This window comes from Bubalus kerabau, chromosome X, assembly GCF_029407905.1.
Source record: "Bubalus kerabau isolate K-KA32 ecotype Philippines breed swamp buffalo chromosome X, PCC_UOA_SB_1v2, whole genome shotgun sequence".
Lineage (NCBI taxonomy): Eukaryota > Metazoa > Chordata > Mammalia > Artiodactyla > Bovidae > Bubalus > Bubalus kerabau.
The window spans coordinates 4727031-4851464 of record NC_073647.1 but is presented as its reverse complement, the minus strand read 5'-3'; the positions used below and the strand labels follow the sequence as shown (position 1 = coordinate 4851464).

At 39.9% G+C, this 124434-nt stretch overlaps 2 long non-coding RNA genes across 2 annotated transcripts; both read right to left on the bottom strand.

Moving 5' to 3' along the window:
- Window positions 1–52128: 52128 nt before the first annotated feature.
- On the bottom strand, window positions 52129–63343 carry LOC129639683 (uncharacterized). The gene is made up of 5 exons (XR_008708542.1): window positions 63226–63343; window positions 54863–55073; window positions 54304–54489; window positions 53777–53872; window positions 52129–52250 (listed from the first exon to the last, which is right to left on the bottom strand). It is a non-coding gene; the product is annotated as an uncharacterized LOC129639683 (long non-coding RNA).
- A 3367-nt stretch (window positions 63344–66710) lies between these two features.
- Window positions 66711–107031, bottom strand: LOC129639852 (uncharacterized). The gene is made up of 3 exons (XR_008708636.1): window positions 106992–107031; window positions 92295–92474; window positions 66711–66888 (listed from the first exon to the last, which is right to left on the bottom strand). It is a non-coding gene; the product is annotated as an uncharacterized LOC129639852 (long non-coding RNA).
- Between the last annotated feature and the right edge of the window lie 17403 nt (window positions 107032–124434).

Sequence of the window (124434 nt, the reverse complement as noted above, 5' to 3'; positions counted from 1 at the left end):
GTCTGACTCTTTGCAGCCCACTGGAATGCAGCCCATCAGGCTCTTCTGTCCATGTGGATTCTCCAGGCAGGAATACTGGAGTGGGTTGCCACGCACTTCTCCAGGGGGTCTTCTCAACCCAGGGATCAAACCCTCTTCTCCTACTTCTCTTGCTTTGGCAGTCGGGTTCTTTACCACTAGCACCACCTGGGAAGCCCCTGAGTACCCGTGGCACTTGACAAATTCCTCTACTGTAGCAAATAATACAGACGATTGTAGGCATGTCCATTTTTTCCCACTGGATTCAGGTTTCTGGAAGCCAGAGACTGTTCAGAGTGATTCCAGGATTTCTACCTAGAAGGAGCTTAGGGCCAGCAATCTGATTGGAAGGGGTAACAAGCAGGGGCTTCTCTGGAAGCCATGTGTATATCATGCAAGCACAATAATCTTACTCAAGTTCTGAGTTTATTTGTGATGGCTAGAGGGAAGACACAGCGTGGCACCATGGAGACTATAAAGATGGATGTAACCTGATCAGTCTGGGTTTAATTGACTCATAGGTTCTTTGCTCTTCAGCAAGTGCTTTTTATCTAGAAATGTTGTGGGGGTACACTCAAGGCAATGCTGTTGACACAAGAGGCCTGTGATGGGATCCTCTGACTTTAACCTTAGGCAGAGTAGCAAGGTGCTGAGCAGAGTCTTCATCAATGTCCTGAAACCCATTGATCTCTACGTCTTTACACTTGACAGCAGTGATTAAATTGACTCTTTAAAAATTTTTTATTGGGTTATAATTTACAATGCTGTATTAGTTTCAGGTGTATAGCAAAGTGAATCAGTTATTCATGTACATATATCTAGTCTTTTTTAGCTTCTTTTCCCATATAGGTCATTACAGAGTATTGAGTAAAGTTCTGTGTACTATATAGTAGGTCCTTAGTAGTTGTCTATTTTATATATAGTAGTGTATATTTATCAATCCCAATTTTCAATTTTATCCCTACCCTTACCTCCCAGTAACCATGTCTGTAACTCTCTTTTTTGTAGATAAGTTCATTTGTAGCCTTTTATTTTTTATATCGGAGAAGGCAATGGCAACCCACTCCAGTACTCTTGCCTGGAAAATCCCATGGACAGAGGAGCCTGGTAGGCTGCAGTCCATGGGGTCGCTAAGAGTCGGACACGACTGAGTGACTTCACTTTCACTTTTCAGTCTCATGCATTGGAGGAGGAAATGGCAACCCACTCCAGTGTTCTTGCTTGGAGAATCCCAGGGATGGGGGAGCCTGGTGGGCTGCCGTCTGTGGGTCACACAGAGTTGGACACGACTGAAGTGACTTAGTATTTTTTAGATTCCACATGTAAGCAATATTATATGATATTTTCTTTTCTCTTTATGACTTCCTTCATTCTATATGACAGTCTTCAGGTCCATCCATGTCTCTGCAAATGGCACAATTTCATTTCCTTTTATGGCTGAGTAATATTCCATTGTATACATGTGTCACATCTTCTTTATCCATTCCTCTGTTGATGGACATTTAGGTTGCTTCCATATCTTGGCTATTGTGAGTAGTGCTACAATGAATACTGGGATGCATGTATCTTTTTGAATTATGGTTTTCTCCAGATATTTGCCCAGAAATGGGACTGCTGGATCCTATGATAGTTCTATTTTTAGTTTTTTAGGGAACCTCCACTCTTGAAATCAATGAGGCACTCCTCTCCTCAGAACTCTCCAGTGGCCTCCAAGGCCCTACCCCATCCTACCTTGCTAACCTCCTTTCCCACTGCTGTCCCCCAGTGTGCCCTCCTCTAGTCCCAGAGACCTCCAGTCCCCTCCTCACACAGGCCTATTGCACTTCTGCCTCAGGGCCTTTGCCATGCCTATGTCCTCTGCTTCTTGCCCCACTCCTTCCCTTCATTCAGATCGTTGTTCATTGAGGCCTGCCCTGACCACCTCCTTGAAAATTGAAAACCGCATCAATACTCCCTATCTCCCATCATGGGTCACTCTGTCTCTCTACAGCCAAAAGTAAGCTTCAGGAGGGCAGGGAATTTGCTCTGATTTGTTCCCAGCTGTATCCACAACACTCATAACTATACCTGACACATAGTACATACTCAATAAATATATTTGAATGAACAAATAAATTACACTTTGCTAGGTGCTGTCAGGGATACCAACCAACCAACAAAAGGCAATAGTTCTGGCTGTTGCCCTTGGGGAACTACTAACGTAAGTTATGGAAAGACATAGAAAACAACTAGAGAAAATGAAGCAAATGAAATGCTCTTTTGTGTTACAAGTTTCAGAGAAAGGCAAGACAAACCAATATGGTTGGAATTGCTTGTGAGAGCTTCTTGGAATAGATGGAAGTTAAACTAGACCTTAAAGGATGACCAGAACTTAGAGAAAGAAGTGGGGAGGGAGCTGCAGAAGTGGAAGCAGGGAGAGAGCACGAGTCAATAGTAGTCAGCTTATGGCTGGATCTCAGAAGCAATAAGGAGATTTTCATGAACCAGGTAGTGACATACATAATACATGTGGTGTTTAGGAGATTTGGTGGTCTAAGATGAGTCATCAAGACTTTTTCATTCTTGCCTAGAGGGAAGAAGGTAGTGGAAGGACAGTTTGAGGTTTGGGCAATCAGGAACAGGGTCAGCCTCTAGGCAAAGTACGGGCTCCACCATCAGATCACAGGGGCCTGGAGGCTGATTCTTCCGTGGGCCAAACAACTTGGGGCACTCTGCTACAAAGAATACATGGGGATCGGGGGTTGGGGCCTGGTATCCCTACTCTCTCTCTTTCCCCTTGAGAGCATTCAATATCACCTGCAGGGGCTCCATGGCCTCACTCCCTTCAGGCCGCAAACCCTTCCTCTATGGAACTGACCCTTTTCTGCTTTCTGACTCTTTGGAGGAAGGGCCTCTGTCAGTCAGTTCACTTGCTCAGTCATGTCCAACTCTTTGCAACTACATGGACTGCAGCATGCCAGGCTTCCTTGTCTATCACCAACTCCTGGAGCTTGCTCAAACTCATGCCCATCAAGTCAGTGATACCATCCAACCATCTAATCCTCTGTTGTTCCCTTCTCCTGCCTTCAATCTTTTACAACATCAGGGTCTTTTCAAATGAGTCAGTTCTTCGCATCAGGCGGCCAAAATATTGAAGTTTCAGCTTCAGCATCAGTTCTTCCAGTGAATATTCAGGACTGATTTCCTTTAGGATTGACTGGTTTGATCTCCTTGCAGTTCAAGGGACTCTCAAAAATCTCCTCCAACACCACAGTTCAAAAGCATCAATTCTTTGGTGCTCAGCTTTCTTTATAGTCCAACATTCACATCCATACACGACTACTGGAAAAAGCATAGCTTTGACTAGACAGACCTTTGTTGGCAAAGTAATGTCTCTGCTTTTTAATATGCTGTCTATGTTGGTCACAGTGTAACAGGAGGGAAAGGGGCAAGGCACAACTTTTGAAAGAATGACATAGCCCAAGGACACAACATAAACTGATTAGAATCAAATGCGATCAAATGGCAGACAAGACTAGACCTTAATCCTCAATCAACAAGTGAAATGACACACCCAGAGGTGCCATGACAGTTCCTCAGCACTGTTAAAAGACCAAGGAGTGAGCGGTGACCCAAATCCAGGAAATCTCCGCCCCTTCCCCAAAATAGTTTGAATAGTCGTCCCACTCATTAGTGTATGAAATTACCCAGCCTATAAAAACTAACCATGCCACATTTCTTTTTTTTTAATTAATTTATTTTAATTGGAGGATAATTACTTTACAATATTGTAGTGGTTTTTGCCATACATTGGCATGAATCAGCCATGGGTGTACATGTGTTCCTCATCCTGAAACACCCTCCCACCTCCCTCCCCATCCCATCCCTCTGGGTCATCCCAGGGCACCAGCCCTGAGCACCCTGTCTCATGCATCAAACCTGGACTGGTGATCTATTTCGCATATGATAATATACATGATTCAATGCTATTCTTTCAAATCATCCCATCCTTGCCTTCTCCCACAGAGTCCAAAAGTCTGTTCTTTACATATGTTTCTCTTTTGCTGTCTAGCATATAGGGTCATCGTTACCATCTTTCTAAATTCCATATATATGTGTTAATATACTGTATTGGTATTTTTCTTTCTGACTTACTTCACTCTGTATAATAGGCTTCAGTTTTATCCACCTCATTAGAACTGATTCAAATGCATTCTTTTTAATAGCTGAGTAATATTCCATTGTGTATATGTACCATAGCTTTCTTATCCATTCATCTGCCAATGGACATCTAGGTTGTTGCCATGTCCTGGCTATTGTAAACAGTGCTGCGATGAACATTGGGGTACACATGTCTCTTTCAATTCTGATTTCCTTGGTGTGTATGCCCAGCAGTGTGTATGCCCAGCAGTGGGATTGCGGGGCCGTATGGCAGTTCTATTTCCAGTTTTTTAAGGAATCTCCACACTGTTCTCCCTAGTGACCATGCCAGATTTCATGGAGGCCACATTCACCCTCTGAGATGGCCCACACTTGTCTGTGGAGTGTGCTTCTCTCTGAATCTGAATAAATCCACTTCTTACCTGTCACTTTGTCTCTCACTGAATTCTTTCTGCGATGAGACATCAAGTAGCTAAGTTTCATTAGGTCCTGAAACCAGGTACTGTGGGGTTTGGCTGGGTTTGAGCCACAGCCACATGGGTTTAAGTCCCAAGGAGGGTTTTCACTGGGTTTGAGCCACAGCCACATGGGTTCAAGTCCCAAGCACAGTTTTGGCTGGGTTCAAGTCCCAGCCATGTGGGTTCAATTCCCAATCTGAGGTAAAAGATTTCAAAAGCTTTTCATCCAAGGAGCAAGCTTCTTTTAATTTCATGGCAGTGGTCAACATCTGCAGTCATTTTAGACCCCCCAAAATAAAGTTTCTCACTGTTTCCATTGTTTCATCATCTATATGCCATGAAGTGATGGGACTGGATGCCATGATCTTTGTTTTTTGAATGTTGAGTTTTAATCCAGCTTTTTCACGCTCCTCTTTCACTTTCATCAAGAGGCTGTTTAGGTCTTCATTTTCTGCCATAAGGGTTGTGTCATCTGCATATCTGAGATTATTCATATTTCTCCTGGCAATCTTGATTCCAGCTTGTGCTTCATCCAGTCCAGCATTTCTCATGATGTACTCTGCATATAAGTTAAATAAGCAGGTTGACAATATACAGCCTTGATGTACTATTTTCCCAATTTGGAATCAATCTGTTGTTTCATGTCTGGTTCTAACTGTTGCTTCTTGACCTGACTACACAGTTCTCAAGAGGCATGTCACGTGGTCTGGTATTCCCATCTCTTGAAGAATTTTCCACAGTTTGTTGTGATCTATACAGCCAAAGACTTTGGCATAATCAATAAAGCAGAAGTAGACGTTCTTCTGGAATTCTCTTGAATTTTTGTAGATCCAGTAGATGTTGGTAACTTGATCTCTAGTTCCTCTGCCTTTTTAAAATCCAGCTTGAACATCTGGAAGTTCACGGTTCATGTACTGTGAAAGCCTGGCTTGGAGAATTTTGAGCATTACTTTGCTAGCATGTGAGATGAATGCAATCCTGTGGTATTTTGAGCATTCTTTGGCATTGCCTTTCTTTGGGACTGAAATGAAAGCGGACCTTTTCCAGTCCTGTGGCCACTGCTGAGTTTTCCAAATTTGCTGGCATATTGAATGCAGCACTTTCACAGCATCATCTTTTAGGATTTGAAATAGTTCAACTGGAATTTCATCACCTCCACTAGCTTTGTTCATTGTGATGCTTCCCATGGCCCACTTGACTTTGCACTCCAGGATGTCTGGCTCCAGGTGAGTGATCACACCATTATGATTATCTGGGTCATGAAGATCTTTTTTGTGTAGTTCTTCTGTGTATTGTTGCCACCTCTTCTCAATAGTTTCTGCTTCTGTTAGGTCCATAGCATTTCTGGCCTTTATTGTGCCCATGTTTGAATGAAATGTTCCCTTAGTATCTCTAATTTTCTTGAAGAGACCTCTAGTCTTTCTCATTCTATTGTTTTCCTCTATTTCTTTGCATTGATCGCTGAGGAAGGCTTTCTTATATCTCCTTGCTATTCTTTGGAACTCTGCATTCAAATGGGTAAATCTTTCCTTTTCTCCTTTGCCTTTAGCTTCTCTTCTTTTCTTAGCTATTTTTCTCTTAGCTTTTCTCTTCTTTTTTTCAGGGATTCTGTGCCTCATTGTTTGGAGAAGGCAGTGGCAACCCACTCCAGTACTCTTGCCTGGAAAATCCCATGGGTGGAGGAGCCTGGTAGGCTGCAGTCCATGGGGTCGCTAGGAGTTGGACATGACTGAACAACTTCACTTTCACTTTTCACTTTCATACATTGGAGAAGGAAATGACAACCCACTCCAGTGTTCTTGCCTGGAGAATCCCAGGGACAGGGGAGCCTGGTGGGCTGCCATCTATTGGGTCACACAAAGTCAGACACAACTGAAGCAACTTAGCAGCAGCAGAAGCTGTGCCTCATCATTAGTCCAGGGCTTGTCCTTTGGCCTCACATTGGGGTGGTGTCATTGGGGCCACTAGCCCAGGTCTCAGCCAGGACCCCTGCCACCTTCTCACTACACTCTCCACCCTGGAGGTAAGCCCTATTCAGGTCCTGCCCCTTCCCTGACCCAGGCAGGGCCAGTCTGTACACACCATCAGGTCTTCAACAGCCCCATCTGTGCTGGTGCCTCAGGACTCAGGACTCTTCACTTTAAAGATGCAAATACATCATTTGCATGTTAGTTTCCTGCAGCTTCTGGCCCTGAAAAGCCTCCGTTGTTTGTCTAGAATGTGTTATGAGTTACATCTGAACACCAAGTCTCCAGCCCTCCTGCCTCTTCTCCATCCCCTCTATCCAAGGTGTTTCTCTGAGGAGGGGGCTCTTTGCATAGCTGTGACACTGCTCTGGGCATCAGTGTGCTAGTGTGCACTTCCAAAGAACAGAAGGAAAAGGCAAAGGAGAAAAGGAAGGATATACCCATTTGAATGCAGAGTTCCAAAGAATAGCAAGGAGAGATAAGAAAGCCTTCCTCAGGGATCAATGCAAAGAAAGAGAGGAAAACAATAGAATGGGAAAGACTAGAGATTTCTTCAAGAAAATTAGAGATAGCAAGGGAACATTTCATGCAAAGATGGGCACAATAAAGGACAGAAATGATATGGACCTAAGAGAAGCAAAAGATATTAAGAGGTGCCAAGAATACATAGAAAAACTATACGAAAAATATCTTCATGACCCAGATAATTGAGATGGTGTGATCACTCACCTACAGCCACATCCTGGAATGTGAAGTCAAGTGAGCCTTAGGAAGCATCACAATGAACAAAGCCAGTGGAGGTGATGGAATTCCAGTTGAACTATTTCAAATCCTAAAAGATGATGCTGTGAAAGTGCTGTACTCAATATGCCAGCAAAATGGAAAAGGTCCACAGCACTGGAAAAGGTCCACTTTCATTTCAGTCCCAAAGAAAGGCAATGCCAAAGAATTCTCAAACTACCACAGGATTGCATTCATCTCACACGCTAGCAAAGTAATGGTCAAAATTCTCCAAGCCAGGCTTTCACACTACATGAACCATGAACTTCCAGATGATCAAGCTGGATTTAGACAAGGGAGAGGAAACAGAGGTCAAATTGCAAACATCCCTTGGATCATCAAAAAAGGGACAGAGTGCCAGAAAAAACATCTACTTATGTTTTATTGACTATGCCAAAGTCTTGATTGTGTGGATCACAACAAACTGTGGAAAATTCTTCAAGAGATGGGAATACCAGACCTCCTGACCTGCCTCCTGAGAAATCTGTATGCAGGTCAAGAAGCAACAGTTAGAACTGGACATGGAACAACATACTGGTTCCAAATCGGGAAAGGAGCACCTCAAAGCTGTATATTTTCACCCTGCTTATTTAACTTATATGCAGAGTACATCATGAGAAATGCTGGACTGGATGAAACACAAGCTGGAATCAAGATTGCCAGGAGCAATATGAATAACCTCAGATATGCAGATGACACCACCCTTATGGCAGAAAATGAAGACCTAAACAGCCTCTGGATGAAAGTGAAAGAGGAGCGTGAAAAAGTTGGCTTAAAAGTCAGCATTCAGAAAACGAAGATCATGGCATCCGGTCCCATCACTTCATGGCAAATAGATGAGGAAACAATGGAAACAATGACAGACTTTCTTTTCTTGGGCTCCAAAATGGCTGCAGATGGTGACTGCAGCCATGAAATTAAAAGAAGAAAAGCTCCTTGGAAGAAAAGTTATGACCAACCTAGACAGCATATTAAAAAGCAGAGACATTGCTTTGCCAACAAAGGTCCTTCTAGTCAAATATTCGGTTTTTCCAGTAGTCATGTATGGGTGTGAGAACTGGACTATAAAGAAAGCTGGGTGCCAAAGAATTGATGCCTTTGAACTGTGGTGTTGGAGAAGACTCTTGAGAGTCCCTTGAACTGCAAGGAGATCCAACCAGTCCAACCTAAAAGAAATCAGTCCTGAATATTCATTGTAAGGCCTGATGTTGCATCTGAAACTCCAATGCTTTGGCCACCTGATGTGAAGAACTGACTCTTGAAAAGACCCTGATGCTGGGAATAATTGAAGGTGGGAGGAGAAGGGGACGAGAGAGGATGAGATGGTTGGATGGCATCACCGATTCAACGGACATGAGTTTGCTAGGCTCCAGGAGTTGGTGATGGACAGGGAAGCCTGGCATACTGCAGTCCATGCGGTTGCAAAGAGTCAGAGCGACTGAACTGAACTGAACTTAGAGGTCACTTTGCTTATCAGGCTGCTGGACATTAGCTTCAGCAAGCAAGGAATGGAAGTCTCACTATTCACTTGGAAAACACCAGGCTTGGGGGAGGGTGGGGGAGCAGCAACACCTGTCTTGATTTAGTTCCCCAATGAAATGACACAGTATCGCCCACAGCTCCTTCCCTGGATTGCTCTTTCTGACTCGCTGCTACTTAAAGCAGCATGACTGCAGCTAGACCACGTTGTGGGTCACATTCCTGGTGCTGGGCCGTGGCCTTGGGCTCTCTGGACCAGCGTCCCCACTTCTAAGTCTCAGAAGCCAAGGCCAGCACTTAACTCCTCTGCATCCTCACTTCCCAGGATGGTACCAAGCCTTGCAGATTTGATCAGGTTTGCTTTATGACACAATGCATAGCTGATATTTGTAAATGTTCCATGAGTGTTTGAGGAACAATTCTCCAATTATGGAGCCCAGTGTTCTGTGTGTTTACATTATATCAAGTCTGTGGGTTGTGTTGGTCAAATCCATGCACTTGCTGAGTTTTTTCTTTTCTTATTGAACCTGCCAGTCACTGAGACATGGTAAAATCTCCCACTATGATACTCTGATTGGAGAAGGAAATGGCAACCCACTCCAGTGTTCTTGCCTGGAGAATTCCAGGGATGGAGGAGCCTGGTGGGCTGTCGTCTATGGGGTCGCACAGAGTCGGACACGACTGAAGCAACTTAGCAGCAGCATGATACTCTGATGGTGGATCTATCAAGCTCTCTTTATAATTCTGTTCATTTTTGCTTTACAAAGATGTATTTTTGAAGCTATTTCATCAGAGGCATGCAAATCTAGAACTGTTATAGCTTCATAGTGAACAATCGAGGGCTTCCCCAATAGCTTAGTGATAAAGAATCTGCCTGCCAATGCAGCAGACAGGGGTTCGACCCCTGGGTTGGGAAGATCCCCTGGAGGAGGGCATGGCAACTCACTCCAGTATTCTTGTCTGGAGAATCCCATGGACAGAGGAGCCTGGTGAGCTACAGTCCAAAGGGTCACAAACAACTGGATATGACTGATGGATTGAGCACATAGAGAACCGAGTTATTAATCACTAAGAAGTAGGTTTCACTAATCTGTGAATGTTATTGGCCTCAGGTTCTGTTTTGACAAATATTAGTCTCACTTCATAAGCTTTCTTTTGGTTAGTAGTGTGTACCTTGTACCTTTCCACACATCTTACTCACCTGTCTCTGCTATGTTTTAGATGTGCTCTTGGAAACAGCGTAGAGTGCAAATCTCTTTGTTTTCTATCCTATAGGCAATCATTGTCTTTTAACTGTAGAGTTTAGTTCTAGTAATTTTTCAACTTATTTCTACCATCTGGTTTTGTGCTTTCTGTTTGTCCCATTTTTTCTGTTTCTTTTTATCACCTCCTCTTTCGATTTCTTTTAAATGTTGTGTGTGTGTGGCTGGGGGGCTCTTCATTGCAAGAGCATGTTTTATTTTTTGTAAAATACGCATACCACAGGGTTTGTTGTCAGTATTGAATGAGATGAACAAACTCACATGAAATGCTTATCCAGTGCCTAACACAGAGTAAGCACTCCTAACTGGGAACTATTATTAGAAGTTCTAGTACTCTTTCATCTTTAGTGTTCCCTTGTATCTTGCGGTTCCGCTTCTGTTGTTCTCCTTTCTGCTGACAATATCCCATTTGTTTTCAGTCCCTTTTCTTTCATTTCTCCTTTACGCCATTTGATTTCCTGTTTCCGCTCAGCCCTCCATCCCCAAGGCAGCTCGGTGGTGAAGCCCCTCGGGGAGGAGTCTGTGTGCTGCGGCTCTGTGGCGCAGTAGGTGCGGGAGAAGACAGTGGCACCTTGACTGAATCCCATTCCACAAGGTGAAGGCTGTCCCCCCCAACACAGGGCTTCATTAGCGTGTCATTCTAGGCTGGCCACGGTGAAACTGAATCAGCTGCGATTATCAGTTTCTGTGAAATGGGTCTAAGGCCGCAGAACCCACCAGCTAGGAAACAATTTAATTCCTTGTGTCTCTTCCTAGAGAGGGTGGCCGGATCCTGGCTGTCTGCTCTCAAGAAGTTGTCCCGCTGTGAGAGTGTGGGGGTCACCATAATAGGAATTTGTGTATGTACTAAGCAGAGCCTGGAAAGAGGAACCATTTGTACGCAAACACATTGTGGTCAGAAGGAAACTTTGTTATTGTTGTGACAGAACCACAGCTAAATTTAGCAGCTACGTACTTTGTGTGTGTGCATGTGCACATGTGTGATGCCTGGAGAAAGTAACACTTTATGTTTCCAAAAGCAAAATCTCCCCAGACCAAATAGAAAACCTTCTTCTTACCTGGTAGTTGATTGCCATGACTATTCCTCACCCCACTTACTTCATATCTTCGCTTTTTCTGTGTCCTGGGTAGCATGACATTCTTTCAAAAGAGATTATATCACTAGAGGAACACTGGAACTTGGTGGAGTTTTGGGTGTTTTTCTGTTCTCTGGTGGTTTCTGTGTTTGGACTGAAATAAACTGAGGTGTTGAACATCTGTATTTTGAATGGGCTTCACACAAATATAAGAGTCTAATCTCTTTTTTAAATTAATTAATTTATTTTAATTGGAGGATAATTACAATACTGTGATGGGTTTTGCCACACATCAACATGAATCAGAACCCCCTTACCACCTCCCTCCCCACCCTATCCCTCTGGGTTGTCCCCGAGCACTGGCTTTGGGTGCCCTGCTTCATGCATGGAACTTGTACTGGTCATCTATTTTACATATGGTAATGTACATGTTTCAATACCATTCTCTCAAATCATCCCATAATTTTTTGATAGCAATTTTGTATATACTTTTATTCTTCACAGTAAACAGTAAATAGATGCTCTCAGTATTTTTTGAAATTTGTTCCAAAAGTGCAATATCAACTTACAATGTGAAAGAGATGCTATACATCCCTGTTAGCATGTACAGTAACAAAAGGCCTCTCTGGGATTCACAAGTTCTAAAAATACAAACTATATATAATGTATTATAACTGTCTTCACCAAAGTGAATGCTTCTGCCAGTGTGGAAAATAGGAGCAGTTTAATGTCTTGAAACCCACAGAAAAGATGTGGAGAAGAAGGTGAGATAAACATATGCTGGAGGGGACTTCCCTGGTGGTCCAGTGGTTGAGAATCTTCCTTCCAATGCAGGGAACATGGTTTCCATCCCTGGTCGGGGAACCAAGATGCTATGTGCCCTTAGCAACTAAAACTGCATGTTGCAATGAAGACCCAGTGCAGCCAAAAACAATAAAACCCCCAAATACATGCCGGAGACCTGGTGCAGAGTGAAACACACCTAGAGACGTGAGACAGTCTTAGGAAAAAGTAGGACCAGCAATAGAGGAGAGAGAGGCAGGAAATGGGAGAGTGCATATTAGAATATTTTATGTTTTTAGGTGCATCAGGTTTTAGTTGCTCACTTGGGATCTTTGACTGTCATTGTGACATGCAGTTGTTTTACAAATTTCATTTTAGTTGCAGCATGAAGGATCTAGTTCCCTGACCCAGGATCGAACCCAGAGCCCCTGTATTGGGAGCATGGAATCTTAAGCACTGAACCACCAGGGAAGTCCTGGGTCTTCCAGTTGTAGTAGTCAGGTAAGAATTTGATTTGAAGTGACTCTGAGCGGGTTTCACTTCCCCTAATACGTTCTAGGCCTGAGGCTCTCAAATTTTTTGATCTCAGAACAACTTTAAACTCTTAAAAATTTTGGGAACCACAATTCAACTTTGTTTCCCTGTCTCTCACAGGTGTTCATCCCAAGGGCACTCCTTCCTTAACATCCTGCACTCTGAACTTCCTCAGAGTTCACTTCCTGGGAAGATTAACCTATGACAAGTGTCCAGACCAGTAACTTCCTTATTTATGCAATTTACTTTCCACAGTAAGGGATATACTTGACTTCAAATAAGTAAATTTAATAATATGTGTGGGGATTATTTGTTTTGTAAACAATTTTTTTTTAATCTAGTAAGGTAGTTCTTGGATAATATACTTTAGGAAAATATGGCATAATCTTTAGGGAAATGCAAATCAGAACGACAATGAGGTACCACTTCCCACTCATCAGGATGACTATTATTTTAAAAAGAAAGGAAAAGAACAAGTTTTGATGAGGATCTAGAGAAGTTGGAATGCTAGGTCACTACTGGTAGGAATATAAAATGATGAAGCTACTGTGGAAAACTGGCTACTGTGAAAAGTCTGGCAGTTCCTCCAAAAGTTAAACAGGGCTTTAATATGATCCACGCTACTTCTAGATATATATCTATAAGAATTGAAAGCAGTGACTTTAACAGGCATTTGTACATCTACGTTCATACCAGCATTTTTCATAACAGCTGAAACGTGGATGCAGCCTAAACATCCCTTGACAGAGGGATGATCAAAATGTAGTGGAATATTATGCATTCTTAAAAAGGAAGGAAATTCTGACAATGCTAAAACAATGATGAACACTGAAGACTTTATGCTAAATGAAATAAGCCAGTAACAAATGGACAAATAGTGTATTATTCCTCTTATCTGAGTTATCGAGAAGAGTCAGATTCATAGAAACAGAAAGAACAGCGGTGGTTGCCAGAGGCTGGAGGGGAGGGAAGAGTGGGGAGCTATTACTTAATTCACACAGCATTTCAGATTGGGATGATGAAAAAGTTCTGGAGATGGATATTAGTGATGGGTGCACAGCAATGTGAATATTCTTAATGTCACTGAATTGTACACTTAAAATGGAAAAAATTTGTGTTACGAATATTTTACTACCAAATACTTTTTTAAAACTAAGTATAAATATGTCTGGAATCTTGCAATGCATTAGTAAGTTGGTTGCATAAAATAGTTAATGAGTCATTCCTTTTTATTGCCAAATAATAGTTCATTGTAGGGATATTCATTGGAAGGACTGATGCTGAAACTGAAGCTCCAATACTTTGACCACCTCATGTGAAGAGCCAACTAATTGCAAAAGACCCTGTTCCTGGGACAGATTGAGGGCAGAAGGAGAAGGGGATGAGAGAGGATGAGATGGTTGGATGGCATCACCGACTCAATAGACATGAGTTTGAGCAAACTCCTGGAGATTGTGAAGTACAGGGAAGCCTGGCATGCTGCAATCCATGGGGTTGCAAAGATTCGGACACAACTGAGCAACTGAACAACAACAACCACCTTAAAAATATTAAGCTAAGTGAGAGAAGTTGCTGCTAAGTCGCTTCAGTCGTGTCCGACTCTGTGCAACCCCATAGACGGCAGCCCACTAGGCTCCCCCGTCCCTGGGATTCTCCAGGCAAGAACACTGGAGTGGGTTGCCATTTCCTTCTCCAATGCATGGAAGTGAAAAGTGAACGTGAAGTCGCTCAGTCATGTCCGACTCTTAGTGACCCCATGGACTGCAGCCTACCAGGCTCCTTCGTCAAGTTAGTCACAAAAACAAACAAACAAACAAAAAAAAACAAAACAAAAAACCCCCCAAAAAAACACATATTGAAAGATGTCTGGAAGATGCAAGTACTTAGAGACAGAAACTAGTTTAGTGCTTGCCTAGGGCTGAGAGGAGATGTGGGAAGAAAAGAGGAAAGGCTGCAAAGTGGTGTTAATGGACACAGGGTTTTTTGAGGCAGAGTGATGATAAGGTTTTAAGTTGATTGTGGTGATGATCATACAACTCAATGGCAATACTGAAAATCATTAAATTCACTTTATATCTCAATAAAGCTTTTGTTAAGAAAAAGATTAATGAAAAACCAAACTCATAGAAAAGTCTCTTCAGGAATATCTTCTCTGATTGACCTAAGAAATTAACATTTTATGCCTCTTTGTGGAAAGGTTCATGAATTTTTCTTGTATTTCCCTTCAATCATTCAGTAAATATTTATTGCAAATTTTATGTGGGCAAATAACACTATTGAATGACATAATGATCTACAAAAAATATTTTCTTAAAACATGGTGTTTGCCTTTCAGAAGCTTTCTCTCTGATTGAGACAAGCCATTCACACACGAAATGAAATTAATTAAGGCAGTGCCACATTGGAGGTCAATTATTGACTCAAGTACATTTGCCACACACAACAAACTGAAAGCATTATTATTGTAAAATTAGCGATACTGAAAATAAGATTTCACAGTGGTTAAGAGCAAGGGCTCTGGAGCCAGACTGTCTGGTCTGAATCTTGGCTCCATCATTTACCAACTGTGCGACCTTGTGCAAGTTACTTAAATTGTCTGTGCCTCAGCGTCCTCCTGTTGAAAATAGGGATGATTATGATAATTATGGCACTACTTCACAGAGTTGTTGTGATGATTAGATGTGTTAATACAGATAAAGTGCTCAGAACAGATCCTTGCACATAGTAAACACTCAAAGAAAGTATTAGTTACCATCATTTCCAGAAAACTGTGGGTGACCTCTTTGATGAATATTGAATATTTGTGCAGTGAAAAGCTTTAAACCTACATTAAATATACTTCTTAACAGAGCTGAAACCCTATGCTGGAGATTTTGGCAACACATATGGCAGGTGTCATTCAGGATGTTGTAGTTTTATTGGTTCAAGGCATCTACAATATCCTGAATCCTGACTGAGCATAAAGTACAGGCTCAATAAATATTAGAATTCAAAGAAAAAACTTAGATTAAAATGTTAACATTTTGGATGATGCAATTATGTCATTTTTATGCCATTTTCTAATTTTTTTCTCAAAATGACTGGATTACTTTTATTTGTTTATATATTTTATTGTTAATATTTCAAGTCCACAGAAATATATAGAGACTAACATGCTGAGCCCTTATGGCAGAAAGTGAAGAAGAACTAAAGAGCCTCTTGATGAAAGTGAAAGAGGAGAGTGAAAAAGTTGGCTTAAAGCTCAACATTCCGAAAAAAGATCATGGCATCTGGTCCCATCACTTCATGGCAAATAGATGAAGAAACAGCGGAAACAGTGGCAGACTTTATTTTTGGGACTCCAAAATCACTGCAGATGGTGACTGCAGCCATGAAATAAAAAGACGCTTACTCCTTGGAAGAAAAGTTATGACCAACCTAGATAGCATATTAAAAAGCAAAAACATTACTTTGCCAACAAAGGTCCATCTAGTCAAGGCTATGGTTTTTCCAGTAGTCGTGTTCGGATGTGAGAGTTGTACTGTAAAGAAAGCTGAGCGCTGAAGAATTGATGCCTTTGAACTGTGGTGTTGAAGAAGACTCTTGAGAGTCCCTTGGACTGCAAGGAGATCCAACCAGTCCATCCTAAAATAAATCAATCCTGAATGTTCATTGGAAGGACTGATGCTGAAGCTGAAACTCCAATACTTTGGCCACCTGATATGAAGAACTGACTCCTTTGAAAAGATCCTGATGCTGGGAAAGATTGAAGGTGAGTGGAAAAGGGGATGAGAGAGGATGAGATGTTTGGATGGCATCACCAACTCAATGGACATGAATTTGAGTAAACTCCAGGACTTGGTGATGGACAGGGAGGCCTGGCGTGCTACTGTCCATGGGGTCGCAAAGTGTCAGACAGCACTGAGCAACTGAACTGAACTGAACTGAACTGAACATGCCGAGCACACATATACCCGTTACTTAGCTTTGTTAAACTGCAACCCTAGGAACTTCCCTGGTGGTCCAGTGACTAGGACTCTGTGCTTCCAGTGCAGGGATTCAGGGTTTGATCCCTGATCAGGGAATTAGATCCCACATGCCCCAACTAAAAGTTCGAATGCTACAACTAATAAATCCCACATGCCACAGCTGAGGATCCTACATTGCACAGCTTAATAGAAAAGATAGGAAAAGATCCCTTGTGCCGCAATGAAGACCAGGCTGAGGCCAATAAATAAATTCAAAAAATTTTTGAAATATAATAAAAAGTATGTCTGGAGCTTTTAAATAAATAAAAGCAACTACTAAATAAAAGTTCACTTTAAAACATAGGTAAAAATAAACTGTAACCCTAGGCCTTGTGTACCTGAGTTTCCTTTCTTAAGATTTAAAATGTTACAGAGTGGACACCCTGGATGCACCTTTCTCAGTCTCTCAGACACCACCTCTCCCTAGAAGTGCCCTTATCTTGAGTATTTTTATACTACTACCAGAGTGAGGGTATTCATAAATAATATAGGGTTTTTGCATATTTTGAAACTATATACACAGAGAACAAACTTGTGGTTGGAAGGGATAGTTAGGGAGTTTGGAATGGGCATGTACACACTGCTATATTTAGAAAGAATAACCAACAAGAACCTACTATATAGCACATAGAACTCTGATCAGTGTTACGTGGCAGCTTAGATGCTGGAGGCAGGGGGGAAGTTTGTATACATATGGCTGAGTCCCTTTGCTGTTCACCTGGACCTGTCACAACATTGTTCACTGACTATACCCCAATACAAAATAAAAAGTTAAAAAAATTGTATACCTGTGGCGGATTCATTTTGATATTTGGCAAAACTAATACAATTATGTCAAGTTTAAAAATAAAATTAAAAAAAATTATGTACAAATGGTAATCTGTACGTGTATCATTCTGAAACACCATTTTCATTGAGCACTTTCTGAGACGCCTTCATGTTGCTACATGTAGCTCTAGTTCATTTTCGCTGTTGTAGAGAATTCCAGAAGGTCTATGTTCATTTATCCTTTCTTTTGATGGAGGACATTTATATCCTTTCCATTTTTCCCTATTAAAAATGGGGTTCCTCTGAAAACTCTTGGGTATATGTATAGATTTCTCTAAATGTCCGTCTAAAAGAGATATTTGCACCTTCAACTTGACTAGATGTTGCCAAATTGCTCTGTAAAGTACTTCGATTCTCACCAGCAGTGCCAGGAAGTTTCCATTGCTTCACATCCTTGCCAAAAGTTGATATGTGTTGTGCTTTTAAAAGTTTTGCCAGTTTGATGGATGTGAAATGGTATCTTATGGAAAGCACATAGAAGTTTGCCTGGCACGTAGTAGGGTCTGAGTAAGGGTGAGTTACTATTTTAATGACCATATCCATAATCAGTATGATAATAAATATGGGTTGGGCACCTTTTCCTTTGTTTGTTGGTCAGGAAAAGTTTTCTGTAAGGTACCTCTTCAGGTCTTTTCTCCATTGTTCTACTACATTGCCTCTTTCTTAGTGATTTATAGGATTCTTTATATTTTCTTGCACTAATCCTTTGATTCTTATGTATTCTTTGACGTGTCTTTAACTTCATTTATGGTGTCTTTTGTCATTCAAAAGAATTGTTATTTAATTTAATATACTCATATTTATCATTTCACCCTGTGCGTTGTGCTTTTTATATCTTATTTTAAAAAGTCCTTGCCTATTAGTGGGGCTTCCCAGGTGGTGACCGTGGTAAAGAATCCACCTGCCAATGTAGGAGACATGAGATGCAGATCTGATCCCTGGGTCAGGAAGATCCCTTGGAGGAGGAAATACAGTTCACTCCAGTATTCTTCCCTGTTAGTGGTTATGAGTTCCCAAGGGAACTCTATTTTTCTGGGCAGAACCCAGGCCTAGGTAGGCAACCTTTCATTTAGTCTCCTCTGCCAGTGGACACATGGTTTTCCCTAATTTTCCATTTCACTGAGGGAATAACGAATTAATGGTCCACAATTAATATGAGGGTCTTGGTCTCAAAGCGTTGGCTCCTCTCTCTGTTTGTGCACTGAACTGATTAGTATTAGGCTCAGCTGAGAGCTGAACCTGATACTCGACAATAATAGAGAAATCAATAAGAGCCAAACTGTCTCATATACCAGTCCAGAAAAAGGCAGCCCACACTGGCATAGAGTGTTTATCTTCACCATGTCCTCAGGTACCCAAGCTCTTCCTATCTTGTTGTTCCAGTCTATGTGGCCTCTGTATCTCAGGTCACTTCATAGTCCAAGAAGGCCCTAGCTTTCACATTCCAGCCAGCAGAAAAGAGCAAGAGGTCAAGAAAAAGCGACATGGTAGCTATCTTTTAAGGAAGATTCTCAGTCACTTCCAAATGATATTTTCTTTAATATCCCATTGGTCAGAACTTAGTCATGGTCGTCTTTATTCTGGATGACTGTCCAACTGAAAGTTAGGAGTTTGGTTTTAGATATACAGGAGAATATATATTGGGGGCTGACAGTCTTGGCCACAGAGATCAAATCTCATCAAATCTCAAGTTGCCCATATACTACTCTAGTTTTTAGTTCTCTCATCCTTTCTGGTACCTTATTTTCTTATACTCTCAACTGTGCCTTTCAGACAGTCATTCAATAATTATTTATTGAGCATGTACTATGAAGCCAGGAACTGTTTTCAGAGCAGGACTTATACGAGTGAAAAAGACAAAAGCCCTGCCTGCATGAAGCTTACATTCTAATTGAGGGAGGCAGACCACAAGCAAACCAGAAAATGCAATACCGTAATGTCAGAGGGTATGAATTGGGATGGAGAAAAGTAAAGCATGTTTTCTAAGGGGATGAGGACTGCTGGGAGCGGAGCGAGTGGTTACCAACATTTGGGTGAGAGCATTTCAGGCAGAAGTAAGACCAAGTGCCCTGAGGTGGAAGTGGACACTGAATGTTCAAGGAAAAACAATAGGGTGTGTGTCGCTGGAGCATGGTGGGAAAGTGGAGAGAGAGAAAGAGATCAGGGGTACACCAAAGATGCTAAAGCACCAGATCAGCCAGAGCGTAGCAGGCTTTTGCTTTTATTGGAGTGAGAAGAGATCCACTGGAGAGTTTGAACAGAGGGGTATGCCATGATCTGACTGACGTTTCATTTATGTATTTGACCTCACCACGCTGCATGTGGGATCTTATTTTCCCAACCAGGGATCAAACCTGTGCCCTCTGCAGCAGAAGAATAGACTCTGAACCACTGGACCACCAGGGACGTCCTTGTCTTAAGTTTTATGAAGACCACTTCAGCTGTAGAGGTGAGAATAGACTCTAAGGTAGGAAACGGTGGATGGGGGGAGATAAGTGAGAAGACTACTGTGGGTGGCCAGGCAGCAGATGAAAGTCACGCAGATTAGGATGGTAGTAATGGAGGTGGCTTCCCCAGTGGCTCAGTGGTTAAGAATCTGCCTGCAGTGCAGGAGACTCAGGAGACCCAGGTTCGACCCTTGGGTCAGTAAGATCCCCTGGAGGAGGGCACAGCAACCCACTCCAGTATTCTTGCTTCAGGAATCCCAGACAGAGGAGCCTGGCTGGCTACAGTCTATTGGGTTGCAAAGAGTCAGGCATGACTGAAGTGACTTAGCACAGGACAGCAGAATGGGGGTGACAAGAAAGGGTAAAATTACAGGTAGATTGTGAAGGTTCAGCCAAAAGTATATGCTGAAGGATCAAGACAGGGTGTGTGTGAGACAGACAGAGGTGATAGAACCAAGTCTTAGGTTTCTGGCCTGAGCAAACATTGAGTGGTGATGTCACTTACAGAGACGAGGAATTCTAGGAAACAAGCAGGCTTGGGGGATGGAAATCAAGAGACCTGGTTAAATTTGAGATGCAAGGGGAGACATGATACAGTTGGGCATAGCATTTGCAAGTTCAGAGATATTTGGGTTGGAGATATGCCTGTGGGTGTCATCAGCATATATGTGGTCATGAGATGAGGGGAGATCAGGAGGAAAGGCAGCATAGAGTTTGGGAGAGTTGGCAGTAGGGAAGATCGGGACATCCTCTTCTGAGTCCTATTTTTTCAGTGAAATCAGAGAAAGATCATTTGCTGAGAGTGACATGGTAGAGGAGAAACTGGAGGTTTGAGGAGAGGGGACACTGTGAAATATCTGTGTGTGATGTTGTATTTTATACAACATTTCTAGGTGTTTGTTTTGGAATGGAGTTTTGTGTTATTCAAGGAGCAGTTTGGTGTGGTAGTTCACTTTTACAGAAAGGAAAAGGTCATTTTAAAAGACAGGTAGTTACTTCTAATCATCCTATCCTTGGCAACATAGAAAAAAGAAACAATCAGAAATCGAAAATGTTTCTTACAGATTTCCAGTTTCCATGAGGAAGCGGGGTGGGGAGGGAAGAATTGGGAGTTTGGGATTAGCAAATGCAAACTATTATATATAGCATAAATACACAACAAGGTCCTACTGCATAGCACAAAAGGCCATTTTCAGCATCCCATGATACACTGTGTGGAAAAGAATATGAAAAAATATATGTGTGTGTGTACTGAATCACTTTACTATACACAGAAATTAACACAACATTGGAAATCAATCACACTTCCATAATATTTAAAAAATCTAAAATGCTTCTTAAATTCCAGCAAATGAATAAAATCGAAATGGAATTGGCTTTCCCCTTTCTTTACATGGGAGGCATGACATCAGAGAGTGATTGGCCTAACGTCTCTTGCTCCCACCAGGACTAGGTGACTGTCATCCTACAGACAGGGTGAACTCCAGGGATGTTTGGCCACTGGTCCCCTTTCCAGGGAAGAATGCTGCTGCTCTACAATGCTGCACTGAAAGTGTAGACAGGACAGAGGACTAGAAACTGAGAAGCAATGCCTCATCTGTCTTGGGCAGATTAGCTGAGTTCTAGCCACCTGAAGATGTCATGGCCCCTAACCAAAGCGGATCTGAGTGTCTCAGTCTGGAGATCACTGGAGATAAGGGCCCGACCTTGGCCAGGCAGTCCCTGAGGTTAGACGGAGCCAGCGTGTACTCAGGAGCTCTCTCCCATTCTCTGCTTCATAGTCCCTTTCACATGGACTAGATTACAGAGCATCATTTCCCCTCTCCTCCCAGGCCACCTCATGAAACACTGGCAGTCATTAACAGATTGTTTTCTGCAGTGCCAGATGTAGGAAGAAGCAAACTCTTCTTTAGCTTATCCTTCACACTGTGAGGAACTTAACCTGGGAGGGACATGTACTTCTGCTTACCATAGTCATAGAGGATCTTTCTTTGCAGTCTTCAATTTTGTTTAACTGTTCATGTCAGGAAGCCATGTGGACAAGTGGTGTAGATATGGACAAAGATCTCACGTGGTGTATGTATGGATGAAGAAGTGGGACAGATCCAAGACGTGTTCAGGAAATGAGTTCTGTAGGACTTGCCGGATTAGACGTGGGAAGGAAGGAGCGTGAGGATTCTAGACCAACCAAACCCAGCCCATTTATTTCTGTATGACCCATGACCTAAGAATGGATTTTACATTTTTAAATAGCTGGGAAAAAAATCAAAAGGAACCTGTCATTTTGGAACCTATGAAAATTACATGAAAACTTTTTAGTGCACCTAATTGAATACTGATTGGAACACAGCCCCACCCACTTGCTACATGCTGTCTAATGACTGCTTTCATTCTGCAACTGCAGGGCTGACTAGTTGCGACAGAGACCATATGGCTGGCCAAGCCTCACATATTTCCCATTTGGCTTTTTATGGAAAATGTACGCTGACCTAGGTGACTCGTGGGTTCCTGGCCTGGGTAACTGGATGGGAGATATTGTCATCACTGAGACGGGGAACACAGGAAGAGGAGCAGGTGTTCAGGGAAGAGCAGGAGGTCAGGTCGGGGCATGGTGATCCTCAAGTACCCATGGGTCTCCAAGGGGAGAAGCCCAGCAAGCAGCTGGGTATAGGCTCTAGAACTTAGGAGAGAGGCTGGAGCTTGACGCCAAGCCAGGGAATATTGACACCCTTCTGGTTCTACCTACTGAAATAACACGCCAAACCCCATAGTCTTCTTGCCACTCTGGGTAAGGAGCTGAGAGTTCCAGGTTTGTTCTCAGGGCCAATGTTTGCTTTAGCCATAAAGCTCTCATTTCTTTTGTAACCCTAAAGATGTGGCAAGGTGCAGGTGAAGGTCAGAGGGCTTTTGAGAATTTATTTGAGAATTGGAATGATCTTCAGTTTAGTCTCCAGTCTTCCTAGGATCTTAAGGCCTGTTCTTGTTTAAATTGGGCTTCCCAGATGGCTCAGTGGGTAAAGAAGTCACCTGCAATGCAGGAGACACAAGAGACACAGGTTCAGTTCCTGCAGGAGGGCAGGACAACCTACTCCAGTATTCTTGCCTGGAGAATCCCATGGACAGAGGAGCCTGGTGGGCTACAGTCCATGGGGTCGCAGAGTATCTGACACGACTGATGATACTTGGCAAGCACACATGCACACACTTGTTGAAATTACAGCTGTGTGGTGAGGGAGGACATAAGTGGATCTTTTGATTTTGTTGTCCTAGGTTGGGCCTTGGCAGAGGTGAAAAGCAAAACCAAATGTAGCATTTTTCTATTCCTGAAATCAGAATCCTTCGGAAAACCATTGCTTTTTTTACTATATAAAAATAACAGTAGAATGTTAGTGAAAGTGAAACTGAAGTCGCTCAGTCGTGTCCAACTCTTTGCGACCCCATGGACTGTAGCCCACTAGGCTCCTCCGCCCATGGGATTCTCCAGGCAAGAATACTGGAGTGGGTTGCCATTACTCAGCCATAAAAAAGAAGAAAATAATGCTATTTGCAGGAACATGAATGGACCTAGAGATTGTCATATTGAGTGATGTAAGGAAGACAAACATCATATGATACTGTTTATATGTGAAATCAAAAACAAAAATGGTACAAATGAATTCATTTGCAAAACAGAAATAGGGTCACATAGCAAAAGAGACAAAGTTGTATAGAACAGTCTTTGGCATCTGTGGGAGAGGGAGAGGGTGGGATGATTTAGGAGAATGTCATTGAAACATGTATAATATCATATATGAAATGAATTGCCAGTCCAGGTTTGATGCATGATACAGGATGCTTGGGGCTGGTGCACTGGGATGACCCTAAGGCATGGTAAGGGGAGAGAGGAAGGTTCAGGATGGGGAACACGTGTACACCCGTGGCGGATTCATGTTGATGTATGGTAAAACCAATACAATATTGTAAAGTAATTAGCCTCCAATTAAAATAAATAAATTTATATTTTAAAAAGGGTGAAAAAAAAAAGAAATAGAGTCACAGATATAGAAAACAGATTTCTGGTTACTAGGGGGGAAACTGGTGTTGAGGAGGGATAAATTTGGAACATTGGGATTGACACATATACACGACTACGTATAACTAATGAGAACCTACTGTATAGCACAGGGAACACTACTCAATGCTCTGTGATGACCTAAATGGGAAGGAAATCCGAAGAAGAAGGGATATATGTATACATAGAGCTGATCCACTTTGCTGTACACCAGAAATTGAAAAACATTATAAAGCAACTGTACTCCAATAAAAAAATTTTAATGAAAGAAAACGTTGATTCCTCTGGACACCACTTATGTCATTGATTTGAACTCTTGCCTAAGTCCGATGTACTTGGGAAGCTTTGGTAACAGAGACAGAAGTGGGTGATCCACGGGCCTGGAAAAAGAGGCTGGGTACCGTCTAGCAACTGCCTTCTGATGTCAGGGAACTGAAGCTTTCCTCCTCCTTCCTTCCTCATCATTTTATTCTCCTGCATCTGTCCTCTTTTTTCCTTGATTCATCTCCATGTGGTGGTTCAGAGTGTGAATTTCTACACTAGATTCCCTGGGTTCAGATTCTAGCTCACTACTTATTGTGTGATCTCATACAACTTGTCTAGCTTCACTATGCCTCAGCTTCCCCAGTCGTAAGGTGGTGAGTGATATTAGTAATTGCCTCACAAAGTTGCAGTGAGTATAAAATGAGCTCGTGTACGCAAAGCCCACCTGTAGACCAAGTTCCAGATTAGAAATGAGGGTCAGGAGGCCCACTCCTGCTTGTGGTATGCAGGTATGTGTGTGTGCACGTGCTAAGTCGCTTCCGTTGTGTCTCACTCTTTGTGACCCTATGGACTATAGCCTGCCAGGCTCCTCTGTCCACGGGATTCTACAGGCAAGAAAACTGGAGTGGGTTGCCATGCCCTCTTCTAGGGGATCTTCCCGACCCAGGAATGGAAGCCGCAACCCTTACGTCTCCTGCATTGGCAGGCGGGTTCTTTACCACTACCGCCTCCTGGGAAGCCCAGTACGCAGGAACACAAGAGGGTAACAGTTGCAGTTGAGGGTAAAAAAGCCCCTAGTAGGAAAGAGATCACCAAGTGAATTTACTGATGGGATGGCCAGCAAAAGGGTCCTTGAGGACGAACCAGCCGGTGGAGCAGCTTTCAGGGAGTTCACTGAGGCAGGTGGTAGTGGTACTCCGCTCTCCTGACCTTAGAGGCCAGGTACATTTTTGTTGTGGGTGGCTGCCTGTGCACCTTAGGGTGTTGAGCAGCACCCCAGGTCTCTACCCCACTTCCCAAAATGTCTCCAGTCATTGCCAAATGTCTTGGCATTGATCCTGCCCAGTGATCAATCCCCATTAAGAACCACTGTTCTAAGATCTAAGGGACCAGGGAACAAAGGAATAACCAAAGAAGTGAGCATGTGTGAGGTCGGCCAGCAGGTGATGGTGGGGAAGGTCAGGGTCTATACACACATACCTGCATACCACAGGCAGGAGTGGGCAGCCTGACCCTCATTTCTAACCTGGCAGTTGGTCTACAGGCAGGCTATGTTTAGGAATCTGAGGATGCTCAAGGTCTGCCTCACCATCCCTGTAGCTGTCCTTTCCACTTCCTGGTGAAGTCTTTCTCACTACTAGCGACTTCCAACTTGTTAACGTGAACAATTTCAGTTCTATTACTGCTGCCAACTATAAAGCAGTTTAATTCCTCTAATAAGACCCAAGACTTCTAAGATATTAGCCCTGAAGGAAAAAAGCATTATCTGGAGAAGACTATCTACTGAAAGACATAAAAATAGTCCTGAATCACTGGAGGTGCGTGTGTGTATCTTGTCACAATTACAAAGATGTGGTGGCCTGTTGGCCTCCTGGAAAGAGGAAGTGCAAGATACCCACCCCACTCTGCTACCTCCTGGAAGAGGGGGTGGAATGGTGAGGTAGCTGACTTCCTAGGGATGTCCCAACATAGGATCAGGAGGAGGAAGCAGAGTAGGGCCAGGGACTGATTTGCTGAGAGCCATCCAAAGGAAGAAATCCGTGCTGCAGAATACCTGGCAGGGAGGGAGCCTGAGGGTAGAGAGGTATCCATCTGTGAGATAAATTTCAGATTTGTAGTGAAGAGAGGGAGACTATAGCCAGTTCCATCTCAAGACATTTCCTTAGTGCAGGCTTGTCAGATCCTGACTAACTAAGTGTCATTTTCCCGCAAGTTGCAGTGGCTGCAGAAACTTGCTGAAATGCCCTTCAGTGACATGAGCTGGAGTTATGGGTCATGGTTGCAGGAACAGATTCATCCAGACAGCGAGCACTGAGCAGCTAGTGTGAGGAGAGCACACAGCACAGCGGGGTGGGGAGCTCTTGGAGAGAAGAAGAGACTGAGCAGAGGAGGATAGGACCTAGGAGGCACTGGGAGGGAGGGGCCAGCACTTGACTTCTAGACACAGAGAGTGTAGACCACACTCCAGGTCCCATCACCCAAAGTGAGGATGAAATGTCTTTAAACAAGATTGGTTGGGCAAATTTTCCCCTACAGGATTTCAAAATGGGTAGGAAATGGGGATGGGAAACTGAAAATATTTTCATCTTTTTTTAAGAGAGCTGGTTATCTGTGAACTTTGACAGAAGAAATCCAAATCAGAAACATACATTAAATTCAACAGAAGGAAGCTATGGCTTTAGAGACTCTCTAGAGAGGAAATACTGAGGGAGTAACTCATATCAGTTCAATTGCAAACCGAAAACCACTTCTGTGTAATTCTGATAGTGGAAGGAAGCCAGAGGAGGTAAGCAGAGAGGCCCAAGAGTTTGGGGGCATAAGGGACGGGTGGTCGATGCTCAGATGTGTGTGGAAGCTACAATGATCAATAACTGGCTACCGTTCAGGAAGACAGACACAGGGCAGGGTTCCCATGCAGTCAGCGTGTGCCAGTATGGCAGCATTGATTGCTATCAGCCAGCATCTTTGTATGTTTTGTCAGTGGGCTTCTGTGGTGGCTCAGATAGGTAAAGAATCTGACTGCAATGCAGGAGAGCCCAGTTGGATCACTGGGTAGGGAATGTCCCCTGGAGGAGGGCATGGCAATCCACTCCAGTATTCTTGCCTTGAAAATCCTATGGACAGAGGAGCCTGGTGGGCTACAGTCCATCGGGTCGCAAAGAGTCGGACATAACTGAGTGACTTTCACTTTCTGTAACAAAGGAGGATGTGGTGGTGGTGGTGGTGGTGGGATTACCTTATTTTCAAAACCAAAACATTCTGTGTAAATACCCCAGATTACCTCTTTGAACATAATTTCTCTTGCATGTGACCTGAATTGTATTCAGCTGACCCAGTGCCTAATTGAGGTTCCGGTGGAACCAAGTGCAGCCTAGTTTCCTCCCAGAAGCCTTTCACTTTCACTGTACTTGTTCTGGTAGGGATCATTCTGCCAGATCAGCCCTTTCCCTTCACTCAACCTCTTTCATTTTGGGTGTTTGTCTATCTAGATTTAGTTTGGGCTATGGAGGGAAGATCTAGTACTATCTGCATCTTACATTGCTTCTGGAAGCATCTCAAATCTTGACTATGGCAAAGAGGAACTATGAAATAATTCAGTGCATGAGCACTATAGGACCTGGTCAGCTTTGCACTGAACAGAACTCCACATCTATATTAGCTCTGCTTTTGCTTCTCAGTATCAAACATCCAGATATAACAGTGCTAGGCACTATTACTTACATCTCTCAAACGGATACAGAATCCAGAATACCCAGTCCAGTTAATGAGAGAGAAAGGCCACCCTCGGAATAACTACTAGATTACAATGTCTTAGCTGTGTATCCCAGGTGGCTCAGTAGGTAAATATTCATGTTGATATATGGCAAAACCAATACAATATTGTAAAGTTAAAAAAAAATAACTTTAAAAAAAAAGAAAAAGAAAAAAAGAATCTGCCTGAAATGCAGGAGATGCAAGAGACTTGGGTTGGATCCCTGGGTTGGGAAGATCCCCTGAAGGAAGGGATGGCAATCCACTCCAGTATTCTTGCCTGGAGAATCCCATGGACAGAGGAGCCTAGCAGGCTACAGTTCATGGGGTCACAGAGTTGGACACCACTGAAGTGACTTAGCACGCACCTGTGTATCTACCCACTGAATACAGCCTTGATCGTCCGTATAGCTGGCTTACAATGGTAGATCAAAAAACTGTGACAGATGGTCGACAATTCCCAGATTACAGCCCTCAACAGTTCATATGATAGCTTTCCTTGGTTTCCTATCAGAGGCACACACTCAGCACGCCAGATGAGAAGTCCAGAGCCTGTAAGACTCTCAGCCCTAGGCAATCTACAGAGTTGGTGATTATTACAAAATGCTGCAATACACAAAGAATACAAAATGCTGCAATACACAAAGAACAAGACTTGTTGGTCAGAATTTGACCGAGGTTGGCTTCAAAATTTTTCTAACATGGGGACGAAGCAACTAGAGTGCAAATGTTCTGACAGAAAAAAAAACTGCTTTACTGAGTTTGAGTCTAAGGCAAAAGGGGAAGGGGGTGAGAAGAACAAGATAATGTTACCTGCTTTTATATGCAGGTAACATATTATTATTTTTATTATTTATTTAGTTTTATTATTTATTTTTTATTTATCTATTATTATTTTTCCTTTGCATGGCTCTTATTATAGTGATCGGTTCTAATGGTCAGTGTTCATATAATAATTAAAATGAAGTTTTTAACTACCCTGCCTAAGGTCCTTCCTTAACACACACATGCTGGTTCCTACCCATCCTTCAAGGCTGTCGTCCTTCATGAAGCCTTTTTTGTTCTACATCTAAAAAAGCTCTGCCCATTCAAGCACTTGTCATGACCACTGATTTGCTATTATCAGACCTCATATCTCCTTAGGTGACTTTGTCTTATCGTCCTCAACCACAAGCTCTTTGAGGGCTGGGGTATTGTTCACACTGCCTCGCCCATACTAAAAGCTCTAGAAGGATCTGCTTATCTAAACTGGCTTTCTTGAGACTGCTCAAGTACTTATCTTTTGGCAGGTGCTTTTATGTTTCAGGGAAACAGAGACAAAAAATCAGAAGAGACTCTACCCTTAATGGGCTTACCTTCTTAGTAAAAAAGTGGAAGAGAGGAAACTTTTTGTGTGTCTCTGTACAAAGCTGCAGCAGGAGACTGTAGGAAATAGTATATAAGAGCTGAAAACACGTTGGACTCTGAATTAGGATGCTTTGATTTCATTTCTAATTTGATGTGTATCTTGTGTACATTTCTTAACCATTTGTCATCCATTTCCTTATATGGCATAGAGTACATGTCATATTAACATCAAGAAATGTACTCTTTCTTAATAGGGTACATTTGTCATCTATTTCCCTATACGTCATACAGGGATCATATGATTACTGGGGGAATTGATTGAATCGGAAAACAGATGCAAAGCATGTTGCAGGGAACTTCCTCAGCCTGATAAAAAGCATCTATGAAAAACCCATGGCTAAAACTACACCTAATGTGAAAGTTTGAAAGCTTTCTCCCAAAGATGAGTAATAAGACAAGAATGTCTTGCTCTTACCACTGCCATTTAACATTCTACTGGAAGTCCTAGCCAAGTGCCAAGTGAGAATACGAAATGAAAAGAATCAAGATTGGAAAGGATGATGTAAAATTCTCTGTATTTCCAGATGACACAATATTATATAGAAAACACTAAAGAATCAGTTAAAAACAAAAAACAAAAAACAAAAAACCTATTAAAGCTAATAAATGCATCCAGCAAGCTTTCAGGATACAAGGCCAATATACAAAGTCAGTTGTATTTCTATAAACTAGCAAAGAATAACTGGAGAATGAAATAAAAAAAAAACTCCCTTTATAATAGTATTAAAAAGAATAAAATAGCAAGGAATACATTTAACAAAGGAAGTGAAATACTTCTACACTGAAAACCACAAAATACTGTTGAAAGAAATTAAAGAAAACCAAAGTAAACAGAAAAACATCTTATGTTTTTGAATTGAAACTTAAGGTGGCAAAACTTAAGGTGGAAATACTTCTCAAATTAAATTATGGATTCACAGCAAATCCTACCAAAATCTCAACTATATTTTTTTTTTGCAAAAACTGACAATCTGAATCTAAAATTCAAATGGAAATGCAAGGGACCAGAATATCCAAAACAGTCTTGAAAAAGAACGAAGCTGGAGGACTTGTGATTCCCAATTTTAAAACTTACTATAGAGCTACATTAATCAAGACAATGTAGTCCTGGCATAAAGACAGACATGTAGATCAATGGAACAAAACTGAGAGCCCAGAATAAAACCATGCGTTTATGGTCAATTGATTTTTGAAAAGAGTACCAAGGCAATTCAAGGGGGAAAATAAGTCTTTTCAACAAATGGTACAAAGACAACAGGATATCCACATGCAAAACAATGAATCTGAACCATTATCTCAAACCATAAACAAAATCCAGCTTGTAATGAATCAAAGACCTAAAAGTAAGAGTTAAAACTATAAAACTCAGAGGTGCTGATAGTCCCTACAGCGGCTGCTCCGGAGCCTAAGGACCCAGGGAACGGGAAGGTAGAAATAGAAGATTATGTGACACTGGAGTAGAAGGATTTATCTTGGCGACTTTAGGACGCTGGTTCCATTGTAGGTGTAATTATGAAAAGCTAAGAATCCAGGAAAGACTTGCCAGAGAAGGAATTAAAAATAAGATTATATATGAAAGTGCCCATCTTGATCCTGAAAGAAAGCAAATCAGTGGCATCAGCAGCAATTGAGCATAGAAAACAACTCACTTCAGTGTGAACAAAGCTGAGATGAGCTACAGAAAGCATTTTATGTACCATAAGAAGACTTGCAATTTGTAAATAAAGTATGGGTAAGTAGTAAAATAAATTTTTTTTTAACTCAAAGAAAATTAGGTATAAATCTCCATGACCTTGGATTAGGCAATGTATTCTTAGGTACAACATCAAAGCACAAATGACAAGAAAACATAGAGAAATTAGACTACACCAAAATTAAAAACTTTTGTTTCAAAGAACACCATTAAAAAAGTAAAAAGTCAACCACAGAAATATATGGAAATCATATAGCTGATAAGAAACTTGCATCTAGAACATATAAAGAACTTTTGCAACTCAATGATCAAAAGACAAACCAGTGTTTAAAAATGGGTAAAGAATCTGAATAGACGTATTTCCAAAGAACATATAAGAATGGTCAACAAACACATGAAACAATGTTCAACTTCATTAACCTTTTGAGAAATGCAAGCAAAAACCCCAATGAGATACCCCTTCACACCTACTAGAAAGGTATAATCAAAGAGGCAGATAATAACAAGTGTTGTTGAGAACATGGGGAAATTAGAACCCTTATTTAGCGCTGCTGGGACTGTTCAGTTCCGTTCAGTCCTCAGTCGTGTCCGACTCTTTTGTGACACCATGAACCGCAGCACACCAGGCCTCCCTGTCCATCAGCAACTCCTGGAGTCCACCAAACCCATGTCCATTGAGTTGGTGATGCCATCCAACCACCTTATCCTCTGTCGTTTCCTTCTCCTCCTGCCCTCAATCTTTCCCAGCATCAGGGTCTTTTCCAATGAGTCAACTCTTCAATTCAGGGACCCAAAGTATTGAAATTTCAGCTTCAACATCAGTCCCTCCAATGAACACCCAGGACTGATTTCCTTTAGGATGGACTGGTTGGATCTCCTTGCTGTCCAAGGGACTCTCAAGAGTCTTCTCCAACGCCACAGTTCAAAAGCATCAATTCTTCGGTGCTCAGCTTTCTTTATAGTCCAACTCTCACATCCATACATGACTACTGGAAAAACCATAGCTTTGACTAAATGGACCTTTGTTGGCAAAGTGATGTCTCTGCTTTTGAATATACTATCTAAGTTGGTCATAACTTTCCTTCCAAGGAGCAAGCGTCTTTTAATTTCATGGCCGCAGTTACCATCTGCAGTGATTTTGGAGCCCAGAAAAATTAAGTCAGCCACTGTTTCCACTGTTGCTCCGTCTATTTGCCATGAAGTGATGGGACCAGATGCCATGATCTTCGTTTTATGAATGTTGAGCTTTAAGCCAACTTTTTCACTCTCTTCTTCATAGTGCAATTACTGTGGAAAACAGTCTGGCAGTTCTTCAAATGGTTAAACATAGTTACCATATGACCCAGTTATTCAACTCCTAGGTATATGCCCAAGACAAATGAAAACATATCCATAGAAAAACTTGTACACAAGTGTTCATAGCAACATTATCAACAATAACCAGAAAACAAAAATAACCCAAATGTTCATTAACTGATGAACAGATAAAATATGACATATTCATACAAAAGGAGTTATTATCCAGCCATAAAAAGGAGTGAAATTCTGATATAAGTTAGAACATGGATGGACCTTGAAAACATGCTAAATGAAGGAAGCTAGTCACAAAAGGTCACACAGTATGTGATTCCATTTATATGAAATGTCTAAAATACTAATCTATAGATACAGAAAAGTTGATTACTGATTATCAGGGGCTGGGGGCTGGTTGGTGGGCAACAGAGAGTAACTGCTTATGAGTATGGGATTTTCTTTGGAAGTGATGAAAATATTCTAAAATTAATTGTGGTGATGGCCACACAACTGTGAATATACTAAAACACACTGAATTGTGCATTTTAAATAGGTGAGTTGTATGGTGTACAAATTACAGGTTAACTAAGAGGAAAAGAGAAGACAAGAAAGTATGTTGGAAAAAGTCTTAAGATGCCATACATAGAGGCACAATCTTTGAAGAATTTAGTCGCAACGTCAATCTGGAGCTGGATAAACATACATATACACTTTTCTTAGAGGAACCATTATGTGGCTAGGGACTAGAAAGAAAGCATTGTCACTGGAACAAGATGAACAAAGCACTCTTACTGGTCAACTTCCAGGACAGGGGAATAGTCCTGTGATACAAACCCATTCCCCACCCCTAATGGTCTTTTACTCTACTCCTCTCCCTGTGTTTCAATAGCTGAAGTAGTGTACTGTTATTAGAAGACTGAAGGTAGCCCACCATTTTGTGTATGAGAAGCCTGAAATATGTATCTCATTATTAAGATTTTCAAGAGTTAGGAAATTCCTAAGATTTCAATACATTGCTCAGGTTCTGCATTACAGATAGACTAGTATTTATAATCAAAGGCTTGGGTTTGTATCATGCTGACCTATTTAGTTTGTTAATTAACCCGTGAGTCATCTCTAGTTCTACGATATGTTGGTCACGGTTCCAAGGCTCTTGCTACCACTGCTGCTTTTTGTTTCATTTTTAAAAAGATGTTTCAGTTCAGTTCAGTTGCTTAGTTGTGTCCAACTCTTTGTGACCCCATGGATTGCAGCCTGCCAGGATTCCCTGTCCATCACCAACAGCCAGAGTTTGCTCAAACTCATGTCCATAGCAGATCAGTGATGCCATCCAACCATGTCATCCTCTGTCATCTCCTTCTCCTCCTGTCCTCAATCTTTCCCAGAATCAGGGTCTTTTCCAATGAGTCAGTTCTTCGCATCAGATGGCCAAATTATTGTAGTTTCAGCTTCAGAATCAGTCTTTCCAATGAATATTCAGGTCTGATTTCCTGTAGGATTAACTGGTTGGATCTCCTTGCAGTCCAAGGGACTCTCAAGAGTCTTCTCCAACACCACAGTTCAAAAGCATCAATTCTCTGGTGCTCAGCTTTCTTTATAGTTCAACTCTCAAATCCATATATGACTTCTGGAAAAACCATAGCTTTGACTAAATGGACCTTTGATGGAAAAGTAATGTCTCTGCTTTTTAATATGCTGTGTAGGTCGGTCATAGCTTTTCTTCCAAGGAGCAAGCATCTTTTCATTTCATGGCTGCAGTCACCATCTGCAGTGATTTTGGAGCCCAAGAAAATAAAATCTGTCACAGTTTCTATTGTTTCCCCATCTATTTCCCATGAAGTGATGGGACCAGATGCCATGATCTTAGTTTTCTGAATGTTGACTTTTAAGCCAACTTTTTCAGTCTTCTCTTTCACTTTCATCAAGAGGCTCTTTAGTTCTTCTTTGATTTCTGCCATAAAGGGTGGTACATCTGCATATCTGAGGTTATTGATAGTTTTCCAGCAACCTTGATTCCAGATTGCACTCTATCCAGTCTGGCATTTCTCATGATGTACTCTGCATATAAGTTAAATAAGCAGGGTGACAATATACAGCCTTGACATACTTCTTTTCCTATTTGGAACCAGTCTGTTGTTCCATGTCCAGTTCTAACTGTTGCTTCCTGACCTGCATACAGGTTTCTCCAGAGGCAGGTCAGGTGGTCTGGTATTCCCACCTCTTTCAGAATTTTCCACAGTTGATTGTGATCCACACAGTCAAAGGCTTTGGCATAGTCAATAAAGCAGAAATAGATGTTTTTCTGGAACTCTCTTGCTTTTTTGATGATCCAACAGATGTTGGCAATTTGATTTCTGGTTTCTCTGCCTTTTCTAAATCCAGCATGAACATCTGGAAGTTCACAGTTCACATGCTGTTGAAGCCTGGCTTGGACAATTTTGATCGTTACTTTGCTAGCATGCTAGAGGAGTGCAATCGTGCGGTACTTTGAACTTTCTTTGGCATTGCCTTTCTTTGGGATTGGAATGAAAACTGACCTTTTCCAGTCCTGTGGCCACTGCTGAGTTTTCCAAATTTGCTGGCAGATTGAGTGAAGTGCTTTCACAGCATCATCTTTTAGGATTTGAAATAGCTCAACTGGAATTCCATCACCTCCACTAGCTTTGTTCTTAGTGATGCTTCCTAAGGCCCACTTGACTTTGTACTCCAAGATGTCTGGCTGTAGGTGAGTGATCACACCATCGTGGTTATCTGGGTCATGAAGATCTTTTTTGTATAGTTCTTCTGTGTATTCTTGCCACCTCTCCTTAGTATCTTCTGCTTCTGCTTCTCCTTTGCCTTTAGCTTCTCTTCTTTTCTCAGATATTTGTGAGGCCTCCTCAGAGGACCATTTTGCCTTTTTGCATTTCTTTTTCTTGGGGATGGTCCTGCCCACGGCCTCCTGTAACAATGTCACAAACCTCTGTCTGTAGTTCTTCAGGCACTCTGTCTACCAGATCTAATCCCTTGAATCTGTCTGTCACTTCCACTGTATAATTGCAAGGGATTTGATTTAGATCATACCTGAATGGTCTAGTAGATTTCCCTAGAAATTTCCCTAAGAAGATACTTACACTGTTTATATATTCAGTCAATTCATATAAATATGGTAACAATAACAATAACATCTATAGACATGATGCCACTGGTGCATTGGTTACTCAGAAAATCTGCATGGAATTGCTCACTTTCTCTATGGCTTATCATTGTCGTGATAAATTATACTACTAATGGTGACTTTATTCACATTTCACAAGCTGTTCAAAGACTATCAAAACAGTAGTTTCCAGGGAAACCTGGAGTCAAGCTTAATTGCAAAAATAATCAGTATAGCAGAAATGTATTCTTTGATATGAATTCATCTGTAGAGGCCAAATCACTTCATGAAATCTTTATTTTTTTTAATTAATTTATTTTAGTTGGAGGCTAATTATTTTACAATATTGTAGTGGGTTTTGCCGTACATTGATATGAATCAGCCATGGGTTTACATGTGTTCCCCACCCTGAACCCTCCTCCCACCTCCCTGCCCATCACATCCATCTGGGTCATCCCAGTGCACCAGCCATGAAATCTTTACACTATATAAACAGTAATACCTAACATACACAGTGTTTCAAGGCATACTTAGCTGGCTTTCTCTAGTCTAACCCACCTTGTTCTCTCTCTATATATATCTTTCTGCCCTCAGTTTGGAAGCTGGTGAAAAAAACCTAGGGAAATTGTGCCACGACCTGGAGGGCTGTGGCCACAGGACACAAAATTATCTTTACCTTTTCCTTTTTTCTCCTTGGCCATCAATGAATCATGTTCAATCTTTGCACATAGTATCTCTTGCACTTGTCCTTTCTTCTCCATTCTTGTTCACATCTATGGGCTTATGGACTCATAATTAGATTACTACAATAACTATCTAACTGGCTTCCATATGTCCATCTCTCTTGGACTCAAAAGCTTATGGCAGCAATATAAAAGATTACATTCATAAAAGTAATGTTTAGTCAAGTAATATCTCCATTCAAAAACCTTGACTGGTTTCCGTTTCTTGAGTAAAGTCCAAATGCTATTATCCTGGTATTAAAGGCCTTCCAAAATCCAGGTGTGAATTTTCTTTCTAGATTCAGAATCCATTACTCTCTTGAACAAAACTGGCCTCTTCACCATCCCCTGAACTTTTACAGATTATTTCTGCACCTTTGCTTGTGACAGTCCTCCTGCCTAGAATAGCTTCTCACCTTTGAAAGCCTGTTCAAGGCTTTCCTTTCTCCATGAAGTCATCCCTGAACATTAAAACTCACAGTAGCTTCTCATCCCTTGAATATGATATGAGTTATGGACAGCGTCATTCATTTGGCAGTTCTCATAGACAACTTATCTTGTCTTATACTGTTAATTCTTGTATTATTTATTTTTGTGTCTATCTTGCCTCCTCAACTAGACTGCAACTTCCTTGAGGGCAGGGGTCATTTGTTATACTTTTTAAAATGACCCACGGGGCACAATGCCATGCTGGGGGATAAGATAGGGACTGGTCATTGACAAAAGATTACTCAAGTTTCCCTAAGATGCCTCATTCTCAAAGGGCAGCACTCTCTCTGGGTGATGATTTTTTACACATATGTGCCAAATAGAATACTTTTAAAGGTGAAACTAGCTCTTCACATTACTCCAAGATATTAAGGAATTACAGACTGCTTCTGGAATTTCTGAATTCCTTATTAAAATACAAAATTAACCTTTCATAAGTAATTTAATGTTCCCCTGAAAGCTTAAAAATGAAATGTAAAGAAAAATGGCCAAGCCAGGTGCATAATAAGCTCTAAGATTTATTTAATTACAGCGTATTTAAAAAGCCAAAGCTCCATGCAATCCACTTATATTTCAGTGTCTGTTTTTTCCTTTTTTTGTCTATAAAATAGGATAAACTACATATGAAAAATAAATCTAGGACTTAATGTTTACATGAAAGGCAGCCAAAATTTTATGGATAGTTCAAGGTAAAAATGTCCTTCACATCTTGGTTTCTCCTGAATTATTTAGTTAATCTGAGGTTTCTTCATAGTTAGAGATGCAATCCTTAGCCAGCAGCTGCTAAATACGTGGTGGTTGTGGATACTGACCCAAGAAATGCTGTGATCATCAAGTTCTATCAAAATCCTTATTAACCTTGTAAACTGAAGAAAGTCATCATTACAAAATCCCTACCCTCAGATTCTGCTGCTAAAACTTGGAAGTAACTGCAAATCTCAGAAATGTTTGTTTAGCTTTATGGACAGCCTCAGCTGATGAAGCTTTGGCAACAAAGGCTGCTTGCTAGGCAAACACAGGCCACAAAGGAATCCCTCGCCTTCTATGTTAGAGAGACCACTGACTGGAATACCTAGCATCATTGGATCAAAGCTTGAAGGACTGGTAAGCCTGGTATTTCTATATATATCCTTTCTTTGTGAAAATTTCTTTGTTTACATAATGCTTTTGTTTCCTTTAGCTTAGTCTAGACCATTGGTAGGCAAGGTTTCAAATTATCTCCTCAGTTGGAAGTATCCATGTTTCGTGAAAAATTTATCAATTTTTTTCTCCAAGGACTAGTATAATAATGAATTTAGCTTCCTGTCAAGAAAAACGCTAAGTTCAAAGTATTATTTCCTTCACTTCTAATTACAAAGAAGTTTTACCTTTTGAGTGCCATTATACCATTTTACACAGTGCCATTAATATTTTATGTAACAAGTAAGCAAATCAAATTAAGGTTTCGAGCTCTACTTCTCAGTATATTGATTTACCTAAAAAAGTACAAACTAAGCACAGTGGTGCAATTTTCCAGGCACTTTCAAGTTTCTTAAATATTTACAAATATGTAAGCACCCTGTATGTCAGGAGGAAACACTCTGTGTATAACAAATCTTTAAATTTTTAACATTTGCACAGCTCCGAATATTCCTGAGAAAGTTCAGTCTTGTTGTCACTTGACATCTGCATGTCCTCATATTTCAGCAGTGTATCTTGGGGAACCATAACTTCGGTCACTCGATGTACCACTAATCGCACAAAATACATGTAATGTGTTGCTCATCCAGGGAGAATGCATTGGGTCTTCTTGTATAATCTAAAACGAAAGAAATGGCATGTTTATCACTAAGCAAAATAGCCATGGCCAAAAAAGGTATGTGTATATGAAATCACAGGCATATTCCAATTTATCACTGACACTTAGCTATTTAAAATGATGTAAAGCAGAAAGAGCAAAGAAAAACATTACTGACTCAAATCTTCAAAGCTGTATTACAAAGGCAGCATATCAAAAAAGCAGAAAAGATCTGGTTACTCATTAAGAAAAACGAAAGGTTGTAAAATGCAAAATTCAACAGAAAGTGAGAGGCAATAAAACGTTTAAAATTTTTTTTTAATAGATGGTCAGAAAAGAGCCTCAACAGTGAACTATTTGATATGAGTTTATAGATCATCTTCTAAGAGTGGTTCTCAAGTTCACTTGGGGGCTATTTAATATGCAGATACCCATGCCCCTTTCCTAGAGACTTGGGAAATAATTTTAAGTGAAGAGAAAATAAGTCAATATTTCCAAATATACACCATAATTATGTAAACTCATTGATGCAAAAAAATTTTTAATGAAGAACTTCACAAATATATTAATAATTTTATAACCTATAAGCATAAAAACATATATATTCATAATAGTATAGACATTTTAAAAATTATCTATTTTGTGTGATCAAAGGCAACAGATATCTCATGCATGGATTAGATGAAAGAATAGCATACCAACCTCTTTACTGAACGATCCCAACTTAGCTTTCGAGCTTTCAAGACTAGGTTCTCAAGTTAGCTTTGAAACTTCAGTAGGAAGCCTGAAAATGGCTTCTGGAGGCAGTAATGGGTCATCTCATTTGTGTTGCTACAAATCACGTCTTTATTATAAAGTCCATAATAGAAGATTTTCCTCTTATAAAAGCTTGAAGAAGTTTTAAAAGGACTTCATATTTTGATATAGTGTAACAGATAACACTGAAAGGGCCGAGGAATATCCAGGCCATATCTTTTTGTCAAGTCATCATTTATGGAGCTAAACAGATAACTGACATTTCAATGCACAGCTATATTTTATCTTATTTTATATTATTATATTTACATTTGGGAAATAATAAATCTCAAATTTTGTGACTAAAAATAGTTATTTTATATGGGACTGTAATTGGAAATATTGATTTATAAAACTTCACTAAAAACTCAACATTTGCCTAAACTAAGGTACACCTAAGTATGATACATCATGACCGGACAGCTTTCATAAATATAAACCAATAGAAAGCAAGATTTTCTTGGTTAGCTATAAATATATTATATATAATATATAAGATAGAAGAATGCATAACATATAATGTATAATATATAATATCAAGGGTCTAAAATGTGGTCTCTAGAACTAAATATAATAGTCATGGTTTATAGAAATTAAATGAGAAAGACAGGTGGGAAATATGACAACAGATTCATAAAACCCAAGTTTTGGGGTGTTAAAAAAGAGACAAGGAACTTCCCTGGTGGTCCAGAGGATGGGACTCTATGCTCAGTAGGGTGGTGGGATCAGCCCCTGCTCAGGGAGCTGGATCCCACATGCCACAGCTAAGACATGGTGCAGCCAAATAAATTTTTAAAAAGAGAGAGAGGGAGAGAAGAGGCCCAAAATGGAGTCACTTGTGCTAAACCCACATCACCTGAGTTATAATATATGGCCTACTTGTAGTTTTAGCCTTTTCCAGGCATCATGAGAAACGCTGGGCTGGAAGAAGCACAAACTGGAATCAAGATTGCCAGGAGAAATATCAATAACCTCAGATATGCAGATGACACCACCCTTATGGCAGAAAGTGAAGAGGAACTCAAAAGCCTCTTGATGAAGGTGAAAGAGGAGAGTGAAAAAGTTGGCTTAAAGCTCAACATTCAGAAAATGAAGATCATGGCATCTGGTCCCATCACTTCATGGGAAATAGATGGGGAAACAGTGGAAACAGTGTCAGACTTCATTTTTCTGGGCTCCAAAATCACTGCAGATGGTGACTGCAGCCAGGAAATTAAAAGACACTTACTCCTTGGAAGGAAAGTTATGACCAACCTAGATAGCATATTCAAAAGCAGAGACATTACTTTGCCAACAAAGGTCCGTCTAGTCAAGGCTATGGTTTTTCCAGTGGTCATGTATGGCTGTGAGAGTTGGACTGTGAAGAAAGCTGAGTGCCGAAGAATTGATGCTTTTGAACTGTGGTGTTGGTGAAGACTCTTGAGAGTCCCTTGGACAGCAAGGAGATCCAACCAGTCTATTCTGAAGGAGATCAGCCCTGGGATTTCTTTGGAAGGAATAATGCTGAAGCTGAAACTCCAGTACTTTGGCCACCTCGTGTGAAGAGTTGACTCAGTGGAAAAGACACTGATGCTGGGAGGGATTGGGGGCAGGAGGAGAAGGGGATGACAGAGGATGAGATGGCTGGATGGCATCACTGACTCAATGGACTTGAGTCTGAGTGAACTCCGGGAGTTGGTGATGGACAGGGAGGCCTGGAGTGCTGCGATTCATGGGGTCACAAAGAGTCGGACACGACTGAGCGACTGAACTGAACTGAACTGAATCTTAACTAGTCAAAAAGTACATATATTGCTGTCAAGTTTGGAATGTCCTGGTCAGCACTAGTGAGATAATCCAACTGACAGACCCTTGCTGTGCTCCAGAGGAAGGTGAGCTTGCCTGAAACAATCAGGTCTCTTTTAGAATAACTTCCTTGACCTGACTCCTTCTACCTGTAAAAGGCTTCCATTTTCTATGGCTCTTCAGAGCTTTCAGTCTGCTACATGGGATCCTGCTGGACTCGTGAATCACTGAATAAAGCCAAAATCTTTAAAACTGACTCACCTGACTCTGAATAAAAAGCAGGGCCATTACTTTGCTGACAAAGGTCCATATAGTCAAAGCTATGGTTTTCCCAGAGTTGGACCATAAAGAAGGCTAAGTGCCCAAGAATGGACACTTTCAAACTGTGGTGTTGGAGAAGACTCTTGAGAGTCTCTCGGACTGCAAGGAGATCCAACCAGTCCATCCTAAAGGAAATCAGTCCTGAATATTCATTGGAAGGACTGATTCTGAAGCTGAAACTCCAATACTTTGGCCATCTGATGCAAAGAACTGACTCACTGGAAAAAGCCCTGATGCTGGGAAAGATTGAAGGCAAGAGGAGAAGGGGATGACAGAAGATGAAATGGTTGGATAGCATCACTGAATAAGTGGGCATGTGTTTGAGCAAACTCCAGGAGGTGGTGAACGACTGGGAAGCCTGGTGTGTTGCAGTCCATCGGGTTGCAAAGAGTTGGACATGACTGAGCAACTGAACAACCACAGTTGAATTTTGTTTTTTCACAAGGAAAAAAGAACCATATAGAATGCTCTAAATAACTTGATCATCATAATAGCAGTAAATTGAATAATTTACTTTCAATTTGAATAATTTAGAGTTCAAGGCTAGGTCATACAGTTGCATGCAAATTCTATAACTGTAAAATATATTGCCTTAAAATGCTATAATTGTTTTATATTTTTGTAAAGGAGGAGTTTTGCTGTTTTTTCCTATGGACAATGGAGAATAGAACCCCATAAACTAGACAGTTTCTAGGAACAAATTGTGTAGTCTATTTGATTAAAGTATTCCGCAGATGGCTCAGATGGTAAAGAATTCACCTACAATGCAGGAGACCTGAGTTTGATCCCTGGTTTCAGAAGATCCCCTGGAGAAGGAAATGGCAACCCACTCCAGTATTCTTCCCTGGAGAATTCCACAGACAAGAGCCTGGGGAGCTACAGTCCATGGGGTCACAAAGAGTTGGACATGACTGAGTGAGTAACACTTCAACATACCCCAGAAGAGTGAGGGTGAAGAGAGGCATATCCCCACTGTACTCAGGGGCTGAACCTGAGATACAGACAATAAAGGAAGTGGAATGATTCCCTGCCTTCCTAGTCCTGATGACTGGACTGCTTTGAGGAGACAATAAAGGACCTCAGAAAACTAAGCAGCAAAGATATGCCTTGGGACGGTTTACACTCACTCCTAAGTGGGCTAACAGAAGTCAAGATGACAAAAAGAGGAAACAGATCACTGAGTCCAAACTCCTCAGGCCGGCTAGATTCCCTGTCATGAGAATAGGAGAGCAGGAGACTGGGATGACTCATCTCATTGAAAGATGGATGATGAAAGTCTAGCTGCCTGGCTTCTCTATACTGAGAAGATGACCATGGTTAGAAAACTGGACTTCTGGTCACACAGTGCATCGTTGGACTAACTGTAATAAATTTCCCATAGTCCTTTCTAACAGAAAGCATACAAGATATCATGAGAAAGGTAGAACTTGGAGTCAACTAGCTCCTGTTTTCTTTGAAATCTCTCTTCTGCCCCTCCCCACCATTATACTGCAGTCCTTTGGCACTAACCATGGTCAGTCTATTTGTAAGGACACCCTCCATGTGATGGTCTCACCCAGGGGAGTGTCTTCAGGCAAGCAGTGAAATGCTCATACCAGGACAGAGGAGGTTCTCCTTTCTGGAACCAGCAATAAGAATGTGTTCTCTAAAGGGCTGTAGTTATCCTTGTTTCTTTTAAGGGGTCTTAATTTCATAAAAAATTGAGAGTCTGAAGAGTTTCTGAAGCAAATATTGATTTTATTGGCTGTTTTCCTTCTTAAGGAAAGCAAAGAGACATTATGTAAGCTCAATAGGACTCAGGCACTGAGGGACCAGACCATTAGGCCATGACTTTTACATCTGTGGTGAAGACGTTAAAATAGTTGAGTGACAATCCATGTATAGAGTGGTTGTAAACACAGATTTCAGGAGCCTAATATAGGAATGACATTTACCAGGATAATTCAGGAGTACTCTGGTTTTAAGGTAAGTAGATCTATAAAAGTCTTAACTACTTAATTATAACATAATTTGGCTGTCAGTGGTGAGCAGATCTTTGCTTCTATATGTTTCAGGTTGTGAACTATATAACTAAGCTAGTTATAACTGACATTAACAGTCAGTGAAACATTAGAATGCTAGGTATTATGAAATGAGAGTTTTGTGGCTGTATGGGTATTAAGACAATTCCTGAATTTTGGGATTCACTCAGGATCTCACCTAAATGATCATACAGTTGTCCCTCAGTATCCCCAGATGATTAGTTCCAGGGCCACTGTCCCCCTTCCCCCATGGATATTAAACTCTGAAGATGCTCAAGTTCCTTATATAAAATCACACAGTATTTGCATATAACTTATGCATAGCCTCTCCTGTACTTTAAAATCATCTCTAGATAATGTATAACAGCTAATACAATGTAAATGTTATGTAAATAGCTGCCTACATGCAGGAAATTCAAATTTTGCTTTTTTGGAACTTTATGGAAATTTTTTTCAAATGTTTTCAATCTTCAGTAGGTTGAATCCCTGAATGTGGAAGCTGCGAATATGGAGGGCCAACTGTAACTAGTTTCTTACAGCTAAAACAGGGATATTCATTTAGGGATCTGGCTACTGAGCCAATCATTTCACTTCTCTAGGACCCTTCTTGAGAGACTCTTAGCCATGCTCACAGTAGATCAACTCAGACTTGCACAGCTACTCACTTCTAATGGCACAGTGGTGCACAGAACAAAATAGTTTACTACCTGAACAACTGCTAAAGCAACTGTCAGTAATTGCTTCAAATCTGCTTTGCAGTGTAGAACAAGATGGCAGAGGAGTAGGTGGACATGGAGTGCATCTCTCTCCATGAATACATCAGGACTACACATTCAGACACAGAAGTGCTTGCAGAACAGCAGCTGAGAGCAGACGGGAGTACTCGACCACTGGAAAAGAGTATATAGAAGCATGCAAACACTCGGTAGGACAAAGGAACTAGGGGGAAAAACAGGAGTGTTACTAGGACTGGACCTGCCCTCGGTGGGTGCTGGAACCGGAGGTGGGGTCCAATCCCCACATTGGGGCAATCGTCTTGGTCAGAGGAGAAACATTTAAGGCTGAGAATGAAACAGCTGATCTGTGGCAGCCTAAATGGAATGAGAATCAGACAGTCCTTGCCACAGCCATACATACCCCGGACAGGGAAGCAGGTCCCCTGCAAGGCACAGCAGCTGGAAGCTGGAGCACCGGGATTGTGGAGCAATTTCAGGGTGAGGGCTGCTGTTGACTGTGGCAAGACCGACCTAGGAGACGTGAGGGAGGAAATTGTGGTGGAAAGTGCCTGTGGCGGAAAGCCAGGCAGCCATGGAAGCAAGACGATACTGCTGGAGCCATCACCATAGCCTCTATCTCCCCACATGCCAGCACTGGCAGCTGAACAATAGACAGGCTGACCCATCAAAGCCCTGACTGCACTGAACTACAGAGCAGGACCCCATCTAGGGTGTTCCTCGAAGTTACTGATGTGCTGAACTACAGAGTAGGACCCCCACCTAGCCGGGCCTCTCTATGTGCCGGACACACTGAACAACAGCGAAGGACCCCAGGCAAGGGAGATCACTAAGTGCCTAAATGTGTGAAGCTACAGAGAAACACTAGCCAAAGAGGTCTTCTGATCGCCAGCTACCAGAGGCTCAAAAAAGATTCTGATAGGGCAATAACTCCTACAGCGGAGGCAGTCCGTATCCCTGAACACTTGGTGCCACCATGATCCCTGAAGGCAGCTGCGCCACCTTCATGCTCAACCCTCACTGGGGCAGAGCTGCCACAGGCAAAAAAAGTCTTGCATCTATGCACATGGGGTTGCTTCATTTGTGTCCAACTCTGCGACCCTGTGGACTGTGGACTGCCAGGCTTCTCTGTCAGGGGGGTTCTCCAGGCAAGAATATCGGAGTGTATTGGCCAATATTGGTTGCCATAACCTTCTAGAGCACTCTGTTTATTGCTGCCCTAGCTTCCAACTATCTTGAGTACTTTGTGCTGCCAGAAACCCTGTGACCCAAGCAGCTGCACCACCTCTGTAGCTGGCCCTCACTGGGGCAGACCCAAGTCCTCCAGGGCAGCCTCAGGACAAACCCAAGTGGACAACCCATGTGCAAAGGTGGAAATAAACCACAATTGAAACCCAGGGGCAGTGTGGTTAAGAAAGAAGACCCAAAACCTTTCCACCAGCTGTACAAGCTGCAGGTTAAATCCACACAATCGACTAGGCAGACTCTGTGTCTATGGGATATATAAAAGGACACTGAGAGCTCCCACCAAAGAAAACACACTATTTCTTATAGCTGTGTACATTGGAGAAAATTTTTGAAGAGATTATACTTGAAAATTTTCACAACATGGATAAGGAAATGGTCAATCAAGTTCAAGAGTTGCAAAAAAAGGAAGAAAGAGTTTAACCTTGAAGCCTGGGAAAAGGAGACCTCAAACACAGTAAGTTTAAAAAATTATTGAAAAGGCAGAGAAATACTACACAAATGAAGGAACAAACTAGAAACACAGAAGTCCAAATAAACGAAGAAGAAATAGGCAAACTACCTGAAAAAGAATTCAGAATAATGATAGTAAAGATGATCAAAACCTTGAAAACAGAATGGAGAAAATGCAAGAATCAATTAACAAAGACCTAGAAGAATTAAAGAATAAATATACAGAGACAAACAATACAATTACTGAAATTAAAAATACTCTAGAAGGAATCAATAGCAGAATATCTGAAGCAGAAGAATGGATGAGTGAGCTGGAAGATAAAATGGTGTCAGATCAGATCAGATCTGTCACTCAGTCGTGTCCGACTCCTTGCGACCCCATGAATCGCAGCACACCAGGCCTCCCTGTCCATCACCAACTCCCGGAGTTCACTCAGATTCACGTCCATCAAGTCAGTGATGCCATCCAACCATCTCATCCTCTGTCGTCCCCTTCTCCTCCTGCCCCCAATCCCTCCCAGCATCAGAGTCTTTTCCAATGAGTCAACTCTTTGCATGAGGTGGCCAAAGTACTGGAGTTTCAGCTTCAGCATCATTCCTTCCAAAGAAATCCCAGGGCTGATGTCCTTCAGAATGGACTGGTTGGATCTCCTTGCTGTCCAAGGGACTCTCAAGAGTCTTCTCCAATACCACAGTTCAAAAGCATCAATTCTTCGGCGCTCAGCCTTCTTCATAGTCCAACTCTCACATCCATACATGACCACAGGAAAAACCATAGCCTTGACTAGACGAAACTTTGTTGGCAAAGTAATGTCTCTGCTTTTGAATATGCTATCTAGGTTGGTCATAACTTTCCTTTCAATGAGTAAGCGTCTTTTAATTTCATGGCTGCAGTCATCATCTGTCGTGATTTTGGAGCCCAGAAAAATAAAGTCTGACACTGTTTCCAGTGTTTGCCCATCTATTTCCCATGAAGTGGTGGGACCGGATGCCATGATCTTCGTTTTCTGAATGTTGAGCTTTAAGCCAACTTTTTCACTCTCCTCTTTCACCTTCATCAAGAGGCTTTTGAGTTCCTCTTCACTTTCTGCCATAAGGGTGGTGTCATCTGCATATCTGAGGTTATTGATATTTCTCCCGGCAATCTTGATTCCAGCTTGTGTTTCTTCCAGTCCAGGGTTTCTCATGAGGTACTCTGCATATAAGTTAAATAAGCAGGGTGACAATATACAGCCTCGACGAACTCCTTTTCCTATTTGGAACCAGTCTGTTGTTCCATGTTCAGTTCTAACTGTTGCTTTCTGACCTGCATACAAAATTCTCAAGAGGCAGATCAGGTGGTCTGGTATTCCCATCTCTTTCAGAATTGTCCACAGTTTATTGTGATGCACACAGTCAAAGGCTTTGGCATAGTCAAAAAAGCAGAAATAGATGTTTTTCTGGAACTCTCTTGCTTTTTCCACGATCCAGCAGATGTTGGCAATTTGATCTCTGGTTCCTCTGCCTTTTCTAAAACCAGCTTGAACATCAGGAAGTTCACGGTTCGCATATTGCTGAAGCCTGGCTTGGAGAATTTTGAGCATTACTTTACTAGCATGTGAGATGAGTGCAATTGTGTGGTAGTTTGAGCATTCTTTGGCATTTCCTTTCTTTGGGATTGGAATGAAAACTGACCTTTTCCAGTCCTGTGGCCACTGCTGAGTTTTCCAAATTTGCTGGCATATTGAGTGCAGCACTTTCACAGCATCATCTTTCAGGATTTGGAATAGCTCAACTGGAATTCCATCACCTCCACTAGCTTTGTTCGTAGTGATGCTTTTTAAGGCCCACTTGACTTCACATTCCAGGATGTCTGGCTCTAGGTCAACTGCTAAAAGCAGAATAAAGTAAAAAGAATGAAACGAACTGAGGATAGTCTCAGAGACCTCTGTGACAATATTAAATACACCAATATTTGAATTATAGGGGCCTAGAAGAAGAGAAAAAGAAAGGGTATAAGAAAATTTTTGAAGATATTATACTTGATAATTTCCACAACATGGATAAGGAAATGGTCAATCAAGTCCAAGAGTGGTAAAGAGTCCCATACAGCATAAACCCAAGGAGAAATACACCAAGACACATACTAATCAAACTAACAAAGACTAAACACAAAGAAAGAATATTAAAAGCATCAAGGGAAAAGCAAGGAGTAACATACAGGGAAACCCCATATGTTTAACAGCTGATCTTTCAGCAGAAACTCCGAAGGCCAGAAGAGACTGGCAGGATATATTTAAAGAACTGAAACGGAAAAATCTAAAACCAAGATTACTCTACCTGGCAAGGATCTCATTCAAATTTGATGGAGAAATCAAAAACTTTTCAAACAAGCAAAAGTTAAGAGAATTCAGTACCATCAAACCAGCTTTACAACAAATGTTACAGGGACTATATAGTCAGGAAATACAAGAGAAGAAAAAGTTCTACAGGAAAAAAAACCCCAAACAATTAAGACAATGGCATTAGGAATATATCAATAATCACTTTAAGTGCAAATGGATTAATTGCTCCAACCAAAAGACACAGACTGGCTAAATGGATACAAAAACAAGACCCATGTATATGCTGTCTACAAGAAACCCACTTCAGACCTAAAGACACATATAGACTGAAAGTGAGAGGATGGAAAAGTGTATTTGATGCAAATGGAAAGCAAGAGAAAGCTGGGGTAGCAATCCTCATATCAGACAAAGTAGACCTTAAAATAAAGAATATTATAAGAGATAAGGAAGGACTCTACATAATGATCAAGGGATCAATCCAAGAGAAAGACATAACAATTGTAAATATCTATGCACCCAACATAGGAGCACCTTAATACATAAGACAAGCACTAGCAGACATAAAAGGAGAAATTGACAGTAACACAATAAGTAGGAGACTTTAACACCCCACTCACACCAATGGAAAGATCATCAAAACAGAAAATTAATAATGAAATACAAGTCTTAAATGATTCATTAGATGAGATGGATCTCATTGACATCTTCAGGACATTCCAGCCACATGCAGAAGGATACACCTTCTTCTCAAGTACCCATGGAACATTCTCCAGGATAGACCACATCTTTGGTCACAAATGAAGCCTCAGTAAATTTAATAAAATTGAAATCATATCAAGCACCTTTTCCAACCACAATGCTATGAGACTAGATATCAAGTATGAGGAAAAAAATGTAAAAAGTACAAACACATGGAGATTAAACAGTACATTTTAAAATAACAAACAGATTACTGAAGAAATAAAAAGGGGTATCAAAAAATTCCTAGAAACAAGTGACAATGAAAACACAGCAACTCAAAACCCATGGGATGCAGCAAATGCAGTTCTAAGAGGTAAGTTTATAGTAATACAATCCTATCTCAAGAAACAAGAAAAACATCGAATAGACAACCTAACTTTAAACCTAAAATATAAAAAAAAGAACAACAAAAAAAAACAAGATTAGTAGAAAGAAAGAAATCATCAAGATCTGAAAAAGAAATGAAAAAATGAAATGAAAAAGAAATGAAAGAAACAATAGTAAAGATTAATAAAATGAAAAGCTGGCTCTTGAGAAGATAAAATTGACAAACCATTAGGCAGACTCATCAAGAAAAAAAGAGAGAAGAATCAAATCAACAAAGTTAGAAATAGAAAAGGAGAGGTTACAACAGACAATGCAGAAATACAAAGGATTATAAGAGAGTGTTATGAACAATTATATAGCAAGAAAATGGATAACCTGGAAGAAATGGATAGATTCTTAGAAAAGTTTAGTCCTCAAAGAGTGAATAAGGAAGAAATAGAAATTATGAACAACCCAATTACAAGCACTGAAATTGAAGCTGTGATCAAATTTCTCCCAAAAAACAAAAGCCCAGGACCAGATGGCTTCACAGGAGAATTGTGTCAAACATTTAAGGAAGAAATAGAAATTATGAACAACCCAATTACAAGCACTGAAATTGAAGCTGTGATCAAATTTCTCCCAAAAAACAAAAGCCCAGGACCAGATGGCTTCACAGGAGAATTGTGTCAAACATTTAGAGAAGAGCTAATGGCTATCCTTCTAAAACTCTTTCAAAAAACTGCAAAGGAAGAAAAACTTCCAAACACATTCTATGAGACCACCATCACCCTGATACCAAAACCAGATACAGACAACACAAAAAAGAAAACTACAGGTCAATATCACTGATGAACATAGATGCCAATATCCTCACAAAATTTTAGCAAACAGAATTCAACAAAACATTAAAAAGCTCATACACCATGATCAAGTTGAGTTTATTTCAGGGATGCAAGGATTCATCAATATATACAAATCAATCAATGTGATACACCATATTAACAAATTGAAAGATAAAAAAGCACATGATAATCTCAATAGGTGCAGAAAAATCATTTGACAAAATCCAGCACCCATTTATGATTAAAACTCTTCAAAAAATGTAATCAATACTGTGAAAATGACTATACTACCAAATGCAATCTACAGATTCAATGTGATCCCTGTCATAATTACCAATGGAATTTTTCACAGAACTAAAACAAAAAATTTCACAATTCATATGGAAACACAAAAGACCCAAAAGACGCCAAATAGCCAAAGCAGTCCTGATAAAGAAGATTGGAGCTGGAGGAAATGACTTTCCTGATTTTAGATTATACTACAAAGCTACAGTCATCAAGATAGTATGGTACTGGCACAAAAACAGAAATATATACCTTTGGAACAAGATAGAAAGCCCAGAAATAAACTCACGCACCTATGGGTACCTTAGTTTTGACGAAGGAGGCAAGAATATACAATGAGGCAAAGAGAGCCTCTTCAATAAATGGTCCTGGGAAAACTGGACAGCTACATGTAAAAGAATGAAATTAGAACACTTCCTAACACCATACACAGATAAACTCAAAATGGAGTAAAGATCTAAATGTAAGGCCAGAAACTATAAAACTTTTAGAGGAAAATATAGGCAGAACGCTCAATGACATAAATCAAAGCAACATCCTCTATGACCCACCTCCTAGAGCAACAGAAATTAAAACAAAAGTAAACAAGTGGGACCTGATTAAACCTAATAGCTTTATCACAGCAAAGGAAACTATAAGCAAGGTGAAAAGACAACCCTCAGAATGGGAGGAAACAATAGCAAATGAAACAACTGACAAAGGATTAATTTCCAAAGTATACAAGTAGCTCATACAACTCAATACCAGGAAAATCAAACAACCCAATCAAAAGGTGGCAAAAAGACCTAAACAGACATTTCTCCAAAGAAGACATACAGATGGCTAACAAACACATGAAAATGAGCTCAACATCACTCATTATTAGAGAAATGCAAATCAAAACTACAATGTGGTATCATCTCACTCCAGTCAGAATGGCCACTGTCAAAAAGTCTACAAACAATAAATGCTGGAGAGGGTGTAGAGAAAAGGGAATGCTCTTGCACTGTTGGTGGCAATGTAAATTGATACAGCCACTCTGGAAGATGGTATGGAAGTTCCTTAAAAACCTGGGAATAAAACCACCATATTACCCAGCAATCCCACTCTTAGGCATATACCCTGAGGAAACCAAAATTGAAAAAGACACATGTATCCCACTGTTCATTGTAGCACTGTTTACAATATCTAGAACATGGAAGCAACCTGGATGTCCATCGACAGATGAATGGATAAAGAAGTTGTCATACATATACACAGCCATAAAAAGGAACATATTTGAGTCAGTTCTGATGAGGTGGATGAACCTAGAGCCTATTATACAGAGTGAAGTCAGTCAGAAAGAGAAAGTTAAATATCATATACTGATGCATATATACCGAATCTAAAAGTTGGTACTGAAAAATTTATTTGCAAGGCAGCAATGGAGAAACAGACATAAAGAAAAGACTTATGGACATGGGGAGAGGGGAGGAGAGGGGAGATGTATGGAGAGAGTAACATGGAAACTTACATTACCACATGTAAAATAGATAGCCAAGGAAATTTGCTATATCTCTCAGGAAACTCAAACAGGCGCTCTGTATCAACCTAGAGGGGCAGAATGGGGAGGGAGATGGGAGGGAGGTTCAATAGGGAGGAATATATGTATAGCTATGGTTGATTCCAGAGAAGGCGATGGCACCCCACTCCAGTATTCTTGCCTGGAAAATCCCATGGATGGAGGAGCCTGGTAGGCTGCAGTCCATGGGGTCACTAAGAGTTGGACACGACTGAGCAACTTCACTTTCACTTTTCACTTTCATGCGTTGGAGAAGGAAATGGCAACCCACTCCAGTGTTCTTGCCTGGAGAATCCTGGGGATGGGTGAGCCTGGTGGGCTGCTGTCTATGGGGTCGCATAAAGTCAGACAGGACTGAAGCGACTTAGCAGCAGCAGCAGCAGCATGGTTGATGTATTTGATGTTTGACAGAAATCAACAAAATTCTGTAAAGCAATTATCTTTAAATTAAAAAATAAATAAATTTTAAAAACTCTAATTTTCATTACATTATTTAATGGTTAAAGAATATACAAACAAATTTTAAAATAACAGATTTGATTTTAATGTAACACCATTTCAAACTAATTGGTTTGCTAAGTAACACTTTAGGGACCCAGATCATGTTTTCCTTTTCAATCACTCTAATACTTGCCTGTTCATGAATAATATCAGACAATTCTTTTGCCATGTCTCTGAAATTTGACGTGAGCTCTTCATGGTATTCAATTTGATCCTCTTTCATTAACCACTCATTTAGTTCCAGTGTGATGCTGCATGCTTGGATGAACTTCCTGTAGATGAAGATCAAGGATAAAGTTTTTGTTACTTATTACACAAAAGTCTCACTGACCATTTAATATTTACTTTAACCACGGTTTGCCTAGAAGGAAGAATAGAACCCCATATTTTCTCACTGTAGTTTTGCTAATGCCATCTCCTAATCTGAAATATCTTTTCTTTTCCATCTTTGCTTCTGGTTTCTTATCTCTTTCAAAACCTAGCTCAAAATATATACCTCTAGGAAGCCAACCTGCTCAGTCATTTACTTGATATGGTATCAGCTATGCTTGTGCTCACAGTAATTTATATCTGTAGATAATGTCATTTATTCAAAAATAGCTAATTTGGGGCTATGTACCCAGTACAGTGCTGGGTGTATAGGCATGAAGTATCTGCTCTGGGTTGGTAAGGGTGGCGACAGGGAGTTGATGACTTATCATAAGAATATCTTTCCATTATTTCATATGTGTATGTTTAATGTGCATAATTAGAATGCAAAACTTGGGGGACAAAGTACCTCACTGACCATTTGTTCTGTATCCCTATGATAGCAACTAGTAGAATCTTTTTGTACATGCCAGGCATTAATACAGAGAAGGTAATGACACCCCACTCCAGTGCTCTTGCCTGGAAAATCCCATGGATGGAGGAGCCTGGTGGGCTGAAGTCCACGGGGTCGCTAAGAGTCAAACATGACTGAATGACTTAAGTTTCACTTTTCACTTTCATGCATTGGAGAAGGAAATGGCAACTCACTTCAGTGTTCTTGCCTGGAGAATCCCAGGGATGGGGGAGCCTGGTGGGCTGCTGTCTACGGGGTTGCACAAAGTCAGACATGACTGAAGCGACTTAGCAGCAGCAGCAGGCATTAATAAATATTGAATGAATGACCACTGGTTACTATGTAACCTGAAATAGCTGATAATACAGAGATAGGATAAATAAATGAAGTAAGTTGGGAGCAAATGAGTGGAAGTTCTCTTTCTACTCAGTCTGCTTTACTCGTCTCTCCCTCTTATTCTGAAGGTAAACTCTTTTATACACAAAACAGATTTTTTCTACTGCGTGACCATTCAAACATGCTTGGCTTAGAGGGACTCTCAGACCAGAGATGATATCATAGCCCTAGTCTGGCAGAATCCAAGTGGAACTAAGGATACAGGATAGAAGTAAGCCTATCCAACCCTTCCTACCCTAAATGATCTGGAAAAGCTGTGACATGAGGTCAGTCAGGCAAAGGAGGAAATCATGCAACGAATGTAGGCTTCTGTTTGTGTCACAATATCCAGAGCAATGAAGTGGTTGCCATATTTAATGCCTTGGGTCACTAGGAGATTGTTACAGTTCTGCAGCAAGAAAGAGACCACACATTTCCTCACTACCTGAAATACCATTAGAAGGTAACTTAAACATTATAAAAGGGAACTGATAATTTTTTTAGAGGGACATTATTTGGTGAATATTTTGGTTTCACTTAAGAAGACAATGGAGTAAAAAAAAAAATAGTGGTCTGATCTGAAAACTACAAAGTACTTACCTAAACATGTCTTTTAACTCATTTATTTTTTGGGTGGATACTTGCTAGATTGTCATTTAAGACAGCCCTTGCATATGCTAATGGACCTGCATTTACCTAAATTACAAAAGGAGAAAAATGAGAGTTGTCAGAATGTAATTAAAAAGTAATTTTTGCATTTCTCTTTTTAAAAAGAATAGTATATTAAAGATCCATATCTGAGAAACATATTTACTATCTTATTATAAATTTATTTGAAAAAGATTAACTAAAGCAAATCATCTGCCAAAATTATAATCTAACAAGTTAGTTAACACTTTCTGCTACCTAAATATAGGACTTGGCTCTAGTCAGAGGGATTTACATAAAGCTCTCTGACATAACAAAAAATTTATAGAAACTGAACATAATGTCTTTATGAAATTAATAAAAAATGTAGAGGTTTTTGCACCCAGAGTATAAGACAATTACAATTAGTGCTTGTTCTGTGCCCTTATGAAAGCAAGAGGAACAAGAAACGTTTAATACATGGTTAGCAACCAACATACCTGCACTGAAACACAGCCCTGCAATTTAAGTAGGAGCTGAATCATGTCCACGTCAGCAGAAGAGCAAAGCTTTTGCAGCTCTGCAGCTTTATTTTATTTTATCCGTGGCAACATCAATTGTCTTTAAATGAATCTGCTGTTCATAGTTTATAGAAATCCTCGTCACATATGGAAACGAGTTTGAAGCTATTAAAGATTAAGATTGACAGATGAGTATTTAAGATAGTAAATCAGAGAGCCAAATTAAAAAAAAAAATCTATTGTGCTTAATTCTCCCCATATTTTCTCTGGAAAATCCCTTAGAGGCCAAATAGGTGCCTTATTACTTCAGGAATAAAGGAGAAATTCTCTCTGAGATGACTCAGACTAAGCATGAATTACATACTTACATATGGGAAAGAAATGGTTTATAACATAGCATGTTTGTGTAAGTGAGTGACTGAACAGCACAACAATAAATGATTAAAATTTCAATTACATTTTCCTGCTGACCAGCTGCTGCTTGTATGTATCAAAAAAGATCATGTCAAACAAAGAAGTTATGCCAAGTCCTACTTACTAGTCAAGATTATACGGCGTTTGCACTGTTCCTCTATACAGCCTTGTTTTTTGCCTGACTATGTATAAGGAGCCTCAAAAACAAATCTGTTGATATTATGGTTTCTTTCAAACTCAGTTTTTCTTTCTGTGAGTTCTTTATCATCAAAGTAGGGCTTCACATAAGTGACTTGGATATGAGCATATTTGGGATCAAGCTCTTTGACATTTACCTGGAAAGTAAGAAAGTTTTGTGTTTTATTAAACAGGAGGGAAAATGGGGTACAAGTAAGCTACTAACACCTCTGAGATCAACTGAGGAACACTCATTGAATACACTGTGAGATGAATACACACTTGGAAGAGGTCTTTGCTCTTTCTTCAAGGATTGTTTCCTTCTGATTATTAAGAAGTTACAGAAGCCTATTTGGAGATTATAGAAATGTAGACAGAAAAAACTGCAATGCTACCACTCAGCAATGACCATCATTTACATTCTCATATATTTCCTTGTAATCTTTTTTTCTATGCATATATATTTATTTACAAACCAGAGATCATGCTGAGCATTGCTTTATCATTTGCTTTTTTAAAAAATTTACTTTTATTTGCTTTTATGTTACATTCAATTTCTTTTTTAAAATTTTTATTTATTTTTATTTTTTAATTTTTATAATATAAATTTGTTTATTTTAATTGGAGGCTAATTACTTTACAATACTGTACTGGTTTTGCCATACATTGACTTGAATCCAGCACGGTTGTATATGTGTTCCCCATATATTAAAATGGCTAACTGCACATTTGAAAGTGAAAGTGAAAGTGAAATCGCTCAGTCGTGTCTGACTCTGTGTGACCCCATGGACTGTAGCCTATCAGGCTCCTCCGTCCATGGGATTTTCCAGGCAAGAGTGCTGGAGTGGATTGCCATTTCCTTCTCCAGGGGATCTTCCCAACCCAGGAATCGAATCCGGGTCTCCCGCATTGCAGGCAGATGCTTTACCGTCTGAGTTCCACCTCAAAAAATACCTATTAGAGAGAGGATTCTCAGAAGATGGCAGAGCACCAGACGTCTATCTTCTTATAGAGACAATAGTTACACCATCATTACCTATCTGATGGAACAGTTTTGGAACTCTGGAGTCTGTTGAAGACTTGCAACTTCCAGGGGAAGACTTGGACAGAAAATTGCCTTAAAATTGATTTTGTTCAATTCTAACTCTGGGCACAATGGCAGCAACCCATACCTCATCCTCAAGTACTACGGCAGATAGCTGTATGCATATTCCTAGAACAGCTTGTAGGAGCCAGGATGAACAAAGACCCTGTCTTCCAAATATTGTGAATCTGTGCTATGACTGCTGATTGCTGCTTCTGGTCACGGGGGACAGTCAAAGAGGCTGTGGCCATTTTTATACCACCTCTTCCCTTTGTTGCAATGCCCTCCCCCTCTGCCTAAAGTGACTTTCAGGGGATTTAACAGACCAGGACCTTTCCTCCCCTCTCCTCTCCTCTTTATTTTCCTCTCCATCCCCTCTTAGGAGCCGGACATCCAACACTAGACTGTTCAAAGGTAACTGCATAAATGAGGGTGACTAGAAAGTCACTGCGCATGCCCAGGGGAAGGCACAGGCTCAGAAAAGACTTGAGAAGATCCAAAATTTATACCTCAGGTGGATTCTTGGGACAGACACAGCTTACAGCAATTAAAAACAACAACAAAACACAGGGAACTCTGGGACAGGGAGAGAATCTGATTTCCAGAGAGATCACAATATTACATTCAAATGTCCAGTTTTCAACAACAAAAAAATTGCAAGGCATACAAAGAAATAGGAAAGGATGGCCCATTCAAAACAGAAAAATAAACCAATAGTCATTATCACTGAAAAAAAAAGTGATAGCAGATCTCCTAGAGAAAGACATTAAAACAACAGTATTCATGATCAAAGAACTAAAGGAAGTTGTGGAAAACGTCAAGGAAATTATGTATCAACAAAATACCGATATAAATAAAGAGCTAGAAAATCTAAAAGGAAACCAAAACCTTTTTTGTCAGAGCTGAAAAATACAACAACTGAAATGAAACTTCACCAGAGGGATTCAAAGACACATTTCAGCAGGTATAGCCAATTTGAGGATAAGACAATGTCAATGATGGATCAGAGGAATACAAAGGAAAAAAATTGAAGAGAGACAGAGGCTATGAAACATGAGGAATATCATCCAGCAGGTGAACATGCACACTATGGGAGTCTTTGAAGGATAAAAGAGAGAGAAAGGGGCAGGGAGACTATCTGAAGAAATAATGGGTGAACACTCAAATCTTATGAAGGACACAAAACTCAACAAACTCCAAGCAGGGTAACTCAAACAGATCCATGCTGAGACATATTAAAATCAAATGTCAAAAGTCAAAGCCAAAGAGAGAATTTTTTTCTTTTTTTAAAAAATTATTTTTTAATTGAATGCTAATTACTTTACTATGGCAAAGAGAGAATTTTGCACGAAGCAAGAGACAAAGACTTGTCACAAGGGATCCTGAGTAAGATGGTCAGATTTCTCATCAGAAACTTTGATGGTCAGAAGGCAATGGACTTTAAAGAAAAAACATATCTATTAATCAAGAATTCTATATCTTGCAAAGCTGTCCTTAATAGTGAGGGAGAAACTAAGACATTCCCAGATAAAGAATAGCTGAAGGAGTTCATTACCACTCAGTTCACTTCAGTTACTCAGTTGGGTCCTACTCCTTGCGACCCCATGGGCTGCACCATGCCAGGCTTCCCTTCCTCACCAACTCCTGGAGCTTGCTCAAACTCATGTCCATTGAGTCGGTGATGCCATCCAACCATCTCATCCTTTGTCATCCCCTTCTCCCCCTGCCTTCAATCTTTCCCAGAATCAGGGCCTTTTCCAATGAGTCAGTTCTTCACATCAGGTGGCCAAAGTACTGGAGTTTCAGCTTCAGCATCAGTCCTTCCAATGAATATTCAGGGTTGATTTCCTTTAGGATGGACTGGTTGGATCTCCTTGCAGTCCAAGGGACTCTCAAGAGTCTTCTCCAGCACCACAGTTCAAAAGCATCAACTGTTCCGTGCTCAGCTTTCTTTATAGTCCAACTCTCACATCCATACATGACTAAAGGAAAAAGCTTAGCTTTGACTAGATAGACCTTTGTCAGCAAAGTAATGTCTGCTTTTTAATATGCTGTCTAGGTTGGTCATAGCTTTTCTTCCAGTAAACAAGCATCTTTTAATTTCGTGGCTGCAGTCACCATCTGCAGTGATTTTGGAGCCCAAGAAAATAAAGCCTGTCACTGTTTCCATTGTTTCCCCATCAATTTGCCATGAAGATCCAATCAGTCCATTCTGAAGGAGATCAGCCCTGGGATTTCTTTGGAAGGGATGATGCTAAAGCTGAAACTCCAGTACTTTGGCCACCTCATGCGAAGAGTTGACTCATTGGAAAAGACTCCGATGCTGGGAGGGATTGGGGGCAGGAGGAGAAGGGGACGACAGAGGATGAGATGGCTGGATGGCATCACTGACTCGATGGACATGAGTCTGAGTGAACTCCGGGAGTTGGTGATGGACAGGGAGGCCTGGCGTGCTGCGATTCATGGGGTCGCAAAGAGTCGGACACAACAGAGCGACTGAACTGAACTGAACTGAACTGAGTGGGATGGGATGCCATGATCTTCATTTTCTGAATGTTGAGTTTTAAGCCAGCTTTTACACCGCTAGGCTTGCCCCATATGAAACAGCAAAGGGAGTCCTGCTGGTCACAATGAAAGAACATCAGACAGTAATTCAAACCTGTATAAAGGTCTTGGTGATTATAAAATCTAGTATTATCATAACAATAGCAACATATTTCTGTTTTTTGATTGCTGCATGATTTAAGAGACTTTACATTAAAATATTATTAGTCTACAGGACTTTCCTGGTGGTCCAGTTGTTAAGAATCCTCCATCCATTGCAGGGGATGTGGGTTCAATCCCCAGTAGGGGAACTAAGATCTCGCTGCAAGACAACTAAGCCAGGGCACCACAACTAAAAAAGCCCTTGTACCACAACTACTGAACCCATGTACTCTAGAGCCCATGCTCTGCAACAAAAGAAGCAATATACTGCATTAACAGAATGAAGGAAAAAAAAAAACCATGATCATCTCAATCAATGCAGAAAATACATTTGACAAAATTAACACCTGTTCATAGTGAAAACACTCAACAAACTAGGAATAGAAGGAAATGACTACAATCTGACCAAGGGCCACCATGGAAAACCCATAGCAAACACTGTATTCAATCCTGTGACAAGGGATAGAAATTTTCTTAGTAGTTCTTAAAACTTCTCCAAAAAGCCTATATTCAAAAATTCTGTCTTTTCTTTCCAATTAAATATCTAGATTTCTCCAGCGAAGCCTAAGGAAATAGTTGAAGTTAATTATCTGGCCAAGACAAAACATAGAAAAGAAATAAAAAAGATGCCAAGACTGATTTTAACCTTATAAAAATAAAGTATATGGTAAAACATTCAAGAAGTACATGAGGGTACACTTGAAAATAAATGTTTTTCTTCTCCATAAGACTCTAGTCTATCTCTTTAGGGATAACTATTAATACTTTTGTATCATTCCATCTATGGCTGATTCATACTGATGTATAGCAAAACCCCCCACAATATTGTAAAGTAATTATCCTCCAATTAAAATAAGTAAATTAAAAAACAACTTTGTATCATTCCAGAAATTTCCTAAGCATACACAAGTCAGTGTATATAAATATCAGTTTTCACAAATGTAATCATCCTGCCCATAATGTCTGCATCTCACATTTTTCTCTCAAGAATATATCTTGGTTGGTTCATTTCAATACTTATAAATTTTTAAAGTAGTTTAGCTATATCCATTACGAGGGTAGTACCATTTCCTTAACCGTATGGACACAGATTGTTTCCAGGTTTTTGTTACATAAACTTTATAGCAATAAACATCTTAAACGTATATCTTTGTGTACATCTACAAGATAAAATCTTAAAGGTAAAAATTATTGGGTCCAACAAAACAGACATTTAAAATATTGGAAAATTTTGCCCATTGTTCTTTAAATTGTTTGTGCCCTTAAGCAGATTTTGTACTTTGGCAAGTAAAAGAGTGTTTTAAATTTTCAACTTCACACATTAAGAAAGAAAAAGGATTTTAAAAGTAGCAACTGCTTCTCATGAGTTGCCAGTCCAGGTTCGATGCATGATACTGGATGCTTAGGGCTGGTGCACTGGGACGACCCAGAGGGATGGAATGGGGAGGGAGGAGGGAGGAGGGTTCAGGATGGGGAACACATGTATACCTGTGGAGGATTCATTTTGATATTTGGCAAAACTAATACAGTTATGTAAAGTTTAAAAATAAAATAAAATTAAAAAAAATTTAAAAAAAAAAAAAAAAAATAAAGCCCTATCTAGTACCCACAAAAAAAAAAAAAAAAAAAAAAAGTAGCAACTGCTTCTTTTATCTGTTGCCTATGAAGAGTGACTAAAATATTGTGTTTACAAAGAGGGTCAGGAGTCCAGCTGCCTGATGGTGCTTTGTCATTAGTGCCTGTTGGCCAGGTTTTCAGAGGCAGCATAAAGTAGAAAACTGCATGTTTTTCTGCAAGCCTGGCTTTCTAATAACTTTCCATTTATAGTATCAGTAGTGTGGTAGCAAGCCTAAAACTTGCTGGCTACAAAAGAGAAAATTTTCTGTTGTCTTAATTCAATAAAACAACACAGAAGACTGAAACTGATAAGAAGCAGAGAGGTCTTGCCAAATATTAATGAAATCTGGACCTGTCAGTATACATTTTAAATATCTAAGATATTCAAGATAAAATCATCTCCATAAGATATAGCTAAATTTACAAAGTGAAGAGATCATTTTCACGGTAGAAAATGAAGTGTCTTTACCATCGCCAAGGGCCTTTCACTGGCAATGCTGCCTGTTAGCGATCAAGTGTTTTGCAGAGCACCATGCACATCACAGTCACTCGGTACGTATTTCTGGGGCCTGCAGATCTTGCACTGTGTTAAAGGGCTTTCCTACCTTAAAAATCAGCTCTCATGAACATGCCCATGGTGACTAAGGACAATCAGTCATTCCCATTGTGCTCTTCTGCAATTCTGTCTATATGGAACTGTGCGTTTCTAAGAAACAGCCTCTCTTGCTGGAACCTTTCTCATCCTTGCCTTGGCAGGGTCTAGTGGGATGGATCATCTGTACATTAAGGCATCTCTCCTAAACCTACATCACTGCAAATATAGCTACTGAACTAAGGCTATCTTAAGAGTGAAATGTGTGTCATAAGATGATTTGTCTTTTAAGAATCTCATTTCTTTATGTTTATGTTTGGCTGCATTTGATCCTCCTTGCTGCGGTGTGTGGGCTTTCTCTAGTTGTGGTGAGCTGTGAGCACTCTCTAGCTGTGGTGCCGGGATCAGAGCGCAGGCACAGTAGCTGTGGCGCACAGGTTTAGGTTCCCCACAACATGTGGAATCCTCCTGGACTAGCGATCAAACCTGTGTCTCCTTCACTGGCAGGCAAACTCTTGCCCTCTGGACCGCCAGAGAAGTCCCACCTAAGATGATTTTAATCATAAAGTATGAAATTGACAATCATGAGGCACAACAACATTAACAATAATGGCTAACTTCTATTGTGCATGCTAGTTTATATGTTATTATCAAATGCCTTCTTATATATCAGGAACTCTAATCACTTTCCATACATTGAATAATTTAATCCCTACAACTATCAAGGATGTATATTGTCACCCTGCTTATTTAACTTATATGCAAAGTACATTGTGCAAAATGTCAGACTGGATGAAGCACAAGCTGGAATGAAGATTGCCAGGAGAAATATCAAAAACCTCAGATATGCAGATGACACCACCCTTATGACAGACAGTGAAGAGGAACTAAAGAGCTCTTGATGAACGTGAAAGAGGAGAGTCAAAAATTTGGCTTTTGATATTTGGCAAATCTAATACAGTTATGTTAAGTTTAAAAATAAAATAAAATTTAAAAAAAAAGAAAATAAAAATAAAAAAAAAAAGAAAAACACCATGAAAAAAAAAAAAAAAAATTTGGCTTAAAACTCAATATTCAAAAAATGAAGATCACGGCATCCTGTCCCACTACTTCATGGCAAATTGATGGGAAAACAATGGGAACAGTGACAGGCTTTATTTTCTTGGGCTCCAAAATCACTGCAGATGGTGACTGCAGCCATGAAATTAAAAGATGCTTGCTCACTGGAAGAAAAGCTATGACCAACCTGCTGCTGCTGCTGCTAAGTCACTTCAGTCCTGTCCGACTCTGTGCGACCCCATAGATGGCAGCCCACCAGGCTCCGCCGTCCCTGGGATTCTCCAGGCAAGAACACTGGAGTGGGTTGCCATTTCCTTCTCCAATGCATGAAAGTGTAAACTGAAAGTGAAGTCACTCAGTCGTGTCCAACTCTTTGCCACCCAATGGACTGTAGCCTACCAGGCTCCTCCGTCCATGGGATTCCCCAGGCAAGAGTACTGGAGTGGGGTGCCATTGACCAACCTAGACAGCATATTAAAAAGCAGAGACAGTACTTTGCTGACAAAGGTCCATTGAGTCAAAGCTATGGTTTTTCCAGTAGTCATGTATGGATGTGAGAGTTGGACTATAAAGAAAGCTGAGCATGGAACAGTTGATGCTTTTGAACTGTGGTGCTGGAGAAGACTCTTGAGAGTCCCTTGGACTGCAAGGAGATCCGACCAGTCCATTCTAAAGGAAATCAGTCCTGAATATTCATTGGAAGGACTGATGCTGAAGCTGAAACTCCAATACTTTGGCCACCTGATGTGAAGAACTGACTCATTGGAGAAGGCCCTGATGCTCGGAAGATTGAAGGCAAGAGGAGAAGGGGATGACAAAGGATGAAATGGTTGGATTGCATCACCGACTCAATGGACATGAGTTTGAGCAAGCTCTGGGAGTTGGTGAGGAACAGGGAAGGCTGGCGTGGTGCAGTCCATGCGGTCGCAAAGAGTAGGTCACAACTGAGCTGAACTAAATTCATGCAACAACTCTATGAGGAAGGCACTATTATTAAGTTCATTTTACTAACGAGAACAATGAGGCACAGAGAGGTTAAGTAAATTCCCCATGGTCACACAGCTAGTAAGTGGCAGAGAATGGAGATCTGAATCCTTCTCTCTGATTCCAAAGCCCCTGTCCTTTCTTTCAGGATCTGGAAAGACTCTATTTCCCATGCCTCTCCTCCACCAGCTAAAAAAGGAAAAAATCAGAAGCAATGTGCCACATCTGGAACTAATAAATAATGATTTCAAAATGCAGGGCATGTTACCTTGTCTGAATCCTGAATTATTTTGACATTCTCTATACCAAATTTTTCACCATAAAGTTTAATAAGTCTCAGGGAAATCTCTGAGAGGCCAGTGAGCTTTGGCTCTTTATAGATGTACTCCTTTCCATCCTCTTCTTTAAAAAAAGACTATTATAAAGTTAAACATACAATACTTCATAAGCATATGAGCAAATGCAGCATTTAGAGAACATCTACTAAGTAATCAGTAATAATGTAGTTGACATAGATTTTAAATAATAGTTCTAAAAGCCACATGTATATATTGTAGCTGAAATAAATGAGAACATTCAAACTCACAGTCATATGAGCACATCATTGGCCTGAAGGTTTTTACACTCAATTTTTCATCACTTGTATACTTCCCTGATTTTTATTTGAAAACTTTCAGTACTGCGTATTAAATAAACATTTAAGACACCTGACTGAAAATGAAACTGAAGGAAACTTCAAATCTTATACGCTGTCCTCTGACCTAGTGGATTTAGATCTGGAGACCAAAGTGAACATTACACGGAGAAAAGTGTCACACCTGCTGTTGTGACAGGTGTTTTACCGAGACAGAATCCTAGAGCCAGTAACTGCTGCTACGGGAATCTAATAACTCAAAGGTGAATGTTTAAAAAGGAAAACAACTTGATGAACTAAAGAATACTTACTTGGCCATAAAAGGCAATTCTGAAGAAAGTGCCTAAAAGTCTTGTCTTTGTGTGCATAACCTCCAAAATTTTTGTGTAAGCTCCATGAAGAGTTCTACAAAATTGAGTAAGGTATGAAAATACGAGAATCAACAAATTAGCTTTATCTTTTCGTTAGTTATGAAATGTTGACAATAAATGCATAAGGGGAAAAAAAGCAACACCATTTCCTTTTCAAAATGGTTTATGTGGGGTCATTCGCACTCCCTTCTCCCATGGTCACAGAAAAAATGCCTTAACAACTTTAGGTGAGAGGGTAGAGCTTAAAATGGTCAAATAACACTGCAATTCTAAATATCATGCTTCATGTCATTCATATCTCAATGGTAGTACATACATTAAAAGTACTGTGTTATTGACTACTTTTTTCTTTATGTCTGAATTATTGTAACTGAAAAAGAAGCAAAATGCTTTGCTTGAGCCCTAAGGTGGAAAGATGGGAATAAACGATCATGCAAACACTTTAGGAGAGGAAAGTAAAATGCAGACACAAAAATAACAGTAAAAGCCTGAGTGAGGAATGCTTTTATAACAAGTTCACAGACACTTCCAAAAAATATATTCTTCTACACACTCAGAAAAAGGGAACGTACTATGCAAAGAACATTATCTAGAATGTGAAAAGACAACATACGGAACAGGAGAAAATATTTGCAAGTCACATATCTGATGTTTTCTTATCCAAAAAATATAAGGAACTCTCATAGTTCAGCAACAAACTGACAAACCACCCAATTTAAAAGTGAGCAAAGGACTTGAATAGACATGTCTCCAGAGACCATATAAAAATGGCCAACAAAGACATGAAAAGCTGTTCAAAATCGTAGTCATTGAGAAAATAGAAAGCAAAACCACAGTGTGACACCATTTCACATTCACTAGGGTGCCACATTCACTAGGTTCTAAAAAGAACCCCAAAACACAAGTGCCAACCAGATGTGCTGGTGGGAAGGTAAAAGGGACAACAATTTGGTGGTTCCTCAACAGTTAATAGAATTACACTGCGACTCAGCAATTCTCCTCTTAGGTATCTATCCAAGATAAACAAAAACATGCCCACACGGAAACTTACTCATAACTGTTTACAACAGCACTCTTTATAATAGCCAAAATGTGGAAACAACCCAAACATAGAAAAAATTTTGGCGTAGCCATACCATGGAATATCATTCAGCCATGAAAAGGGAATGAAGTTCTGATATAGGTTACAACTTGAATGAACCTCTAAATATTATGCTAAGTAAAAGAAGCCAGACACAAAAGGTCACATCTTGTATTCATCTTTTTCATGACACATCCAGAACAGGCAAATCCATAGACGGAAAGCAGATTAGTGGTCACCAGTGGGGTGTGGGAGGGGGTGAACAGTGATTCATTGAAGGAGATGGGGTTTTCCCTGAGATGATAAAAATGTTTTGAAACTAGAGAGAGGTGGTTGGAGCATAATACTAAGAATGCGCTAAATGCCATTGAACTGCAGACTAGAAAACGGTTCATTGTATGCTGGTGAATTTCATTTCAATGCTAAAAGGGGACCCGGAAGCAGATGTTCTTTCTTTCACATTCTTTCCATACTATTTTCTGCAGTTGAAGTCAATTTGAGGAAAGTTTTCCTTCCTTAATGGCTGCTGTGGCTGACACTTTTCAGCCCATCCCATAAAGAACACTGAAAAGTTACTTCATCCCATGCAGGATGCTTCAGAATCTATTCAGACCCTTGCCTCTCTACAAGGAAATAGGAGTAGTTCCCCAATAGAACCTATTGTTTCCTTTAATGTGTAGGGAATACATATTTTTCTTTTTTCCCTATTAGTCAATTCAGTAGCAAAATGTTCTCTGGGTTTCTAATAACCTGGTCTTCAATTTAAGAGTAAGAGAGTAGGTACTTTGGAACTTTTACAAAGGTTCTTAGGATGCAATGCTCTGACAGAAAGAGCAATGCCAATTCTTGTCTCATAAGTTATTCTTTGTCATCAGTATGACATAGATTTAATTACTGAACTCTCACTTTTTAATATAATCACTTGAGCTGCACTATGATTTTTAAGGCATGTCGCCATTTACAGCAAAAGAAGGAGAAAGAGGAGGAAGACCCAGAACCCAGGAAGAAAAAGTGAGTTTGATAAGAGCCAATTTGGAGAAGAGATTTGAACACTACACAGATGACATTAAATGTGTTTTTTCAGTCTTGGACACTTCAACAATGAAAGACTACTTGGTACATATATTTAAGGATAAATTCCTGTGCTTTTAAAAATGGCTTAGGTCTTAAATCACCCCTTGCCAGCATAGCAGGGGTAGAAAATTATTATATGGACTCAGATTCTTGAACATAAAAAGTCCTGTTGAGTGCTGGTGGCAACAGCAATACTATTATTCTTTAGTAATTCCCCTTGATCAAAGATTTATGTGGCAGACAAAACTGGAAAAGCTCCTCAGAAAAGGGTAATTCCTAGTAACTTATTATCTCCACTACTGTCATCTGCTAGCGCCTTTAGTCTCACCAGCAAATTGCAAAGCCTAGAATTACACCTATGTCTTTTCCTAGACAACATGGAAATCCAGTGACTTTTGTTTTTAGTGAGGACAACATGGATTATTCTCTGCCATGAGTGGAGAAGGGGAGATTGCTAGTAAAAATGCTGTAGGAAGAACTGGCATAATGTTAATTCCAATACATATTTTAAACATTGAATCCTTAATTTCATTTGGAAAATTTAAGGTAGGACTGTAATTTTAGGACTTTTCAGCGTTTTTTAAGGATAGCAACTTCAGACCAAAATAAAATATATAGGTGAATGATGCAAACATACCAGTTACTTACCTCAAATTCTCGACGATTCTCATAAATTGGAACAATCAACTTAGAAATTTCAGAAATTACTTCATAATGCTCTGCTTTCCCTAAGCCATCCACACAATGTTCCAGCAACTCCAGCAAAACTTCCTGCATTGAGAACAAATGGAATGAGGAATTAGAGATACTTTTAGAGCTCTGGGCAAATGCAGTTTGAACTGTTTCAAATGAATAAAAAACAGAATGTACTAAATTTAAGGAAATGTAGAGAAGGAGTATAGTTGTGTGACTATATTTTCTAAATGACATACTTGAAATATTTGGTATTGAAACCACATTCTTAAAAGTATGAAGTGAATATTGACAATAGTAAACTATTTACTTTGTTTTGCATATCATCAAGATGTTAACCGTAGTTACAAATGGTAACATGTTGAGAAGTATTTTCCAAACTGAGAATATTAAATGCCACTAAGTAAATTCCACTAAGCCTATAAATGTCAATGATTTTTGCTTTCTACTAAAATTATATTTACACACAGTTAATCGACTCTTAAGGTAATTTCACAGTTTTCAAGCTGTTGCCTCAGTGACATCAGTGTTCATTAAAATGATGTGATTTTGGTCAACAATGCTTCCTTCCTAACTATTGGTTCTAAAACTAGTGAGAATGATAATATAATACCTCAAGATAGAGATCTCTTTGCCATAATAACAGCTTCTATAAAACAACTATCATCTCATGTTCTCAACAATGAAAAGATGATGCCAATTACTCATACTATCCATAAGTCTTAACAGTTTGTTTCTATCTTTTTTTTTAAATTTTATTTTATTTTTTAACTTTACAATATTGTATTGGTTTTGCCATATATCAACATGAATCTGCCACACATATACACGTGTTCCCCATCCTGAACCCTCCTTCCTCCTCCCTCCCCATACCATCCCTCTGGGTCATCCCAGTGCACCAGCCCCAAGCATCCAGTATCGTGCATCGAACCTGGACTGGCGACTCGTTTCATATGATATTATACATGTTTCAATGCCATTCTCCCAAATCATCCCACCCTCTCCCTCTCCCACAGAGTCCATAAGACTGTTCTATACATCAGTGTCTCTTTTGCTGTCTCGTACACAGGGTTATTGTTACCATCTTTCTAAATTCCATATATATGCGTTAGTATACTGTATTGGTGTTTTTCTTTCTGGCTTACTTCACTCTGTATAATAGGCTCCAGTTTCGTCCACCTCATTAGAAGAGATGAATTTCAGACCTATAGAAGTGACTGCTACAATGGCTCTTAAAGTACATCCTGTAGTCAATTCTGAATTCATCTTTTTTCTAAACTAGCTCTCTCCCTTGCATTTCCTACCTAGCCAGGAGTCATATCCTATAGACTCTGAACTAGAAAACTAAAAGCAATTTTGACTTTCCTCTTTGTTGTAAGTTGAACTGTGTCCCTCACAAAGATACGCTGAAGCCCTAACTCCCACTGCCTCAGAATGTAACCTTATTTGGAAATAGGGTCACTGGAGATAATGATGAGTGAAGTTGATGTCATACTTAAGTGACTTACTTACAGGAGTGATTTACTGGGTGAGCCTTACTCCAAACAGGGAGAACACCACGTGACTAGAGAGGCAGTGACTGGAGTAATGTAGCTACGAGCCAAGGAAATCCAAGACCAACAGCCACCATCAGAGCTAGGAGGAGGCAAGGAAGGCTGCTACCCAGAGTCTCAGAGGGAACAGGGCTCTGGTGACACCTTGATTTCCAACCTCTGGACTCTAGAACTGTGAGACAATAAAGTTCTATTATTTTAAATCACCCAGTTTGTGTATGTTGTTATGGCAACTCTAGGAAACTAATACGCTCTCAGTCTTGACTCATCCTCTAATTAGTTCATGGTCAAGTTCTGCCACTTTCACTTCCTACATATTTCTCAAATCTGACCCTTCCTCTCCATTTCTACACTCATTGCTAAGGTTCAAGATGTCATTATAGTTTTCTAACAGATCTTCCTGGCTCCAGCCTTGGCACTTTCAAATCTATCCTCCACAAATCTGTCATAGGGTTTTGATTAAGATACAAACCAGACTACATCCCTCTTCCCTTGTAATCTCATGGCTCCCCATCATTTGAAGAACTAAGGACAAATTCCTTCATTTGGCACACAAGGTTTGCAGCGATCTGGCTGATATTTTATAAAATCATCGCTCCTCAAGCGAGCCTTGTACCTAATGCTCCAGCAGTGATGAACTACTATTAGCTTCTCTGAAGCACCACAGTGTTGTCTTAACTTTGTGCCTTTGTCCATTCTGTACCCTCGTGTCCTTTAATCCCTTTCACTTAGTTAACCTTGTAAGAAAAGTTAGATTTCACCTCTTCCAGGATCCTTCTCCTGATTAACACAGAGTAGCGACACAAGAGGCCTATTTTTCTTACTATGATACCACATTGGGTGGATATTTATCACTATACTTGCCCGTTATATATGTATCTGACTTTACAAGTTGACTGTGACTCTTTAAGTGTAGGGACAACACATTTATTATATTGTTTTTTTCAGTCACTAGCAGGGTGGTAGTAAATAGATATTCATTAAATGTTGCTACTTGAACATTCATTGTTCATTAAATGTTGCTACTTGAATAATCTATATATTAACATTTAATAGTAAAATTTTCTATCAACAGTAGAAAGGAGGAACTTTGGGGAAATTAAAAAAAATCTATTAAAAACTAGTAATGTTTGTCCCAGGAATGTAAAGTTGGTTTACAATTAGGAAAAAATCCAATGTAAACAGAAAGAGCCATGTAAACAGAATAAGAGAAAAAACGTGATGTCTAGCAATAGTTGCAGAAAAAGACTTTGAAAAAATTCAATATCCCTTCGCAATGTTAAAAAAGAATCCACCCAGAACAGGGAATCGAAGAGATTGTTCTCAGTCTGATAAAGAGCATTTATTAAAAACCTGCAGGCTGAACACTCTTCTCCTCAATTTGGGAACATCAAACTGTCTGCTCTTATCATTTCTATTCAACATTATGCTGAAGGTGCTAGCCAGTGTAATGGCAGGAGAGAAAGAAAGAGAGAAGGGAAAGAGATCAGGAAATGTGAAACTATCTTTCTGTGCAGATGACATGATGGTGTATGTAGAAACTCCTAAGGAATATACAAACTACTAAAACAAGCAAGAGGATTTAGCAAGGTTGCAGATCATAAGAGCAACATATAGAATCACTGTATTTATGTATAGTAGCAACAACAAATTGAAAAACAAGATTAAAAAACCAAACAATACTATTTCCAGTAGCATCAGAACATCCATTATCTAACAAAATATCCAGGAAAGGACTTCTACTCTGAAAAAGCACAAAATATTGCTGGATGAAATTAAAAACCTAAACAAGACTTGATTGAAAGACTCAGTATTGTTCAAGCTATCCATTCTCCACGTAGAGATATATAAATGTAACAAAATCTCGACAAAGCTTCTAGCAAGCTATTTTGAGGAAAGAGAAAAGATGATCTGAACTTCTATATGGAAATCAAAGGATACAGAATAGCCAAAATTACTTTGAAAAAGAACAAAGTTGAAGGATAACACTATATTACTGCATAATTTACAAACTTACAGCAATCAAGACAGTGTGATATTGGTATCAACATGGTCAAACAGATCAGTGGCACAAAACAGAGTCTAGAAATAGATCACAAACATAAAGAACTGAAATTTAGCTAAAGTGCCAAAGCAGTTCAGCAGGTGTGCAAGAAGTTTTATTTCTCCCCGAATGGTGTGGACTATGTACAATTCCTGTCTACAAAAAATGAATCTTGACTTCTATCTCATTATATGCTCAAAAATGAATTCTAAAGAGACTATAGACCCAAACATAAAACTCAGGAACAAAGTTCATAGCAGAACATATCAGGCAATATCTTCACAGTCTCAAGGTAAGGAAGGATTTCTTAGATCAAACATACACATACAGACACACACACACACACACACAAATAAACCATTAAAAAAGAGTAAATTGGACTTTATCAAAACCAAAACTTTCTGCTCAATAAAAGACTTAGTGAAGAAAATACACAAATGAATCAAACACTGGTAAATAATCTGCAGCACATATATCTGACGATGGACTTATATCCAGAATATAGATATAACTCCCATAAATCAACAACAACAAAAAGAATAATGCAATTTCTAAAATGGGCAAAAGAATTGAACAAACATTCCACAAAAGGTAAATGAGAGACAAAGACTGCATGAAAAATGCTCAACACCATTAGTCATTAGAGAAATACAAATGAAAAACACAGTGAGATACCACTTCTTGTCTAATAGGATGGCAAAAATACGAAAAGATTAGCAACAGCTAATGTTGGTGAGGAAGTGAAGCAGCTGGAACTCTCATCCATTGTTGGTGGGATATAAAATTGTCCAAACACTTTTAAAAACTCTTGACAATTTCATATAAAGTTACATATAAAACTTCCCGAGGAACCAGTAGGGTATTTACTCAAGAAAAATTAAAGCGTAGGTTCATAAAAGGTCATAGATAAGAATGTTTAAAGCAGCCTTATTCATAACAGTCCCAAACTGGAAGCAATCCAAAATCCATCCACAGGAGAATGGGTTTTAAAATGTTTTATCGAGAGAATAGAATATTTAGCCATGAAGAAGAGCTTATGATTTACTCCACAACTTGGATGTATCTCAAAAAATTCCTGCCAACCAAAAGAGGCAGATTCAAAAGATAGACACTGAATGATTTCATTTTTATGACACCAAATACTGTTAAAACTAATCTACATGAGATATTGGGGCTGGGCAGACTGACTGGAAATGGGCGCAATGGAACTTTCTGGAGTAATGCACATGTTCTACTTTTTTGTTTCGTGGTAATGTGCTACCATGGTGTTATATGGGTGTAGACAACTGTCAAAATTCATCAAGTTGTACACCCAATATGTGTGCATTTTATTGTATGTTAATTTTTCTTTAAAACTATTTCAAATCAAAAGTCAGAAATGCAGTCTTAAAAACAAATTAAATTATTAATGGGTTAATTCACCTACTTAAAGAAACCACTAAATGAACACTAATTTGTATTTTTCATTTCAATAAAACTTGTAAATCAGTGGCAGTTATTTTCCATTGGCTAGGGCATGAGGAAGAAGCCCTATTATATAAACTGAAACATAAAATGGCACTATGGAGAATATGATTCTATCTGTGTACCTTAAATGAAAGGCACATATAAATTATTACTGTAGAACACAAAAGAGTTGTAACAAATGTGTTTACATAGGAAACTGATTATAGTTCTTGACTAATAAGAAATATTACTACTTTCCCTTGGAGTACAAAAAAGGGTCAGGCTTAAGGCCACTTCTATGACTAAGCTGAAGCTGCTGTTTGGAAAAAAGGATGTAACTGCAGTTGTGCTAATCCATTTCTCTCCCATGAACTCCCTGGAATCTTCCTGCTGTGAGCCCACACAAACTGGAGATCTTACATGAAAACCATCTAACTAAAACCCAAAAAATGAATTAATTTACCCCAGGCTTCACAGTCAAGCAATGAACTGGGATTAAAATTCAAGTATCTGATTCTCTGTTATGATTAATTAATCCAGCAAACACGTTTTAAACATCAACTCTTCTAAGTTCTGGGAGTAAAAGCCAAGTTTACTATCCAGTTGGTCAGTGATAAAGCCGGACATTTATGTAGCACCAATGACTTACAAAGAACCTTCATGTTTATTGTGAAGTGACCAGGATAGTATTATTAGCTTTATTAATTTTCACTTAAGAATATTTATTGATTTCATACCATGTGCTAATCATTTGGGGCTTCCCTGGTGGTGCAGACGCTGAAGAATCTGCCTGCAATGCAGGAGACCCAGGTTTGATCCGTGGGTGGGGAAGAGGCCCTGGAGAAGGAAATGGCAACCCACTCCAGCATTTTTGTTGCTAGACGGGCTCCTACTGTTTTGAATCTTTTTTTTTTAATTGGAGGATAATTGCTTTACAATGTAGTGTTCATCTCTGCCACACAATATGAGTCAGTCATTAACTGTGTGTGTGTGTGTGTGTGTGTGTGTGTATAAGAGGCTCTCTCTTGAGCCTCCCTCCTACCCCCAGATTCTAGCCCTCTAGGTCATCACGGAGCACCGGGTTCAGCTCCCTGTGTATACAGCAACTTCCCACTAGCTATCTGCTTTACATATGGTCATGTACACATTTTAATGCTACTCTCTCAATTCATCCCACCCTCTCTTTCCCCTGACTGTGTCCACAAGTCCGCTCTCTACATCTGTGCCTCTAGTTATACTGCTGAGGAGAGAGACTCACAGAGAAGTAGTAGGCAAAAAGAAGAGGTAGGAGGCAAAGCTTCTAGGCATAGATCCTTTTAGCTAAATGAACCAGAGCTAGCTTGAAATTGCTTATATGTAAAAAATACAGTTCATAGAGTACAAAGTGTGTCTCTATCACTTTAAACTGCTGCATTTTATGTTTCTTAATACAACCTTAAAAAAATTCATTTCTGTGGGCCTTCAAGCACTTCAGACACCCCCTTTTGTTGTTTCTTTTTTTGGTCTTCACATTCCTTAAATGTGAACGTCACTGTGATTCAGTCCTTGGTTCTCTGGTCTTCACTTGCTATATTATCTCCCATTATCAGTGTGCTTTGCTTCTCACACAGCTATGACTTCCAGATGTAGCTCCGCAATCCTGATCTCTCTCTTTAGATTCAGTTCTTAATGTCTAATGACCTGATGTTGTTTCCATTTCAATAACCTTCCACTGATACTTCAAATTCAATACTCATCAAAAAATAGACTTCATCACCTTCCCTGTAAAATCATCCATCCATCATTTTTCTATACATATCCAAACCTGAAATCTCAGTGTTACATTTTGCTCTTCTCCTACACAGCCAGCAAGTCTCCTCTTTTCCTCAGTGGTCCCTGAACCTGTCACAAGCTGGGTTTAGGCCTGGCTGCTTCACAACTGGACACTCAGGGCAGCCCACATTCCAGCCTCTGCCCCCAGCCGCCATCCATCGACCTCCAATACGTTTCCCACATAACCACCAATTTAACCTTTCCTCCTGCTTCATTTCATCTTGTTATTATGCTCAAAAATCTTTGACAGCAACTCAACATTCTAATCAATAAAGTCCAGACATTCAAAGTTTCTCAAATTCAGACCTCCACTACTACTCTTCCCTATGTGAACCCAATGGCTAAGCCAAAATGATCCATTCACTGTGCCCCCTAAAATACGCCTTACACTTTCCCACTGCTTAACTTTTAACCCTGCTATCCTCTGCTGCTGAAATGCCTTCAGGGCATCCTCATTCTTTAAATCTCTCTCTAATCCTAACTGTCCGCAGGCCAAAGTTATTTCTTACCTTTGATTTTACACGGAACATACTGTCTGTATCATTCAGATGGCACTGCCTGTTTTCTTTCTATTTTGTGTAGGTTGGTAGTCTCTTTAGGTAGACACTGGAGGTCAGGGAATCAGCGTATCTAATTATTTTATAGCTCTTCTATCACCAAGTCCAAAGCGTTGCTCATAAGTCAGTGCTCAACAAATATTTATTGAGCGAGTGACAACAGCAGCTGTTTACTATCCATATGAAGCTCAGAGCAGAAATTTTTCATCTTTAAAACATCTTTAAAAGAGGAGAAGATGCCTCCTCTCCTTAGCTGTTACATTGTTAACTCTATTTTTTATGGAGATATCTCCAGAGTATTGTGACTATGATCTGGTTTCTGGGAAGGTGATGGGATGATGATATATGGTATATTTCTAAAACTAGACAGTAAGAACTGTTGCAGAGATAGGGCTCCACATTCCAAAAAGGGACATCTGTTCCCTGGGTAGTTTTAATCCTTATAGTTCATCAACCCTTAGTTACCTTTCAAATTAAGTTAGCTGTAATAATTTCTTAATGTAAATATATTTAAAGAAGTTACATTTATCTAACTGGCAATGTAGGCCTTGGAGTCTTACTTCACTATAATGGACATCCATCATTCCAGCATCCTCCTTCATTGCTCCTTCTTCATCTATGTTGGGAGTAATATTCTTGAAGGCTGAACATCCATTAGGGAATAATTCTGTGTGAATAAAATGCAGTGAAATCGATGCACTATACTGGATGCTTGGGGCTGGTGCACTGGGACGACCCAGAGGGATGGTGTGGGGAGGGAGGAGGGAGGAGGGTTCAGGATGGGGAACACATGTATACCTGTGGCAGATTCATTTTGATATTTGGCAAAACTAATACAATTATGTAAAGTTTAAAAAATAAAATAAAATTAAAAAAAAATAAAAAAAATAAAAGTGTTTTGTAAATGAAAGACTTGCATTCATTAGTTATCCTTAAAATATATACATATTTTTGGTAAGGAACATAGCCATAAGTGTAATTTTCAGTTACAAACACCCCCCACCCCATGCAATTTTAACAATTCTCTCTCTCTACTATACCTCCTACCAGTCTTTTCCCCAAACATTGAGCTCAAGGTACTTACAAGTAAATTTCATGCCCTGACTATGCCTCATCTGCAATACCTACTATAGTATATGTTTTCCTAATGTGATCTAAAAATTGTTATTAACTCTTTGATCCTGTGTATGTTTATTGTCTGTCATCTAAACAAAAAGGGCACGTACTTTTCAGGTAAACATTGATGAGCTTTTGTAATCATCTCTAGTTCCTTGTTTTACTGAATAATTGGAAAGTGGCCTAGGACTTGTAAAGAGAGGCAGGAAATAAAATTGATGCCAGGGATGAAGCATCCTTGGATGGGACACTGGAAGAGCTAGAGTTTTTGGAGTTAGATAGACTCAGTTCTATCATTAACTGTATGATTTTAGATATGTTTATCTCTCTAGGACTGTATCTGTAAAACAGATGGCAACTACTTATAAGAATTCAAAGAAATGTGAAGTGTTAGGACAGTACCTAACATACAACAAGTATTCAATGAATTAGTTTTACCAAAGCTACCAAGAAGTAAACTAGGTTTCTTGAGATAAAATTAAATAATTGCTAGCAGTTGGTATAGTAAGTGACTGCAGTTGGACCGCTGGGAGGTAAGAAGTGAGCCCAAGCTGAGAACAGCTGCTGTAGGATTGTGGACCAAATTGTTACCATCAAACAAGAGTCTGGGGATAGAAGGCCACATGGTTGCCCTACAGATTTTGCACTTAGGAACATGTCCCAACACTCCTGCTGTGGTTGCATTTACCCCTATATAAGTGGGTTGTCACTTTAAAGGAAAATTCAGTCTCCTTATAACTGAATCTGCCAGTCAGTAGAAAATCACTGGTCGCAAAGGGGACAAACAGCTTTTGCCATCTACTGTTCTACAATCTAATAGTGATGCTTAGAAATGATGTTCTCACAACTAAATATTTGGTAAGCTTCCTGGTGTTAGAGGCTGGAGAAGGAAGAAGGAAGGTTTAAGAAAGCCAAACATCATACTGAGATTTCTCAGCATTCTGATCATGTATCATGTCTTGGTCTATGGGACACTCATTGAGTAGTAGTGCACTGAGAGAACGTTTTGAAATTTAGAAGGAAATATCCCACTTGATTACCTTTATAAAGTGAAGAGTTAGGCAGTTAAGGATAAGGGCCCAAAACTTGAGTGAACAGATAAAGAAGATAGTCCTTAACAAAGAAAACAGTCAACCTCCTGAGGGCTTCAGGCAGCTACATCCATGGCTGGGGGAACAATTCTGTCTACTCTGAGGATAGTTTATTCTAAAAGATTCCCACATCCAAGGTTTCTCGAGAAGCCTGGGATTTAGGAGAGGACAAAATGGGGCCAAAGCATCTTGGGAAAGAGTCTTTTGGTGTGTATCTCAAGTAGAGGGAGGATAAATTATGGTTCCTCTCAGAAACAAACAGGTTAAGAGTTACTGCAATCCATTCTTCTTGCTAAGTGCATTATCTTGATTCCTATGCCTGATGATGCATCTCCAATGAAAGATCATCTCCTGTGTGTGTGTATGTATGTGTATATATATATATATATATATATATATATATATATATATATATACTTCCCTTGTGGCTCAGCTGGTAAAGAATCTGCCTGCAATGCAGGAGACCTGGGTTCAATCCCAACACATACACACACATATTCATATATATATATATATATATGTATATATATACACCCACCAAACTATCCAATGATAAGAGGACTCTTTTTTGTGGGTCTTCAAAATGCTTGGGGAAAACTTTGATTCCCTTTAGTCTTGTTTCATTTAGTCTTGTTTCAGATGAAACAAGTGACTAAATCTAGGCCAGTGTATATCTGTGTGAGGGCTCTTCTGTAGCCCTATGTAGCATTATGTCACATGGTCTTAAAGGGTCTGCTTTAAATCTTTCTGGTATGTGACCTGGATTCCTGATTCTGTCCTTCAGAGCTGTTGTTTCTGTTTTCCTGATGTTATCCTAGGGCAAGCAAGATGCAAACTGTCCAACTAGACCACTACCTTGAGCACAAATGGTCCCGTGGACAAAGGGGAGGAGAGTTTGGAGGGTGGGAATGCTACCCTTGCTAAAATAAGACTGCTAGTTAGAAGAGAATTAGGAGATAAGCCTCAAGTGGAGGGCTAAAGGGGAAAGGCTGTAACTGGGAAGGAACTGAGGAAAGGAAAAGCTATGCAGAACTGAAGCTGTCAGATCCGGGTATAGAGACTTGGGAAAGGGACCAACATTACCCTATAAGGCATGACAAGAACAGACTCTATGGGAAAGGAAATTCCTTTTCCTGGGGTGATGGAGGAGCTCTACAGGCCTGAAGCTTTGCTGAATCTCGGATGCTCTGTGGTGGTAGAAGAATGCACACTTGATTCTTGTCTACTCTGGGGGAAAACAGCTGTGCACTGTGTCAGGAAGAGAAGAGGAAGAGGTGCAGGAGTCTAGTCTCCAGAGAATGACACCTAGAACATGTTGAGGTTTGCAGACAAAGTAGAAGTAAGGAAATTTAGATCTGTTTTTTGATTATGTATTTTTGGGAGTGGGAGTAACCAACACCGCATATCACCGCTTAGAGGTAACTTAGAAAAAGGGAAGAAAGTGAGATCCTTGAGATCTCTGGTACAAAGAGCAAGAGCTCTGGCTGAAAGAAGTTTGTGGGTGGGGGTGAGGCAGGGAGCACTGTACCTCTCTCTCCACTTTCCCTTTCCATTCAGTGCCTGAAACATGAAAAGCAGGATCTAGAAATGGCCCCTCTCTGGTCTTCTGTGGTCACTTCGGGATGCCTGCGGACCAAGTCTTTGCTCACTCAGGCTACCACCCAATAGGACAAACTATTTTTTTTTCCTTAAAAACTCAAAACAGGAGAACATCTGTCTCCAGTGCGTCAGCTGTAGCATTTCATTCCATCCTGATGAAAAAGAAAGCTTTATGATGACTTCAAGAGAAATGGCATACAACTTTGTGAAAACTGAAAAATTTTGGCAATTGATATGTCAGATTTTGTCTTAATCATAAAAGGATATTTGATAGAAATCAAAGGGTTCTACAACTGCTCTATTATTTTTGATAAATAAGTTTGTCTTAAGTGTAAATGGAAATTTTTCTTTCAGTCCTGTACTCAAATGTACTTTTATTTACTCTGTGAATATCCAGGTCTTACTTAGGTTATGGATTTCTCAGACTGGAAGACAGGGTAACAGATTGAGTTTAACTTGTGTTTTAAAATTAGTGGGTTCATTTCAGTTCAGTTCAGTCGCTCAGCCCTGTCTTATACTTTGCGACCCCATGGACTGCAGCACACCTGGCCTCCCTGTCCATCACCAACTCCCGGAGCTTACTTAGACTCATGTCCATCGAGTCAGTGATGCCATCCAATCATCTCATTCTCTGTCGTCCCCTTCTCCTCCCACCCTCAATCTTTCCCAGCATCAGGGTCTTTTCCAATGAGTCAGTTCTTTGCATCAGGTGGCCAAAGTATTGGAGTTTCAGCTTCAGGATCAGTCCTTCCAATGAATATTCAGGACCCATTTCCTTCAGGATGTACCGGTTGGATCTCCCTGCAGTCCAAGGAACTCTCAAGAGTCTTCTCCATCACCACAGTTCAAAAGCATCAATTATTTGGCGCTCAGCTTTCTTTATAGTACAACTCTCACATCCATACATGACTATTGGAAAAACCAAAGGTTTGACTAGATGGACCTTTGTTGGCAAAGTTATGTCTCTGCTTTTTAATGTGCTGTCTAGGTTGGTCATAGCGTTTCTTCCAAGGAGCCAGTGAGTGTCTTTTAATTTCATGGCTGCAGTCACAATCTGCAGTGATTTTGGAGCCCCCCAAATTAAAGTCTGTCACTGTTTCCGTGATTTTCCCATCTATTTACCATTAAGTGGTGGGACCAGATGCCATGATCTTAGTTTTCTGAATGTTGAGTTTTAAGCCAACTTCTTCACTCTCCTCTTTCACTTTCATCAAGAGGCTCTTTAGTTCTTCTTTGCTTTCTGCCATAAGGGTGGTGTCATTTGCCTATCTGAGGTTATTGATAATTCTCCCGGCAATCTTGATTCCAGCTTGTGCTTCATCCAGTCCAGCATTTCTCATTATGTACTCTGCATATAAGTTAAATAAGCAGGGTGACAATATACAGCCTTGATGTACTCCTTTTCCTATTTGGAACCAGTCTGTTGCTCCATGTCCAGTTCTAACTGTTGCTTCTTGATCTGCATACAGATTTCTCAGGAGGCAGGTCAGGTGGTCTGGTATTCCCATCTCTTGAAGAATTTTCCACAGTTTATTGTGATCCACACAGTCAAAGGCTTTGTTATAGTCAATAAAGCAGAAATAGATGTTTTTCTGGAACTCTCTTGCTTTTTCAATGATCCAACATATGTTGGCAATTTGATTTCTGGTTCCTCTGCCTTTTCTAAATCCAGCTTGAACATCTGGAAGTTCACGGTTCACATACTATTGAAGCCTGGCTTAGAGAATTTTGAGCATTACTTTACTAGCATGTGAGATGAATGCAATTGTGCGGTAGTTTGAGCATTCTTGGCATTGCCCTTCTTTGGGATTGAAATGAAAACCGACCTTTTCCAGTCCCATGGCCACTGCTGAGTTTTCCAAATTTGCTGGCATATTGAGTGCAGCACTTTCACAGCATCATCTTTCAGGATTTGAAATAGCTCAACTGGAATTCCATCACTTCCACTAGCTTTGTTCTTAGTGCTGCTTCCTAAGGCCCATTTGACTTTGCATTCCACAATGTCTGGCTCTAGGTGTGTGATCACACCATCGTGGGTATCTGGGTCATGAAGATCTTTTTTGTATAGTTCTTCTGTATATTTTTGCCATGTCTTCTTAATATTTTTTGCTTCTGTTTCATCCATACCATTTCTGCCCTTTTGAGCCCATCTTTGCATGAAATGTTCCCTTGGTGTCTCTGATTTTCTTGAAGACATCTCTAGTCTTTCCCAGTCTATTGTTTTCCTCTATTTCTTTGCACTGATCACTGAGGAAGGCTTTCTTATCTCTCCTCACTGTTCTTTGGAACTCTGCATTCAAATGGGTATATTCCTTTGCTTTTCACTTCTCTTCTCTTCACAACTATTTGTAAGGCCTCCTCAGACAACCATTAGTGGTTTACCTTGTCATAACTATCACACTTTAATCACAAAATTAGCAAAATCAGGTGTTTTGGAACATTGGAATGATTGAGGCTAAGGGAAGGAAACTAAGGATTTTACTAATGCCACCATTTCAGAATAAGATTTTATAGTTTAAGTCAGTAAGAATTTTCCAGGCTTAAAAATAGCATCTATAAATAAATATGTAAACTTATCTTAAATTTAACATTACCTTTTGTTAAAATGAAAAATATCATTTTTTCCTACCCTGAGAAGGGCTCTTTGATTTCTATGAAGGAGAAATTCTAAAATAAACAAACAAAAAAAACCCTTGAAAGTACTGTGAAATAAATATTGAAATGATTAGTTTAAAAGCACTGTTTCACTTATTGAAATATGTCACATTGTTTGGTGTTCAGGCTGTCTGCCTCAAGCCAATGTCCAAAAAATCTCACAGCAATATTTATATATTTTAGTTGCTCTTTGTCCAATCCTATAGTTATAATTCTAAAAGCTTAAGTACTGATAATGGAGATAAATAATTCTTGACTTTTGCTTAATTTTAAGGTCTTTGCACTTGTGAAAAAATTCTGAGGAAATATTTTATTATATTTAACTATTTTCTGTATCTAACAGGTATAAGTTTATACATAGTAGACATAAAACTCATTTCAAATTTCTAATAACTGAAAAGATGACATAATATTAACCTGATATATCTGAAAGACACACCTAAAACTTTATTAGGTACTGTGTTTAGGGGTCTCATATTTGTTAGCTTTTTTGTAACTGCAGTTGTGCAATTTCAATATTTATTTTTATGGCAATTTCACAGGCATACCAGTGATGTAGGAAAAAAAAACAAATGTCAACCGAGGCCTGCTTTTGATAATTAATCTACTTCTCCATTTTAAAACCACATATGAACTAAAAAGAAAATACTAGAGGATACCAATTTCCAACATATGATTGTTGAAAAGAAATTTAGTCCCAAACAGAAAGTGTTAAATTTAAATACAAGTAAATAAATAAATAAATAAATAAAAGTAAAATGAATCATTTTAGTCATGCCATTGTCTTTGGGAAAAAATATAGCTAACTGTAGAAATTCTGGAATTAAAAAATAAAACAAGGTAGTTTTCTCGTAGTCAAAACCACAGTAATGTGACTTCCACAAGATGGTTTCCTTTTGCAGTAACGTTACTCATGTGACTGCCTTCAAGGTAATACTGGGTTGGCCAAAAAGTTCTTTCAGGCTTTTCCATATGATATTACAAAAAACCCAAATGAAGCTTTTGGCCAACCTAATAATTTGGCAATTATGATAGACAGTGGGAAGTTTCTTTGAAGTGCCCAATGTCAATTTTTTAAAAAACTTTTATTTTCTATGGGAGTAGAGCTGAATAACAATGCTGTGACAGTTTGAGGTGGACAGCAAAGGGCTCGGCCGTACATGTATGTGTATCTATTCTCCTAACTCAACTGTTTACTATTTAAGTAGTTGTTACAGTAGGCACCAATACTAATTTTGGAAAGAGAAGCTTTCAGGCAGATTCCTGATTTTACACTGGCCGAATCCCGAGCCCTTTAAGACCATGATTCCATTTGTGGCCCCCTCCCACCCCTGCAACCAGCCCCAGCTCTATTGAGACATAATTGATACTGAACACTGTGTAAGTTTAAGGTGTATGTGTTGATTGGATACATGTATATATTGTGAAATGATCACCACATTAGAGTTCATCACCACACATAATTACCATTTCGGACAGAGTGAAAATATTTAAGATCTACTTTCTTAGCAACTTTCACGTATATGACACAATTTTCTTCACTATAATCACTATATACACTAGATATCCAGGACATATTCATCTTGTAAGTAGAAATGTGTGCCCTTTGACCCAAATCACCCTATTTTTGCCATCCCTCTGGCTACTGCCATTCTACTTTCTGCAGCTACAAGTTTGGCTTTTGAAGAGTCCACATATCAGTGAGATCATACAGTATTTGTCTTTCTCGAACTTCTTTCACTTAGCATGATATCCTCAAGGTCCAGCTGTGTTGTCACAAATGGTAGGATTCCCTTCTTTGCATTGACTACATGTGCCTTGTCTTCTTCATCCATTCATGTGGATCCATTTCATGTTTCCATAATACTAATTCACATCCTTTCATTTCAAGTTGAAGAACTTTTCTCAGCATTTCTTGGAAGACAGGTCTAGTGGTGATGGACTCCCTCAACTTTTGTTTGCCTGGGAAAGTGCTCATCTGTCCATTTCCAGGACAACTTTGCTGGACGAAGTAGTCTTGGTTGGCAGTTATTTGTTTCTTTCAGAACTTGAAAAATATCATTATACCCTCTATTAGCCTTTAAGGTTTCTGCTGATAGCATCCCATAGATCATATAGGCTTTCTTCACTCTTTTTCCTTTTTCTTCTTTCTCCTCTGACTCGATAATTTCAAAATATTTAAGATCTACATTCTTAGAAACTTTCAAGTATATAAAACAATCTTGTTCACTATGATCACTATATACATTAGATAACTGGAACATATTCATCTTGTAAGCAGAAATTTGTACCCTTTGACCAAAATTTAATTCAGACTAATTCTTCTGCTTGATCCATTCTGTGCTTAATACGCTCTATTTCAGTTTTAACTTCATTCATTGTATTCATAAGCACCAGAAAATGTTTGGTTATTTTTTTAAGATTTCCATATCTGTTTACTCCTCATTTTGTCTGCATATTATTTTCCTGATTTTACTAAAATTTCTGTTTTATTGTAGCTCATTGAGCTTCCTTAGAAAAGCTATTTTGAATTCTTTATTGGATAAATTGCAGATCTCCATGTCTTTCTTACCACAAGATTATTGTGATCCTTTGGTAGTTTCATAGTTCCTTAATTTTTCATGTTCCTTGAAATTTTGCATTGTTATCTTCACATTTGAAATAGCAGCCACCTTCAACCAATTTGACTGACTGATTTTGGGTGAGAAATACTTTCCATCTGTCCTGCTAGGGATTCTGAGGCTTTCACAGACCTTGTATGGATACACCTGCTCTGTGATTCTGGCTCCCACATATGACAGAATTCATGAGCATATATGTCTTTTCTCGATCATGTAACATACCAGGGCAGGTGCTAACAGCCTCCCATTTGATTTCCCAAAGGTGGTGCTACTTGTGGTCTCTCCCAGGCCCACAAACTCTGACTGGCTTTCTGCACATGCTCAGTATCCATCTGCCAGAGCTGGCTCTCACTGCCTTCAGCAGCAAGCACATACATCCACCTACAGGATGGAGGAGAGTGTGGCTGAGGCACATGGAGCACAGGGGGTGCCTGTGGGCCAGTGGGGGATCCACAGTCTAAATGTCTCTAGGGATCTGTTGGCAGGCTTTTTCATGGAGTCCATGATGTGGTTAGTAGGGTCTGCTTGCATGTAATGCCCTCTCAGAATCCTATCTGCTGCTCCCTCAGCCTCTTCCTGCCTCCGTCATTCAGCTCACAACTCACTACTCTGGATAGAGCAAGAGAGAAATGGGCCTCTTTGGGAGCATCCTGTGCTGCTGGGAAACACAGTACCTCGTCATATGCTCTCACTTTTCCCTGCATTAGAAATAAAGGATGAGAAAGTCTCTCTTGGCACTGAGCTGTGCCACTTTGTCAAAAAGGTGACATGAATAAATCAAACTATTCCTCTTACCCTCTTCAATGCATTCAAACTTGTATAATTTTTGCTCCAATAGCATGCTGGAACTTCTCCACTGGACTTCTGGACTTCCCCCAAAGCTTTCTTGTCTGTGGGTGATTATCTAAAGCAAGTATTCTCCAGGGGATCCTAGACTGCAGCTGACAGGGGCTGGAGGCAGCTCATAGGCCACTGCAAGGTCCACAGACAGAACACAGGTCTGTCTGCCCATTATCTGATACATGGGTGGGTAAAATTCCTCCCAGGTCCCTTGGTATGTGGGGCTGGATCCCACAGCTCCCACAAAGGCACTTCATCCATGTATGGATGCCAAATTGTTCTTGAGATGGGTATACAAACAAACGACATATTATAGGGCCATCTAGCTGATGTGTGAATTCCCTTTCTTGTCTTTTTAGCATTTTAAAAAATATATTTCTTTCTTTCTTTGCCTGCACTGGGTCTTAGTTGTAGCAGGTGAGACCTTTAGTTGTGGCATGAAGGATCTGATTCCCTGACCAGGGATAGAACATGAGCCCTGCACTGGGAGTGCAGGGAAGTCCTCTCAACTCCCTTTTAATACCAAAATACTGTTATACTAAGATGCTGTAGAGATATAATTCCTGGACAGTTGTTGGTAAAGTTGGGGCAGACAGGGGAAAATAAGTGATGTATGTTATCCAGAGCTTCCCATAAGCCCTGAGAAGAATTTAATCTGTGGCAGTCTTCCAGGGAGACAGTCTTGGAAAACAAACATTGAGCATCAGGCCTGGCCCTGCACTATTTAACTTATTCTTGTACTCTTAATGAAAGCAGAAGGCAAATGAACAATCCAGTTTTCTTTTAGAACAACTTCTGTTCAACAGTGAGTGAGATGAAAGGTGAGCATATTTTTCAGAGCTCAATCATATCCCATTCATAGCTGCAAGCTACAAGCTGCAAGCCTCCTTGGGCTAACTTAAGTTCTCCCCATCCCTAAGAATAGAAATATCTCACTTTTTCAATGAAGAAACTCTGCAACCAAAGCTGATATGTGGACATAACACATTGCTGCCTGAAAAAGGAGACAAAGAAGGAACCGTGTGATTGTGCTCCAGGGGTTTGGGAGGGCTTGTGTTTCGAACAAAGTCATAAGTAGTCACCTCTGAAAAATCTCCATTTTTTATATGAATCTTGGCCATGCTATCAAGTCAGGTTTTCCTGAGCTCTGAGATACTTGTGTAAGACTTGGCTAAGCTATACTGGAGATCAATTAGCATTTCAGGGTCCTTCACCTTCTCCTTCATTTGAGCTGTTGCCATAAGAACAGTATGGATTCTCTTGGTCAAGTCTTTGACTTCTGAGGGAAAAGCAGTTGCCCAATATCACAACAAACAAAAAAGACATATTTATCAATATTATTGGTGTGCTCTAAGCCTAAGCAGCCCATTTTAGGAATAACATAGAACTTTTACCCCTTGTCAGAGATTACGGTATTTCATTCTTGGTTCTTGGCATGTGGGCATGCCTAAAGAGTTTTACACTAATTCTTTAAAAAAATAGTCTAGTATCTCAGGCTTCAAAAGCAGTGAGTTTGATGGCAGTATATTCCTAACACATAAAAGCACGAACTCTGGAGCCAGACTACCTGATTTTGGACCCCACCTCCTCTGCTGTCAATTCGATTGCCATGAAGGTAATCCATATTTGCCATTATTGTTTAATTTTAGTTACAATAGTAACTAAATATTGATATCATACTATGCGCCAAGCAGTGGCCTGGGCACTTTACATGTTTTAAACTTTATAACAACAGTATGAATTAAGTACTATTATAATTCATTTAACCAATGGGAAAACCAATGTACACAGCAGTTATGTCGTTTGGCCAAAGTTGCGAAGTTGGTAGGTGATACAGTACTGACACTCAGGCAGTTGGGCTACAGAGCTCAGGACCTTAGTCACTCTTCCATCTCCCAACTGCCATATGCTTTAATGTGAAAACCATACTCTAGACATTTCCAATTATGCAAATAAGAGTTTATGAATCACAGAACACTCTGAAGAGTTTAAAGAGATCATTACTTTCTCCTAAAGCATTGCTTTTGTCCTCAAAAGCACAAAGTTAGAGTTTCCTCCTTATTAGTCCTATGGCTTCCTATTCACTCCACCAGAGTAATCACAATTATATGTAGGGTTCTGAGAAGAGTAGGGACAGGAACAGGCCTTAGGGAGCTTTTCAATGTGAATACCACCAAAGGTGGAGACAATTACATTCAAAAGTGTCTTCTTTAAAGATGACTTTTAAAAATTATTATCCATATGTGTGTGTGTGTATATATATATACACACATTAGTAGAGATTCTTCTTCTCTTCTTATACATTAGTAGAGATTTCATTTACTGGGAGAAAGCTATACATTTGTTGTAATAGAGTTTATTGGTAATGATTGCACTACCAGAATAAAACTGTCATCTCACAAATGAATCATGAAAAAAGATTTCCTATCAAGGAGGTCTAAAACAGACCCCATTTACTTTGAAAAAGTTGTTAGTCTAACTTTTATATAACATGGAATTAAGGATGGTAAAAAACTAGGAAAATAAACTCTTAGGGTATGAGTAAAAGATGCTAAATGACATAAGCTATTTCTGCGCTCTTGGGATTAGTTGGAGCATATACTGATTTCTTAGGGAACCAGTAAAACTGGCTGAAAAGCAAACTATCCCAGCCTGAGAATGGCTGGTACTATTCAGTGTTGTTTTTGTGTTTTTGTTGTTGTTGTTGTTGTTGGTTTTTCAGTCTAAGCAACATTCCTATGGGAATATGTTTTGGTACAAAGATTCAACATGTCCCAAACATCAAGTATGCTGTGACTGTGAAATTTTTTTTTTTCCAGATTTTACACAAATTTTCAAATTATGCTGGAAGATGACCTTTCCCAAGAATGGGGATGATTCCTCTGGGAGGAAACGTTCTCTATTGCCAAGGGAATATTCTTCCCTTGTACATGTACATCACTGAAGAACAGAACCTACTCTCCATGCAACAAAACAACACATGAACTTTTACAACGTTTTAGGTTTTAAGTATATAGGTAGGAAAGACTGACGGTGTTCAAGGTCGTGGGTTTGGCCTCAGCCATGTTGCCCAAGAACGACAGCCTTGGATGTGGGTTTGCCAATAAGTATCTCTGGCAGGCCCCAGTTAACAGATGATTCTTTAAGCTCAGAAAATCATCAAGTAATGAATCCCTTCTGTGCCATTCCTCATCTGCTGGCAAAGGATAAGTCAGCTGTTAGCTACTCTAGTAAGTGAAGTTTTGTGAAATTTCGAACTCAGTGCTTAATTAGCCAATCTTATAAATGGGAACAACAGTTGGAAAAAAAAAACATTTCTTTTCTAAGTAAGTTTAAATATCAAGCCCAGAGAAAATTCAAATTATATAATAATTATGTATACATAGTATAGTCATTCATTCACCCATTCAACTAATACTGAATATTTACTGTGTACCTGGCAGTCTTCTAGGTGCTAGAGGAACAGGGATGGACTAGACAAAGCCTTGACCTCTGAAGCTCACATTCTGTACTTGATACTATATGAAAGTTGTGAATCCAATGCACAGCTTAACTTGAGGAGAGAAACGCCCCTAACAGTGAACATGGTTCTAATTTTTCAGTTACAGTGAGAACATACCTTCCTAGGTCTGTCACTGTTTGCAAAGTGATTGATAATGAATAAACTCCTGAAATCTTGATCCTCCACTTAGTGCTACATCCACTATCAACTGGCTTACAGCAATTATTATCTGTGGAAAGAAGAAATGTCTTCTTTTCAATGTCATTATTTCAAATGTCTTTTGAATACATGCTGCTTGTTTTCTTCAATGTACAAACCCATAAACACTCATACAAAATGCTTCTTTTAAAGATTTCACAGAGTTCCATCAAAATCTAGTTTCTTCCTACATGAGTGGTTTAAATTCTATTGAAACAGAAACTTTAGGGGCTTGCCTGGGGGCTCAGTGGTAAAGAATATGCCTGCCAATGCAGGAGATATGGGTTCAATCCCTGGTCCAGGAAGATCCCACATGCCACGAATCAAGTAAATCTGTGTCACAACTATTGAGCCTGCACTCTAAAGCCCGTGAGCTACAACCACTGAGCCCACATGCCGCGGCTACTGAAGCCTGAGCATCCTAGAGCCCATGCTCTGCAACAAGAGAAGCCAATGCAGTGAGAAGCTGGCACAACAATGAAGAATAGCCCCTGCTTGCCACAACTAGAGAAAGCCTGCACAGCAATGAAGAACCCAGCATGGGCAAAAATAAAGAAAAAAAATTGTCAAAAGCTAAGGACATAGCAAACAAAGCAACTGACAAAGAATTAATCTCAAAAATATACAAGCTGCTCATGCAGCTCAATTCCAGAAAACTAAATGACCCAATCAAAAAATGGGCTGAAGAACTAAACAAACATTTCTCCAAAGAACACATACAGATGGCTAACTAACACACGAAAAGATGCTCAACATCACTCATTATCAGAGAAATGCAAATCAAAACCACAATGAGGTACCATCTCATGCCAGTCAGAATGGCTGCTATCAAAATCTACAAACAATAAATGCTGGAGAGGGTGCAGAGAAAAGGGAACCTTCTTACAGTGTTGGCGGGAATGCAAACGAGTACAGCCACATAGAGAACAGTGTGGAGATTCCTTAAAAGACTGGAAATAGAACTGCCATATGACCCAGCAATCCCACTGCTGGGCATACACACCGAGGAAACCAGAATTGAAAGAGACATGTGTCCCCCAATGTTCATCGCAGCACTGTTTACAATAGCTAGGACATGGAAGCAATCTAGATGTCCATCAGCAGACAAATGGATAAGAAAGCCATGGTATGTATACACAATATTACTCAGGCATTTAAAAGAGTGCATTTGAATCAGGTCTAATGAGGTGGATGAACCTGGAGCCTATTACACAGAGTGAAATAAGTCAGAAAGAGAAACACCAATACATTATACTAACGCATATATATGGAATTTAGAAAGATGGTAACAATGACCCTATATGCAAGACAGCAAAAGAGACACAGATGTAAAGAACAGTCTTTTGGACTCTGTGGGAGAAGGCGAGTGTGGGATGCTTTGAGAGAACAGCATTGAAACATGTTTATTGTCATATGTGAAACAGATCGCCAGTCCAGGTTTGATACATGAGACAGAGTGTTCAGGGCTGGTGCCCTGGGATGACCCAGAGGGATGGTATGGGGAGGGAGGTGGGAAGGGGGTTCAAGATGGGGAACACTTGTACACCCATGGCTGATTCATATCATGTATGGCAAAAACCACTACAATATTGTAAAGTAATTAGCCTCCAATTAAAATAAAGCAATTAATTTTAATAAAGCTAATGAAAAAGTGCTATCATAAAAAAAGAAATAACAACTTTAGTAAAGTTGCAGGATACAAAATTAATACACAGAAATCCCTTGCATTCCTATACACTAACAATGAAAAATCAGAAAGAGAAATTAAGGAGCAACTCCATTCACTACTTCAACAAAGAGAATAAAATACCTAGGAATCAACCTACTTAACGAGACAAAAGACTAAAATGAAGAAAACTCTAAGACATGGATGAAAAAATCAAAACACAAATAGATGGAGAGATATACCATGTTCTTGGATCACAATAATCAATATTATGAAAATGACCATACTACCAGAGGCAACCTACAGATTCCATGCAATCCCTATCAAATACCCAATGGCAGTTTCACAGAACTAGAAGAAAAATTTTTACAATATGTATGGAAATACAACAGACCCCAAATAGCCAAAGCAATCTTGAAAAAGAAAAATGGAGCTAGAGGAATCAACCTTGCTGACTTCAGATTATACTAAAAAGCTACAGTAATCAAGACAGTATAGTATTGGCACAAAACCAGAATTATAGATCAATGGAGGTTCCTAATTTCAAATTTTATTGGGACTTTTCTTGGTTTGATGTGAAAAACTTTTGAAACACACAGCACATCTAGATCTGAACCATTTTCATAATTAGTGAACAGACACAATGGTGGTCAGGTATTTACCTTCAATACGTTTGCTAGCAGGTAGTTTTAGCAAAGTTGGGAATAAAGGACATTTCTTTGATGGTTTCTCATTTCTTTTCACTAGTCTATCTCAATGTGCGGACTTCCAAGTCCAGTACCTCAGCTCCTTTCTTTGTTTCTGACTAGGGCTTATCTAAATAGTTTAGACAGTAGTATATGTTACAGCATATACACTACATAATGATAACAGTATAACGCCATGTAATAGTGCTTTTAGGCTTCACCGTTGGCTCAGCAGTAAAGAATCTGCCTGCAATGCAGCAGATGCAGGAGATGTGAGTTTGATCCCTGGGTTGGGAAAAAACCCTGGATCAAGGCATGGCAACTCCTTTGGCTAGAGAATCCCATGGAGACAGGAGCCTGGCGTTCTACAGTCCATAGGGTCGCAAAGAGCCCAGACACGACTGAAGCAACTGAGCATGTATGCATAGTGCTTTTTAGTCTCTTAGGCTCCTTTTAATGAATGCTTATATGATTCAGGATTAAGTGTTCGTGGCCAGAAGCTTTACCCCTGATCTGAGAAGCAAGATACTATAGGAGTTGTGTGCAAGCTCTTGAGTCCAAGTGCCCTAGATTCAAACTTTGACTTTACCAACTATTCACTGAATGGCTTTGAGAAAGTGAATTAACCCTCCTGTGTCTCACTTTCCTTAAAGGCAATATAGGGATAATAACAATACCTACATTATAGAGCTGTTATGAGGATTACAAAGATCATACTCACAATATTACTACTTAACCAGTTTTTTCAGCACTTAGACATGGTTCTAAGCCTTCAAGTTATTAATTCATCTTATTTGAATATAGGGCTTGAGAGAAATTGATGTTTTAACCCAGAAGGATGGACCCTAATGGGGAAGTTCAAAAAAATCAGCACACTCATTGCAGAAATGCTTTGGAGGAAGGTGGTATTCAAGTGACATCTCTATGAGAGCAAATATTCGATACTATAACAAATAATTTTAGACCTAGAATCCAAAAAAATAATTAGATCGAAGATTTTTACAGAAAGCATATACTTCTTTCAGATTTTCACATCACTGATGATGTTTCTAAAAAGCTACTTATGGCCGTTTCCTCATTTATAACCCAGTCTCCAATAAACAACTGCAATGGGACTGACCATGGCACTAAAGATAGAAATATGACCAAGCATTTCCCATAGTACAGCTGAGGGCAACTGAGCCAAGAACTCTCAACTGTGTTTTAGTTCAGACCTGTTTCATCACACAAGCAAAAAATTATGGAGATGTTGAATAACAACTGCCACATACTAAGTGTCTATTATGAGCTAGGCATTTTGTGCCTGGCACTACATACACTTTATTTTTAACCCTCATGACAAGCCCTGCAAGCTGAAACATACTTGGCCTCATTTTACAGATGAGGCAAATAGTTAAGATGAACTGAGTAAAATCCCCAGGGTCACATATTAAGTAAGTAGCTAAGCTATGATTTAAGTCCAGGTAGGTCTGATTCCAAAGTCCATGTTTTCCACTAAACCTTGAGACTTCGCACATTATTTTTAACTAACTGGGAATGCTGGAGATGAAAAACACAAGTACTTCATCTGTTACTTAATCATCTTGTTTAATCCTCTCCAAAACCATACGAAGTGGGTAGGGATATTTACCAGTATTTTACTTATGAAGCATCTGAAATACTAAGAGACTAAAGAAGTCCTCGCTAAGGTCACACACTGTGTGATACTCTTGGAATCTGGAATCGATGCTCTTAACACCTATGTTCTCAAGCAGTGTTGTCCAGTAGAAATAGGATATAAGTCACATGTGTAATATTGAATTGTCTAGCAGCCACATTAAAAAGTAAAACGACACAAGTGAATTTTGATTTATTTTACTTAAACCAATATATCCAAAATATCATTTCAACATGTAGTCAATATAAAGCAATTGAGATATTTTACTTTTTGCACTTAATCTTCAAAAGTCAATGTGTCCTGAATTCAGACTAGCTAAATTTCAAGTGCCAGATGGCCACCTGTGGCTAATAGCTTTGTATTAGACTGGGGAGCTCTAGATCTTATTGTAGAGAGGCTAAAGATTGAACAGAAGAAAGAGAAGCTTCAGTGTTCACTGACCTGCAGATGTGTCCTTAAAAGGTTTTCCTTTTGGTGTACTCAAAGTTGTTTCTCATCAGAAGATACAGAAGTGCAGAGGCTTCATTCCTGTTTGAGCCAATCTGTGGTGTGCAGCACTTTAAAACCTCATAGCAAAATGCAGCACATGTTTACTCTTCCTTTGAAAAAGGCCGAGGGAAACTAAACAATAGGAAAAACATAAAGAATTATCTGAAAAACCATAAAACAGAAATCAATCAACTATCAAGTGCCTACAGTATTCTCCCTAAAACTAAGCTGGGTGCGTTGAGGATACACAATCAACATAAGATTAGGGCACCTCTCTGGAGAACCCAAGCTAGATAAAAACATAAAGACCAGCATGTATTAATGAATGACTGAAATGATGACTCATTTCATGAGGATGGTCTCAATTTGGGCCATAAAAATGGGAAGGTCAATCTGCATTACTTACTCTTTTGCTTTATATTTAAAGTTCCTTATGTTATAAACTTCCAAATGCTGGGAAAATTATATCAAGAATCTATTCAGCAAATAAAGTTGATCTTTTAACAAAATGGCATATAGATGAAGTGTAGACACACAAACATAAACATGTGCATCCTCTAGTCATAAACAGTGCTGAGTAAAATACAGTTTGGCATAGAAAAAGTACACAAGTGACTATCTAATCCTCTAAACAGGCAAGGGACTGCTACTTTTGGAATGTATTGAGTCTGCTTTGTGGAATATAAGCTGTACATAGAACATAGGCTTATTGCAAACTTCCATGCTGACATGTCTAGGCAAGTGAGTACTAAGCTGCTCCAGGATACACAATGGATTTTTTTAGGGGGTGTGAAGCTAGATTCTTTCAAAATAATTCTCAGGAATATTGGATTTAAACCCATATTATAGGAATCAACATAAGGCTAGGGCCTTATTTCAAAATTATTTCTCAGAAATATTGAATTTAAGCCCATATTATAGGAATCTATCTTCTTTTTTATCACCTTAACACTAAGTACAATGCTTCTTACTGTTTATGCGTCTTTATTTTTTTGGGCTCCAAAATCACTGCAGATGGTGACTGCAGCCAGGAAATTAAAAGACACTTACTCCTTGGAAGAAAAGTTATGACCAACCTAGATAGCATGTTGAAAAGCAGAGACATTACTTTGCCAACAAAGGTCTATCTACTCAAGGCTATGGTTTTTCCAGTGGTCATGTATGAATGTGAGAGTTGGACTGTGAAGAAAGCTGAGCGCTGAAGAATTGATGCTTTTGAGCTGTGGTGTTAGAGAAGACTCTTGAGAGCCCTTGGGCTGCAAGGAGATTCAACCAGTCCATTCTAAAGGAGATCAGCCCTGGGTGTTCTTTGGAAGGCATGATGCTAAAGCTGAAACTCCAGTACTTTGGCCACCTCATATGAAGAGTTGAGTCATAGAAAAAGACTCTGATGCTGGGAGGGATTGGGGGCAGGAGGAAGAGGGGAACAGAGGATGAGATAGCTGGATGGCATCACCGACTCCATGGACGTGAGTTTGAGTGATCTCCGACAGATGGTGATGGACAGGGAGGCCTGGTGTGCTGCAATTCATGGGGTTGCAAAGAGTCGAACATGACTGAGCGACTGAAATGAACTGAACTGAACTGAATAAATGTTTTCTAGCTGGCTAGAAAAAAAGCTCATCAATGGTTTCATCAGATTAAATAAATCTTGTTGGGCAAGATACTCCTGTATGAAAATACAGGAGGGGAAGGCACAGCGGTAGAGTAGTTAATCTGCTATAGGAAGCCTTCTATCTATCAGTTGTCTGAGTGGGCAATGACCAAAATTACCTTGTAATGCGAATTCCAATGGACTCCCTTTCCACCTTATCTTGTTAGGCCACTCTGCATTGCATAATAATGCTGATACTCTCTTCTCCTTTGGCTTCTGTGATAGCCTTCTTTCTTGCCTTTCTTCCTATATCTGTGACTGCTCCCTTTCATCTCCTCCATAGATTCCTCTTCCAACCCCTTCTATGTTGCTTTTCTCCAACATACTGCTCTTAACTTTTTGTTGTTGTTTTTGCTCTTCCAGCGGAACTTAAACCACTCCCATGGCTCCAACTGCCACTGGTATGCTGATGATCTCCCTAACTCACTCCGTTTCAGCTAAACTGAACTTTCAGTTCCCAGAATTTCAAGCTCTATCCCTTCTCCCTAGAATGTTTTTCCTTGAGCTTTTCAAACGGCTGGCCCCTTTTCATATTTCAGGTCTCATTTTAGAAGTGACAAACCCAGATTCCAACTATATGACATTCTGGAAAAGGCAAGACTGGGGCGGCAGTAAAAAGACTGTAGATTTCCAGGTGGTGGTGGGGAGGGGAGTGGAGAGTTGATGGAGATTTTTAGGGCAGTTAAAATACTTTGTTTGATACTAAGCTGGGTACATGCCACTTGTCCAAACCCATGGGATGTGCCCCAAGAATGAGCCTTAATGTGCACTGTGCACCTTGTTGTTTAGCTGCTAAGTCGTGTTTGACTCTTTTGCAACCACATGGGCTTTAGCCTGCCAGGCTCCTTTGTCCATGGACTTTCCCAGGCAAGAATACTGGAGTCGGTAGCCATTTCCTTCTCCAGGGGATCTTCCAAGCCCAGGGACTGAACCTGCATCTCCTGCATTGGCAGGCAAGGTGTTTTTACCACAGAGCCACCAGGGAAGCCCACGTGCAAGATTATTATGTGTCAATGTAAGTTCATCAGTTGTAATGAATGCAGCACTCTGCTGGCAGATGTTGATAATGGGAGAGACTGTATGTATCTATGTGGGGGTGGGAAAATATAGGAAATTTCTGTATTTCCCATTGGATTTTGTTGTGAATTTAAAACTGGTTTCAAAACATAAAGTCTTAATTTAAAAAGTTAAAATATACAAATAAGTGACAAACCCATCAAAAGTAGCTCCCACAAATCATTATCTTCTATCTCACCACCTTGTTTCCTTCCATGAACTTGTTCCAATTTCTATTTTATTTACTTATTTACTTTCTATCCTGCTCTCACCCACTGAAAGCTTCATGAGAGCAGAGATTATGCTTCCGTACTACATTTAAGGGGATTTTCTCCTCCCTGCAACAATTTTCTTAATAAAAATCTAATTATGTTGCTTTCATGCTCCCTGACACCTAAAACATGAAATCCAACTCCTAGACAGGAGGACACAACCATCTGGTCCCCACTGACCTCTTCAAGTCTATCTCAGTTGCTGAGTCCAAACTAAATCCTAACTTGAGTGCTGCAGAGAAATGTTGCTCAATTAGTGTTTCCTGTCCTTCCATTTACCCTCAGATCTCTGTAGGCTTCCTTTATCCTAATGGTATTTCTGATGCTCATCAATGTGTGCTTTCCCCTACTGGACAATAAGTCTTCACACTGTATCCTTGACATAAAGTCTGACACCAGGAATTGCCCATCCAGTCACTGTTCGTTAAATGAGTTATTTCTGAATCACTTTCTCTTAGTTTCTTGTCATATGATTCCACTGAACTCAGTTTTTCATTTATTTCTTTATTCACAAAATTGCATTAAAGAATGGCAATTTAAAAATAAACCTTCAAAATCAACTACTTTCTCTGTCAATTTACGACAATAAGCTGCCATACAAATAATGACAAAAAAGTTGCCCAGCTAGCCTATTCCACAAATCAGTTAACTGCATTTCTCTTGCTGGAGTCATACATATCACGGTGGAGGCCTAGACTGTGCCTTTCCATAATTTTAACTTCATCTTGGTTTCTGATGCTTTTAATTCTTTTTAAAAATCTATCAAAAATAGAGCAGAAATAAATTTTTGCTATCTGTTTGAGTCATAGTTTTTCCTAAAAGCCTAGTCTGAAGTTTTAGTTTACATGAGGTAAATGACCTGAACATTTGGAGTCCCCAGATACAATTAGCCCTGAAAGGAAGGATTCATTCATCTGAACATGTATTGAGTACCTACCACTTGCAAGAGATCACACAAGGCCCTGGGACTTTATAAGTGGTCTCTGCTTTCAAAGTGCTTATACATGAGCTCACTCACACCTTACATATCTTCAGCATGATAATACTTTAAGTACTTTAAAAAGGAGCCAAAGAGAAGAAAGATTGGCAATTGGTAATTTTAAAATGATACTCCTCAAAGCAGCCTACTGGAAAAAACAAACAAACAAACTAAAGAGTATAACAAGATGAAATTAAAAGCACGTGCTGATTTTAGGGAATTAGTGGTCAGGCCCTCTTTCTGTATTTTGCTGTTCTGTATTAATGTCTACGAAGGCAGGATTTACTGGCTTCATCATCTGAGGTTTGGAGATCCTATTCCCCTGATCTTTCTTACCATGAAGAAAGGCCACTTGGAGCCACAAAGATTTGTTCCATACCTTAATAATGAATGCTCACAGTGAGGCAAAGACATGTTTCAGTGACACTTCAGACTGCCCATTTTTAAGAAAAGCAAGCAGAGACATAACTTTGCCAACAAAGGTGCATCTAGTCAAGGCTATGGTTTTTCTAGTGGTCATGAATGGATGTGAGAGTTGGACTGTGAAGAAAGCTGAGTGCTGAAGAATTGATGCTTTTGAACTGTGGTGTTGGAGAAGACTCTTGAGAGTCCCTTGGACTGCAAGGAGATCCAACCAGTCCATTCTAAAGGAGATCAGCCCTGGGTGTTCTTTGGAAGGACTGATGCTGAAGCTGAAACTCCAATACTTGGGCCACCTCATGCGAAGAGTTGAGTCATTGGAAAAGACTCTGATGCTGGGAGGGATTGGGGGCAAGAGGAGAAGGGGATGACAGAGGATGAGATAGCTGGATGGCATCACCGCCTCGATGGACATGAGTTTGGGTGAACTGCGGGAGTTGGTGATGGACAGGGAGGCCTGGTGTGCTGAAATTCATGGTGTCGCAAAGAGTCGGACATGACTGAGTGACTGAACTGAACTGTAGATGAATATCAAATAGTTTTTTCACTAATGCGTTGTGGCCACCATTATTTAAAAGTTGACTCTACGAAACATAAAAAAAATGTTTTTTGCATAAATAGTTTATGCTGGTCCCCCTAAAATGAGAGAACAGACTTTACCAATACCTGTTCATCAAACCACTGCTTGAAAAATAACAATAAGACGCTTAACATAATCTAAAAACATTTGTGCCATCTTTCAATTTGGAAATCACAAAATACTATATAAACTACATCCATACTTAATTTTACATAGAAGAAAAAAATTCTCTTTTCAGTATAGCACAGCAAATACAGAACTAGAATGGGAAGTATATTTTCTATTGACCTAATCATATTGCTTCTCAATTAAGAAATCAGTAAATTAAAAATGGATACAAGATAACTACTTTTTGTATTTCTCTGACAGAAACAAAGTAATGTAAGAATTAAGGAAAACATTAATTCTGTTTTAAAAGTCTATTATCTAATTTGCTTTTAAATGTATGTTTAGTACATGTTTAGCCACTGGTGACAAATTAAACCCTCTATGAGTAGAGAAAATAACAGGTATCACAATTGAAAGACTACACAAACTGCTTGAAGGTTCCTTAGATACTAATCAGAAATAGGCTATAGAATCTTTTTATGAAGTATTAAATTTGTTTGGATTAATGTGCAACCCAAATTCATTTTTTATTATGCCAGTAAATAAGACATTTGATTTCAAAGTTTGCACTGTATTCCTTCCTCCTATTCAGATACTCCTTCTTTATTTAACATACCTCTCTTGGTAGATAACAGGTACTATCCTAAGCGCTTTACAAATATTAACTCACTTTTTTATTGTGGGACTGGAGGAGGAAAGGGGGACTGCAGATGGGCACCAAAGATCTTTTGGAGATGATGGAATGACTGGATTGTAATGATTGCACAGCTTTGTAAACTTACTAAAATAGAGCTATAAAAGAAGCTAGGATTTGTAGAGAAATATCCATTGGTTTGTGACCCTTTCTGTTTAGAAAAATGCATTGTTAATGTCTCCAGCCTTGCTCTCCTACACCTTAAGAAACAAATTAGCAGGTTACAACTTGGCCATAAGTAAAAACAAACACCAAAATAGAAGATGATTATTTTGAGGCTCTATCCTGCCATCTTCTTTGTCTGCTGGCTTCCCAATTAAAGTACTTTCCTTGCCTCAACATATCATTTTTCAGATTTATTGACCTGTCTTGTGGCAAGTAGAGTGAGCTTGGACTCGATTATCAAGCAGACCCAAAACGTGCTGGCTACCAATGGACTCTTCCCGCAGTGCTTCTTCATCCCATATGGACTCCTACAAGGGCAATGAGCATCAGGACATCCTCTGAACTTGATCTGGTCATCTTCAAAACAACCAAAGAAATCTTCCCCTAGCCATATGTATGAAGAATCTCAAGCTCACTATCATCATCATCATCATCATCATCATCATATCAGTCGAATAGCCATTACATTTTAAGAAATGATAGTTCGAGTGGAGAACAAGATGGCGGAGGAGTAGGTGGATGAGGAGTATATCTCCCTCCATGGATACATCAGGAATACACCTTCAGACACAGAAGTGCATGCAGAACACCAGCTGAGAGTCGACAGGAGTACCTGACCAGCAGAAAAGAATATATAGAACCACGCAAAAACTCATAGGACGAAGGAACTAAGGGGAGAAACAGGAGTGTTACTAAGACTGGACATGCCTTTGGTAGGTGGGGGGAACTGAAGCAGGGGTTTGATCCCCACATCGGGGCAATTGTCTGTGTCAGAGGAGAAACATTTCAGGCTGAGGGTGAAACAGCTGATCTATGGCAGCCTAAAAGGAGTGAGAATCAGACAGTCCTTGCTGCAGCCATACGTACCCCGGACAGGGACGCAGTCCCCTAGAAGGACTCAGTAGCTGGGAGCTGGAGCGTAGGGATTGTGGAGCAATCTCAGGGTGAGGGCTGCTATTGACTGCAGAGATGGACTGAGGGGATGGGAGCGAGGAGATTGTGGTGGGAAATGCCTGTGGAGCAAAGCCAGGCAGCCATGGAGGCAAGGTGATAGTGCTGAGTCATGCATAGGGGGTGGAGCCATCACATAGCCTCTCTCCCTACAGGCCTGGATCGGCTGCTGAACAATAGACAGCCTGGCTCATCAGGTGCCTGATGCACAGAACTACAGAGTAGGACCCCACCCAGGGTGCCCCTTTAAGTGCCTGACATACCAATCTATAGAATAAGACCCCAGCCAGGGGGGCCCTCTATGTGCCTGATGCGTGGAACAACAGAGAAGGACCCCAGGCAAGGGGGCCCTTTAAGTGCCTGAATGGGCAGAGCTATGGAGAAAGAAGAGCCAAAGAGGCCTTCTGATCACCAGGTACCAGAGGCTTGAAAAAAAAAAAGACTCTGATAGGGCCATAATTCATGTGGCTGAGACAGTCCATGTCCTTGCACCCTTGGTGCCATCAGGGTCCCCACAACCCAAGTAGCTGCATTTCCTTCACACTCAACCCTCACTGGGGCAGATCTACCACAAGCAAAAAAAAAAAAAAAATCTTGTGTCTATGCATGCGGGGTCACTTCAGTTGTTTCCTGCTCTTTGCGACCCTGTGGGCTGTGGCCTGCCAGGTTTCCCTGTCGGGGGGTTCTCCAGACAAGAATATTGGAGTGTACTGGCCAATACTGGTTGCCATATGCTTCTAGAGCACTATATTTCCTGCTGCCCTAGCCACCAACTCCCCTGAGTACCTGGTGCTGCCAGAACCCCTGCAACCCAAGCAGCTGCACTACCTCCACAACTGGCCCTTACTGGGGCAGAACCCAAATCCTCCAGGGCAGCCTCAGGAGCAAGCCTCAGGAGCAAACCCCAGTGGATGACCCACAGGCAGAGGTGGAAATAAAATCACAATTGAAACCCAGGGCTGAGCCAAAACCTTCCCACCAGCTGTACAAGCTGCAGACTAAATCCACACAATCAACTTGGTAGACTCTGTGTCTACAGAATATATAAAAGGAAAATGAGAGCTCCCACAAAAAAAAAAAAAAAAAAAAAAAGCACTAGTTCTGATAGCTGTGTACGCTGGAGGCAAGAACACACAGGAGTAGGACCAGATTAGAATCTGAGCTACCTCCACAGCAGGTCCAGAGACCAGCACGGTGTTGGGGGGCACCCTAGGGAGGTGAGGTGGACTGTGACTCCCAGCAAGGAAAAGGACTCTGACAGCAGTTGCTCAAGAGAAACATTTATTATTCTTATGTTTTGAATTGTTCTGGAGTTTCTTTTGGATTTTTTTCTTTTCTTTTCCTTTTTTATTCCTTTGCACCCCCCCCCCCCGTTGTAGTTGTCGATTTTATTGGCACTATGAAATCTAATTAAACTTTTGAGGTTTTTTTTTCAATAACACTTTTTGTTGTTATAAACCTTTGCTTCTATGTTGGCCATTTGCAGTCCTGTGAAGTTTTCCTTTTTTTTCTTTTCTTTTTTCCTTTCCTCTTCCTTTTCTCTTCTTTTCTCTTTAATTTCAATTTTTAAACCTATTATTGTTTTTCCTAAAATTATTCCTTTATTTGCTTTTCCTAAAGTTCTTCTCCCTTTGCAGTTAATCTTTAACATATATAAGTCTTCTTTATCTACTTTTATTTAATTTTGCATATCTAGTGTTTCTTTCCTTTCCTCTCAACATATGTGTTAGTTTTGTTTTCATTGGTTATACCCACTTGGAACCTTGCTTTAGTTTTGTTTTGCAATTTTTGCTTTAGTTATTTTTTTCTTTATTCTTAATTTTTAAAGCTATTTATTTATTTTTTAAAATTTATTTATTTTACTTGGAGGCTAATTACTTTATAATAGTGTAGTGGTTTTGCCATACATTGACATGAATCAGCCATGGGTGTAAATGTGTTCCAAGTTTTTTTCTTAACTGTTACATAAATTTTTTATTTTGTTTGTTTGCCGGGTCAATCTATTGTACTTTGTTTTTGTTGGACTGTTTTGATTTTGTTTATGGGTGTATATGTATATGTGTATATTCCATTATTTTAATTATTATTTGCCTAATTTTGTAACTGCCATTTGTCTGAGATTCATCTTTGGTTGCCCATTCTTGGATATTTGTTTTAATATCACTTAATGCCATAACAAACCACTTGTGGAATCTTCACTCCTGACCAGACATCAAGCCCTGAGCCTTTGGAGTGGGAGCACTGACTCCAAGACCCTAGACGACCAGAGGTAACCCTAGGTAGTATCAAATGGTGAGAAATCCCACAAAGGAAAGCACTTGAATACAAGACCCAGCATCACCCAACCACTAGTAACACCCTGTGCAGGACACTTCATCCCAACAAACAAAACAAAACTACAAACCAAATCAGCAGCAGACAGGATTACAACCTCATTCAACCTTGCCCAAGACAGGAAAAACAACAACAACAAAAAGTCAGCACAAATTTCACCCTATATGAAGATTACACAAACCACTGGACAAACTTTAGGAGGGCAGAAACCAAAAGGAAGACAGAACTCAACCTTGAAGCCTGGGAAAAGGAGACCTCAAACACAGTAAGTTAAAAAAAAATAATGAAAAGGCAGAGAAATAATGCACAAATGAAGGAACAAACAAGAAACACAGAAAGTCCAAATAAACGAAGAGGAAATAGGCAAACTACCTGAAAAAGAATTCAGTATAATGATACTAAAGATGATCAAAAACCTTGAGAACAGAATGGAGAAAATGCAAGAATCAACTAACAAAGACCTAGAAGAATTAAAGAATAAATACACACAGATGGACAACACAATTACTGAAATTAAAAATACTCTAGAAGGAATTAATAGCAGAATATCTGAAACAGAAGAAGGGATCAGTTAGCTGGAAGATAAAGTGGTGGAAATAACTGCTGAAGAGCAGAATAAAGTAAAAAGAATGAATAGAACTGAGGATAGTCTCAGAGACCTCTGGGACAATATTAAATGCACCTATATTAGAATTATGGGGGTCCCAGAAGAAGAGAAAAAGAAAGGGTATGAGAAAAGTTTTTAAGAGATTGTAATTGAAAATTTCCCCAACATGGAAAAGGAAATGGCCAATCAAGTCCAAGAGGTGCCAAGAGTCCCATACAGGATAAGCCCAAGGAGAAACATGCCAAGACACATACGAATCAAACTAACAAAGACTAAACACAAAGAAAGAATATTAAAAGCAGCAAGGGAGAAGCAACAAGTAACACACAAGGGAAACCCCATACGTTTAACAGCTGATCTTTCAGCAGAAACTGTGCAGGCCAGAAGGGAATGGCAAGATATATTAAAAGTACTGAAACAGAAAAATCTACAACCAAGATTACTCTACCTGGCAAGGATCTCATTCAAAATTGATGGAGAAATCAAAAACTTTTCAAACAAGCAAAAGTTAAGAGAATTCAGTACCACCAAACCAGCTTTACAACAAATGTTGCTGCTGCTGCTGGTAAGTCGCTTCAGTCGTGTCCGACTCTGTGCGACCCCATAGACGGAAGCCCACCAGGCTCCCCTGTCCTTGGGATTCTACAGGCAAGAACACTGGAGTGGGTTGCCATTTCCTTCTCCAATGCATGAAAGTGAAAAGTGAAAAGTGAAAGTGAAGTCGCTCAGTCGTATCTGACTCTTCGCGACCCTATGGACTGCAGCCTACCAGGCTCCTCCGTCCATGGGATTTCCCAGGCAAGAGTATTGGAGTGGGGTGCTATTGCCTTCTCTGACAACAAATGTTACAGGGACTATATAGTCAGGAAATACAAGAGAAGAAAAAGATCTACAGAAACAAACCCCAAACAATTAAGACAATGGCACTAGGAATATATCAATAATTACTTTAAGTGGAAACGGATTAATTGCTCCAACCCAAAGACACAGACTGGCTGAATGGATACAAAAACAAGACCCATGTATATGCTGTTTACAAGAAACCCACTTCAGACCTAAAGACACATATAGATCGAAAGTGAGAGGATGGAAAAATATATTCCATGCAAATGGAAAGCAAAAGAAAGCTGGGGTAGCAATCCTCATATCACACAAAGTAGACCTTAAGATAAAGAATATTACAAGAGATAAGGAAGGACACTACATAATGATCAAGGGATCAATCCAACAGGAAGACATAACAATTGTAAATATCTATGCACCCAACATAAGAGCACCTCAATACATAAGATAAGCACTAACAGACAGAAAAGGAGAATTTGACAGTAACACAATAATAGTAGGAGACTAACACCCCACTCACACCAATGGACAGATCATCAAAACAGAAAAGTAATAACAAAACACAAGTCTTAAATGATACATTAGATGAAATGGATCTCATTGATATCTTCAGGACATTCCATCCAAATGCAGAAGAATACACCTTTTTCTCAAGTGCACATGGAACATTCTCCAGGATAGACCACATCTTGGGTCACAAATGAAACCTCAGTAAATTTAATAAAATTGAAATTGTATCAAGCATCTTTTCTGACCATGCTATGAGATGAGATGAGATTTTTTTCACAAGAAAAAATCTGTAAGAAACACAAACAGATGGAGATTGAACAACACGTTTCTAAATAACCAATAGGTTACTGAAGAAATCAAAAGGGAAATCAAAAAATTTCAGAAACAAATGACAATGAAAACACAGCAACTCAAAATGTATGGGATGCAGCAAAAGCAGTTCTAAGAGGGAAGTTAATAGCAATACAATCCTACCTCAAGAAACAAGAAAAACATCGAATAGACAACCTATCTCTACATCTAAAACAACTGGAAAAAGAACAAAAAAATTGAAAATTAGGAGAAGGAAAGAAATCAAAATATCTGAGCAGAAATAAATAAAAAAGAAAGGAAAGAAACAATAATAAAGATTAATAAAACTAAAAGCTGGTTCTTTGAGAAGATCAACAAAATTGACAAACCCTTAGCCAGACTTATCAAGAAAAAAAGAGAGAAGAATCAAATCAACAAAGTTAGAAATGAAGGAGGAGAGGTTACAACAGATGATACAGAAATACAAAGGAGTATAAGAGTATTACAAATAACTATATGGCAATAAAATGGATAAACTGGAAGAAATGGACAGATTCATAGAAAAGTTCAACCTTCCATGACTGAACCAGGAAGAAATAGAAATTATGAACAGCCCAATTACGAGCACTGAAATTGAAAGTGTGATAAAAAATCTCCCAAAAAACAAAAGCCCAGGACCTGATGGCTTCACAGGAGAACTCTATCAAACATTTAGAAAAGAGCTAATGCCTATATTTCTAAAACTCTTTCAAAAAATTGCAGAGAAAGGAACACTTCCAAACTCATTCTATGAGGCCACCATCACCCTGATACCAAAATCAGACAAAGACAACACCACAAAAGAAAACTACAGGCCAATAACTGATGAACATAGATTCAAAAATCCTCAACAAAATTTTAGCAAACAGAATTCAATAACACATTAAAAAACTCATACATCAGGATCAAGTTCGGTTTATTCCAGGGATGCAAGGATTCATCAATATAGGCAAATCAATCAATGTGATACACCATATTAACCAATGGAAAGATAGAAACTGTATAATCTCAATAGATGCAGAAAAAGTCTTTGACAAAATTCAGCACCCATTTATGATTAAAACTCTTCGAAAAATGGGCATAGAACAAACCTACCTCAACATAGTAAGGTCATATATGATAAAACTACAGTAAACATTATTCTCAATGGTGAAAAACTGAAAACATTCCCCCTAAGATCAGGAACAAGACAAGGGGGTCCACTTTCACCACTATTCAACATAGTTTTGGAAGTCCTAGCTATAGCAATCAGAGAAGAAAAAGAAATAAAAGGAATCCAGATGGAAAAGAAGAAGTAAAGCTCTCACTGTTTGCAGATGACATGATACTGTACATAGAAAACCCAAAAGATACTATCAGAAAATTAATAGACCTAATCAGTGAATTTAGCAAAGTTGCAGGATACAAGATCAATATGCAGAAATCACTTGCATTTCTATATACTAACAATGAAAAATCAGAAAAAGAAATTAAGGAATCAATCCCATTCACCATTGCAACAGAAAGAATTAAATATCTAGGAATAAACTACCTAAGGAAGCAAAAGAACTGTACACAGAAAATTATAAGACCCTGATGAAAGAAATCAAAGACGACATAAACAGATGGAAGGATGAGGAATCAATATTGTGAAAATGACTATACTACCAAATCTAATGTATAGATTCAGTGTGATCCCTATCAAATGACCAATGGCACTTTTTACAGAACTAGAACAAAATATTTCACCATTCGTATGGAAACACATAACGACCCTGAATAGCCAAAGCAATACTGAGAAAGAAGAACAGAAATTGAGGCATCAACTTTCCTGATTTCAAATTATAGTACAAAGCTACAGTCATCAAGATGGTATATTACTGGTACAAAAACAGAAATACAGACCAATGGAACAAGATAGAAAGTCCAGAAATAAACCTATGCACCTATGGGTACCTTATTTTTAACAAAGGAGGCAAGAATATACAGTGGGGCAGAGACAGCCTCTTCAATGAATGGTGCTGGGAAAACTGGACAGCTACATGTAAAAGAATGAAATTAAAACACTTCCTAACAGCACACACAAAGATAAACTCAAAATGGATTAAAGACCTAAATGTAAGACCAGAAACTATAAAACTCTTAGACGAAAACATAGGCAGAACACCTGATGACATAAATCAAAGCCAGATCCTCTATGACCCACCTCCTAGAGTAATGGAAATAAAAACCAAAGTAAACAAGTGGGACCTGATTAAACTTAAAAGCCTTTGCACAGCAAAGGGTACTATAAGCAAGGTGAAAAGACAACCCTCAGAATGGGAGAAAAAAATAGCAAATGAAACAACAGACACAGGATTAGTTTCCAAAATATACAAGTAACGCATACAACTCAATACCAGAAAAACAAACAACCCAATCAAAAAGTGGGGAAAAGAGGAAAACAGACATTTCTCCAAAGAAGACATACAGATGGCTAACAAACACATGAAAAGATACTCAATATTGTTCATTATTAGGGAAATGCAAATCAAAACTACAATGAGATATCACCTCATACCGGTCAGAATGGCCATCATCAAAAAGTCTACAAACAGTGAATGCTGGAGAGCATGTGGAGAAAAGGGAATGATCTTGCACTGTTGGCGGGAATGTAAATTGATACAGCCACTATGGCAGATGGTATGGAGATTCCTTTAAAAACTAGGAATAAAACTGCCATATGACCCAGCAGTCCCACTCCTAGGCATATACCCTGAGGAAACCAAAATTGAAAAAGACACATGTATCCCATTGTTCACTGCAGCACTCTTTACAATAGCTAGAATATGGAAGCAAGCTAGATGTCCATCGACAGATGAATGGATAAAGAAGTTGTCGCACATATACACAATGGAATATTACTCAGCCATAAAAAGGAACACGTTTGAGTCAGTTCTGATGAAGTGGATGAACCTAGAGCCTATTATACAGAATGAAGTAAGTCAGAAAGAGAAAGATAAATATCATATACTGACACATATATACAGAATCTAGAAAAATGATACTGAAAAATTTATTTGCAGGGCAGCATGGAGAAATAGACATGGAGAATAGATTTATGGACGTGGGAGGAGGGGAGGATAGGGTGAGATGTATGAGGAGAGTAACACAGAAACTTACATTACCATATGTAAAGTAGATAGCCAACAGGAATCTGCTGTTGTCTCAAGAAACTCAAACAGCGGCTCTGTATCAACCTAGGGTGGGATAGGGTGGGAGATGGGAGGGAGTTTCTAAAGGGAGGGGATATATGTATACCTATGGCTGATTCATGTGGAGCTTTGATAGAAAATAAAAATCTGTAAAGCTGCTGCTGCTGCTGCTAAGTCGCTTCAGTCATGTCCAACTCTGTGCGACCCCATAAATGGCAGCCCACCAGGCTCCCCCTTCCCTGGGATTCTCCAGGCAAGAACACGAGTGGGTTGCTATTTCCTCCTCCAATGCATGAAAGTGAAAACTCAAAGTGAAGTCGCTCAGTCGTCTCCGACTCTTAGCGACCCCATGGACTGCAGCCTACCAGGCTCCTCCGTCCATGGGATTTTCCAGGCAAGAGTACTGGAGTGGGGTGCCATTGCCTTCTCCGTCTGTAAAGCAATTATCCTTTAATTAAAAAAAAAATTAGAATGAGATCTAAAAAAAAAAAAAAGCAAAACAATATGTAATGTGTAACAGATTTATTGGTAACGATGATAGACAGAATCCCAGCATGGTGCTCCATCTTTCTGGCTATTTCCTTAGTCTACTTTTTTAAAAGAATGGGGTAGTGTTTAGAAGCATGGACTCTTACGATAATTGGCAAAATTAGAATCCTGATCTGCTACCAACTAGCTATGTGACATTAAGCTCCCTGTGAGCTTCACTTGTCTTACTTTAAAATGGGAAAAATAGAGACTTCCCTGGCGGTCCATTGGTTAAGACTCTGCACTGGCATCGGTAGGGGCCCAGGTGCAAACCCTAGTCAAGCAACTAGATCCCACATGCTGCAACTAAGAGTGTGCATGCCACAGGGAAAAGATCCTGCATCCCGAGAAGATCAAAGATCCTGAGTGCTGCAACTAAGACCCACGGAGCTACATAAGTAAAACCAAATTTTTAATGGGAAAAATAACAGCATCTACATCACAAAGCTAGTGTGAGAATCAAAGGTCAGTTCAAATTTGTACTTTTAAGTTGATTGGGGTTTAATTTACATACAACAAAATTTACCTATTTTAAATTTATCATTCAATTATTTTTAGTAAATTTACGGAGTTGTCCATTTATTACAACCTAGTCATTCCCATTAACTCAAAAAGATCCGTGGTGCCCATCTGCAGTCCCCTTTTCTACCTCCAGCCCCACAACAGAAAATGAGCTAATATTTCTAAATCACTTAGGATAGTGCCTGTCATCTACCAAGAGATGTATCTTATATAAATAAGAAATGTCTGAACAGGAGGAAGAAATGCAATGCAAACCATGAAACCAAATGTCTTATTTACTGGCATAATAAAAAATGAATTTGGGTTGCATTTTAATCAGAACAAACTTAATACTTCATATAAAGATACTGCAGCTTATTTCTGATTAGTATCTAATTTAGTTTTCCCTTATAAGCCTCGTTGAAAAGCACAAGCCTGGTTTCCATAGTAAATCTGGAGGCCTGAGCAATTAACTGAATTACTTTGAGAAGGGGAAAGAAAAGAAAAAAATCTGTGTAACTCAGATGAAAAGCCAGCAAGAGTTTTCACTTTTGACTTCTCCTGCTACTGTTACCTCACATTATGGTTACATGGGCTCCCCTGGTAGCTCAGCTGGTAAAGAATCCTCCTGCAATGCAGAAAACTTGGGTTCAATCCCTCAGTTGGGAAGATCCCCTGGAGGAGGAAATGGCAACCCACTCCAGCATTCTTGCCTGGAGAATCCCAGGGACAGAGGAGCCTGTTGGGCTACAGTCCATGCGGTCCCAAAGAGTCAGACATGACTGAGCAACTAAGCAAAGCACATAGTTACACAGTATTTATTCAAAGCTCTCTAACATCCATTATTTCATTGTACACCTTCAACAACCCTGCAAGATAACTGCTTTCAATTTCTTCTTCTTCTGTTTTTTTTTTTTAATCCTAGCAATGATGATTTCTACTGAGAGGTGAGCATCTGAGTAAAACCAATAAGCACCTGACAAGGGAAGCCAGCCAGCCAGCCTGCCTGGACATCTTCTGGCTTCACAAGGCACCTCATTTCAACGGGTATTTGGATAAATGGACAGAATCATAATTTGGGCTAAAAATGACTGGATATTTTCGTAAAAGTATGAAAAAAAAACCCCTGTTTTGAAACACAAAAATAACAGAGAAGAAGAATAAGGAACAAATTATAACAGTCCAACTCTCTCATTTTAAGGATGAGTCTTGGTGATTTCTTGAGGTCACACTAGGTCTGCCACCCAAGTTTCCTGACTTCTTACTGGGGGGTTTTCTACTGTACTAAGCTTCATCTGCCTAGTTAATTTTTGTGTATTTTCTTTGCAATGATACTGACTAAATTCTAACTTTTCATTTTTACCTTGAAACACTGAGTGAAAAATGATATGGTATCTAATACTGTTAGGGAAACTTTCGTAGCAGTATTTCCTTCAAGAAGTGCCTGATGGAAAATGTTTGCTTCAGTTGTTGTAGAACCTGAGATTTTTTTTTTTTTAAAGGAAATTAAAACTGTATGACACAGGGATTCACATAACAGTTTTGAATGATTTTCTCTCCCAAAGACTCAGAGAGAGAGACAAGCAAAAAGACACCAGGCTCTCAGTACCTGCAGACTTAATGAGTTTCGCTGTATTTATTCCTTAATCAAATACCATCTGGGTTAATCAATTCTGCTATTTTTTACTTCAGCTCTGTATCAGCAGCTCTGTAACAAATAAATAGGTGCCTACTTCCTTGTAAACAAGATGTGAGTGATGATCTAGGTATGTACCTAAGAAATAATGTGGGAGGCATTTTAGGCTGTGCTGCTAATTATATGGGCAGAAATGAGAAATCATAGAAAAGCAGCTATGTTATGTACAGGGGTTCCCTATGGCCTGATGTTTTCAATGATGCCAATGGTGTGAGGCTTGTTTCTAAATCAGAAGGAAAACAAAGCATCTGGGCCAACTGAAAGACACAGCTTCAATACATTGTTATAAGAGACAAAGAGCAAAGCTGAAGGCTGTACCACTCCCGTTTTTTTTTTTTTTTTTTGGAAAGGTCCTGAGTCTAGTAGCTCAGCATCCATCTGCTCAAGACATTTGTATTTATGATTAGTTCTCATGGCAGAGCCAGTTCTGCTTGCTTCCTCTTATGTAACCTCTAAAGGACTGTCTGGTAATGAACATTCTCTCACTCTGACTTTTTATTAAGATTTGCTTTCAGAGAATAGCTTTCATGTATATAACCCTCTAGCTTCCTATTGAACTTGTCAATATTTCAACCTGTGTGAAATATGTCTTTGTCAAAATAGTATTTACAGTGCTCTGACCTCTGCAGACAGCTCAGCATGGACAATCCCTTAAAGAATCACTAAATGAAAAATAGTCATGCGAAGAGTTGACTCATTGGAAAAGACTCTGATGATGGGAGGGATTGGGGGCAGGAGGAAAAGGGGATGACAGAGGATGAGATGCCTGGATGGCATCACCGACTCGATGGACATGAGTTTAAGTGAACTCCAGGAGTTGGTGATGGACACGGAGGCCTGGCATGCTGCAATTCATGGGGTTAGACACGACTGAGTGACTAAACTAACTAACTAAAACGAATATTATATATGCTATTTTATTCAGATTCATTATTTTCATTAAAGTACAGATAAAGTCTACAAGCAATAAATGCTGGAGAGGGTGTGGAGAAAAGGGAACCCTCTTACACTGTTGGTGGGAATGCAAACTAGTACAGCCACTATGGAGAACAGTGTGGAGATTCCTTAAAAAACTGGAAATAGAACTGCCTTATGATCCAGCAATCCCACTGCTGGGCATACACACTGAGGAAACCAGAAGGGAAAGAGACACGTGTACCCCAATGTTCATCGCAGCACTGTTTATAATAGCCAGGACATGGAAGCAACCTAGATGCCCATCAGCAGATGAATGGATAAGAAAGCTGTGGTACATATACACAATGGAGTATTACTCAGCCATTAAAAAGAATACATTTGAATCAGTTCTAATGAGGTGGATGAAACTGGAGCTATAATACAGAGTGAAGTAAGCCAGAAAGAAAAACACCAATACAGTATACTAACGCATATATATGAAATTTCAAAAGATGGTAACAATAACCCTGTGTATGAGACAGCAAAAGAGACACTGATGTATAGATCAGTCTTATGGACTCTGCGGGAGAGGGAGAGGGTGGGGAGATTTGGGAGAATGGCATCGAAACATGTATAATATCATGTATGAAATGAGTCGCCAGTCCAAGTTTGATGCACGATACTGGATGCTTGGGTCTGGTGCACTGGGATGACCAGGGGGAGGGTGTGGGGATGGGGAAGGGAGGGGGGTTCAGGATGGGGGGCACGGGTGTACGTGTGGTGGATTCATTTCGATGTTTGGCAGAGCTAATACAATATTGTAAAGTTTAAAAATAAAATAAAATAAAAAAAATAAGAATTACTAAAAACGTACCACTATTCAAAGGTGATACTAATCAACACCTTTCCCCCTCAAAATCTAAATAAAATGTAACATTGAGTGAAAAAAAAAGTACAGATAAAGAATATTGAATGTAAATTCACATAAGAATAATAGTTCAATGAGAAAATTAATCTCCTTCATATTAAACTAAGAACTCACTATTAACTAAAATTTCCAGAAACAATCCATGCATATTTGACCTTACTTTCACAGATGGCTAAATGAGTGTACATTTCTAAAGGGAGGGGATATAGGTATACCTATGGCTGATTCATGATTCAGGGGTGGTTTCCTGAAGTTAGATGTTTAAGAATGAGGCCTATCTAATCTGTCTCTGGGCTGGAGTTAAACTTGGATCAGAACTTTTTTACTCTATAAACATGTCTATTTCCACATTTTTATTTTGTTCTTCTTGAATTTTAGGGTTTTCTTTAAAAAATTAACAACTGGGTAATCAGGGACTGAGGAAAAAGACTTTGTCCATCCTCTACTAAACACAGAGGGCAGGTCAGCAGAATCTTAGTGATTAAGATTAGTGGTGGTAGTTACTATAGCAGTTCCCAACCAGTTCCCAGTGCTGGGGAGACAGTAGAAATTGTCATCTGAATTATTAGGATGTCTCAAAGACTCAGCAATAAACCCCACCCAAACTGCCTCTTTAGTTTTTCCAAGTGCTATGAAACTTATTTTTAAAAATAAAAGACGTCTATTTAAGTTCCTTTAATGACTAACTCTACCTCGGAAACATATCTTATCGGAATAAGCAAGTCATCTTTTCCTTAGGGTCACACAAATATTAAGTATTCATTTCACGAAAACTTACACAGCAAAAACAAGAAAGAAATAGTATATAATACATGTCTCAATTGCTCTTGGCGATTTCTGTTTACATTAGTAACTGAAGTGGGTATTGATAGGTTGTAAACAAAAGTACAGACCTGACAACTGTCCTCACTTGATGATTTCCTGCCTTTGCCTGGATCTAGCCCTTTCTCACGAGCTTCAGTAGAGACAAGCATCTGTTCTAGGATTAGACTGGCAAATGTCTAACAGTCTAACCATTACCTTTTGGAAAACTTTTAAAAATGTATCACTTCCCATCAGGTTAATTTCAACTTTGAGTTGAGAAGCATTCAATAAATCATGGGTACCTTAAGGCTAACTCAAAAGGAAGCATCTAGGTTTTGCATGGCATGATTAAGACTGCCCTCTGTTGGAAGAGAAGAAACAAAGAGGAAATTGCACTGCTATGGGAATTACCTTGCTATGATTCTTTTCCCCATGTATCTAAAGTGAAACAAACATACTCTAGTAAGAAAAAGAGTAGCATGTTAGTACTATATTACCATACTTTGCATTTTAACAAATAATATTTGAAAATTCATGTGTTACAAAGAATGGCTTATTTAAAATCATATTACAATAATGTTTTGGTATATACAAATAAATATACAACCACCAGCCATATTATATCGCTCTACATTCATTTGCTACAATTACTTCAGCACCAAAAAGTCTCAGGTCTTCACATACAATTCTAATGACATATTTCTAAAAAACATATCAAAGCAAATCATCCTTCATGCTTTATAGTGTGTATCACAGCAAAGGTCTCTAATATAGTCATTAACACCTAAAAAGGTTCTTAAGCCCTAAAAAATGTGGCAATTGCTATATTTTTATAGTGACATTAAACTACTTTCTAGTATCAGATCAGATCAGATCAGTTGCTTAGTCATGTCTGACTCTCTGCGACCCCATGAATCGCAGCACGCCAGGCCTCCCTGTTCAACCAACTCCCGGAGTTCACTGAGACTCACGTCCATCGAGTCAGTGGTGCCATCCAGCCATCTCATCCTCTGTCGTCCCCTTCTCCTCCTGCCCCCAATCCCTCCCAACATCAGAATCTTTTCCAATGAGTCAACTCTTCGAATGAGGTGGCCAAAGTACTGGAGTTTCAGCTTTAGCATCATTCCTTCCAAAGAAATCTCAGGGCTGATCTCCTTCATAATGGACAGGTTGGATCTCCTTGCAGTTCAAGGGACACTCAAAAGTCTTCTCCAACACCACAGTTCAAAAGCATCAATTCTTTGGCGCTCAGCCTTCTTCACAGTCCAACTCACATCCATACATGACCAGAGGAAAAACCATAGCCTTGACTAGACGGACCTTTGTTGGCAAAGTAATGTCTCTGCTTTTGAATATGCTATCTAGGTTGGTCATAACTTCCCTTCCAAGGAGTAAGCGTCTTTTAATTTCATGGCTTCAGTCACCATCTGCAGTGATTTTGGAGCCCAGAAAAATAAAGTCAGCCACTGTTTCCACTGTTTCCCCATCTATTTCCCATGAAGTGATGGGACCAGATGCCATGATCTTAGTTTTCTGAATGTTGAGCTTTAACCCAACTTTTTCATTCTCCTCTTTCACTTTCATCAAGAGGCTCTTTAGTTCTTCTTCACTTTCTTCCATAAGGGTAGTGTCATCTGCATATCTGAGGTTATTGATAGTTCTCCCGGCAATCTTGATTCCAGCTTGTGCTTCTTCCAGTCCAGCCTTTCTCATGATGTACTCTGCATATAAGTTAAATAAGCAGGGTGACAATATACAGCCTTGATGTACTCTTTTTCCTATTTGGAACCAGTCTGTTGTTCCATGTCCAGTTCTAACTGTTGCTTTCTGACCTGCATACAGGTTTCTCAACTCATACCTAATTCTATCTCATGTAAATCCTGCCCTCCTATCTCATCTAACTGCCCAATAACCACACTGCATTCTTTTTAATTAATTCCAAATATACTGTTAATCTGTAATTATTTTTAACTTTAATGATTATGTTTATTTACTGTATATATGTTCTTTTCCATGGCTCATCATCCCTGAAGACAGAAGGAGAAGTAGACCTGGGGTTTTTAATAAACTTCCTAAAATTTTATGCAAAATGGTTCACTTATGTGGATTGTTCTGAATGTAGGTCAAGCACCTTTGCCTGCTACTCAAAGGGCTCAGAGAACCAAATAGTTTCAGAACTGTAGAGGAAGAGTGATAACTTTTTTTCCCCTCTCTGTCTTTGGATTATTAACCCTGAAGTCCTGGCAATATACAAACACATTCATGGAGCAACTATTTTAGATATAAAAGCCCCTAAACCTATCACATATACTTCTCTTTTGAGCTGTTCCTTTTTTTACTTCCAACACACTCACTGAAAAATTTTTAAAAGAAAAATATTACCCCCACTTAACCTTCCACTCCTTATCCTATTCAGATATAGCTAACTGCGTCAGCAGTTTCACTTCTAAATTTTAAAAACCGAGTGAATGTGTTAGTTACTCAGTTGTGTCGGACTCTTTGTGACCACATGGACTGTAGCCCACTAGGCTTTTCTATCCATGGAATTCTCCAGGCAGGAATACTGGAGTGGGTTGCCATTTCTTTCTCCAGGGGATCTTCCCAATCCAGAGATTGAACCTGGCTCTCCCGCATTACCTACTGAGCCACCAGCAAAGATCTAGCATGGGTCGCAACAGTAATCAGTTACAGAATTGCCAGTCTCCCGAGAGCCTCCGAATCTAGGAATGGACCTCTAAGCAATGTTGCCTAAACGGAGGGGTGACAGGGAGGAAAGAGTGCCTGGCTTTTGACTTTACGTCCAACTTGCTAATGACCATGGGTATTTGCAGTTTTCAATGATTATAAAATACTGTCAGGAAGAAAGATGCTAAAATAGGGTCAAATTAATTTGTTTCACAGATAAAGCAAGGGGTAAGTTCCAACCCCCCATCCCCTGTTTGGGACGCACTTGGGCTCAGCGGGGCTTTTGCAGAAGTCACGGCATTTCCCATCTCTCTAGTCTCCCTCAGGCACAGAGGGGCTTGAAGTCACCATCTTCCCTCCCACGTGCTTTCGCTCTTCTCAGCAAAAGGAGGCTGGTGTCTCCTTCTAATCCCCCAACCGCACCCTCCTTTCCACCCCAAGTCATCTTCGATCCATCCTCTTGCCCGCCTGATCGCCCACCCAGTGCCCTGAGGCTGCATCACAGGTCTTTAGAAGAATTTAAATTGTCATTCCGTCCGCGGCCCTTCCACCATTTTTTGTTGGTGAGTGTCTCCACTGTTTCCCAATCCCAGTCAGGGAATCAAGATGAAGGCGGGGGACATGGGTGAAGAAGACAGGGAAAGTGGGCAGGGCTCTTCCGAAAGACATAAAATGCAGATTAGCCTCTGTGATGTGTCTTCTGAAGATTTAAAAAAAACTTCAGTTCAGTTCAGTTCAGTCGCTCAGTTGTGTCCGACTCTTTGCAACTTCATGAATCGCATCACGCCAGGCCTCCCAGAGTTCACCAACTCCCAGAGTTCACTCAGACTCACGTCCATCGAGTCAGTGATGCCATCCAGCCATCTCATCCTCTGTCATCCCCTTCTCCTCCTGCCCCCAATCCCTCCCAGTATCAGAGTCTTTTCCAATGACTCAACTCTTCGCATGAGGTGGCCAAACTACTGGAGTTTCAGCTTTAGCATCATGCCCTCCAAAGAAATCCCAGGGCTGATCTCCTTCAGAATGGACTGGTTGGATCTCCTTGCAGTCCAAGGAACTCTCAAGAGCCTTCTCCAACACCACAGTTCAAAAGCATCAATTCTTCAGTGTTCAGCTTTCTTTACAGTCCAACTCTCACATCCATACATGACCACAGGAAAAACCATAGCCTTGACTAGATGGACCTTTGTTGGCAAAGTAATGTCTCTGCTTTGCAATATGCTATCTAGATTGGTCATAACTTTTCTTCCAAGGAGTAAGCGTCTTTTAATTTCATGGCTGCAGTAACCATCTGCAGTGATTTTAGAGCCCCCCCAAAATAAAGTCTGACACTGTGTCCACTGTTTCCCCATCTATTTCCCATGAAGTGATGGGACCAGATGCCATGATCTTCGGAAAGAGCTCCATGACAGAGAGCTACGCTGACTTCAGGGGAAAGTAACCAGTTTGAGGAAAGAGCAATTGTCAGACGGGAGCTGGACAGATTCCATATCCAGAACTAAAGAGTTGACGGAGCAATGGAGAGCTCTGAATGACACTATCCATGACCTGCGAGGTCAATTAAATGCCAAAGTATGTGATCGCTCTACAGTAAACAAAACGTACAGAAATATGCTACAGCAAAAATTTTATGATATCCAACAACAAAATCTGAAATTTATTGGTGAGCTCCCAGCAGAAAGGAATAAATTAAGAGAAGAAAACAAGCAGCTTTTGTCTAGGCTCAAGAGGAAACAGCAACAGTTTCACCATTCTTTTTCTGATAGTGATGACGAATTTGTCCCTGGGTCTCAAAAGAGCGAGTCAGTTATTTCGATCAGGGACCCTCCGCCCAGACCTCAGAGGTATGTGGCTGTCAAACTGATAACGCAAATGAAAACCAAACAGATGAAAGCTAGAGGGAAAAAGAAACAGCCACACAGTTCCGAACTTCAGGTTCCATTGTACAGTCAGGACGTCTTCGAGGTGTCAGAGAGCCCTCAGGAGAAGATTTCCTCTAACAGCACTAAGACTATCACAATAAGCAGTGGCAGTCAGAAGTCATCTAGCGCTGTTCCTTCAGTGTCTACACTCGGCCCTCAGACAGTGTTTGGATTTCAAGATGACTCCAGCCTTCCTGATGCCAGGCTTGGCCGTCCACAAAGCAGATACATTTTCACACAGAGGACCTCTCCACAGAGGATCTCCACACCAAAGTGAGGAACTGAGGTTGATTTGCCTTGGAGCCTTTCCATTATTTCTCCAGGAGAAGACCTACCTACTGAAATATTATCTGAAACTTCAGAGGAAGGTATGACTGATTATACCAAAAGCATATTTTCTCCTTTTACACGGAGAGACGAAAATACCACTTTACATCTATTTCCTTTAGACTATACTTCAATCTCTAATGTGAAAAGACCATCATTTGATGTTTTTTCACGTTTCAATGAGAGAGAGCAGTAGCCAGACACCTTGCAGTGAACAGTCCACAGCAAGGAAGGATACGAATGTTGCTAAAGGTGCAGCCCATGATGCTGATAAGCCACAAGGTGAGTCTCAGGCTTGCACTCAGGGTCTTCAATAAAGAGAAAAGTCAAGATACAGTGAGAAAAAGGGGGGAAGTAGCTATCGCTCCTGGAGAAGGCAATGGCACCCCACTCCAGTACTCTTGCCTGGAAAATCCCATGGATGGAGGAGCCTGGTAGGCTGCAGTCCATGGGGTCTCTAGGAGTCGGACACTACTGAGCGACTTCACTTTCACTTTTCACTTTCATGCATTGGAGAAGGAAATGGCAACCCACTCCAGTGTTCTTGCCTGGAGAATCCCAGGGACGGGGAAGCCTGGTGGGCTGCCGTCTATGGGGTCGCACAGAGTCGGACACGACTGAAGCGACTTAGCAGCAGCAGCTATCGCTCCATCTCTCTCTTAAGGAGACTGCTTTTCTTTTCCAAGAGGACAGTCTTCCTATCAATTCAGACTATTTAACATTTGTATTCAGACTATGTAACTGATAATTCCTGACTTTGATTCTACTTCCCAGAATATAATATACAGGCAATAAAAGGTTGGGCAAATGACTAAGACTTTGAAACAGTGACTTATTGCCAGTTAATAAAATTCAGCTACAAAGAAAGAAACAGTTTTCAGAATCCCTCAACTTCTATATAAAAGTGTAGAGGTCTATCATCTTTTTGTTGAAATTAAGCTGCTAGTGTCTGTGAGTCCGTGTGTGCCATGCTGAGTTGGTTTAGTTGTGTCCTAGTTTTTGCAACACTGTGGACTGTAGCCTGCCAGGCTCCTCTGTCCGTGGGATCCTCTAGAAGAATATGGCAGTGGGTTGTCATGCCCTCCTCCTGGGGATCTTCCCATCCATCGAGTCTCTTAGACTCTTGCACTGGCAGGTGAGTTCTTTATTACTGGTGCCACCTGGGAAGCCCTGATGAGTCAATAAGAATGCTTAAAAAAAAGAAAGCCAAGAGAACACCTAAAAGGCCTGGACTGTAAGAGTTCAACCCTGAAATACATATAAAGTGAAATACTTACTGGACTTGACAAGGTAACTACAATACTTACACTGAGAAAGATTCAGAAGCAGATATTTTTCAGAATAAAATGAGTATGACTTTACAGGTACCATACAGCATGACTTAAATTACAGAAGAGAAGATGTGACACAGACTGTATACTAGTTATGAAAATTTGCTTTTAAAAATCAAAAAGCGAGAGCAGAAGAAGGAAAAACCTCATTAAGAAAGACCAACTATTTAGCAAGCAAGGACAACATTTACAAGAGGATACAAGAGGAGGAGACATTTTCAAGAAACAAAGCAGTTATGGTTTTATCCATAACAAAAAGCAGCCAGTTGCTTGTCACTGGTTATCACAGTGTGTGTGTGCATGTGTGTGTGTGTTCGTGTGTTTGCATGTGTGTACGTGTGCAAGTGTGTGCACATGTATACTGAATGGAGGAGGGGAGAACTAGTCAGCAATGCATGTCCCTCTTCTTCCTTTCTTCTGTCCTCCCCCTATCACCCTCTTTACTTTCCCTGGGCCGTGGTGGTATTCAACTCCTTTTTTCTTTACAGTTTTTTTTCCATGTGTCCTTGGGCATGTAGAAAAAACAAAGTTATTCAGTGAATTCATGTGCCACAAAACTCACCCTTCAAAATAGAGTACAATATAGTTTATATGGTATATTTAAAAACTTGTAAAACCATCACCACAGTTTTAGAATATCTTCATCACCCTTTAAAAAAGTCCATACATAATAGCAGTCACTTTCGACATTCCCCCACTTTTTAGCTTGTGGGGAGACAAAAACAATAAGCTGTGGTTGTGGTTGTTAATTTGATTCAATATCTCTTGGAGTGAAGTTCCACCAGGGTTGAATATTATCTCTCTTTACATATTTCTTTCCCAAAACATGGAAGCTTATAACATAGCATCAACAATCTTTGACTTTTACTCTAAATCATACATTCTAAGTAGTTGAAGGTTGTAGTTATTTAAAACTGTTTTATTAATGTACTTTAGAATTCATATCTAGCTTTTGATGTGTTTCAATATCTCTGGCAAGTTAACTATCAACTTATTTTATGTTTTTATATCCTGCATTATTACAAAAATATTTAATATAGTATTTACTAAAAACAAAATGGAAAAGAAGTAAAATTTACTGTATTATGATTTGACTTTTACTGTAAACCATACATTCTAAGTACTTGATTCTAGTTATTTAAAGCTTTTATTAATGTACTTTAGAATTACTTATTCATATCTAACATTTGATGTGTTTCAATCTCTGGCAAGTTAACTGTCAACTTATTTTATGTTTTTATAACCTGCATTATTAGGAAAAAAATGTTAAATATTTACTAAAAACTAAATAGAAAATAAGTAAAATTTAACTACTGTATTATGCTGATCAAAACTGGTGCTTTTATGTTCTTCATGATATTTGCTTTTTTTAAGTATTTATTTATTTATTATTTGCCTTCCTGGGGGTCTTAGGTGCAGCATGTGGGATCTATTTCCATGTCCAGAGATTGAACCCAGGACCTCTGCATTGCCAGTGTAGAGTCTTAGCCACAGGTAAGTTCCCAGGGATTTTGTTTGTTTTGTTTTTTGGGGGGGAGTTGTTTTTTTGTGTGTGTGGTTTTTTTTTTTTTTTAGCAAAAGTAGAAAAAAGAAAGGGGAAGGAATTGTGCAAACAAGTGTGGTACCGGGAATGAGTTAACCTTCTGATTATACTTCCAGAGGACATACAGTTTATGTAAACCCTTTGCTTGTATTTCTATAAAGTAAAGAGGAAATGGTAAATTGTAAATAATACAATTATACATCAAGGTAAAAAGAACAGAGTCTGTAAAAGAACCTGACATCATACAAAACTGTGTAATGGTCCTGTGAAGATAGCAATAGCATTCCTTACTCTCAAAGAACCCTTCCTGTCTTTTTGTTTGTGTTTGATTTTGTAAGTCCTGGGTCAAATAAAGGGTACAATGTTAAATATGACTTTTGGTTATTGTTATTTTCTTCTGTTTACCTTAGTCATTTAATGTATTCTATGCTCTGCATGAAAAAATACTTTAGCACCTCTAAAACTATTGCCTGACTTTAAAAACTATTTTTTTTAATTCCTGTTATTAAAAAGAAATTTTGATAACCTTATTTCTTTTTACAAACACTTGTGTCGAGGGCTGACTTTCAACAGATCAAAATGAGAGAGCTGCTCTGATACATTCAAAACCCCAACCTAGAAGCAGGTCATCTAGAAATGGTTTAGCACCAGGTTCCCCCAGGTTCCCCACAATTGAGTGGTGCAGTGTTGGGCGAGGGGGCTGCTGCCTTTCTGGTCGTGCCCGTGTTCCAGGATGAAGAGTTCTCTGTACTGGACCCGGTCCCAACACGTGGAGGGGCGTGCCCCACCATTCCCCAAAGGACCTGGGCAGTGGCCCCATGGTGGGGACGGTTGGGGACTGGCTATCTGAGGCCAATCGAGGCTCCCGTCGTATTGCCAGAAACTAATTTTTAAATAAAATTATTTCAAAGGCTCAAATCTGTATGATGGAAATAAATCTATTTTAAGTTAAAATATAGGAACATTCTAGGGTCAAAGTCTACCAGCTACTCTCCCCATGCCCAAGAAAAATCAGCAAGAGAGGAATGCTAAAACTTAAATCCTTGACACCTCCCTTCCCAGATCTAGCCTATGTAGTTTGCCCACTCTACCGATTAGCCATGCGGTCACTTAGATGCAGTCAATCATAAAGGAAGTCAATCATGAATGCTGCTGCTGCTGCTAAGTGGCTTCAGTCATGTCCGACTCTGTGCGACCCCCATAGACGGCAGCCCACCAGGCTCCCCCGTCCCTGGGATTCTCCAGGCAAGAACACTGGAGTGGGTTGCCATTTCCTTCTCCAATGCATGAAAGTGAAAAGTGAAAGTGAAGTCGCTCAGTCGTGTCCGACTCTTTGCGACCCCATGGACTGCAGCCTACCAGGCTCCTCCTCCCATGGGATTTTCCAGGCAAGAGTACTGGAGTGGGTTGCCACTGTCTTCTCCACAATCATGAATAGTCACTGCAAGGACTGATGCTAAACCTCAAACTCCAGTACTTTGGCCATCTAATGCAAAGAACGGACTCATTGGAAAAGACCCTGATGCTGGGCAAGGTTGAAGGCAGGAGGAGAAGGGGACGTCAGAGCATGAGGTGGTTGGATGGCATCACGGACTCAATGGACATGAGTGTGAGCAAGCTCCAGGAGATGATGATTGACAGGGAAGCCTGGCTTGCTGCAGTCCCTTGGGTGGCAAAGAGTCAGATACAACTGAGCGACTGAACAACAACACTTAGTTGGGAAACCACCTCTCAGATCTACTCTTCCCCCATCCTCACCTCTAGTGTTCTCTTCAGGTCCTTATCACCTTGCTCTTATAGGTCACGTCTGTGTGTGTGTGCTGTGTGCTAACTCGCTTCAATCCTGTCTGACTCTGCAACCCACTGGATTGCAGCCTGCCAGGCTTCTCTGTCCATGTGGATTCTCAGGCAAGGTACTGGAGTGGGTTGCCATGCAGTCCTTCAGGGGATCTTTCTGACCCAGGGATTGAACCCTCTTCTGGGTCTCTTGCTTTGGCAGGCAGGTTCTTTACCACTAGCAACACCTGGAAAGCCCTTGAGTACCCATAGCACTTGACAGATTTCCTCTATTGTAGCAAATAATAAAGAGGTTTGTGGGCATGTCCATTTCTCCCACTGGATTCAAGTTTCTCTAGGCCAGAGACTGTTCAAGGTGATTCCAGGATTTCCACCTAGAAGGAGCTTAGGGCCAGCAATCTGACTGGAAGGGACAACAATCAGGGGCTTCTGGGTTTATTTGTGATGTCTGGAGGGAATACACCACGTGGCACCACAGAGAATATAAAGATGGATATAGCCTGATCAGTATGGATTTAATTGACTCATAGGTTCTTTGCTCTTCATGGGGGTGCACTCAAGGTAGTGCTGTTAACACAAGAGGCCTGTGATGGGATCCTCTGAATTTAACCTAAGGCAGAGTAGCAAGGTTCTGGGTGAATCTCTATCTACATCTTCACACTTGACAGTAGTGGTTTAAATGGACTCTTTTTTAAAAAAATATTTTATTGGGTTATAATTTCCCATGTTGTCTTAGTTTCTGGAGAAGGCAATGGCACTCCACTCCAGTACTCTTGCCTGGAAAATCCCATGGGCAGAGGAGCCTGGTAGGCTGCAGTCCATGGGGTCTCTAGGAGTCGGACACGACTGAGCGACTTCACTTTCACTTTTCACTTTCATGCATTGGAGAAGGAAATGGCAACCCACTCCAGTGTTCTTGCCTGGAGAATCCCAGGGACGGGGGAGCCTGGTGGGCTGCCGTCTATGGGGTAGCACAGAGTCGGACACGACTGAAGCCACTTAGCAGCAGCAGCAGCAGTCTTGGTTTCAGGTGTACAGCAAAGTGAATCAGTTATACATATATGCACTCTTTTTTAGCTTCTTTTCCCATATAGGCCATTACAGAGTATTGAGTAGAGTTCTATGTACTGTACAGTAGGTCCTTATTCGTTGTCTATTTTATATATAGTAGAGTATATTTGTCAATCCCAATTTTCAGTTTTATCCCTCCCCTTACCTCCCAGTAACCATGTCTGTAACTCTTTTTATTTTGTAGGTAAGTTCACGTGTAGCCTTTTATTTTTTAGATAGCACGTATAAGCAATATTATACAATATTTTCTTTTCTCTTTATGACTTCCTTCACTCTGTATGACAGTCTTCAGGTCCATCCATGTCTCTGCAAATGGCACAATTTCATTTCCTTTTATGGTTGAGTAATATTCCATTGTATACATGTGTCACATCTTCTTTATCCATTCCTCTGTTGATGGACATTTAGGTTGCTTCCATATCTTGGCTATTGTGAGTAGTACTGCTATAAATACTGGGATGTATGTATTTTTTTGAATTATGGTTTTCTCCAGATATTTGCCCAGGAGTGGGATTGCTGGATCTCAGAAGCAATAAAGATACTTTCACGAGCCAGGTGGTAACATACATAATAAAAGTGGTGTTTAGAAGATCTGGTGGTCTAAGATGAATCATCAGGACTTCCTTCATTCTTGCCTAGAGGGAAGAAGGTGGGGGAAAGATGATTTGAGGTTTTGGCAGTCAGGGACAGAGTCAGCCTCTAGGCAAATTGCAGGCTCCACCATCAGATCCTAGGGGGCTGATTTACCCCTGGGCTCTGCTACAAGGAGTACATGGCGGGGGTCCTGGTGACCCTACTCTCTCTCTCTCTCCCCTTAAGAGCATTCAATATCCCCTTCAGGGGCTCCATGGCCTCAGTCCCTTCAGGACACAAACCCTTCCTCTATGGAACTGACCCTCTTCTGCTTTCTGACTTTTTGGAGGAAGGGCCTCTGTGCCTCATTGTTAATCCAAGGCTCCTCCTTTGGCCTTAGATTGGGGTGCTGTCATTGGGCCCACTAGCCCAGGTCTCAGCCAGGAACGCTGCTACCTTCTCACTGTACTCTCCACCCTGGAGGTAAGACCTGTTCAGGTCCTGTCCCCTTCCCGGGCCCAGCTATAACCAGTCTACACACCATCAAGTCCAGCCTTCCACAGCCCCAACTGTGCTGGTGCCTCAGGGCTCAGGACTCTTCAGTTTAAAGATTCAAATACATCATTTGCATGTTAGTTGCTTGCAGCTTCTGGCCCTGAAAAGTCTCCATTGTTTGTCTAGAATGTGTTGGATAGTTACTATTTACATTTGAACACAGAAATTTCTAGTCCCTCATGCCTCTTTGTCTCTTCTCTGCCCCCTCTATCCAAGGTGCCTCCCTCTGGTGGGGGCTCTTTGCATAACTGTGACACT